Genomic DNA, 138,784 nt, shown 5'->3' on the forward strand with positions numbered 1-138,784 from the left:
TACACGGATATGGTGACTATTTTATTATCCACTTAAAATATTTCAAACAGGGAGGTTACCTAAATGATAACAGGGGTGTGGCGCAGGAATTGTTCTGCTGATAATGTTTTTCTGAAAACAGAACCACGATGACAGGATCCCTCCGGGTCCCTCGGAGGAGCCGGGCCGGAGCCCCTCTCGCGGGGCAGCGGACCCCCCGCTCTCCTGAGCTGTCCCACGCGGCTCCACGTGGGGCGCAGCCGATCCTGGGGCTGAGCCAGGTCCGTCCCTGCCGACTTCCCGGGGCAGGGAGGGGGTGACCCCGTCCAGCTCTCCATCGCTCCGCGTCCCCCGGTGCGGCAGACGATTCCCATCACCTTGGCGCCCCGCAGCCTCTCCGTGCGGCCGGGCCGTGCTTCCCACGGCTCCCGGAGCCAGCGGGCGGCCCGGCCCCGGCCCGGGGCGGAGCACGGAGCGAAACGCGCGGGTGCGGGGAGTGCGGGGGGTGCGGGGGGTGCGGGGGATGAGAGCGCAGAACTGCGGGGTGCGGGGGGTGCGGAGTTGCTGGGTGCAGGGTTCGGGGGCTGCAGGGTGTGGGGCGCAGGATTCCGGGGGGTTCTGTTTCGGGGTTCTGTTCGGGGTTCGGGTTCGGGTTCGGGTTCCGGTGCGGCGGAGCCTCGAGCCCCGCGGGCAGCGCCCGCCGCAACCTCTTTGTCAGAGCGGCACCTGGCGGGCACGGCCGGAACTGCAGGCGCTGGCAGCGCAGCGGAGAGAGGGAGAGGGGAAAAGGGATTAAAGGGGAGAGGGGAACAGGAGTAGAGGGGAAAAGGGGGAGAAAGGAGAGAGGAAAAAGGGGAGAGGGAGAGGGGGAAAAGGGGGAGAGAGGAGTGAGGAAAAGGGGAGAGTGAAAAGGGAGAGAGGAAGAGAGGAGAGAGGAAAAGGGGGAGAGGAGTGAGGAAAAGGAGAGGGGAGAGAGGGGAGAGAGGAAAAGGGGGAGAAGGAAGAGAGGGTGCAGAGGGCAGGGTGGGTGGAGAGGGAAGAGCAGGCAGCAGCGGGCAGCCCTCAGCACCTCCAGGGCGTTTGGGGCTGTGGGAGCAGCTGCCTCGAGGCTTTTGCAGCCTCCAGTGCAATAAAGACTCCAGCCCTGGAGCACACCCAGGACCAGGGACAAGGGATGGGCCAGAGCCCATAGCTGTGATAGAGGGAGCAGGTATTGATGAGAACAAATTCAAGGCTTGCAGCAGGTTCTCTTTGGGTGGGGAACCCCCCAGCAAAGTAAAATGCCATTAGGAGGCAGCAGAAAGGCCGTGTTCAGTCACCTCTGTCCCGGCAGGGAACACACCTTGCGTGTGACAGAGCTGTGCCCAGTGCCATGAGCAGGGGGCAACAGGGACAGGTGTGCAACAGCCAGAGGTTCAGGAATTTGGGAAAGCTGCCCTGCCCACACACCACAGGCTCTTCCAGCAAACACATCCACAGATGTGTTTATGCTTCATTTTTTTGATTTTTAAAAATTTATTTCTGATGCTGAGGCTAGTGATGATCAGTGTAATTCAACCTCAGCTGTTTAACACACACACAGGGATAGGACAGGTCAAGGATGAGCAAACTAGTTCTGGGGTTCAGGAAGAGGGAAAAATAGCAAACCTTCCTGAGAAAATAACTCACTGGACTAATCAATTACTTTCTCTTAGTCTTCATTTCTTCATTCCTGAAAAAGTTGTGACCTAGATGCATTTGAAGCATACATAAAATAACATTCCTGTGCAGATTAGGGAGGTAGTTCGGCTTGTTTGGCAAAGTTTCTTGCGCTTTTTGATAATTTTTTGAATGCTGTAGACCTTAAATCATCCTTTCAACCACAATGTCTTTTGAGTGGTCTGTAGTAACTAATCCTTACCTACCATTACAGGCTCTGCATATCCACTCCTTTTTTATACTGTGTCTTCATAGTTATTACTTCTAATAAATAGATTCTAATATCTGCATAATAAAATCAATATGAGGCATTGTGATAAATGATTCTACTTCTCTTTAAGGTAATGAGTTACAGGCAAGATGGTAAATTAACACAAAACTTAGAACAACAATTAGAGATTAATGACAGAACAGTAGGAATCAGGAACTTGCCTGTGGCAAGAGAAATTAACTCAAAACCGTGGTCTTAAAAGGATGTAAGAGAAATCCCAGGGCTCCTGGCAGGAGGAGGTTTGGCTCTGCTGCTCCTCCCAGTGCCTAAAGGGGAAGGCTGAAGGGGGACTTTCCACAAGGGTCAGGGGTGACAGGACAAGTGGGAGTGGCCTTAAGCAGAAGAAGGCAGCTTGAGATGGTATTTTGGGAGGAAATTTCTGCCTGTGAGGGTGGTGGGGCCCTGGCACAGGTTCCCAGAGCAGCTGTGGCTGCCCCTGGATCCCTGGCAGTTTCCAAGGCTAGGTTGGACATTGGGGTTTGGAGCAGCCTGGGACAGTGGAAGGTGTCCCTGCCATGGCAGGGGTGGAACAACATGGTCATTAAGGTCCCTTCCCACCCAAACCATTCCGTGATTCCCTGGTGCCTGGCAGTTTCTGATCATGACCAGAGCCATGGGGCTCTTCTGCCTCTCCTGAGATTCTCAGTGCTGTGAGAAGCACACCCCAAGCAGAGCAAATAGTTTTATTCCAGATACAATCTCTCTGCTCTCACCTTTTACTACCCATGTCTTTATTTAGCAGCAGCAACTTTCTTCTGAACAAAGCCTGGGCCCAAGCTGCACCCTGGAGCCATCCATCACTTGTTGCCACAATGGTGTTTCTATTGTTAATTGTTTGTCAGGGCAGCTTTTGGGGGTTAGACAGTGCAGTGATTTAGTACAGCAGCTAATCAGCACTGAAAATGTATCTCAAAATAAATTAGATCCAAAAAAAAAAAAAAAAAAAAAAAAAACCAGTTTGAGAAGTCACTCACTGGACTCCTTTGGGAGAGTGGAGCTCCCTCATGAAACCACAGCTGGGTCCAGGAGCTGCAGGGGTTCAGTGCTGCCCTGCTCCCAGCGTGGGGCATGGAGCTGGTGGAAGGCTGCACAGCACACGCTGCTCAGTGTGTGGTTCTGATCAGGGCTATTAATGGCTCGTTTTTCATAAGCATAAAGAAATACAAGAAACATCCCCATCTACAATGAAAAAGAAAGGCTGCCTGTCTTTTTTTTTTTTCTCCTTTTTCTTTAAGATGGCCTCTGATAACAGGAATTCGCAAGGGAAAATGTGGTTAAAAGCCCATTTTGTAACTAGATCCTAGATGCACATACCATCAATACTCCAACTCTGGCTCCCTTCTATCAGGCTAATCATAGCTGCACTGTTTTGTTGTCAAAACATCTCCTGCAGAAGTCAGACCAGAGAGTCCTTTCAGTAGCAAAAACATGAGGTTAATATACCAATTCTCCCTGTATTAAGAATCTCCGGCCTCCTAAAAGCATGTGGAAGAGAAGATACAATTAATAAATAAATAACATTCACAAAGCCAGGTAATTTCCTGGGCTCTTCTGGGCCCACTCCCGATCCATCCTACCAGCAGCCACAGTGAATCCTCAGTTTCCAGCTGCAGCCGTGGGGCTGCAGAAGGAGCAATAAGGAGGCTGCAGAGCTGTTCCCTCCATGAATTCTGTGACAGGCAGAGCCAGGCAGGGTGAGAGCCCCTGCCCTGCCTGGCAGGACTGACCACATCTCCTTCCCTGCAGCTCTGGGACCCTGTGGCAGCACAAGGGTGCCATGTGCCCCACGGTGATCGATCCCCTTCTGATCAATTGATCAGTGACACAAACCCTGGTGAGCTCAGGACAGGGGGACACCCCCTGAGAGGGCAGCTCTGACCCCCAGCCCCAGCCAGGGGAGCAGGTAGGCATCCCCACAGTCAATACAGCCAGGAAGCAGGAGCTCGAGCAAACACAGGTGCCTGGGACCCAATTACCTGCAGCTGCATCTAATTAGCAACTGATGGGCTGGGCATTGATGAGGAGGGGGGTGGATGCTCAGAAGGCAGTAGAAGATTTGGGATGAGGAAAGGGGTGCTCTGATTGGAGCATTTTGGGTTTTACTGGCTGTTCAGTGGTGAAGGAGATGCAGCTGGTTTGTGGTGCAGGGCTGTGTCTGTGTGTGAGCACCAGGCAGGCTTTCCTCTGCCACAGCCTCCAACACATCTCATGGTTTTTGGAGCTGGACGTGGCCTCAAGAGCTCCTGAAAACATGGTCTGTTAGTCCAGGGTTTCCCTGGCTTTGAGTTTTCTCAGACTTTTCAATCCAAGTACAAATAAAGGAATTCTTTACATCCAAGCCAAAGTAATGAGTTGTGAAACTGCTCTAAGCCTGAGCTGCTGAGCTCCATCCAGCCTGGTTTCTCAGGCAGGAGCATATGGTTCCGTCTGAGAGCTGAGCATGTTTGTTTGAAGACATGACCATCAATTCTGAAGACCAGTGTTAAAAACCACAGGAGAACCTGGAGGTTGTTCCTGTGCTGTTCTGCCAACCCCTCCATCTGTCTCTGTGTTGTCTCTTGGGCAGCTGTGGCTGCACTGAGTGGCTTCCTCAGCTCCTGTGGCACATCCAGGCTCACCCTGGGCTGGTGCTGGATCCCAAACTGGGATTGGGATCAGCCCTGCCGTCCTGCAGGCTGTGCCCTCCTCCCCTGGTACCACCTGGATAACCTGGAATTTGGACCCTGCCTTGCTGCACTCACCAGGGAAGGAGCTAATCATTAATATATGTGAAGAAAATTCTCTCTCCAATAGTAATACTCACATCAGCAGCAGAACTGGAGAAATAAATCTCTTTTGCCAGACATTTGGTCTGCACTGTCTGTTCCCTCAAGCAACACTGAAGTGTCACCTACTGCACATCACTCAGTGACTTCCAGATCTACAGGGGCTCATTTCCTTCTTTTTGTTTACCCTTTGTTCCCTGACAAGTATCAGCTATTTATTCACAGGGATGCTGCTCATGCAGACTTTTTAAAATTACTAATGTGCTGACAGCTGCCTTGGGAGACTTTCCTGATTTCACCCCATAATGTGTTACTTGTTGCAAATACACTGGGGAATATGTGATACTTGCTAAAAAATAATATTCCTTCGTTATCACAATGTGCACTTAGACAAACACTATTTTTTGCTTTTTTTTTACTTTAAAAAATGACATTTCCTTTATGTGTTTATTAATAGACACAAGGGGTGAAAAAATGAACTGTCAAAGCAGATTATCCATTGCCAAAGAAAGGTCTTAAACACTGTGGATCTGATCCAGAAAACATGACACAGTCTTCCAGGCAGTGTAAGAACCAGAGAGCTGTGGATGCTGTTAAAAGAAGGTTCCAAAGCCATCAGGATCTCCACAAGGCCAGAGGGAGGTGGAGCAGCAAGAGCAGATGTGAAGGGAAGAGAGCTGGGCTGCAGAAGTGCATGTGGATAGATGGGCATCCTTGCTGCCTGTGGGCAGCTGGGCTTGGCCCTGAAGTCCTGCAAGAGCCTTTGGGTGACAAAACCTGCTGGGAACAGGGACTGGCCATGGGAAAAGCTGAGCTCTGGCAGTTGTTACTGCATGGAGGCAGTGGGTGAGGAAGAGGAGGAGGGAGAGGGAGAGGGAGAGGGAGAGGGAGAGGAAGAGGAAGAGGAAGAGGAAGAGGAAGAGGAAGAGGAAGAGGAGGAGCTGTGCTGGAGCACTGGGCACTGCAGGAACACTGGGCACTGAGCACTGCAGGAGCACTGGGCACTGGGCACTGCAGAAGCACTGCACGCTGGCACTGCAGGAGCACTGAGCAGTGCAGTAGCACTGGACACTGGGCAGTGCAGGGGCACTGAGCACTGCATGATCAATGGGCACTGGGCACTGCAGGAGCACTGAACACTGCAGGAACACTGGGCACTGGACACTGCAAGAACACTGGGCACTGGGCACTGCAGGAGCGCTGGGCACTGGGCACTGCATGATCACTGGGTAATGCAGGAGCACTGAGCACTGCAGGAACACGGTGCTCTGCATGATCACTGGGCACTAGGCACTGGAAGAGGACTGGGCACTGCAGGAGCACTGGGCACTGGGCACTGCAGGAACACTGGGCACTGAGCTCTGCAGGATCACTGGGCACTGCGGGAGCACTCGACGCAGGCACTGCAGGAGCACTGGGCAATGGGCACTGCAGGAGCACTGAGAAATGCATGATCTCTGGACACTGGGCACTACAGGAACACTGGGCACTGGGCACTGCAGGAGCACTGGGCACGGGCCCTGCAGGAGCACTGGGCACTGGAGGAGCTCTGGTCTCTGCAGGAACACTAGAGTCTTGTCACTGCCAGAGTACTGGGCACTGCAGGAGTTCTGGGCACTGCATGGTCACTGGGCAATGGGCACTGCAGGAGCACTGGATACTGGGCAATGCAGGAGCACTGGGCACTGCATGATCACTGGGCACTGGGCACTGCAGGAACATGGGGCACTGCATGATCTCTGACAATGGGCACTGCATTAGTACTGGGTACTGAAGGAGCACTTGGCATGGCAGGAGCACTGGCACTGCATGATCACTGGGCACTGCATGAGGACTGGCACTGCAGGAGCACTGGACACTGGGTACTGCAGGAGCACTGGACACTGCATGATCAATGGACAGTGTGCACTGCAGGTGCACTGGGTACTGCAGGAGCACTGGGCACTGCAGGAACACTGGGCACTGCAGGGGCACTGGGCACTGCAGGAGCTCTGGGCTCTGCAGGAAGACTGGACTCTTGTCACTGCAAGATCACTGGACATTGGGCAATGCAGGAGCACTGGGCCCTGCAGGAACACAGGGCACTAAGCACTGCAGGAGCACTGGGCACTGCATGATCACTGGGCACTGGAGGTACACTGGGCTCTAGGCACTGCAGGAACAGTGGACACTGGGTACTGCAGGAGCACTGGGAACTGCATGATAACTGGACAGTGTGCACTGCAGGAGCACTGGGTACTGCAGGAACACTGGGCACTGCAGGAACACTGGGCACTGCAGGAGAACTGAGCACTGCATGATCTCTGGACACTGGGCAATGTATTTGTACTGGGCACTGCAGGAGCACTGGACACTGGGCAATGCAGGAGCTCTGGGCCCTACAGGAGCTCTGGGCCCTGCAGGAACACTGGGCACTGGGCACTGCAGGATCACTGGGCACTGGAGGAGCACTGGACATTGGGCACTGGAGGAACACTGGCCACGGGCCCTGCAGGAGCACTGGGCAATGCAGGAGCACTGGACACTGGGCACTGCAGGAGCACTGGCACTGCAGGAGCACTGGGCATTAGAGGAACACTGGGCTCTGGGCACTGCAGGAACACTGGGCACTGGGTACTGCAGGAACACTGGGCACTGCAGGAGCACTGGGCACTGCAGGAGCTCTGGGCTCTGCAGGAAGACTGGACTCTTGTCACTGCAGGATCACTGGACACTGGGCAATGCAGGAGCACTGGGCCCTGCAGGAACACAGGGCACTAAGCACTGCAGGAGCACTGGGCACTGCATGATCACTGGGAACTGCAGGAGCACTGGGCACTGCAAGAGCACTGGGCACTGTGCACTGCAGGAGCACTGGGTACTGCATGATCTCTGGACACTGGGCACTGCATTAGTGCTGGGCACTGCAGGAGCACTGGCACTGCATGATCATGGGGCACTGGACACTGCAGGAACACTGGGCACTGCATGAGGACTGGCACTGCATGATCACTGGGCATTGGACACTGCAGGGGCACTGGGCACTGGAGGTACACTGGGCTCTGGGCACTGCAGGAACAATGGACACTGGGTACTGCAGGAACACTGGGCACTGCAGGAGAACTGAGCAGTGAATGATCACTGGGCACTGGGCACTGCAGGAGCACTGGACACTGGGCAATGCAGGAGCTCTGGGCCCTGCAGGAACACTGGACACAGGGCCCTGCAAGAGCACTGGCACTGCATGATCACTGGGCACTGGACACTGCAGGAATATTGGACACTGGGCACTGCAGGAGCACTGGGCACTGGGCACTGCAGGAGCACTGAGCACTGCATGAGCACTGGACATTGGGCAGTGCAGGAGCAGTGAGCACTGCATGATCACTGGACACTTGGCACTGCATTATCTCTGGACACTGGGCACTGCAGGAACACTGGGACCTGCAGGAACACTGGACACTGGGCACTGCAGGAGCACTGGCACTGCATGATCACTGGGCACTGGACACTGCAGGAATACTGGACACTGGGCACTGCAGGAGCACTGGGCCCTGCAGGATCACTGGGCACTGGACACTGCAGGAGCACTGGGCTCTGGAGGAACACTGGACTCTTGTCACTGCCAGAGTACTGGGCACTGCAGGAGTTCTGGGCACTGGGCACTGCAGGAACAGTGGACACTGGGCACTGCATGAGAAATGGTCACTGCAGGAGTACTGGCACTGCATGATCACTGGGCACTGGACACTGCAGGAGCACTGGTACTGCAGGAACACTGGACTCTTGTCACTGCCAGAGTACTGGGCACTGCAGGAGTTCTGGGCACTGGGCACTGCAAGAACACTGGGCACTGGGCCCTGCAGGATCACTGGGCCTTGGAGGAACAATGGGCACTAGGCACTGAAGGAGCACTGGCACTGGGCACTGTAGGAGCAGTGGGCACTGCAGGAGCTCTGGGCACTGCAGGAGCACTGGCACTTCATGATCACTGGGCACTGGTCAATGCAGGAACACTGGGCACTGGGCACTTCAGGTGCACTGGGCATGGCAGGAGCACTGGGCACGGCAGGAGCACTGGGCACTGCAAGAACACTGGGCCCTGCAGGAACACTGTGCACTCAAGCACCCTGAAATGCTCCTCGGTGGCCAGGCTGTCTGGGTGATGTGCCCAGCACGTGTGGCTGGGTGGGGACCAGCCTGGACAACAAGGGTGGTGTCCATTCCCTGACCATGGCAGGGTGGAGTCACACAGCCCGGTGTGGAAGGGGTAACAAATAGCATGAGGAAATCATGTGGAGAGTAGGGGAAGCAAACTCATGTTCATGGCAGGAAGGAGAGAATGGGTGGAGAAAGTGGAATGATGGGGAGGAGGGCACGGAAAGACACAGGTCCACTTTCTGTGGTGTCAAATCTGACCTTGGGCTAAAGCATATTTACAAATCTGACAATCAGCCGAAGACATTTTGAGGCTGTGACTAGATTAATATCTCTATATAACTATAATTAAAATGGCAGAACTCGTACTCTGTTTTATTCCAAAACAAAACTTCCCTTTTACATCTATTCAGATATTTGAGATACACTTTTACAAGGCTGATGTCAAATGTCAATAGAAATGCACGAGGCCGTGGTGATTTTATGGTGTAAGAGAGAGTCACGAGCAAGGCACGTAAACTTTATGAAATATTGTCATTTTTTTTCCCTTCCGTTTTGGTTTAAACTGGAACCATAAAACTCAGCTTAAAATAGCACTGCAAGTTAAAAAAAAAAAAAAAAAAAAAAAAAGGAAAAGTACTGAACTGGATTTTGTTTTCCAGCCAAGTTTGTTCAAACAGAGTTTGCTAATAGGAGAACTTTGGGGCAATACTGTGAACCCTACGAAAATTACTGGTATTGCAGATATCAGGGCTCTTATCTATCATTTTCTATCTCCTTGCAAAGCCTGCAACACTTCCCTACCTACCTGTCCATACGTAAATTTGATGTCCAGATGAAGGGCAAAATAGGCCTGCATTCAACATTTAGTTTTAAAGGATGCAAACAGTATTAACTGACCCATCAAAAATGCCTTCATGGAAAACGCTTGGCTGAGCTGATTCCTGGTTTTGGGAAGGTTGCCTGCACAGACACTTCCAGCACATCTGGTAGCACAGGCTTGGTGTCCAGCCATGCAGTCACACATTTCCAAACAGTGGCTGTGGAGTGAACACTTGAGAGGTTTGTAATAACAATAAGGTGTGGGATGGAGCAACGTGTGGAAGGACAAGAGAGAAATCAAGGGCCTTCTAATACACTACATACACTTTAGAGAAAGGAGATGCTAAAGTATGTTAGGGAAGGGGAAACTGCAGAATTCAAGGTTAAATGAGAAGAGCTAAGCACATTTAGAATTAAAAGGGATGAAGGAAGGATGAAAGACAGGGAGATGCTGTTGGAAGGGAGAACAGAGCAGTGTCATGAGGAAAACCAGTCAGCTCATATTTCCTGGGAGAACAGGGGAGCCAGGACAGAGCCACGAGGGAGAAATTGCATCAGACAGAGGTGCAGATACATTTCTCCAGACTCAGCTGGGTCTTGCAGCTGTATAGTTGGAAAGGGAATGGTACAGAGGGAGAGAGAATGAATTTTCTGCTGTGTTAAAAGCTCCAGAGGGACAAAAGCAGTGAAATTCAGTCAGTAGGCCAGACTCTGGGAGAACAGGATAGATTGGACTGAAATGAAGCTTGAAAGCAAATGAGCAATTTTCAAATTGAGAAAAGGACAGGGAGGAGAGGTCTGCAAACAGAGGAGGAGAGGAAAACTAATTGAATTATCTGGATGAGCAGTGAGCAGAACACACTGCACATCACAATTTGCACAGCAGAGAGGTGAGGAAGAACGGTGCTAAGAGCAGAATATTGGAGATTAACCATTTCAGAGTGCCTGGGAGAGTCAAACAGGAGCTGAGCTCAGCTGAAGGAGTGGGGAGATGCCAATGTGAGAAACTGGTTGGGTTGTCACTCCAGAGCCTGAGAGCACCAAGAGTGTGTGGGGGAATGTGGAAGGAGAAGGAAGAGCCTTGGACCAAGTGTGGAGGAGGATGGGGAGAGGCTGGGCGAGAGCAGGGGCCAGAATCAGCAGGAACAGGAGGGATCCCCGAGCATTTGTCCCATGTCTGCTCCTGATCCAGACAGATGAGAGAGAGGAAGGGGCTGGGGAGAGGAGGAGAGCACAGGTGAGGTCCCGGGAGCTGGAGAAGCTGCGGGTGCCCGGTGAGCACCGTGAGCAGCCGGGAGCGGACAGAAAAGGAGGAGCGGTGGCAGCGGGGGCTGGGGGAGGAGAGGGGCAGAGTGCCGGGACCCCGGCAGGGCAGGGACACGGCCCAGAGGCGGCAGAGGAAGGCATGAGGAGCACGGCGGGGAGAGGATAGGCTTGGCACGGAAAATGGGAGGGCCCAGGGAAGATAAGAGTGCCAGGCTGGACGGACAGAGGTGAGGTCAGAGCCGCAGACGGGCGCGGGTACAAAATGACAGCACAGGAGGCAGCTCCTCCTGCGGCTTCCAGGTGCAGCCCTTGGCCGCCTGCGAGCTGCACTGATTGATTACAGAATTAGGCTGCTGCTATTTTGGTCCTGTGACTTCAGATGCTGTAATCTAAGGCTGCTGTGAGCTTATCCTTGCAGCAAGGATAACTCTTGAGGCATAGGGATGCTTTTGGGGGAGACACGTCAGAAAGCTTTTCCCCAAACTGCGTTTGTAATCCTGCCACTCCTCTCATCAATCACCAGGCGAGCACAAAAGTGGCGGTGCGCTTCCTGCTGGAGTGTTGTGAATTTTCAAAGGCAAAGTGCACTATTGTTTGATAGCCAATTATTCACTGGCATTGATAAACAGGCTCTGCCCACGATTACTGCACCAATTACTCACTCTCCTAATTTAGACACAAGGAAAAATTAATTCAAGCTTCCAGTTGATCATTTATATCTTTGGCTTTTGTAATACACATCACAGCACGCTGAAAACAGCTCCACCATAAAGGAAACTGATCTGTCCAAATTGATAAGGTGTTTTACTCTTGTTCTGTCACTGAGGGAGGCATGACTGAGTCCAAGCTGAAGGGCTGTGGCTGAAGGTGGGGTTTTGGGGACATAAAAATATGAAAATAATTTTATTAACCCTTAAATTAAAAACAGAAGGGAGTAATGTTCCTGCAGTCAGAAGGGAGCTCCGTGTACAGCTAAGCAAGCAAATAAAGCAGTAGGATGTTTAAGTGGTTTGACCTCATTCTGCCCCAGGCCACCCCTCAAGGGCTGATGGACCAGCTCCAGCCAGCAGACATCCAAGGCGTTCAGAGGAGGCCGGTGGGAGAAACCAGAGAATGTTGGCAGCCCATCTGCCAGATGAAGGGGAACTGGCAGAGCACATAAAGCTGTTAACAGGGTCAGTAATGGTGAATTGTAACCATCTACTTACTCTTAATAACTCAGGAGGTGGAAGATGGAAAGGTATCCACGTCCCACTGGAGCAGGGAAATGATTTTATTCATTTTCTTGTTATTGTTAAAGTTCCTGAACAGATTGCAGAGGGCACAAGAACGTTGTGGTAACTGTGAGCCCAAGGGAAGGAGCAGCACCTGGGAAGTGCCTTCTCCAGCTCCTCCGTGGCCGTACTGTAGTTTCACTTTCCTGCCTGCTGGCAGGAGTTCAGCTGTCTGGGAGAGGAGCAGGAGGAGCTTTCCTTGGAGCGGGCTGGCAGCACATCCCTGCCCAGCTGTGTGCGAGGTGGAGCCTGTCTCTGCCCAGCGCGGTGAGAACGTGCAGGGGCAGGCACTGCCTGTGCTCCGAAGGCAGCAACCTTTGCCTCTGGAGCACACACTGCTGCAGTTTCGTTTCCAGCTCCTGCTTTGTTTGCCCCAGGTGCTGTCACTGCAGAGAACTTTCCTGTTTGGGTGCAAGGCACAGCCTGAGTGACCCCAGGTAGGTTTTTTCACTCAGCTCTCCCCCTGGGAAGCAGCTGTGCCAGGGTTCCCAAAGGAATGCCAGCACTTTCTCCAGCCTTGGAGGCAGACGAGGTGAAGCACAGACAAGGCTGTGGCACCTCTGCTGCTCAAAACACACTTGAGGCAGATAACTGGGTGTAAAACTGAAAGGCAGCAAAATATTGTCACCTCGCTACCTTTGACCTAAGTGACAACGTGGTAGCTTGGAGCATTCAGCCCAGGCAAGCCAGACTGAGCACAAGCTTGGCTCAATCATGAGAATGAGAAGATTGCTCCAGTTGGGAGCCAGAGCTGGGCCTTCCCTCACTGCTGCTCCAGCGCAGAGATGTTTGATGGGCAGCAGCCTGTGCCCACAGTGAGCTCTGCAGGGGCTGGAGGTGCTGCTGCCCCTGCCCAGCTCTGCTGGGAGACAGGACCTGGCTGCCACCAGGGCTCTGCCCTGAAGCTCCTGGGAGCAGCTGAGGAGCCTGGCCAGCAGAGCTCTCCTGCCTTTTCAGGAGGCACTCCTGCTCCTGTGCCCAAGCCACGCCGGGTGGGCTGGGGAGGAGAGGACACTGCTCTGGGAATGTGCAGGGCCAGGTCCCTGCAGGGGCTGGGAGTGGGCACGGTGCTGCCCACAGGAGCTGCTGGCTGTGAGCCCACAGCCATGGGAAATACACACCAGAGGTGCAGGCACAGGCTGCAGCACCCCGAGATTGCCAGCCCAGGTGCTGGCTCCAGGTGTGCCCAGTCACAAAGCACTGACTGTAATGTTATAACTGGGCTGATCACAAATAAAAAAGAAAACTATCAGAGCTCATCTTATCTGAGACAATCATGCAATCTCAGGAACTGTGTAATTCAGTTGCCCTGCTTAGCCAAAAGTTAAAGAGTTTCTAAAGTTTATTTCCTGTCTTTATAGCAACTGTCTGGCCCTTTATTTATTTTCACTGAAAGCTGCTGGTGTGCTAAAAATAATTTTTGGAGCAATTCTTGTGGCAGATTGTATAACAATCGCAGGCTGGGGTCGGAGCAGTTGGGAAGTGAAGGATGCCTCCTTGGGCAATCTTGTCCCATGAACTTCCATCATTTTTATTTTTAAGCTTTGTGCTATAGCGTTCCATGTCCCTCACCACCGAGAAGAGCTGACGGCTTGCATTGTTGTTACCTTGAAAGGGCAGTTATCACGGCTAATCCACCCTCCAAGGTTTTTCCTCAGGATAATTATTGTTTTGGTGATTCATCTTGTAGACCCTGCCCTTCCTTATTCGCACAAAATATCCTACTCCCTGCAATATTTCTGGGTCAGGCTCGTGCCACACATGTGATTTCCTCTTGGGCATGCAAACAAGACAAGATGGATTTAAAGGTCAGCCAGCGCTGGGCTGGCCACCCTCAGCACTGCCCCGTGTGTCACCTGTGGGGACATTGTCACATGGAGAGCGTTTGGGGCTAGACAGGCATGGGGTGCTCAGGTAAAGGTCACTGCCGTGGGCTGGGGGACAGTGCCTCTGCTGTTGTGCTGGAAAATTTCACCTCTCCTGTCTTTAGTGGAAAACATTATCACCAGCACATCCTGGCATGTAATTTGGCCTCATTTATTATCGTCGAGTGTTGGCTTAATGCTTATGATGCATTTCTAAGGTACTCAGAGAGGGCTGTCATTTTTCAAGGAAGCATAACTCATGGAGGACAGGGGAGGGAGAATCCTGAAAGTTTTTGGCACTTAAATTTTACTGAACATGAAAAACATAACTTAGGCAGGCTTTAGCATGATCCCTTCATGGCCCAAAGGCCACAGGGAAGGGAATATACCCGGCAGGCAGGATTACCTCGTGGGAGAGCTGGGCTCTGCTTTTCCTGCCAGCACGCTTGTCCGGGTCTGTCCGTACATCCTGTGCCCCACCTCGGCTTGGAGCATGGCTTGGGTTCCACCTCAGCCTACAGAAACAGGATGAGACCCAGAGATGGCACCAAAAGGTGGATCAGAAGCTTGGTCTGGGTTTGTCTGGGAGCATTTTCCCCTGCTTTCACTTTGGTGTTTGTGCTCGAGAGCTGGGCTCACAGCTCTCAGCTTGTTTGGCTCTCTGATGCTGTGACACAGCAGGAAAGAGGGAGCACCATCTCAGGGAGCCAGGATAAGCCCAGGTTAGACTGGATTGGTTTCACCACCTTCACCTGGTGGAGTGGCAGTGTTTTCAGGGCCCCAGGGCAGTGCAGGCACAGCTCCTGCTGTGACCCTGTCACACACAGGTAGAGCACGACGCCCATGTCCAAACACAGGAGGATCACTTTTGGCATCCAGGGACAGCAGCCAGCACACCAGAGCTGACCCACACGAGGGACCCCTGCACAGGACAGGCTGGGAACAGAATCTGAGCAGCTGTCCTGCAGCCACTGCCTGCCAGCAAACGCTGGGAGGCAGGGACAGCCCCAGCCTGCCCTGTGAGTGCTGCGCTGCTGGCCAGAGGCAGCTCACGGGCTCTTCATGGGCCAGGAGCAGCTCCTGGTGATGTTCCTGGATGATGGAACTGTTTTTAACACCAAACTGATTTTATACATTATGGTAGTCTCACAACCCCTCCCTGCACAGTACATAGTTATGACCTGTCTCATGAAAAACAACACAAAATGGAATATTCTACTGGCTTTTACTTTGAAGAAGTTAACATAAACCATGACCACACTGATTTGTTCTGAAAACTCTCCCAGCAGCCTACATTTACATTTACAGTTTATTTGAATGTGTAACCAACAGCTCAGAGAACTAGGGCTGTAGTGGCAGAACAGATTCAATTTGCTACTTCTTCCTTGACTGTTAAATGCTTTGAATTGGCTTCCCCATGTCTAAAATCCTATTTTTAAAAAAAATTTCTTCTCCTGGCACAAGAGTTCTGGAGCAACACTTCCAAGAGCAGCTACCTTGGCAGGGAAAGCTGCTTCCAATGCCTAAAGTATCAAAATCACTTTTATTTGGGTAAACAGTGCGAAACCACCAATGTTGTACAGATACACCTTATAAAGATTTGCTTCGGGTTTTATTATTGTACAAGGAAAATACCCACTTGAACTACCCAAGCAATAACAGATCCACTAAATGTGGCCAGAAAAGAATCTAAAAATATGAGGGAGGGTTATATTCACCATGGTTTAGGCAGTAGAGAATACAGAGTTTGGTTTGGTTACTTGCCTTGTTTGTAGGTAACAGATTTCAGAACGCTTGGTTGGAATTGATTGAGTTTTGATGAAGCTCCCAAAGATGCATGTTACAAAAATCTACCTGTGTATTTTCTGTTAGGTATCAAACCAACACTTCCAAAGCTTTGTATGGAACTGTCACATGAATTTAATGTGCAAATCTGTGTTAAAATCTTTGCTGACCATAAGCAGAAATGTGGAAACTCAATGAAATCACCTCTGAAAAAATGGCATTTGTGATTTATATTCTCAGAAGACTAAAAATAGAGCTCCATCTGTTTGTTTTCCTTTATGAAGTGGCCAACTGTAACACTCCCTTACCAGCCCTAAAAAAGAATTTACATAAAAGATGGTGACGCAAGCCCTTATCTCATGACTGTGTCTCATTAGGTCATCAGTGGTGGGCAAGAAATTGCTTCACATTTGAAGTGTCTTTGCCATCTTCCCTGACCATGAACCAACCCGAGAAAATATTTTGGGGCATTACCTACACAGCACCTGTTACCTTAATAGTGCAAATGTGTCAGTGGAACCTGCAGTAAAATCTGGTTTGTTTATCACCTGTAAGGCAGCACTGACACAGAAACCCTCCCATGAGCAGCAGAACTGCACTGGCCAAAGGGCAGCTGTTCTCCTGGGAGAGCTCCACAGCTTCAAACACAGCTGAACAGAGCTCGTGGACACCCAGACCTTTCAGCTCTATTTCATGATGTGCTGTTTTATTTTATTGTAGGAAAAACACTTGTCATGGCTTATCTGTCTGGCAATGAACGTGTTTGGTGCTGGAAAATGAGCATCCAAACCTGTGCCAGGGCCTCCCCACCCTCTCAGGGAACAACTCCTCCCCAATATCCCATCCATCCCTGCCCTCCGGTAGTGGAAGCCATTCCCTGTGTGTCCTGTCCCTCCATGCCTTGTCCCCAGTCCCTCTCCAGCTCTCCTGGAGCCCCCTCAGGCCCTGGTAGGGGCTTTGAGCTCTCCCTGGAGCCCTCTCCTCTCCAGGTGACCACCCCCAGCTCTCTCAGCCTGGCTCCAGAGCAGAGGTGCACAGGAGATGGTTTGTTGACATCCAGTCACAGAATTTGTTCTAAATCTAAAAGCAGCATTGGAGTATTTTCTGTTGCCAATTTCCGTGTTTGGATTGAAGAGGGATGACCTAGTGATCAGGTCAGTGCTGCTATCCACTGAGTGAAACACACTGATCAGTATCAAATTCACAGATCAGCACTTCTGCCCTTGATTTCTGGAGATTAATTCCTGAGCATTGCACTCCCCACCAGTTACCCTAAAACCAATATACACTGCTCCAGAGCAACTTAGATTTGGCAGCTGTAAGAGCTGCAGCTCAGTGGAGTCTGAAAATACCTGGGATATCCCCCTGTGAGCCATCAGTGACATGAATGAGCAGAGAAGGTAGAAAGCTTTGTGTGCAGCTGTGCTGCATCTGGATCCAGACACGGGCTCTGAGTTCCACAGGAGCACAGTGTTACTCCTAAAACCAAAGGAAAGGGGATAGAGGGGAGCTGGGGAGGGTGGGATTGCTGGGGTGTCCTGTGCAGGGCCAGGAGCTGGACTCAATGATCCTTGTGGGTTCCTTCCAACTCAAGATACTGTGTGATTTTTAGTTCCTCTGTTTTAAGAGAAGGGAAAGGGAAAGGGAAAGGGAAAGGGAAAGGGAAAGGGAAAGGGAAAGGGAAAGGGAAAGGGAAAGGGAAAGGGAAAGGGAAAGGGAAAGGTCCTGTGTTGGGCCTGCTTGAAATACAACACTATGGTCACTGAATGGGATTTGAAGGACAAGCAGTGCAGTGGGTATTCTTTTTTTAAGAAGGTAATCTTAGAATTTCTTGGCCCCATTTCAGAATTTCTGCAACACAATGGAGATCACTGAGTCATGGCAATCCAGTGGGAACACAGGTTTTGCCAGGGTTGAAATGTGAAACAGAAAACAAGTATATTATTAAGAGTAAAAACTTTATCACACACCTCAGAAATATACTTTACATGCTTTGGAGAATTTCATTCAGTCTAATTCACTTCACAATGAACAAACAGCCTGGTCTATGGCAGGTATCTCTGCCCATGGCAGGGGTGGAACAAGATGAGCTTTAAGGTCCCTCCCAACTCAAACATTTCTGGGATTCTGTGATATTGTAATAATTAACTCCTGTATCCCTTAGTGTGCTAATAGCATCTTTCTGTTCAGGGCTGGGCTAAGCAGACATAGCCAAGCTCCTCAATGCAAACACTTCTGAAAGCCACCGGTCCCCCAGCAAGGGCCAGCAGCCTCTGCCCTGAGTGGTCCAGGCTAGCACAGACTCCTGGAAAAGTGTCCATTTCCCACATCCCCACCTTCCTGCTGCCCACTCAGTCAACAACAAGCCTTTCCTAGCTCTGAGTAGATTAAAAACAAACCAACCAAAAAATCTATTAAAAGGTTATTAATATTCTATTAATTTCATTTTAAAATATTTTAATTTATAGTATGTTAATGTAATTAATTAAGAATACTTAATAATTAGCATCTTATCTAAGTCTTCTCTTATTATGTAAATTAATGTAATGAGTTAATTGTATGCTTTATTTCAATCAAGTGTTTGGACAACACCCTTAGGCACAGGGTTGGATTCTTAGGGTCTCCTGTGCAGGCCTGGGAGTAGGACTCAATAATCCATGAGGGTCCTTTCCAGCTTGGGATATTCAAGATTGTGAATTATTGAGTTCCAAATGCAATCATGTCCTGAGATTAAGGGAAGGATTGCCCTTGCCTCATCTGAACCCAGGTTTAAACATGTCTGTTCCTGTCAAAGGAGGGCTCACCAGAGCTGCATGTTGGCACTGCACCCAGTTCAGCTCTCTGCACAGAATTTTACATATTTCATTGCACATTTGTGTGACAGTCAGCTGAAACTTTTTACCAGCCTTTAACACGAATCCTATTTCCTGCCTTAGCATCCTCCAGATACTCATGTACTCTACTTATTTCACACTCCTCAGTTACTCTCAGGCCTAATGTTCTGCCTATTTCACTTACCTGGGGTTTCCCCTTGGTCTGATCAGGTTTGCTCTATACTGAGGAAGATCTGCAGTGTTGTCTGTGCATCCCCTGTGTTCTTTTCTTAGAGCATGGAGGACAAGGCAAGTGGGGCAGTGCTGGGCAGCTGATGAAGAAGCCATCAGGAATTACATCAGGCTCAGCCTGTTCTCTGTGAAATAAAAATTGAGGAAATGCTCTGGCTGCTCTTTTGGCATAAGACCCTTTGGTGTTTTGTACCAGGACCCAACAGCTTCACCAGGCACAGTGTGAGACAGGGACAGATTTAGTGCTGCAGGAGTTGGAAAGTTCAAATTACAGCTCTCCTTTTCTTCCTTATCCCTCATTTTAAGGAGTTACTGCAGAAGCCACTTTCAGCTGAGAATTCCAGCTGAGGGCTGAGTGGCAACATTTTGGGACACTGGGATTGACTGATCACTGCTTGCTCCTTGCCCCTCATTTACACAGAGGCGTTGGGAATGTACTAAAGGGTGTACACAAGGTGAGGTACACAGGGAGTAGCAAACTCCCTCACAGAACTTGGACTTCCATGACTTGATCCTTTTCCCTGCTTTTATGTTGTGCTGGGTTTAACTAAGCATCTTGACAGCACCTGTATAGAGAGTTTTAATGTCAAAGGAGTATTTTATCAGAAACATTCTCCTATTTCAGAAAGGACCTTTTCAGTCACCAAAAATACAGTCCTTAGTAGCATTATGTGACTTGTAATAGCTTTATTTTGCTTTAATATAACAGGCTGGAAGAGAACAGTGTCTGATTTTCCAATGCCTCTTCACTGGAGTGGTTTCAAGTATCTGAAACAAACCAGCCTAAAAATCCAATTCCACTACAACCAACAGAACAAATAAGAACAAATCTGATTTCTCGTGTTGCAACAACACACACACTGACATCTGATACCTCCAGTAGCTCCTGCCAGGAGTCATCTTTACAGAACTATTAACATTAAATCCACAGCTTCAGCTTGGGTGCTGAAGGCCACACCATGCTCTGGTGGCTCTAGAATTAAGGGATGTCGGCTCTTTTGGGAGGCTCAGCTGAAAGCAATAATCTCAGCTGAACTTGTCTCACTGGTCTCTTGACCAGAGTATCTGAGACTTGTCTTCCTTTCTTACAAGGGTTTTTGTTTTCCCCATGCATATGTATCAGGTGTTTTATCACTTCTCTTGGAAAGCAAAAACCTGTCTGCACTGAGTCCAGCTTGCTGCTTACCCAGAACAGTGGAAGAAGGGCTTTCTAGCACAAAGATGACACAATCTTTCAGGCTGGAAAACGCCCTTTTAGACTGAATCCAACCATTAACCCAGCACTGCCAGTATCCAATATCCCATCCATCCCTGCCCTCTGGCAGTGGGAAGCCATTCCCTGTGTCCTGTCCCTCCATCCCTTGTCCCCAGTCCCTCTCCAGCTCTCCTGGAGCCCCTTTAAGCATTAGCAGGGACTCTGAGCTCTCCCTGGAGCCTTCTCCTCTCCAGGAAAACACCCCCAGCTCTCCCAGCCTGGCTCCAGAGCAGAAGCTCCAGCGCTGGAAGCAGCTCCAAGGTCTCCTCTGGACTCTCCAGCAGCTCCACATCCCTCCTTATACTGGAGATCCCAGAGGTGGACACAGAGGAGGGAAACACAGCTGCCATGCCCCAAGTTCTCAACACAAGGGAGAGAATTTTGAATTCATCAAGCTCCCCTATCATGACCATGGCACAAGCACCCAGAGCCTCTCTGCAAGCACAGGGATGTTTATTAGCAGTGGTTTCTCTCCCAGAAAAGGCCCAGCAGGTCTCAGGTTTCACACTACAGGGAGATTTCAGAGCACACCTTTCTGCATGGAAGGGCACAGCACACAAATTGTTCTCCTGAGATGTGCATCTGGGCTGGGGCTGTGTATTCTATTTTTGGAGCAACACTGGAATGTTTCCAAGACCACCATAACACAATTGCTGCGCTATGGGTGGTAAACAAGTCTCTACTGCTGCTGCAGCCCTTCCTGCACTGCTTGCTGTGCATTCTTTAACCACTGCCTTCATTACAAGGGCTCCTGCCACTGCCTCATCCTTGCATGCCTCGGAATACACACAGGGAAAAAAGCAAACCAACCCTGAGCCTCACTGAGCACACCCCATCTACTGGGTGAAATTCACAGGCAAATCAAGGTGAGAAATTACCTGGTGAGACAAGACTGCTGAACCAGCAGCTGCAGTGGGTAGCACAGATTATTTAAAACTTTTAAGTAATTTAGTACTGCCAAAATCAAATTCACCAGTGTTTCTCTGTCTGAGCGTTACCTGCAGATACCTTACCAGCTGCAATTATGTTAAGACTAAAGTCTAGATTTTTGTCTAGCAATTTAAACTCATGGTCAGAAACCAGGTCTGTACTAAGCAGAGCTCCTGCACATTCAGCAGTACATAGGTATTCCCCAGCCACAGTGAAGTCTTGTACCAAAGATCTTAAACAAAAGTTAATACTAGAAAAAGTAACACTATAATTAGTGCTGGAATTATAGTGAAGATCAAATGCAGCCTTGAGTTTATTTCAATGTGGGAACTGTTTTCCTTTAAAACTCACATCTTCATTTAGGAGAAAATAAAGGCAATTCACCATCAGTTGCACAAAATGCTGTATTTTATTAACTAAATCAAAAAGGTACAGTTAAATTCACACAAAATGTTCAATATAAGCAATACTTAACATGCTTATAAGCTGGAACTGAGTGTGATTTGCAATTTAAATAGTGGCTAGTGTGAGCACAGCACATTAATGCTGCAAGGTGCTCAGAATTGAAATGTCTGTATCCCACAGAACAATGTCCAGCCAGAGCCCTACCAGAATTATTGTCGTGGTGCAATGCAATTACATCAAAACACAAGGACTCATTTTTAACAATTCCATGAGAAACCACACCACTCTTTTTAACCCCAAACTTCCCTCCTGCAGGACTGTAAATAATGCACCACTGAGAGCTTGTTTCCCTCGGAGTGCCCATGCCTGGTGAGAAAGCACCAGCTTTCAGAGAAGCTGGAATTTGCTACTTTTGGGGAAGGAAAACTGGAGTTTTCCCACTTGAAATGCACCAAGCCAATGGAAGGTGTATTTCAGGTCCCTGTGAGCATACAGTACCAGTAACCTGATGTTCAGAAGTTCACACCACCTCCACCCTAACTTCAGGGGCCTCCAGCTTACTCTGGAGGGAGCTGCCTTCCCAGCCCAGCCGCTTACTTACCACAGCCAAGTGTCCCCAAAGTGGCATGTGCAGCCCAATGTCACCATGCTGCATTCCAGCCAGCATTCCTATACTTCCATTTGGGACCATATCTGCCAAGACACGGCTTTCATTAAGCCTCAGCACGCTTAGAAATACCTTGTCCTTTCTCTCCATGTCCCAAAGCTGCAGAGGCTTGCAGGCTGAAGCCCAAATGGTCCTGGTGTTATAATAAAGCCCTAAGAAAGGCAGCAGGTTGTATAGTTACCTCCTTGTGAGCAAAATCCCTGCCCTAAAACTATGCAACCTACTACCTCTTCCTAGGAGCCCCACACTTCCTCTGTGCAGTTCTTCACTCTGCAGGACTTTATAGCTCCCCAGCTGCTCTGCTCTTCTGCCCTGGCTGGGCACACATTCCAAGGTGACACTGTCAGCACTGACCAACAGTGCCTCACTGCCTGGAACACTCACCAATGGCTCCATTTTCACTCTGCCTATGCTGAACTTCCCATTCCAAAAAGTATTTGCTTCTGTGGGCTTTTTGTTACTACAGCAAGCTGCTTGCTGGGCATACTAGCACAGAACCAGTTACAGACTGAGTGCACCAAGCACAGCAGGAAGAAAGAAAATGCAATAAACTTTTAAAGTCTTTTTACAGAAACAATACCACCTCAGAGAAAAGTTCTGGATGCTCAAACTCCATAGCTTCACATCCCCCCAGAAAGGTGAGAGGTCAGTTTTGGACAAAATTGGCCAACACTTAAATTTTGCATTAGATCTGGAAAAGCTGCAGAAAAACATGCAGACTTATTAATAAAGGATCATTTTAAGTTTTCCCTCCAACTTCTATCAAGCAGTTAGGAGTCATAGAGTTTTAATGTATTATAGAAATTGGAGTGTCAGAAGAGCTTAGTTTAATTGACAGTGTACAAGCTTGAGCTCCCCTCGTATTTTATGTTCTCCTAACTGGCTTGGAACAACTTCCCTCTGTGGAGCATTCCACCCTCTGCCTAAAGCGTGGGCATTTTCCATTCCCAGCCAGCACTGTGCCACTCACCTTGAGAGAAAAGTCATGTTAAGTCAAAGATACCCTGTGAGAGTGCACCATGCACACTGACTGTCAGTCCTGTACACCCTGGCACTGCTGCCTTACAACCCTGAATTCATCTGGTTTCACTCAATGAGGATTTTTAGCCCAGGACTGGCTGCAAGGGAGCGCAGTTTGTTTTACTCCTCAGGGAAGGCAATAGATTGTATAGTTATCTCCTGAACAGGGTAAAATAACTACCCTACAACTATACAATCTACTACCTCACTCTGACAGAGAAGCACAGACTTCAGCAAGAACTCAGCCAACCTCAGTTTAATTCTGAAGGATGTTTGATACAATACCCCAACAACTGGAACATCAGGAATTTCTATTTGATTACCCCACCATATACATACAGGAATGATCTATTCTTAATTTTTTTATTCATTAGAGCAGAAAAATTAATGCAGAATGAAACCTAGCTTTTCCAAGAACTAGAAAAATCTAAACACAACTCCCACAGCTATTACACATATATTTTGTCCTGTATAAGCACTACAAATACAGAAGTTCAGCAAAATCTGACATTGAGCTTAAAACTGAGAAGCTTCCATTGTTGATTATCTGCTGCTTTAGGAAAGACAGTAGATTGTATAGTTATCTCCCAGTGGTGGGTATGACCCTAAAACTATACAACCTACTACCTCATCCCACAGTGCAGGCATCTTCAGAGCTGGGGCAGGACTGCTGCTTCAGTCAAGACAAGTCAGGCTAGCTGCAGACAGCATTTATAATAGTCATCATAGAAAAAGCCTTCCCCTTGCTCCCCCTAGTCACAGAAGGAAGTTATTTTAAAAGTAAGGTTTCGTAATTTCAAAATTTTACCAACTGCTTGGGTCTTAAGTAAGCAAGTTGTAGCAGTCATAGCAACTAGTCATTAAACTTCTGTTGAATTACCAGTTGTGTTCCACAGGTGTTACTTCTCACCTGAAATCAGAAGAAAAGGCCGTCAGTGACACTGTAGGCAGACATACATTTCTTTGTCCTTAAAACTTAAAAATAATGCAATCTAGGACCACAGCTATGTGACTGATTTATAGCGATCAGGATGAGGCCCTAATATTGGTCATTCTGATTAAGTAAGTACTATTACATAGAGTGACCTTTTTACCTATTGTGACAATAGTTAAGAAATCATGCACTGTTCAAAGTACTGCCTGGAGCTGTTTCTGCTAGTCTTAAATTACCTTAAGCCTTGTGCACAGCAATTCTTTTATTAGAAACAAAACTCAGTAAGATTACAGTTTCTACCCCGACATTTAGCTGTTAAACTGCCTTACCAAAAGGCCACTGAAAAGACACGTTTTCCCATCAGAAAGAAGTCTTGCGTTTCTCTAACTGCCCCGATGTAACTTTAAAGCCAATCTCCACATTAACAGCGCTCATCATCATCTTTGAATACTGAAATAAAAACACTTGCCAGACAGATGTGTGACTCAGAATCCCCTTCGTAGCAAAGACAGCTCGAGAACAGGGCTGGAAAGGAAAATGACTTTGTCCAGGTAGTTTATACAATAGCTGAAAATGTTTAGAGAAAAGCAGTTTTTAAATACATTTTACTAGTACTTGATCCCAGTTGTAGCCTGCTGTTTTCAGCCCACTCTCCAAACAAAGCCTGCACAGAACAAGAGCACCCTCATGCCCGTTGGTGTCCTTGCCAAGCACACAGCGCGTGATCCCGTGCACTCGCACAAAGGGATGACGTTATTCCTTGGACAGACACAAAATCAAATTACTTTCCAGCCCCCAGTGCCTTACTACAGAATCCTTTATACAAATAGTGATGACTAATTTGGGTGATTCAACCTTAAAAATCTCACTTGTAACTGGTATAAATCCCATTGTTTGCTTTTGCTAACTTACACACGTACCAGAAAATAAACTTCAGTGTGGACCCGAGTACTTGGTCCTGATGCCCAAAGCAGCAATAAATCAGAACAACAGCTCTGGGCCAGAGTCAAACCTTTACAGAGCATTGCCCCCATCACATCATTTTAAATCAGCTCTGGCAGAGCTCACATTCAGCAGGGAAGCTGACACGCTTTCAGTTCCCTGCTCCTGCATCCCAGCCTTCAGCAGTTGAGCAGAATCCCTGTGAATGCCCATTCCTTAGGGGGAGAAGCAGCCTGGCCAGGCAGCTGAGCTGCACAGCACCAACTCTGCACCTTCAGTTGGACCACAGGAACTTAATGCAGTCCCACGTCCAGTGTCTGAAGTTGATGGTTCTGTGATGTACTGAAAATGTTCCAAGCACTTTTAAAACCTGGATAGGTGTTACACACCTGTTTAAATTTTACAAAATGTAAGGCAATGCTTCTGCATTTCTTCTCAAAATTAAGCCTGAAACACACAAGGATTATAATAAACCTAGAAATCGATCTGTTTCATTTCTCCACCCTTAGACAAAGCTTGGTTGCAAACCTAACCAGCCTGACATGTATCAAACAACTTTCATTTTTAGTATTCTGCTTTACATTAATTTTGGGGCATTTTCAACCTGTGGATTATTTCTAACACGCTTTCCAAGCTGCATCACTTTCACTGCCAAGTTCTTGGACAGCTGAGATCTGTCAGGTGCCCTTGGGGCACCTTGGTGCTGCTTCTCTCACACCATCAGCGGGTTCTGGCATTCACAGCAGGGAAGCCTGACAAATTATCCTGCTGGCACAGTCTCTACCGAGCTGGTGTGTTCTCACCCCCAGTGAATTCAGAGCTGCAGAAGTCACCGTGCTGCTGATGTCACAGGCAGTGCAGCACAGGAGCTCAGGGTCATGCACCTGCACGTTCACTCTTTCAGCGCAACACACTGTGAGAGACAAGCTTTAAACAATCCCTGGGTCATCTACTTTCCATGTTAAAAAATTCAGGTTCCCAAGGGCTGCTTTTCCTGCCAGCACATGTTTAAAACCCTGGATCAGTGCAAGGGGACAAACTGACTGCATCTGTGGAGCTGGACAACCTCAGCAGCCCCAGCTCCCAAGCCCAATCCCAAGGCTGCAGCTCTGGCCTGTGCAGCTCCCACCACACGATGGAGCTCTGCGATTTACAGAGCAGCTCCAACACCAATTCCTCACAGTTTTACCCCAGGATTCCAGCAGCACTCCCTGCACTGAAGCCACACTTCCTGAATCCCAGGAACTTCTGCTGAGTGAACTGCTGCGCCCTCTCCAGCCGTGCTGAGCATCCCAAGTGACTGATGCAGGCTCCTGCCTCAGATGTGCTCATTCCATGAGGTTCTTGTGTGACTGGAGTGCACAACAGGAAGAAAGGGAGCAGCACAGTTAAAGGGAGCAGCACAATTTATATGAACTTAATCACTCCTGATACCACTTCCCCTCACTCCACTCCTCCACCCCTGCACTGCCTGTCATCACACGCCACAGGCACATCTCAGCTCCTCTTCCCAAAACAGGCTCAGGAAAATCAGATGCTGACTGACACAAAAGTTTCAGCAGAAACTAAAAATGTTTCCTCTTCCATATTCAGCTTCGGATTATACCTCCCTTTGTCTTAATGTGCTAATCTGAAGATAACACCTCCCAGCTCAAGCCCAGGCACCTTTTCTTCTCCTGCTCAGACCCAAAACTGAAACATTTAATACCTCTTTTGGGACTGGCCAGCCCACTGAGCAGCAATAAATTGGAGCAAGAGTAAATCACACCAGAAAGCTGCTCTGAACTGGGAAGTTGTACCAAGGAGAAAAAGCAGCTCCAGCAAATACAAATGCATAGATGTGCTCTTGGGCAGCACCACAGTCCACACACTCAGACAGAGATATGTGTCCACAATGGTATTTTTAAAATTTTTTTACACAACATTAAGATTAACAGCAATAACTGCTACTGATAATGCCCTTATCTACTACCCCAATTGGAAATGCAGGGTTTTTTTCCAAAATCTATATCCCACATTAATACAGAGTATTCTGGCTTTAGGTAATTATCATAAGATATTACAGTTGTGCTACATTTTCAATAGTGTGTTTGGCTTTTTTTATTTTTCCAACAATGTGAGATGTAGTTACAGATGGAATATAAATATTCCATCTGAGAGAATGAGAGAAAGGGGAAGTCACCACTGCCCACTCAAGCACAAAGTGAAGCCCATCTCCTGAGGAAAAGTAAAGTCTGTGAGCACAATTAATGATTTGTGCTATGAACAGGGAGCCAAAGGAACACAAATCCTGGCATCTCTCCCTACACACAATTGACTTCACGGCAATAGTACAAAACTTTCTGCATCCAAGTGGTGCATGTGCCACAGCACTGCACACTGCTGCTGGAAACCTCAGGAGGCCTGAGAATAACTACACCAAAACGGTTACATTTTCTACTCCTCTTCGAGTACTAGAGAGAGTACTGTGTACTCAGCACACAGAATAAAGGCAGATATTTATAATTAAATAACTAAGTTTATACATAAATAAATGTACACGTCAGCTTCAAACATTTCAAAGGCCTCAGTGCCCTTCTCAAAAGAAAGCATCAATTTGGTTATCTGGCCCTGCTTCAAACATAAATACATATATATACAAAACACATAACCGTGTATTTATTCACTAGATTTGTTGTCTCTTAGGACATGCTAGGAGCAAGTAGCTTTTTCTGCAAAAAGTTTACACATTATAACAATTACACAAATTCAGCAAGAAAGTTAGTGCACAAAAATATTTCAAGATTGCTGTGTTATGTTATTAATTGGCAATATAATCAAACAAAGCCCTGGAAGCCTTTCAATAATTGCAAACGAACTGATATTTTCCACTACAAAAAGGAGAGGAAAATACAGAAGACATTTATCAAAAGGAAAGCGAAGTGAGGATACAGCTCATTGCAGTAGGAAAACAAAGCAAGTGAATTTCATGTTTTATCTAAACTTCCTTTCAACTAAGGAAGTACTAAATCTCCAGTATTAGTATGCAAAATAATTTCCTAGCATGACCTACGCAAATTGAGGTTGTACAAAAGTTACAGAGTATAACCTGGGAAAAATTCAGGGAAAATAAATCATGGCCAGCAATTCTCTATTAAAAATATCACAATACAGCGATTCACTAAGTCCCTCTTCATGAAGCTCACTATCATAGGGCAAAAAAAAACCCTTATATAGCCCATTATTGCATGTTGACTGCAGCCAAGTTTGAACCACCACTGCAAAAAACTTCTTGGGAGTTCAGACTACTGAACACCTCAGTGTTGCTGTGAACAGAACTGGTCAAATTTGACAACAGAAGCCACAGTAGCAAATAACTAGCAAGGCCCCTAACAGCTAAGGATGTTTGAAAATGCCCCATTTCTTAAATATTATTTAAGTTATTGCTTTTGAAGTGACAAACTGATTTTCTCAAAAATTCAGTGAAGGATCCAATTTGCCCCACTGCTGCTACTGAGCATTGCTCCTTGTACATTTTGAATGGGAGCAATTTTTTCCTGCCAGTTAAGCACCTGAGTCACAAAACTGCCTGTACAGAGCAATACAGATTGAGAGGAGCACCAATGAAGTGGGACACATCACTAAATAAGGACTATCCAAACCTTGACCATCAGGTTGAGTTTTCACTCCTGAAATAAACCACAAAATCACAGAATTGTTAACGCTGGAATGGACCTCTGGAAGGATCCAGTGCAACTCTCTGCCAAGGCAGGCTCACCCAGAGCAGGTGACACAGGAACACATCCAGGTGGGCTTGGAATGTCTCCACGCCCTTCCCGGGCAGCCTCTTTCAGTATTCTGCCACCCTCATGGAAACTTGTAACGTAAAATCACAAAAATACAATTTGATGGGTTAACACCTTTATCTAAAACTGACTGAGCCGTGCCAGAATAAAGTCACCAGCAGCAGCTGAGGCGTGCTAGGGCCGCCCCCTGCTCTGTGCCATCACCAACCCTGCAAGGGAACCCGCATGTGCTGAGCCCTGTGCTTGAGCCCCGCGCCGAGGGCAGGATCCACTCCTGCAAGGCCCAGAGGCCAGCCGGAGCTTGGGCAGAACCGCAGGTCCGTGTTACAGCCGGGCACTTCTGTTCCGCGGGCGCTGCCAGCCCCGAGCACGCCGTGACCCGCCCTAGCCGCGATGTGCCCGTGCCACCGCCGCCACACGCTGCGGGCAGGGCCGCGCTGGCACCGGTGCCACCTCCCGACCCGTTTCCAGGACATGCCGCCGTGAGGAACCGGGCGGGAGCGGCAACGGGCCCGACAAGGCAGAGCCCCACGGCAAATAATGGGGCTCGCTATAAACGACAGCTCTGAGCAGCCCCCGTGCCCCTGACAAGGGCTGGGCCGCCAAGGCGCTTCCACCTACTTCCTACGGGATTTTCTCCACCTTTCGCGCCTCGGCCCGAGCTCAGCCCCCACTGCCGCCCTCTCGGTGCCCGGGCAGGGCTGAGCCCTCCAGCCGCGGTACCGGGGGACTCCCCCGGCCAAGGTCCCCTCGGCCCCGGCAGTGACGTACCTGGCGCTGGCGGCTCCCGGGGGCGGCACTTCCGGGCTTTCCAGTGAGCCTGGAGGAGAGCGGGGGAGAACGGGGGGAAAAGGCATCGATGAGGGGAATAAGGACAATGAACCAGGCCCGCAGGACGAACGGCGGAGAGGTCGGGCCGAGGCCCCGCGCCCGCCCATATGGGCCCTGCGACTCAGTCCCTTCGCTCCCACCTTCCCCCCGGCGCGCCCCGACCCCGCAGTCGACCCCGCAGTCGCCCCCGCGCCCCCTCGGCCCCGCGGCCGCCGCCCAGGTCCCGCCGTCCCGGTACTCGCGGGACCCGGATGGAGTAGCGGCCGCTACGGCCGCCGCTCCCGCGGCACCACGGGAAGGGCGCCGCGCCCCGCCCGCCCGTCCATCACCCGCCGTCTCCCACGCCCATTGGCTGTACGGCCGCGATGTCCCGCCGTCGCTCGAGAATATCGCTCCTCATTGGTCAGCTACAAACAGAGCTCCGCCCCCCTCCGCCATTTATTTCGGGCGCGTTCCACGGCGGTGCCGTAATGGCGCCTCTGGCGGCCGTGCCCGCCCCGCGACCTGCCCTACCGGGTGTGAGTCCCGCGGCCCTGCCCTGCCCTGCCGGGTGTGAGTCCCGCGGCCCTGCCCTGCCCTGCCCTGCCCTGCCCTGCCCTGCCGGGTGTGAGTCCCGCGGCCCCGCCCTGCCCTGTCCTGCCCTGCCCGTGTCTGCCCCGCAGCCCAGCTCGCGGGCCTCGCAGGTGTTGTGCAGCATTAGCACCATTACCAGGCTTACGGGCTTTGGCCTTCACCCATCGCACAGAATCGTTGAATCATCAAGCGTGAAGGAGCCCTTTGATATCGGCCAGCGCTGATTCTCTGACCCCTGAAAGACCAAGCGCCGCACACAGACACGTTTTGCACACCTGCAGGGCTGGTGACTCCTTCTGGGCAGCCCCTCCCAATCCCTGGCCACTGGAACACTGAAAACCTTTTTCTAATATCCGCTCTAAATCTCTCCTGTCTCAGCTCAAGGCCATTTCCTGTGCTCCTTTCACTGCAGGCCCACCACCACCTCCCTAGGGTCTAAATGACCTTTTCTTGTTATACTCTTGATTGATTTTTAAGTATTTGGGGATGCACAGGGTCTGCAGGGAGCACCAAATTCTTTCAGAGAAGGAGAAGTGGTCCTTCAGCTCTTTAGTGTGTCTACCACACTCATGAGGACTAATACAAGCTCAGGGAAGGAAATGCTGGGTTTAAAAATTGATTTTCAAATATAGCATTTGTTTTACATGTCTCTTAATTTTCACAAGATTTTTGTGATAGGCCTTGATTCTAATAAATAAAAATATTGCTATAATACTCAATATAGTATTTATAATTATGTATAACTGTATATCATGGTATTCAGTAGAAAATATTGAAATAAAACTGAATGCACAGTGTATTCTTGTCAGAATTTTTTCTTTTAGGAATTTCTTTAGATAATTAAACTTTTCAGTTCTTAACAATTTTTAAAAAGTTTCTAGAGTTGGAATGATGAAATTTTTGTGTGTCTGGTGTCCTGCCTCACTTCAGAACTAGTAATTTTTATCCCAGGTTCAGGAAGGGAACGTATGCCTTGATGGTAGTCATGGGAGCAACGAACAGAATAAACAATGACCCAGCTAGTGACTGGATAAGGCAGATGCTTTGCATGTTGAACAAATTGAATCATGATGCATTCACTGCTAAAATGCAATTTTTAATCTTGCAGAGGTAAGACTTTATCAAGTAAATTCACCCAGCTGCTGCATTGTGCATTATCTGTAATGCTGTATTTTGCCTCTTGCTCTGAATGCAGGTGTTGCAGGGTGAGGAGCTGTGAGGAGATCAGGGGCTGCTATATGTAAGGACTTTGTGAGGTATTGATCAACAGCTAGGATTTCTCATATATTTTTGACTTAGAAGGAGTTAGCACTTACGGGATAGAAAGTGTGCAGATTACTAAAATGAAAAGAGATAGGGAAAAATTCATAGCAAGTTTATGTTTCTTCATGTTCTTTAAAGATTTGGGATGATTGTCTTTTCTCCTGAGTGCAGATTTTTTTCAAGTTTAAATTAAAATCTCTCCAGTGTACCTTCCATTAAACTTTTTCATAGCAGGCCAAGAAGTTCCTCCATCCCTCACATAAATGATCTACAAAGGAAATAATAAGTAAAATAGTTAGAATTATGCAGGAACATTGTTTCTCTGATAATTCAGTGTAATGTAGAAAAACACTTTGTTGTGAGTAAGGCTTGAGTAGTTATCAAGACAGTATGATTTGGGTGATGGATTTGGGTGCTGCTTTTAGTGGGGGGTATAGAAACCATGTAAGTAATTCCTCATCTATTTTGAAACATATCGTGTTGTACAGCATCTAGGAAATTAGAGTGAATGGATTCATGACTGAAAGAAAAGCAGGTAACTGGACAAGTGTAATCATGAACAGCTGCTTGAGGCTGTCTGTGCTCACACACAGTGATCAGACTGCTTCTAGGGATGACAAGGCGAGGTCATGTGTCAATCATGCCCCAAAACCCAGCACTGAGCACATAGCACACACCCAGTGTCGGTACAGCAGGGCTGGTGCTGCCTGCAATAGTGGGAATCACCAATGTGAGTTGAATTTTGGATTTGACATTGCTATACAGGTAGAAACATGAAATGTCTCACTTATCCAATGTCATAACACAGCTCTTGTAAAAAAAAAAAAAAAAAAAAAAAAAAAAAAAACACAGATTGAATGCAGCTGCCTCCATTCCCACAAAATCCTGCCCCAGCCTTGAGGTCACAATAGACTGAGGTCACAGCAGGCTCTGGGGTCACAGCAGGCTGAGGTCACAGCAGGCTCTGAGGTCACAGAGGTCCCAGAGCCCCGTGGTTGCACAGCACCACAGCCACCGACCACTCAGTCCTTGAGCACAACTGTTGCGGCAGCAGCGGCGGCGGCGGCGGCAGTGGTGCTGACATTGGGACAGCGGTGGCAGCACAGCGGTGGCAGCAAGAGCTGCGGGACTGGCAGAGGGCAAGGCACCATGGCCCTTGCTCTGCGCCTCTTCCTCCTGCTCCTCCTGGCAGTGGCCCTGCCTGCCAGGGCTGCCCAGGCAGCTCCGTGGCCAGCGCGGGGAGCAGGTGAGCCGGCGGCCTGGCTCCCCTTTCCCGGGACAGCGCTCCCTTCTCCCCAGGAAGAGTTGGGGATGGTTCTGCATAGGGCTTTAGGGAGGCTGTCCTCTGTGGGAGGGAGAGAGCCGACAGGTGGCCTGGGTTGCCCCAGTTTGCTATCCAGAGATGTTGAACAGGGCTTGGAAAGAATGTGGAGAGTGACCAGAGCCAGCCCAGAGCTCCCCAGGCCCCTCTGCAGCTTTGGCCAAGTCCATTCACATCTGGCTCCCACAGCCTTACCCGACCACCTTGTAGTGCCCAGTTCCCTAAGGCAGAAGTGGATCCCTTGGAAATGCTACTGATCTGTGCTCTTTTCTAGATTGGTATGCTGGAGATGTTTTTACAGCACCTTGGCTAGAAGATAGTTTGGATGCAGTGGAACCTCCCACAGGTAAGATAGCTATGATCTTCCATAGAATAGTGATTGACAGCTTGGCAGTAACCAGGTGACAGATGCTTCTGTGGCTCAGTTACAAGTGTGTCTGCAGGGAACACTTTTCCACCTCCTGGGCTAGATGCTGCGTACAAACCCAGCTCCCATCCTAGGGGTGAGTAGTGTGTTCCTGCTGATCCCATATCCCGAGCACTGCTCTTGTGGGATCCATTCATCTGAAATGGAAGTACTTTCTGTTAAGGTCCGCCAAGAGGAAAGACCCAAGCAAAAGTAGAAAATAAATTCATGGAGCCTTCGGAAGTTCTGGACCAGATGCTGAGTGATCTGGAGAGACGCCGTGGTGGGTGCATTTCCCTCAGCCTTCTCCTGAGACTCAGCAGCCGGGGGCTTTCTCTGCACATCTGGACACGCCGTGCCCGGCACAGCGGGAAGGGATCCATGGCAGCCTGGCTGCCCTGCTGCTGCTGTCACACCCTGCAGGGCTGTTTCCCAGCCTGGCCTGGCTGCAGCTTCTCCCCAGCCTCTGCAGGAAGGCCTTTGGCATCAGCTCACAGGGAGCCCAATGTGCTCCACAGCAATGCACGCCCTGAGATCCCTGGAATTTCCTGGTCTAAGGGCAGATCAGGAGGGGTGGCAGTTTAGAGAGGAGAGGGATCTGGCCCCAGGGAGAGGTCCCAAAGCTTATCAGATTTCCTGAAGCCTATTCATGACTTTCACCAGCATTGTCTCCTAAAGATGCCACCTCCCAGTGGGGAACAGTTCCATCTGATCCAGCTGTCCTTTTTCTTTTCTCCAGGAATGAAAGGAGAGGCTTTGCAGAAGGAAGCAATTCCCAGAGGAAGCAGTAGTTCTGTGCTTGCCTCTGCTGCCGGAAGGCAGGCTGTGCCAGGCACAGTCACAGGAGGTAATTGCTGTGCCTCTGGGCCTGAGCCCTGCTGAGCCTTGAGCTGCCATCTCTGCTGCTGGGCAGAGCGGGCACAGCCCGGACAAGAGCGGCACAGCCCAGAGGAATTATCCCGAGCAGGCTCAGGGCACTCGGGTGCTGAGCAGTCCTGCTGGGCTCCCTCCGTGGGAGACACAGCCCGAAACCTGGGAGAGGCTGCAAGGGGTGCCTATGGTGGGGAAAGGGCAGAGGGGAGAGCAGAGCTCCAGTGTGTCCTGACAGGGCCTGACTGTGTCCCCTGGGGCTGTGGGAGCTGTAATAGCTGTGTCACTCCCTGCTGCCGTTTTTCCCTAGGGATTTAGTGAGGCTTTCCTGTTTGGCTGTGTAAGAGCCTCAGGGGCTCTGGCCTCTGCCCCAACCTCTCCAGTGATGCTGCACGCAGGATGTAAAGGGTGTGGAGAGTGGTCAGGAACCAGCCCAGAACTCCCCAGGCCCCCTGCAGCTTTGGCCATGTCCATTCACATCTGGCCCCCACAGCCTTACCCAATCCCTTTGCCGTGTCCAGTTCCCTAATGCATAAGGGGATCCCAGCACAACATGGAAATGGTTCTGACCTGTGCTTCCTTCTAGACTGGGATCACAACATGGATTATTTGGAAGCCCTGGCTCATAACCATTTTGAGTTCTTGGAGTATGCTGAAGGCAAGTTCTCAGTGCGCCTTTCCTGAGAGAACAATCACTGACACTTTGACAAGAGCTCACTCATTTGCCATTTCCCTTAATGTCATTTCAGTGGTGAAGGATTCTGGAATCCTTATCCTGCTCCCTTCTGGAGCCCTGGGTGATCCCACAGGGTTGCTGTCAGTGGGAGGAAGGGGCATTTAGCTCTCATTGCTCTTCCCACGTGCAATGCCAGTGTCTCCTTCCGTGTGCTCTGTGCAGCCACGAGAAGAACAGAGAGGGAAGGGAAGGGCCCAGGGCTGTGTCCCGGGGCTGTGCCTTGTGCAGCTCCTTTGCCAGTCCCAGGCAGCCTGAGCTGCTCCTGCTGCCACTCTCAAACTCTGGCCCTGGCTGGGGCTGGGTTCAGAACTGCTGTCAGCTCCAGGGAGACCTTTCTCCCCTGACTGCCCTGCAAGGGGCTCCTTCCATCCCTGTGTGGGGCCACTGCGGGAATGTGCTGCCTCTGCCCCGATCCTGAGCGGAAGGGAGAGCTGGGGGAGTGCCTTGGAGCACTCAATGTCTTCACACTCACTGAAGGAGAATCTTCAACAGCATCATGAGAGCTGCTCTGTCGTGCCTTTCTTTGCAGCCAAAGCTGTTGCAGAAGGTGATTCAGCTTCCCAGACCATCTCCAGGACTGAGCCTCTGGGAGATGGTGAAGGTAGGTGAAGGTTTTTCCCTCTGAAAGTGCTGCTAGCTCAGAGGCAAAAAGTCAGCCCCTGGGAAAGGGGACTCATGCACCAAGGTCCCTCCTGCTGCAGCTGCTCCCGGAGCTGCCCTGAGTGCCCAGAGGCCCAAGGCACAGGAGCAGCCCCGAGCAGGAGCCCTGCCATGAGCCCAGGGCCACAGCCAGCCCTGGCTCCCGACTGGGCAGGGGCTGCACTGGCTCCTGACAGGGCCTGACTGTGTCCCCTGGGGCTGGGGGAGCTGTCACGGGGCAGGGAGGGTCGCGGCTGGCAGTGGCTGCTCAGGGATGGGTTGGGCCCTGGTCCCTGGAAGGAGCCACTGCCCAAGCAGCTGCGCTGCCCCCGGGCTCTCCTCCCGGCCTTCTGGGCTTTGTTGGGTGGCACAGCCTGTGCCAAGGGGGCCAAGGTGCCCCAGGCCCAGCTCTGGGGGAAACAGAGATTGTCCTGGCTGTATCCAGCGAGCTGCCAGCTCAGCAGAGAGCACAGCACGGGCTCACGCTCCCCATTGCTCCCACAGATTCAGCCAGCACCTCAACACATGTTCCCAATTCCCAGAAGGGCATTGGAAGCGGTGTCTGTCAGGGAACACGCTGTTTGCTTGAGTTCATGGCCATTGTGGCTGGCGGGGAGCTTGTCTTTATGTTGTGCTGTGTTGGAGTCTGGTATTGCTGGAAGAGAAAACGGTGAGTGTTTTGTTGCTCTCCCCCTCAAACGGCTTCATGTGATGGCTGCTTGTAGAGAGGAAAAATTCCCAGTGAGGATGCTGTGGAATTGTGGATGGTCAGTGGGTGTCCACATAACTCTGCTGAGGGTTCTGCTGCTGCCCAGTGCTTTCATTGGCCTCCCAATTGCTGGGCCTTGTCCTGGGAGCCGCTGGGGCTGCAGCCAGTGCTGGCTCCCACTGAGGCTGCGTGGCCAAGAGCAGCCCCAGGAGCAGCGGGCAGAGGCAGAGCAAGGTGGGGAGGAGAAAGAGCGGGGAGCAGATTGCCCTTGAAAGGCAGAGGCGCTCTGGGGCCCGCTCCTGGCCAGGGACCCTGCCCAGAGCCATCCCCTGCTGGCCGGGGCCTTGAGGGGCAGCTGTCCAGCTGGGCCAAGCTGTGCCAGCAGCTCCAGCCGTGCTGGGCAGCCTTGCCAGCTCTGGCAACGAGGCTCCCTGTGTGCCAGCGGCAGCTGGGGCCTCAGACACTCCTCTCTCCACAGGAGCGCCCTTGAAGAAAAGCTGAAGGCTGGTGGCTGGTCCCGAGACCTCTACAGCCGGAGGAGCCACAGCAGCAGCTCTGAGTCTGACCAATTTTTATTTTCACCACCAACCTCTGTGGTACTTTGAGGACCAGGCCTCTATCCATGGCCGAAGGTGAAACACCCAGGAAAGGATTTGGAAATGCTCAACTGGACCTTGACTGAGAGTTTCCAAAACCAGCTCTTCTGTTCCAATAAAGAGAGAGAGCTGTCACCCCAGTGTCCGTGTGGTACCACCAGCAAAGCCCACACGGCACCAGCACTGGCTGAGCTCCATGTCCAGGAGCAGCCATGGATGCCCACGTGTCAGGGTCCACACCACATGCAGAGTCCTGATAGGTTCTTTTAGGGATCTCAAAGCACAAAAGACACAGCAGGGGACGAAACCAGTTTGCTTTTGCAAAAGATGCACTTTTATTTAGTGCCAACAAAATGCGATAGAGGGACGGAGAGAGAGACAGACAGACAGAGAGAGAGAAAAGGGGTTGGGATTATAGCTACCAAGACGGGCAGACGATCCTCGTGGAACCAGCCAATAGATGTCCGTTGCCGTCCAGAGAGATCTCAGGGGTCTTTAGTTTGAGGGTGTCTTTTATAGTCTTTTCCAAGGCGTCGGGCGACTGGCCAAAAGGTGGGAAGATTTACGGACTATTGTATGTGGAGATCGTTGCTCCAAGAAGCAGGTGGAAACAGGACGCTGCGCAAGTGGCCTGCGTAGGAGCAGCGCACCATGGCAAGCTCCAGGCCCACAGCCTGCGTGGGAGCAGTGCACCATGGCAAGCTCCAGGCACACCAACAGTCCTTGTGATCAGTCCTGCAGCAAGTAGCCTGCGTAGGAGCAGCACACCGTGACCAGTCCATTGTTCTCACACCTGAGGGAGCAGATCGGCCCTGGTTGGGATGGGCACCACCTGAGAACAGTCACTTGGCATTCCTCTCTTCCCTGGCCAGCGCCTTTAAACTACAGTTCTTTAGGCCTCAGATGAGGGTCGTTGGGCAGAACAAACGAGAGGCTCTTAGATGGACTCTTACACCACCCTGTGACCAACGAGCGTCGCTGAGGAACTCCAGCAGTGTGATGTTGTGACGATGTAGCATCTTCAGGACCCGTCATTGGTAGCATATCCCGGAAAAAAGGGACAGAAAAATCAGGGATAAGAGGGAAAGAGGTAAGGAAAAGGAAAGAAATAGACACAAAATTAATAGAACAAAATAATCACAACAAATTGATTGAAAAACAATTTTCACAACAAATTGAAAAACAATTTTTCAAACAAATCACGATCATAACAAATTGAAAAACAATTTTTAAACAAATCACAATCATGACAAATTGAAAAACAATTTTTCAAACAAATCACAATCATATTAGTTGAAAACTTTCGAACAATCAAAATTAATATAAATCATTAAATAACTTTCAACAATTATTCAAATAATATTAAAGCACATCAATCAATAAAATAACTTAAAACAATTAAAATTAAAGTAAATCTATATTGATTATAACGTTTAACAAAATTGATTAAAGCAATTGTTTTTCTAAAACCATTTTCAAACAAAAATCTTAACATTACTAAAACGAATAATACCAACCATACAAACACAAAAATTTGAATGATTTTTTTTAAATCCATTGCTACATTTTCTACAAACACTAAATCACAAGCAGTTCTTAAGCATGCACACCCATTGCTCATACACCCCAATAGCATTTCAGGAATCTCCTTTGGATAACTTTCAAAGTTACAGACATTCTGACCTATGTCTAAGCAAATATCTTGAGCTCTGATTGCATTACTTTTACAGATAAACGCTTGTTGTTTCCAGACAATGTAAGTTTCCAAATTAATAGTTTGTTACTTTTCACCGATTTGACAGGCCCATTCTCTATGCTCAAAAGGATAGAGAATAGCTCCGTCATGATTCAGCCTTAATGCAATGAGAGGGAATATTGAATGTAATGAAACATTACATATGGTCCGTGCAAAGGCTGTGGCTGTGCTTATGTTAGGGTAGTAGTTTTACCAGGATTGGAATTCCTTTTCGAAATCGTGAACATTATTCCAAATTATTCTCCGAATTTCAGTAGGAAAAGTGGTTTCCTCCACTTCTCATATAATTAAGGCAGCAACTGACTGCATCCACAATTGAACCTGGATACAGCAGAGAGCTAAAGAAATGTTAGCCAATTTATTCATTAATACTTCTAAATCAATACTATTCAAAATTCCCAATCTTGTTCCCACAACACCGGTTATGTCTCTTGTTTGTTTCTTGAAAGGATCCTCCTGGTCTTGCATTGGCAATTTGACTTGTTTAAAAGACCATGCTGATTTAAACAATATTTGTTTTTGGCTAGTTTACCAAGTTACCTAAGATCCAATTTTAAAGATTTTCAGGCTCAGTATAACCGGTGGTTGGGTAGTAGGTGTTATAACATTAACATCAAGTTCCCCTCAGTATTTTATATTGTTTTACCACACATAATTTCATAGGAAAATTGTACAACAGTTCAACTTTGATTTTGAATCTTCACAAAATATAACACAGCTGTAAGGTCCTGTGCTGTAACTGTATACATGTTTGATGAGGGATTCAGCAATTAATCTTCATGTTCCGTGGTATTATTCTGTGAAAAGTAAACACAACAGAATCTGCCACAAAGAGGCAGGAGGTTAAAATGATGGAACTATTCAGCATGTAATGCAGATTGGAATTCTGTTAACTTCCCAATAATTTGCTGCAAAAAAGGGAGCCACTCTGTACCTCCTTTAAACACAGGATAAGAATTAGTGTAGTTGCAGACAAAGGAGGCACTCCGTGCTTCAAGCTGGAAAACATTCCAAATAACCATCAGCATCCCAACCCAAGAGCCACCCTGTCCCCCAGCAATAATTTGTTCTGCAGAAACAACATTAGTGAACAAAAAATTAGTGAACAAAAATTGTTTGGGGGAGAGAGCAGAGGCTACTTTAATTACCGAGGAAGGTTTGTCATAGCTGCTACCCAAGCTCTCAGTTTCTGTTATTGCCAGATTTTTTACAGTTCCTTCTGTTACTGAGAATTTTTGGGGCACCCCGTCAGGGGGGGCAGTCCCAGTAGTGGCTGTCTTCAAAAACTTTACTTCCTGAGAAGGTGTTTGCATTTTCTGTGAGGCAATTTGCAAGTTAGGGCTTTCCAAATGGGAGATTATTTTTTGTTGGGTATCCCCCACTACTTCTATTTCATTTCTTCCCACAAGGGTATCATCAGTATATTGACAAACAGCCCCATTGTCAGGTTTGGGTTTTTGGTTTGGCCATACAAGGGAGTTTTGCAAGTTCTGTATAACCGGTTTGAGCCCTTCTTTGGCACCAGAGGAAAGAGGGCATTGTTTTACATTTACAGGTAATTGCATAGGTGATTTATAGCCAGCAGTGAGTTTTATTTCACGTATAATTTGCAAGCAGGCAGCTTTTTGAATGTTTTCTAGGAGTTGGTTGGGATTACCAACTAAAGCTACAAGGTCTCCCCTTTCTAAAGGGTTAAGCCCTGCTGCCCAAAAAACTGCATGCTGAGTTGGGGACCATAAGTTACGTTTCACTTCTGTTGTTAAGAAACTCCCATGTCCCCAGTACCCACTAGCTGCTTCTTCTGATAATTCAGTGGCAGTGTACAGGATTTTTGTAGTGGTTATTTGTGGGTCAAAATTTTCATCATTGATAAAACTGTATTCTGTTTTAACCAAAGGTCTCAAGCTAGGGCAGCAATACTCCCCACTATTTTTCATCAGAGTAAGTTCTTTTTGAGGATATAATAGATTAATTTCCTTTTCCTCTGTTTCTTTTGGTAAATCAGTGTGTTTTAAAGTGTTGGTGTGTTCTTGTCTTAGGGCAGCTCTTAAAGAATGATTCTCATCTCTTAAAGAATGAATCTCATCTCTCAAAGCATGATTGTCATTCCTTTCTTCATCTAATTGTTTTTGCAAAATTTCCACTAAATTTTGTAGGGAGTCAATAATTGCTCTTTCTTCACTTCTTCACGTAAAGCGAGTTTCTATAGCTGCCGTAAGACAGGCCCCCAAAATTGAGCAGAGAATGGTCTTATTTTTGCCCAGTTTGAATTTGGTTTCATGTTGCAAAGAATGTATCTTATCAATCACATTTTCTATTAAACCAGTTACTGTATGCCCAATCTTCTCCCCCTTGGGAGGGTCTGGCTTTGTACTTAGCTAGCAAAGCATAAAAAGCATTTTTATCTTCTTCAGACATTTTTACGAAGGGACTAAAACCACTCTCAGGGAGGCACACTTAAAATTACACAAAAAGCACAGCTAAAACTGTGTTCCCCTTCTTGTCCCTGGAGCGGGTGAAGAGACCACACTACTTGGGAGGTACTACCTTAGTTACAAAACAGCTTGTCTCTTCGTGATCCCAAGTGGTCAACAACAAAACAACAAACACCCAGCCTTTAGCTGAGGACAATCCCCTTTCTTCCCTGCCTGGGTTAGGGGTCTAAAACAACAAACACCCAGCCTTTAGCTGAGGACAATCCCCTTTCTTCCCTGCCTGGGTTAGGGGATCAAAAACTGCCTGGGAGGTTCTCTCCTCAACTACAACAAGCACCTGAACAACACATACACTACAAAAACACAAGTCCCATCTTTTGCACAGTTGAGATCCTTTACAAAAAATTCTCCGATAACTGAAATGGAGTTGATTGTCCACCTGGGTCTGTGTGCAGATTGTGGGAAGAACCCAATACCACCTCCCTTGCTTTCCAACACTGTTCAATCCTTACGGTACTGACAGGCTGGGTGCGGCTGAAATGGCACAGGTGTTCCCCTGGTACAAAGTGCACAGAAAACCCCCAACTCCTCCAGTATCAGGGAATCCTGCCGACTATGCCAATTAAACGCCAGGGTCCACACCACATGCAGAGTCCTGATAGGTTCTTTTAGGGATCTCAAAGCACAAAAGACACAACAGGGGACAAAACCAGTTTGCTTTTGCAAAAGATGCACTTTTATTTAGTGCCAACAAAATGCGATAGAGGGACGGAGAGAGAGACAGACAGACAGAGAGAGAGAAAAGGGGTTGGGATTATAGCTACCAAGACGGGCAGACGATCCTCGTGGAACCAGCCAATAGATGTCCGTTGCCGTCCAGGGAGATCTCAGGGGTCTTTAGTTTGAGGGTGTCTTTTATAGTCTTTTCCAAGGCGTCGGGCGACTGGCCAAAAGGTGGGAAGATTTACGGACTATTGTATGTGGAGATCGTTGCTCCAAGAAGCAGGTGGAAACAGGACGCTGCGCAAGTGGCCTGCGTAGGAGCAGCGCATCATGGCAAGCTCCAGGCCCACAGCCTGCGTGGGAGCAGTGCACCATGGCAAGCTCCAGGCACACCAACAGTCCTTGTGATCAGTCCTGCAGCAAGTAGCCTGCGTAGGAGCAGCACACCGTGACCAGTCCATTGTTCTCACACCTGAGGGAGCAGATCGGCCCTGGTTGGGATGGGCACCACCTGAGAACAGTCACTTGGCATTCCTCTCTTCCCTGGCCAGCGCCTTTAAACTACAGCTCTTTAGGCCTCAGATGAGGGTCGTTGGGCAGAACAAACGAGAGGCTCTTAAATGGACTCTTACACCACCCTGTGACCAACGGTGCGGGCAGGCAGGAGCCAGGCAGGGGCTGCTGTGACCAGGGGCCCCAAGGGGCTGGGGGAGCCCATGCTGAGCATCCCTGGGCTCAGGGCACATCTCCTTCCATGGAATCGTTTGGTCCTGGACCTCCCCTAGGCCCATGCCCAGGAAAAGAGGGAAGCGGTGGGATATTGGATAATTATTGTTAAAGTTGCTAAGGGTTGTGTTCACCAGAAGGCCCTGTGGGGAAGGCTCAGCTGCAGGCTGGGAAGTTGGAAGTTGGCTGGAGGTGAGAAGCAGTTATGAGGAGGAACGCATGGACAGCATTTGAATGGGAAGCAGACTGGTGGAAATGATGCATAGACAGACTGCTGCTGAGCCAGCCAGTGGGTGCCCATCTTCTCTAAAGTTCTGATTTTGTCTGGTTGAGATTAAAGGTATAAAAGGGGGGTAATTTCTATAATAAAGCAATCTCTATTGGACGCATAAGAGGGTACATGTCTCTTTGTTTCCCATTACTACAGGAAGCCATCAAGAGCATTTCCAGAGACACAGCCTGACCAGCAATGTCAGGTGGCAAAACAAAGGTTTTGCTAAGCAATGGCCCTTTGATGAAGCAAAACATTTACAATCACTGCAGCCCATTCATACAGATGGGGGTACACTCTGCGGGTACAGCTAAGGCCATGAGGTCACAGCAGGCTCTGGGGTGACAGCAGGCTGAGGTCACAGCAGGCTCTGAGGTCACAGAGGTCCCAGAGCCCCGTGGTTGCACAGCACCACAGCCACCGACCACTCAGTCCTTGAGCACAACTGTTGCGGCAGCAGCGGCGGCGGCGGCGGCAGTGGTGCTGACATTGGGACAGCGGTGGCAGCACAGCGGTGGCAGCAAGAGCTGCGGGACTGGCAGAGGGCAAGGCACCATGGCCCTTGCTCTGCGCCTCTTCCTCCTGCTCCTCCTGGCAGTGGCCCTGCCTGCCAGGGCTGCCCAGGCAGATCCGTGGCCAGCGCGGGGAGCAGGTGAGCCGGCGGCCTGGCTCCCCTTTCCCGGGACAGCGCTCCCTTCTCCCCACGAAGCGCTGGGAATGGTGTTCTATAGGGCTTTATGGAGGCTTTCATCTATGGGACAGGGAAAGAACACCCAGTGTTGTCCATGTCCATTCACATCTGGCCCCCACAGCCTTACCAGACCCCCTTGCAGTGCCCAGTTCCCTAAGGCAGAAGGGAATCCCAAAACACCATGGAAATGCTTGTGATCTCTGCTCCCTTCCAGATTGGGATCCTGAATTGGATTATCTGGAAGACTTGGTGAATGATGGTTTAAAGTTCTTGGAGAATGTTGGAGGCAAGTTCTCAGTTCCCCGTTCCTGACGGAATAGGCAGAGTCACTGTGTCAAGAGCTAAATTGTTTATGATTTTAAGATAATCTCAGGGTGGAAGGATTCTGAAAATCTTGCCCTGCTTCCTTCAGGAGCACTGGGTGATCCCACAGGATCGCTGTCAGTGGGAAGAAGGAGCATTTAGCTCTCAATGCTCTTCCCATGTGCAATGCCAGTGTCTCCTTCCGTGTGTTCTGTGCAGCCACAAGAAGAGCAGAGAGGGAAGGGAAGGGCCCAGGACTGTGCCCCAGGGCTGTTCCTTGTGTGGCTCCTTTGCCAGCCACAGGCAGCCTGAGGATCTCCTGCAGTGCTGGGAGCTGTTCTGTCCTGCCTTTCTTTGCAGATGAACCTATTGGGGAAGGTGATCTGGGTTCCCAACCCACGTTCAGGACTGAGCCCCTGGGAGCTGGTGAGGGTAGGTCAAGGCCTTTCCCCCTGGGGGAGCTGCCAGCTCAGAGCCCAAAGCTCGGCCAGGGGAGCATCGCTGCAGGTGCCAGGACAGAGCCGTGCTCGTGTGTGCCCTCGCCCTGTGCAATCCCCTCACTGCCCCTGTGGCTCAGTGCTGCCCAGGCAGAGCAGCAGAGATGACAGAAGCTTCTGTGGTTGTTGAGTTACAGGTGTGTCTGCAGGGAGGATTTCTTTACCTCCTGGCCTGGATGTGGCACACAAGCCCAGCTCCCATAATAAGGGTGAGTAGTGGATCCCTGCTGACCCCCATAGGCTGAGCACTGCTTTTGTGGGATCCACTCATGGGAAATTGAACTACTTTATTTTAAGGTACTCCAATAGAAAATATCCGAGACACAGCAGACAAGAAATCCCTGAAACAATCTAAAGCCATGTGGGAAATGCTGAAGGAAATGCTGCGGGGAAAACAAGGTGGGTGCATTTCCCTCAGCCTTCTCCTGAGACTCAGCAGCCGGGGGCTTTCTCTGCACATCTGGACACGCCGTGCCCGGCACAGCGGGAAGGGATCCATGGCAGCCTGGCTGCTCCACTGCTGCTGTCACACCCTGCAGGGCTGTTTCCCAGCCTGGCCTGGCTGCAGCTTCTCCCCAGCCTCTGCAGGAAGGCCTTTGGCATCAGCTGATAATGAGCCTCAAGTTCATACATCCCATGAATACCCTGAGATCCTGTGCAATTTCCCCATCTCCGAGTAGATTAGTAGGGGTGACAGTTTGGAGGAGAAAGGGCACTGGACCCTGGGAGAGGACCATAACTAATCTGATTTCCTGAAGCCAGTTCATGACTTTCACCAGCAGTTGCTCCTGATGTTGCCACCTCCCCAGAGGGGAACAGTTCCATCTGATCCAGCTGTCCCTTTTCCTTTCTCCAGAAATGAAAGGACAGGCTGTGCAGGAGGAGCAGTTTCCCAGAGGAAGCAAAGGAGCAGTGCCGGAATCCATTAATGGAAGGGAGGTGATGCCAGGCACAGTCACAGGAGGTAATTGCTGTGCCTCTGGGCCTGAGCCCTGCTGAGCCTTGAGCTGCCATCTCTGCTGCTGGGCAGAGCGGGCGCAGCCCGGACAAGAGCGGCACAGCCCAGAGGAATTATCCCGAGCAGGCTCAGGGCACTTGGGTGCTGAGCAGTCCTGCTGGGCTCCCTCCGTGGGAGACACAGCCCGAAACCTGGGAGGGGCTGGCCCTCTGGAGACTGGTTCTCTGCCAGAATCTGTTGCAGTAAGGGAGGCAGAATCCCAACAGGCTCGAGGCTTGTCCAGCTGCCCCTCCAGAGATGTTGCACAGAGCCTACAAAGGTTGTGGAGAGTGACCAGAGCAATCTCAGAGCTCCCTAAGCCCTTCAGCACTTTTGGCCATGTCCATTCACATCTGGGCCCCACAGCTATACCTGACCCCCATGCAGTTCCCAGTTCTCAAAGGCAGAAGGGGATCCCAGCACACCATGGAAATGCTTCTGATCTGTGCTCCCTTCTAGATGACTCTCCTAGGAAGAATTCTCCATTAGCTTGGCTGCATAGAGATTTGAAGCCCTTGGAGCCTCCTGCAGGTATGTTCTCACTGTCCCACCAAGAAATAATCATTGACAACTGTCCGGAACTAGGTGACAGAAGCTTCTATGGCTGTTGAGTTACAGGTGTGTCTGCAGGGAGGATTTCTCAATCTTCTGGCCTGGATGCTGCACACAAGGCCAGCCCCCATTTCAGGGGTGAGTTGTGTGTCCCTGCTGACCCCTCAGGCTGAGCGCTGCTTTTGTGGGATCCACTCCTGAAATAGAGAACTCCTTTCATTTAAGTTGCTTTGAAAGGAAATATCAGAGACACAGGTGACAAAAACTCAATGGAAACATCTGAAGTCATTCAGCAAATGCTGAAGGAAATGCAGCAGGGAGGACAAGGTGGGTGCATTTCCCTCAGCCTTCTCCTGAGACTCAGCAGCCGGGGGCTTTCTCTGCACATCTGGACACGCCGTGCCCGGCACAGCGGGAAGGGATCCATGGCAGCCTGGCTGCCCTGCTGCTGCTGTCACACCCTGCAGGGCTGTTTCCCAGCCTGGCCTGGCTGCAGCTCCTCCCCAGCCTCTTCAGGAAAGAATTTGACATCAGTTGACATAGAGCACAAACACCCCCATAGGCCATGCAGACCCGTTGATCCCATGTAATTTCCTAGTCTTGGCATAGGGGCATATATGAGGAGGGACGAGCCTGGGAGACTCCTGAAAACCTGACTGTCATCTAAACCTTATCCATGACTTTCACAAATATAGTTTTTTGAAGGTTTTACCTCCCAGTGGAGAAGAGTTCCATCTGATCCAGCTGTCCCTTTTCCTTTCTCCAGGAATGAAAGGAGAGGCTGTACAGAAACAAGAAGCATTTCCTATAGGAAGCAGTGGCTCTGTGCCAGTCTCTGCTGCAGGAAGGGAGGCCATGCCAGGCACAGTCACAGGAGGTAATTGCTGTGCCTCTGGGCCTGAGCCCTGCTGAGCCTTGAGCTGCCATCTCTGCTGCTGGGCAGAGCGGGCACAGCCCGGATAAGAGCGGCACAGCCCAGAGGAATTATCCCGAGCAGGCTCAGGGCACTCGGGTGCTGAGCAGTCCTGCTGGGCTCTCCCTGTGGGAGACACAGCCCAAAACCTGGGAGGGGCTGCAAGGGGTGCCCATGGTGGGGAAAGGGCAGAGAGGGAGAGCAGGGCTCCAGTGTGTCCTGAGAAGGGCCTGACTCTGTCCCTCGGGGCTGGGAGAGCTGTCATAGCAGAGGGAGGGTGTGAGGTTTGGAGGGATGGTTGTGGTACTGCCTGCTCCAGTTTTTCCCAGGTGATTTAAAGAGGATTTCCTCTGTGGGCCAGAGAGAGCCTCAATGGCCCTAAGCTGGTCCAGCTGCCCCTCCAGTAATGTTGCACAGGGCCTGCAAGGTGGGTGGAGATTAAATAGAGCCAGCACAGATCTCCCCAGGCCCTTCTGCATCTTTGGCCATGTCCATTCATATCTGGCCCTCACAGTCTTACCTAACCCCCTTGCAGTGCCCAGTTCTCTATGGTAGAAGAGGATTCCGGCACACCATGGAAATGCTTTTGGTCTGTGCTCTCTTCTAGATGACGCTCGTAGGAAGATTTCTCCATTACCTTGGCTGAATAAAGATTTGAAGCCCTTCGATTCTTCTGCAGGTATGTTCTGAATGTCTAAACAAAGATTAATCCTTAAAAACCTGGCAGGAACCACGTGACAGAAGCTTCTGTGGCTGTTGAGTTACAGGTGTGTCTGCAAGGAACAATTTTCCAGCTCGTTTGCTGATTGCTACACGGAAGCCCAGCTCCCATCACAGGGGTGAGTAGTGGGTCCCCGCTGGCTCCACTGACTGAACACTTAAATTTGGGATCCCTTCATCTGAAATGGAAATTCTTTCTGTTAAGGTTCGCCGAGAGGGAAGAATAAAGACGTGGGAGAGAAGGAATCACTTGAATCAAATGACATCCTGGAAGACACTGTGAAGGAACTGCAGAAAGGGCGTGGTGGGTGCATTTCCCTCATCCTTCTCCTGAGACTCAGCAGCCGGGGGCTTTCTCTGCACATCTGGACACGCCGTGCCCAGCACAGCGGGAAGGGATCCATGGCAGCCTGGCTGCCCCACTGCTGCTGTCACACCCTGCAGGGCTGTTTCCCAGCCTGGCCTGGCTGCAGCTTCTCCCCAGCCTCTGCAGGAAGGCATTTGACATCACTTAACAGGGAGTGCAAACTGCCCCATAGGCCATGCACAGCCTGAGATTCCCTGAAATTTCCTGATCTTGGCATAGGGGCTGATTGGTGAAGGGACTAGCCTGGGACAGTCCGGAAATCCAGAGTGTTTTCTAAACCTTATCCATGACTTTCACGAGTATTGTTTCTTGAAGGTGTCACCTCCCATTGTGGAAGAGTTCCATCTGATCAAGCTGTCCCATTTCCTTTCTCCAGGAATGAAAGGAGAGGCTGTACAGAAACAAGAAGCATTTCCTATAGGAAGCAGTGGCTCTGTGCCAGTCTCTGCTGCAGGAAGGGAGGCCATGCCAGGCACAGTCACAGGAGGTAATTGCTGTGCCTCTGGGCCTGAGCCCTGCTGAGCCTTGAGCTGCCATCTCTGCTGCTGGGCAGAGTGGGCACAGCCCGGATAAGAGCGGCACAGCCCAGAGGAATTATCCCGAGCAGGCTCAGGGCACTCGGGTGCTGAGCAGTCCTGCTGGGCTCCCTCTGTGGGAGACACAGCCCAAAACCTGGGAGGAGCTGCAAGGGGTGCCCATGGTGGGGAAAGGGCAGAGGGGGAGAGCAGGGCTCCAGTGTGTCCTGACAGGGCTGTCTCTGCCCCCTGGGGCTGGGAGAGCTGTCAACACAGAGGGAAGGCATGAGGTTGGGAGGGATGGTTGTGGTACTGCCTGCTCCAGTTTTTCCCAGGTGATTTTAGGGTGATTTTCTCTGTGGAGTAGAGAGAGCCCCAATAGCCCAAGCTGGTCCAGCTGCCCCTCCAGAGATGTTGCACAGGGCCTGCAAAGTGGTTGAAGATTCACCAGAGCCAGCCCAGATCTCCCCAGGCCCTTCTGCACGTTTGTCCATGTCCATTCACATCTGGGCCCCACAGCTATACCTGACCCCCTTGCAGTGCCCGGTTCTCTACGGCAGAAGGGGATCCCGGCACACCATGGAAATGCTTTTGATCTGTGCTCCCTCCTAGACATGGCTCCTGGAAAGGTTTCGACATTACCTTGGCTGAATAAAGATTTAAAGCCCTTCGATTCTTCTGCAGGTAATGTTCTCAGTGTCTAAACAAAGATTTATCATTGACAACCTGGCAGGAACCAAGTGACAGAAGCTTCTGTGGCTGTTGAGTTGCAGGTGTATCTGCAGGGAACACTTTTCCAGCTTCTTTGCTGATTGCTACACGGAAGCCCAGCTCCCATCACATGGGTAAGTAGTGGGTCCCAGCTGGCCCCACAGGCTGAACCCTGCAGTTCGACATCCCTTCATCTGAAATGGAAATACTTTCTGTTAAGGTACGCAAAGAGGGAAGAATAAAGACATGGCAGAGAAGGAATCACTTGAGGCAAAGGACTTCCTGGAACAAAGTATGGTGAAACTGCAGAAAGGACGTGGTGGGTGCATTTCCCTCAGCCTTCTCCTGAGGCTCAGCAGCCGGGGGCTTTCTCTGCACATCTGGACACGCCGTGCCCGGCACAGCGGGAAGGGATCCATGGCAGCCTGGCTGCCCCACTGCTGCTGTCACACCCTGCAGGGCTGTTTCCCAGCCTGGCCTGGCTGCAGCTTCTCCCCAGCCTCTGCAGGAAGGCCTTTGGCATCAGCTGACAGGGAGCCCAATGTCCTGCACAGGCCATGCATACCCAGAGATCTCTGCATTTCCCAGTCTTTATGGTAGATCAGGATAGGTGGTGATTTGCACACGAGTTAGGCCTGTCACAGCCCCATGAGCCTGGACCTTTTCCTGATCATTCTCCATATCTCTAACATATATTGCCTCCTGAACATGCCACCACCCAAATGGGGAACAGTTCCATCTGATCCAGCTGTCTCCTTCCCTTTCTCCATAAGAGATGGACATGGAGGTTCTGTGGAAGGCAGTATTTCCCCATGGGAGCAGTCGCTCATTGGCAGCCCCTGCTTCAAGAGGAAAGGCGATGCCAGGCACGGGCACAGGCACAGGCACAGGAGGTAATTGCTGTGCCAGGCTCAGCCCTTGCCCTTGCACAGCCTGGCAGCAGCCAAAGCTGGAGGCGCCTCAGCTTCGAGGCCTCTGGAGCTCGTTCCCAGCCCCTGGGAAAGGGGACTCGTGCACCAAGGTCCCTCCTGCTGCAGCTGCTCCCGGAGCTGCCCTGAGTGCCCAGAGGCCCAAGGCACAGGAGCAGCCCTGAGCAGGAGCCCTGCCATGAGCCCAGGGCCACAGCCAGCCCTGGTACACAATGGAAACTCTTCTCATCCTGGTTTCATTTTAGATGGGATTGCTGGGAAGGTTTCTCCTTTAGCCTGGTGGTATGAAGTTTTGAAGCCCTTGGAGCCTCCAGCAGGTATGTTCTCACTGTCCCACCAAGGAATAATCTCTGACAACCTGGCAAGAACCAGGTGACGGAATCTTCTCGGTCTGTTGATTTACAGGTGTGCCTGCAGGGAGAATTTCTCCAACTCCTGTCCTGGATGCTGCACACAAACCCAGTTCCCATCCTAGGGGTGAGTAGTGTGTCCCTGCTGACCCCACAGGCTGAGCACTGCTTTTGTGGGGTTACTCCTTGGAAATTGAACTGCTTTCTGTTAAGGTCCTCCCACAGAAAAGACCAAACACACGACAGACAAGAAATTCCTGAAGCCATTTGAAGTCATGAGGCAAATGCTGAAGGGAATGCTGCAGGAAAGACAAGGTGGGTGCATTTCCCTCAGCCTTCTCCTGAGACTCAGCAGCCGGGGGCTTTCTCTGCACATCTGGACACGCCGTGCCCAGCACAGCAGGAAGGGATCCATGGCAGCCTGGCTGCCCCACTGCTGCTGTCACACCCTGCAGGGCTGTTTCCCAGCCTGGCCTGGCTGCAGCTTCTCCCCAGCCTCTGCAGGAAGGCCCTTGTCATCAGCTGACAGGGAGCACAAACTGCCCCACGAGCCATGCACACACTGAGATTCTCTGCAATTTCCTGGTCTAAGGGTAGATCAGAAAGTGCAGATGTTTGGATAAGGGAGGGCTCTGGCCCAGCCTGAACAGCCTCAGCATTTTCCTGATCCTTATCATGGTTTTTCAGGAGCATTGCCTCCTTAAGGTGCCACCTCCCCAGTGGGGAACAGTTCCATCTCATGCAGCTGTTCCTTTTCCTTCCTCCAGAAGTGGATGGAGAGGATGTGCTGAAGGCTGCATTTCCTGGAGGAAGCAGTGTCTCCATTGCAGGAAAGGAGCCAATGCCAGGCACAGTCACAGGAGGTAATTGCTGTGCCTCTGGGCCTGAGCCCTGCTGAGCCTTGAGCTGCCATCTCTGCTGCTGGGCAGAGCGGGCACAGCCCGGACAAGAGCGGCACAGCCCAGAGGAATTATCCCGAGCAGGCTCAGGGCACTCGGGTGCTGAGCAGTCCTGCTGGGCTCCCTCTGTGGGAGACACAGCCCGAAACCTGGGAGGGGCTGAGAGGGGTGCCCATGGTGGGGAAAGGGCAGAGGGGGAGAGCAGGGCTCCAGTGTGTCCTGACAGGGCCTGACTCTGTCCCCCGGGGCTGGGAGTCCTCATACAGAGGAAGGAGGTTGCGAGGTTGTCAGGCATGCTTGTGACACTGCCTGCTCCAGTTTTTCCTTAGTGTCTTATGGAGTGTTTCCTCTCTGTGAGATAGAGAACACCCAGTGGGCCCTGAGCTGCCTCAGTTTCCTCTCCAGAGATGTTGAAGAGGGTTTGTATAGAGATGCAGAATCACCAGGAGCAAGCCATGATCTCCCCAGGCGCCTCTGCAGCTTTGGCCATGTCTATTCACATCTGGCCCTCACAGACTTACCCAACACCCTTGCAGTGCCCAGTTCCCTAAGGCAGAAGGGGATCCCAACACACCATGGAAATGCTTCTGATCTCTGCTCCCTTCCAGATTGGGATCGCGACTTGGATTATCTGGAAGCCCTGGTGGAATACGGCATGAAATTCTTGAAGGATGCTGAAGGCAGGTTCTCAATGAGACTTTCCTGACAGAATAAGCAGTGTAACTGTGGCAAGAGCTCACTAATGTGCCATTCCCCTTAAGATCACTTCAAGGTTGATGGTTTCTGGAAATCTTGCCCTGCTCCCTTCTAAAGCCCTGATTGATCACACAAGATCACTGTACTTGGGAGGAAGGAGCATTAAGCTGTCAATGCTCTTCCCATGTGCAATGCCAGTGTCTCCTTCCATGTGCTCTGTGCAGCCACGAGAAGAGCAGAGAGGGAAGAGAAGGGCCCAGGGCTGTGCCCCAGGGCTGTGCCTTGTGTGGCTCCTTTGCCAGCACCAAGCAGCCTGAGGATCTCCTGCAGTGCTGGGAGCTGTTCTGTCCTGCCTTTCTTTGCAGATGAACCTATTGGGGAAGGTGATCTGGGTTCCCAACCCACATCCAGGGAAGAGCCCCTGGGAGCTGGTGAGGGTAGGTCAAGGCCTTTCCCCCTGGGGGAGCTGCCAGCTCAGAGCCCAAAGCTCGGCCAGGGGGGCATTGCTGCAGGTGCCAGGACAGAGCCGTGCTCGTGTGTGCCCTCGCCCTGTGCAATACCCTAACTGCTCCTGTGGCTCAGTGCTGCCCGTGCAGAGCAGCAGAGATGACAGAAGCTTCTGTGGTTGTTGAGTTACAGGTGTGTCTGCAGGGAGGATTTCTTCACCTCCTGGTCTGAATGTGGCACACAAGACCAGCTCCGATAATAACAGTGAGTGGTGTGTCCCTGCTGACCCCACAGGCTGAGCACTGCTTTTGTGGGATCCACTCATGGGAAATTGAACTACTTTCTGTTACGGCCCTCCAAAAGGAAAGACCCAAGAAAATGGAGCCAAAATATCTGTTGACTCCGATGAATTCCTGAGACAAACACAGAAGAAAGTGCAGGGTGGACAAGGTGGGTGCATTTCCCTCAGCCTTCTCCTGGGACTCAGCAGCCGGGGGCTTTCTCTGCACATCTGGACACGCCGTGTCCAGCACAGTGGGATGTGATCCATGGCAGCCTGGCTGCCCCACTGCTGCTGTCACACCCTGCAGGGCTGTTTCCCAGCCTGGCCTGGCTGCAGCTTCTCCCCAGCCTCTGCAGGAAGGCCTTTTGCATCAGCTCACAGGGAGCCTCAAGTTCCTTAAATGTACACCATGATATCCCGGGTAATTTCCCCATCTAAGGGTGGAAGAATAGGGGGGCAGTTTGGAAAAGGGAGTGCTCTGGGTACCCTGAACTTCTTGGCCATTTTCATGATTTTTACCTGTGATGTTGCCAACCATTGCCTCCTGAAGATGCCACCTCTCCAATGGAGAAAGTTTGCATCTGATCCAGCTGTCCCTCTTTCTTTGTCAAGTGGTGAAGCAAAAGTCTGTGCAGAAGGAAGCACATCCCAATGGAAGCAGTGGCTCGGTGCCAGCCTCTCCTGCAGGAGGGACAGCAATGCCAGGCACGGGCACAGGCACAGGCACAGGCACAGGAGGTAATTGCTGTGCCAGGCTCAGCCCTTGCCCTTGCACAGCCTGGCAGCAGCCAAAGCTGGAGGCGCCTCAGCTTCGAGGCCTCTGGAGCTCGTTCCCAGCCCCTGGGAAAGGGGACTCGTGCACCAAGGTCCCTCCTGCTGCAGCTGCTCCCGGAGCTGCCCTGAGTGCCCAGAGGCCCAAGGCACAGGAGCAGCCCCAAGCAGGAGCCCTGCCATGAGCCCAGGGCCACAGCCAGCCCTGGCTCCCGACTGGGCAGGGGCTGCACTGGCTCCTGACAGGGCCTGACTGTGTCCCCTGGGGCTGGGGGAGCTGTCACGGGGCAGGGAGGGTCGGGGCTGGCAGTGGCTGCTCAGGGATGGGTTGGGCCCTGGTCCCTGGAAGGAGCCACTGCCCAAGCAGCTGCGCTGCCCCCGAGCTCTCCTCCCGGCCTCCTGGGCTTTGTTGGGTGGCACAGCCTGTGCCAAGGGGGCCAAGGTGCCCCAGGCCCAGCTCTGGGGGAAACAGAGATTGTCCTGGCTGTATCCAGCGAGCTGCCAGCTCAGGAGAGGAGCACAGCACGGGCTCACGCTCCCCATTGCTCCCACAGATGCAGCCGGCACCTCAACATGTGTTACTGATTCCCAGGAGGGCAATGGAAAGGGTTTCCTTCAAGACAAACTCACCTGGCTAGAGTTAATATCAGGCCTGCTTGTTTTGGAGTTTTTCTGCATTGTTGCCTGCATCGCAATCTGGAATTGCTGGAAGAGAAAACGGTGAGTGTTTTGTTGCTCTCCCCCTCAAACAGCTTCATGTGATGGCTTCTTGTAGCCAGCAAATATTTCCAGTGAGGCTGCTGTGGAATTGTGGATGGTCAGTGGGTGTCCACATAACTCTGCTGAGGGTTCTGCTGCTGCCCAGAGCTTTCATTGGCCTCCCAATTGCTGGGCCTTGTCCTGGGGAGCCGCTGGGGCTGCAGCCAGTGCTGGCTCCCACTGAGGCTGCGTGGCCAAGAGCAGCCCCAGGAGCAGCGGGCAGAGGCAGAGCAAGGTGGGGAGGAGAAAGAGCGGGGAGCAGATTGCCCTTGAAAGGCAGAGGCGCTCTGGGGCCCGCTCCTGGCCAGGGACCCTGCCCAGAGCCATCCCCTGCTGGCCGGGGCCTTGAGGGGCAGCTGTCCAGCTGGGCCAAGCTGTGCCAGCAGCTCCAGCCGTGCTGGGCAGCCTTGCCAGCTCTGGGCCCTGCTGGGCACGAGGCTCCCTGTGTGCCAGCAGCAGCTGGGGCCTCAGACACTCCTCTCTCCACAGTCACACCTCTGGACAGCAGATGAAAGATGGTGGCAACACCTCACACTCACAGCTTGAGCAGCTTGTCCAGCAGTAATAAGGGCCTGGGCAATCCTTCCAAGAGCTCTGAGGACTTCAAAACGACCATCTGTGAGGACCCCTCCTATTACCCTGTAGATCCCATTGCCATCTCTTCTCCCCATGGATGTCCCTACGTGGTATTCACTCAATTTTTTAACTCCATCTGCCCCATCCCAGCCCATTCCCATGTTGTTCTAAAGACCCCAGCACCAGCCCAGCACCCTCCAGCCCCAGCTGAGAACAACACAGCCCTTCCTCTGCCCCTCAGCCCCCTGGCCCTGCCCTCTAAACAACACTGAACATGATCCCTCCCCCCCACTCCCACCTGGGTAGCCAATGGCCCATTGTTCTGTTCCAATAAAGAGAGAGAGCTGTCACCCCAGTGTCCGTGTGGTACCAGCAGCAAAGCCCACACGGCACCAGCACTGGCTGAGCTCCATGTCCAGGAGCAGCCATGGATGCCCACGGTGCGGGCAGGCAGGAGCCAGGCAGGGGCTGCTGTAACCAGGGGCCCCGAGGGGCTGGGGGACCCCATGCTGAGCATCCCTGGGCTCAGGGCACATCTCCTTCCATGGAATCTTTTGGGCCTGGGCCAACCCTAGGACCATGCCCAGGAAAAGAGGGAAGCGGTGGGATATTGGATAATTATTGTTAAAGTTGCTAAGGGTTGTTTTCACCAGAAGGCCCTGTGGGGAAGGCTCAGCTTCAGGTTGGGAAGTTGGAAGTTGGCTGGAGGTGAGAGGCAGTTACGAGGAGCAACGTGTGGACAGCATTTGAATGGGAAGCAGACTGGTGGAAATGATGCATAGACAGACTGCTGCTGAGCCAGCCAGTGGGTGCCCATCTTCCCTAAAGTTCTGACACCTCCCGATCCCCTCTCTCCCGTTGCCGGGGTGGCACTGGCCATGCCGCTCTGGAACTTTCCCTGAACCTTCCACCTATGCCCACCTACCCTGGTCTTCTTCCTGTTAACGTTTCACAAAATGACGCCAGCAATGTGGCCAGCCCCGCCATTTTGTCTCCTTCATACTCCATGTTTCCCGCCCTTCCACCTCAAAATGGCCACTTTCCCGCCTCTCCTCAACCTTTTCCCGCTCTTTCGGTCGTGCCCAGCCCCTCCTCCCCACCATGTGTTGATGGTGTAACCACGTCAGGACCCTCCTCCTCCATCAGGAAGCTCCTCCCTGTCGTGGACCGGAACCACTCCCCCTCCGCGCTTGGCTGCTCCCCTAACCAGCCCCCTGCTGGCTCCCACACTACTGGAACCGGAAGTGGCCCAGACCGAAAGGAAGCCATCTTGGCTTCCACTGCCATATACCTGCCAGCAGCCCCAGTCCGGACAAACAAGCCTCGCCCTGCACCCAGGCGCCCTCCATTCCCCTCAGAGGATGAGAGTGAAGGTTCCTCAGACTCAGACTCCATCCCTGAGTACGAGGATCCGCGGGCAAACATTCAGAGGGAAGCCACCCGGGAGGGAGACTGAGAATTGGCAAATAAAATCATAGCCTTCCCAGTTATTTATAAGCGACGGAGTAGGAAAAGGGCCACAACACCCCCACTATGGGAGTCCCTCCCATATGGGGAGCTTAAGGAGCTGTGCAAGGCAGCAAAGGAGCATGGTCGCTCATCCCACTATTTCAAAAACCTTCTGGAAGCCACCTTCTCTGCCCATGTTTTAGTGCCCCATGATATAAAAAACATTATCAATTGCCTGCTCACCCCAGCAGAAGCTATGTTGTGGAACTGGCACCGGAAAAAGCATCTCAGAATTTTAGCTGTTGCTTATTTGAAAGATAGGTCATTGAAGACATGGATCCTTTGCAGCCCGGTTTGCCCTCACCTTCCATGTTGCCTCAGGACTGGAAGCTGGCTACCATCGACATCAAAGACTGATTTTTTAACTTCCCCCTCCATCCTCGAGATGCCTTGAGGTGTGCATTTTCAGTTCCTTCCCTCAATAGAAAAGCACCCCTAAAACATTACCACTGGCTTGTCCTGCCCCAGGGCATGAAAAACTCTCCAACCATATGGTATGCTGCCCACATCCTGTCACCAGTAAGGAGCCTGTTCCCAAAAGCAATCATCCTTCATTACATGAATGATATCCTCATTTGTGCACCAGACAAGACTTACCTAAATGTGATTTTAAACAAAACTGTTCAAGTCATTGAGTTGGCAGGTTTCGAACTCAGTAAAAACAAAATACAGCACACAAGCCCGTGGATTTACCTTGGACTCCTGATCCGTGAGAGCACCATCATACCCCAGCAGCTGGCCATCCGAGATGACCCGAAGACCCTGCGGGACCTCCACCAGCTCTGTGGCTCTATCAGCTGGGTACGTCCCCTGCTGGGAGTCACGACGGAGACCTTCACACTTCTCTTCAACCTCCTCCGTGGCAGCGAGGACCTCAACTTGTCACATGCACTCACACCTGAAGCCCGAGAGTCCATTGTAAAGATCCAGGAAGCCTTGTCATCTTGTCAAGCCCACTGGTGTGAACCGAGCCTGCCTTTCCAGCTAGCCGTCCTAGGTAAAGCCCCTAGGTTCCATGGGTTGATTTTCCTGTGGGATGCCCAGTCCAGAGATCCTCTATTAATCCTGGAATGGGTATTCCCACACCATCAGCCCACCAAAACCATCACCACTCCCCAGGACCTCATAGCAGAATAATAAAGAAAGCCAGGGCTCACCTCTGCTCTCTTGTGGGGTGTGAATTCACATGCATTCTCCTACCATTGGCAAATACTGGAGATTTGGAGCATTTGCTTCAGTCCAATGAGAGCCTTCAGTTTGCTCTGGATAGCTACCCAGGCCAAATTTCAATCCATCTACCAAGCCACAAACTATTCAAATCAAATTTTGATTTGGTCCCCAAATTTATTTAAAGTAAAACACCTCTCAAAGCCCTGACAGTTTTTACTGATGGCTCTGGGTTATCCCACAAGTCAGTAATGACATGGAGGGATCCCAAGACACAGAAGTGGTAGTCTGATGTTCAGGTGGTCGAAGGATCGCCACAAATTGTAGAACTGGCAGCTGTTGTCAGAGCTTTTGAGAAATTCAAAGAACCTATTAATGTGGTCACTGATTCGGCTTACGTCACTGGTGTAGCTATGAGGGCAGAACATTCTCTTTTAAAAGAAGTCTCCAACCCAAATTTATACAAGTTGCTTTCTAAACTAATTGTCCTGGTTTGAAGGACAGGGGGCTGTCGATGAAGGCAGAAGTTTTCCTTTGAAATAGAGACTTTAATTCTACTCCCCCCAAGTATTATAAACGTTTGAATCAAGGACTCTGAGGCAGAGATAAGGGGGTAGGAATATCAGCTCTTTTACTAATATATCTAACCGTACAAGCAGAAACAACAGCAGTTGTTAAAATTACCAACAAAACAGAACAGGTAACTCGGTTCCAGTCCTTTCTTTAGCTGTGAGCACGCTCTCTCTCGGCGGGAGCGGAGGCGGGAAGGGGCGGCCGCGGCCGCGCCAGTCTCAGGGGGAGCGGCTGGAGTGGGCAGCTCCTCGCTCACCGTTTGGGTTCTGGTGCTCAGCTGTGTCTGCAGAGGCAGGAGGCTGCAGCGGGGCAGATGCAGGGCAGGTGATTGCAGAGGGTCTGGCTCTCCTGCCTTCGGCCACGTGGCTCCAGATGGTCAATCTTCCTCCGAGCTCTCCGGAAACACGAGTCCCTCCAGAAGCACAAGAGGCCCTCTGGAAGCTGATCCCACCTACCCCTTTTGTCTGGAGTCCTCAAAAGGTTCTGGGTGCAGCCCAGCTAGCTCCATTGGCATGATAATGGGAAAAATTCTTTGAATTGACACAGTAATAGAAAAAACACTCAACCCCCAACATTATCCACCCTGAATTTTTTCCATGACAACATGCTACAGCATATTAAAACCTTTAAATCATATACATACATGCAGTTGCAGACACAGTATCATAGATAGTTCACCCTAGAACAAGGTCTCCTTGTGGTATGCATCGGGTCTCTCCATCCTTTTGCATCACCCACCAAGTGCAACCTGGTCCTTGAGAGAAAACCACCCCATGAACAGGATTGTCTTTGCTGGAGGGAGAGTTCACCCAAACAGTTTTTCCTAACTTGCCTCTAAGGTGTACCACTGGGACCTTATCTCCATCTGGTGTTCCCAAGGGCTCAGATTGGGCAGGGCCTGCTCAATTAGTGGAACCTCGGGTATTCACTAACCACGTGGCCTTTGGTAGATTGATCTCCCAGTTCTTGAAAGTCCCCTCACCAAGTGCCTTTAAGGTGGTTTTAAGCACACCATTGCACCGTTCGACTTTCCCAGCTGCTGATGCATGGTAGGGAATATGGTACACCCACTCAATGCCATGTTCTCTATCCCAGGTTCTTATAAGGCTATTTTTGAAATGAGTCCCATTGTCTGACTCAATTCTCTCAGGGGTACCATGCCTCCAAAGGACTTGCTTTTCCAGGCCCAGGATGGTGTTCTGAGCAGTGGTGTGAGGCACAGGGTAGGTCTCCAACCACCCGGTGGTGGCTTCCACCATGGTCAGCACATAGCGCTTGCCCTGGCGGGTCTGAGGCAGTGTGATGTAGTCAATCTGCCAGGCCTCTCCGTACTTGTACTTGGACCATTGCCCCCCATACCAGAGGGGCTTCACCCACTTGGCTTGCTTGATGGCAGCGCACATGTCACAGTTGTGGATAACCTGGGAGATGCTGTCCATGGTTAGATCCACCCTTCAGTCTCGTACCCACTTGTAGGTGGCATCTCTGCCCTGATGACCTGAGGCATCGTGGGCCCATCAAGCTAGGAACAATTCTCCCTTGTGTTCCCAATCTAAGTCTATCTTTGAGACCTCTATCTGTGCAGCCTGATCTACCTGCTCGTTATGCCGGTGTTCTTCATTAGCCCGACTCTTGGGAACATGGGCATCCACATGACGGACTTCCATGGGTAGCTTCTTTACCCAAGTGGCAATGTCGTTGCACTCATCAGCAGCCCAGATTGGTTTTCCTCTACGTTGCCAGTCAGCCTTTTTCCACCTCTCCAGCCACCCCCACAGAGCATTGGCTACCATCCATGAATCAGTGTAAAGGTAGAGCTTTGGCCATTTCTCTCTCTCAGCAATGTCCAAGGCCAGCTGAACAGCTTTGAGTTCAGCAAGTTGACTTGATCCACCTTCTCCTTCGGTAGCTTGTGCAACCTGTCGTGTGGGGCTCCATACGGCTGCTTTCCACTTCCGGTTCATCCCCACAATGCGACAGGAACCGTCGGTGAAAAGGGTGTAGCATTTTTCATCTGCTGGCAGTTGGTTGTACAGTGGGCCTTCTTCAGCCCGGGTCACTTGCTTCTGCTCCTCTTCGTCAGCGAGACCAAAATCTTCACCTTCTGGCCAGTTTGTAATTATCTCCAAAATCCCAGGGCGATTCGGGTTGCTAATACGGGCGCGCTGCCTGATGAGGGCAATCCACTTACTCCATGTGGCATTGGTGGCATGGTGGGTAGAGGGAATCTTTCCTTTGAACATCCACCCCAGCACTGGCAGTCGGGGTACCGGGAGAAGCTGTGCTTCTGTGCCAATCACCTCTGAGGCAGCTTGGACTCCTTCATAGGCAGCCGAGATTTCCTTCTCTGTGGGAGTGTAATTGGCTTCAGACTCTTTTTAACTTCTGCTCCAGAATCCCAGGGGTCAGCCTCGGGTCTCACCAGGCACCTTCTGCCACAGGCTCCAGGACAGACCATGGTTCCCAGATGCAGAGTAGAGCACATTCTTTACCTCTGGTCCTATCCTGACTGGGCCAAGGGCTACTGCATGAGCGATCTCCTGTTTGATCTGGGTGAAGGCTTGCTGCTGCTCAGGGCCCCAGTGGAAATCGTTCTTCTTGCGGGTGACCAGGTAGAGAGGGCTCACAATCTGGCTGTACTCAGGGATGTGGATTCTCCAAAAGCCTATGGCACCTAGGAAAGCCTGTGTTCCCTTCTTGCTTGTTGGTGGAGACATTGCAGTGATCTTATTGATGACCTCAGTGGGGACCTGGCGCCGTCCATCTTGCCACTTCACTCCCAGGAACTGGATCTCTCAGGCAGGTCCTTTGACTTTGATCTTTTTAATGGCAAAACCGGCTCCCAGCAAAATCTGGATGATCTTCATTCCTTTCTCAAATACCTCCACTGCCGTGTTCCCCCACACAATGATGTCATCGATGTACTGCAAATGTTCTGGAGCCCTCACCCTTTTCCAGTGCAGCCTGGATTAGTCCATGGCAGATGGTGGGGCTGTGTTTCCACCCCTGCGGCAGTCGGTTCCAGGTGTACTGCACGCCCCTCCAGGTAAGAGCAAACTGAGGCCTGCACTCTGCTGCCAAAGGAATGGAGAAAAATGCATTGCCAATGTCAATGGTGGCATACCACCTTGCTGCCTTGGACTCCAGCTCGTACTGGAGCTCCAGCATGTCCGGCACGGCAGCGCTCAGTCGTGGAGTCACTTCATTCAAGGCACGATAGTCCACAGTCAGTCTCCATTCTCCATCAGATTTGCACACAGGCCAGATGGGGCTGTTGAAAGGAGTGGACTTTGCTGACCACCCCTTGGATCTCCAGCTCACGGATCATCTTGTGGATGGGGATCACAACATCTCGATTTGTCTGGTACTGCCGGCGGTGCACTGTCATGGTGGCAATTGGTACCTGTTGCTCTGTCACTTTCAGGAGCCCCACTGCATAATCTGATAATCCAGGCAAGGTGTTCAACTGCTTAATGCTCTCTGTTGCTACAGCAGCTATTCCAAAAGGCCACCTGAACCCCTTTGGGTCTTTGTAGTAGCCATTCCTGAGGAAGTCTATGCCTAGAATACGTGGTGCCCCTGGGCCAGTTACAATAGGATGTTTCTGCCACCCCTTCCCTGTCAGGCTAATCTCAGCTTCCAGCAAAGTGAATTCCTGTGATCCCTCCATCACCCCAACAATCGAAACAGGTACCTTCCCCACACGTTCTGATGGTATCAGGGTGCATTGTGAACCAGTATCAACTAGTACTCTGTGTTCCTGTGGCTTTGATGTGTCAGGCCATCGCACCCACACTGTCCAATACTCTCTGTCATCCCATGCCTCTCCCTGGCTAGAGGCAGGGCCTGTCTATTTCTTTCCTGGGCATACATAGTGGGGGTTCCTTCCAGGGGATCTGACACATCATCCTCCCTTCTGTGATACCCTGCACCTTTACCATGGGAGGTTGAGGCTACCTTCATTTAAGCGCGGTTCCCTCGGTTAGCATTTCCCTCCCTGAGCTGACACACACGTGCTGCCAGGACAGAAGTGGGTTTCCCATCCCATTTTCCCATGTCTTCCCCATGGTCTCGCAGGAAAAACCACAGGTCAGCTTGTGAGGTGTACCCTCTCTCCCTAGCTGGGGGGCGTTGGGTTCTAGATTTGGGGCCTGTGACTCGCACTGGTGCTGCACTGATCTTTCTTATCTCCTCCCTTATCTCCTCCCTCATCTCCTCCATCCTATCTTGGACCTCTTGGAGGTCCCTGGCCACAGCAGAGACATGGGCCTGCATTGGGCCATTCATCATACTCTCAAAATTTCTGAGTCTGTTGGCAACAGAACCCACTGTCTCTTGGTGGTCATCAGCGTTGATCATTGCAATGAAGGTGGTATATTGAGATGGCCCCAGGGTTGCCAGATTCCACAGCATTTGCCCAGTGTACCTGACTTTTCCAGGGTCATTGTCATGCTGTCCATCCCTCCCAAAGAGTACCTCTAATACTGCCACTTCTCTCAGCTGCTGGATCCCTTCCTCAAGGGTCTTCCAGCACATTCTACGGTAGTGCTCCTGCATTCTCTCTTTGTGGACAAACCTCTCTCTCACACTCATTAAAAGCCGGTCCCAGAGGGAAAGGAGGCCTTGCTCCCTTATGAATATCTGGTCCACACCTGAATCCTAGGCCAAGGACCCCAAATTCCTGGCCTCAGTTCCATCCAGTTGCACACCTGTTCCCATAAGGTCCCAGACCTGGAGTAACCAAGTTGTAAAAGGCTCACGGCCTCGCTGTACAATGTCTTTACGCAGGTTATGGAGACTATCATATGAGAGGGACTCGGTGACCATCTCAACCTCTGGCTCCCTTGCTGGTTGTGAGGACCCTCCTGGCTGATCCCCATTATCTAGGTGCCTTGTTTTAATCTTAGATTTTCTAGTTTCCACAGGGGAACTGCTGCTGGCTGTGGCTGCCCCTGTGATCAAGTTGGAACCTGGACAGATACAACATCTACGGGTTCCACTGCAGCACCATCTGACTCTCCCTCTTTAGGGCAGGAGGAGGGTTTCTCACCAGCTGGAGAAAAGTGCTCCCTCAACATCTGGCTGTGCTCCTTCAACATCTGGCTGTGCTCCTTAAACATCTGACTGTGCTCCTTCAACATCTAGCTTTGCTCCTTCAACACCTGGCCTATATCCTTCACTAGAGCTCCCACCCACTCTGGGTGGTTCATTTCTGCAGTGGGCTGTGGGACAGCATCTGGCTCTGGGGCAACATCTCTATTCCCTTGGGCAGGATCATGTTCTGGGGCAACATCCCTGGTCCCTGGGGCAGGGTCATGTTCTGGGGCAATATCCCTGGTCCCTGGGGCAGGGGCAGACTCTGGGGCAACATCCCTAGTCCCTGGGGCAGGGGCACACTCTGGGGCAACATCCCTAGTCCCTGGGGTAGGTATCAGGGCTGTTATCCAAGCCAATATTCCCTTGTTTCTGAATGCTAAGTAGAGCAGGCCTATCAGCAACGCCAGCCACTGTATAATAATACTAGCAATTAAAACAGATCTGAAATCCTTGAAAACTGGTGGGGTAGCCTCAAAAAACTGGGTGATGGGTTGGGAGAAAATTTCCCTGGCATTCATTACTTCACAGTAAGTACCATTATTGAAAAAACCCCAGAAACACGCAGTTAGAGTATGATAGCTCTGGATCCATGTGGCCACTTCCCAGAGAAAATTAAAAAACCATGAATTCCTGACATAATCAATCCACCAAACTAATTGGAAAATAGCTACAATAACTTTGGTGAGGGGGCCCATATTCAAAAAAGGGCTTACAAATGGGGGAGAGATATCTGTGACCACATGGAGCCCAAACCAGATTAAACCGGACAGCATGTTGCCACTTAAGAGAGCTGTTACTCCTGTCTTAACTCTCCTCTTAATGCCCTTGGGCCCCACAGTGGGTGCCAAAATCTGGCCTGGTTTGAAGGACAGGTGTCTGCCAATAAAGGCAGAAGTTTTCCTTTGAAATAGAGACTTTAATTCTACTCCCCCCAAGTATTATAAACGTTTGAATCAAGGACTCTGAGGCAGAGATAAGGGGGTAGGAATATCAGCTCTTTTACTAATATATCTAACCGTACAAGCAGAAACAACAGCAGTTGTTAAAATTACCAACAAAACAGAACAGGTAACTCGGTTCCAGTCCTTTCTTTAGCTGTGAGCACGCTCTCTCTCGGCGGGAGTGGAGGCAGGAAGGGGCGGCCGCAGCCGCGCAGGTCTTGGGTGGGAGCGGCTGGAGCGGGCAGATCCTCGCTCACCGTTGGTGTCCGGGTGATTCCCTGTGTCTACAGAGGCAGGAGGCTGCAGCGGGGCAGATGCAGGGCAGGTGATTGCAGAGGGTCTGGCTCTCCTGCGTTTGGCCATGTGGCTCCAGATGGTCGATCCTCCTCTGAGCTCTCCGGAAACACGAGTCCCTCCGGAAGAACAAGAGGCCCTCTGGAAGCTGATCCCACCTACCCCTTTTGTCTGGAGTCCTCAAAAGGTTCTGGGTGCAGCCCAGCTAGCTCCATTGGCATGATAATGGGAAAAATTCTTTGAATTGACACAGTAATAGAAAAAACACTCAACTCCCAACACTAATTCATCTCATCTCCCACAGAAAGCAACCATTCAACACTATGCATGTGAGATCACACACCGACCTCCCAGGAGCCATCGCAGAAGGGAACAGGAGAGCTGATGCATCGGCCATGTCAGCCGAAACAGCAAACAGCAAATATGCCAGATATCTTTGCTCAGGCAAAGATGTCCCATGCATTTTTCCATCAAAATGTGCCTGCCCTAATAAGAATGTTCCGGCTGACAAGAGAACAGGCCAGAGCCATTGTGGCCACCTGCCCAAACTGCAAAATGTACCAACTACCCTCCTTAGGATGTGGGGTCAACCCCCGAGGTTTGAATAGTTGCCAAGTATGACAGAATGATGTGACACATTACCCCTCTTTTGGACGGGTTAAATATATCCACGTTTCTGTTGACACTTTCTCAGCTGCAGTGTTTGTCTCAGCCCACCCAGGAGAAGATGCTGCCCATACCATCAAGCACTTTCTCCTCACGTTTGCTACCCTGGGAATACCACAAGAAATTAAAACAGATAATGGGCCTGCTTACACTTCCAGCAGACTAAGGGAATTTTTTAACCAGTGGGGGGCTAAGCACACCACAGATATTCCTCATAACCCAACAGGACAATCAATTGTGGAAAGGACCCGTGGTACCATCAAGCGAGTCCTTGATCAGCAGCAGGGCGGGACGGAGACCATGTCTCCAGTTGAGAGACTCTGTAAGGCTCTGTATGCTATAAATTTCCCAAATTGCTCTTTCTCCGAGCCAACCCCCCCCCCCCCCCCCCCCCGTACGCCGGCATATCTCAAATTCGGCGCGAGCTAAGCCCGATGAGAAGCCACCAGTGCTGATAAAGTGCCCTGAAACCCAACAAATATCAGGGCCTTTTCCACTGATTACCTGGGGGAGAGGATATGCCTGTGTGTCTGCACCCTGTGGTCCAAAATGGCTCCCAGGGAAATATATCAAGCCATACTTAGGGCTGACAAACACTGCCCCTGCCAAGACTAATGAAGTTTGTTCTAAGCAGTTCCAAGCAGATTCCAAGGGCCAAAAACAGGCTGCCTGGAGACGAAGAAGGCGTCAGATGCTGAGCCAAAAGCCGTCAAGTCCTCCCGTCACCAGGTCACGGACACCAAAAAGTACAGAACCAACACCAAAAAGCTCCACAAGCCACAAGCTAGGTATCTCCTAGCTGCTAATGCTGCACCCTTGTTGCTGTGACCACCTACCTACCTACCTACCTACCTTTGTACTTCCCTTCCCCCATCCCTCTGTTTCAATGGTGATTCCCAGGTAGTTCACCTTACTCTGCACCCAATGATTCCCAGGTAATTCCCCTTGCTCTGCACCAGCTAATTCCCAGGAGGCTCCCATAAATCCTGACCAGATTCCCAGTGTCCTGGCCAGGTAGCTCACCTTGCTCTGTCTGCGGCAGCTCTGCCCAGCCCTGGGCTCCGAGGCTCACTGCAGCAGTCCTCCTATTCTGCGGCTCCACCCGGGCCCATGCCCTGGGCTCCAAGGCTCACCACAACAGCCCTCCTACTCTGCACCTCTTCCCATCTAGCACTGAAGCCAGTGCTTTAAATCCTCTGCAGCACCTGGCAAGTGCAGCATTTCTTGGTAGCCTCCAGAGCCTCATTGATCATCCACAGCATCTCGTAGTGCTGCCAGCCCCGCACCTGTTCTTTCCTCCCTTCTTAACCTAAAATCTTCCCTTTACCTTGCACCACTGTCACCATATAGCTAGGCTGGTAATTTTGGAAGGTGTGGAAAGGGGGAAATAGAGCTTGACCCTCTTCATCCAAATTAATAACTTTGTTTTGTACCTCCTAGCAGAAGTCAACTCCCCACTCAACTTGCTGCCATCTTCTTAGCCCTCTGGATGCTCCTCGCAGTGCCACGCACCCTCGGCTGGATAGTCCCACAGCCCACTCAAAATGTGTGAGTTACTTTAGCCAAATCACTGCAGCAACAAGACCTGTGCCTGTCCATGGGCTCAGTAAACAACCCGCTCTCAACATATCTGCTTGGGATTCCCTTCAAGCAAGGGGAAAACCTCTCCTTGGAGGAGTTGACTAAACCAGCAAACACCTGGGAACAGTGGCTCCACCCTTCTGAACAGGGTAAAACCTGGTCAGAAGCTCTTCCACCTGCACATGGGGAGCCACAAGAATTGGATTTACTCGGGTCAATCAAGGCCAGCTACAGTGTAAGTTTCCATTTTTCCAATCCATCCTCCTGGCCAAATGATGTTACCCCAACAAAAAAGATCTATAATTCAGCTGATTGGTGTGATTATTCGAAGAAATCTTAGCCCAAAATATCTGCTTCCTTCCAACCCAGAAAACTCCCCCAAGGTGTCTTCCTCATTTGTGGAGACCAAGCTTGGGCTGGAATCCCTTCCCGCCTTCGAGGTGCTCTATGCACCCTTGGCTGGCTTACTACGCTCACTCCAAACATAACCCTCCTTCAACATTGGAAAAACAAAAATAAATTGGCACACAAAAAGTGAGCACCCACTCAATTCAATGAAAACTGTGATCCAACCGTAATTAATTGGTCTAAAGGTATGAGATTTGCAACATCTCTATTCCTCCCGTGGGTGGCAGCTGCAAAATCTTTGGGTGAACTTAATCACCTGGGGTGCTGGCTTAGTAAGCAGGTCAACACAACATCAAAAGTGCTTAGTGACCTCCCCCAGACGAGGAGACACTCAGACATGCCACATTACAAAACAGGGCAGCTATCAACTATGTTCTTCTAGTCCATGGACACGGCTGCCAGGACTTTGAGGGACTCTTTTGCTTCAATCTCTCATCTCACACTGAATCCATTTCAAAGAGCATTCAGATGCTAAAAAAACAAGTCCAGGAGATCCAAACAGAAGAAAATTTCACTGAGAGACTAAATGATCTTCTTTGCCAATGGGGATAAGCAGGTGGGGACTTATGTGGGTCAAGAGTATTTTATGGGGTTTTATTATTATCTTTATTGTGTTAATTATGTTTTCATGTCTTTTGAGTTGCCTTAAAACAGCAGTTGCTGAAGCCTTTTTAATTAATAAAGAAAAGGGAGTTGTGGAGCCTGATGGGGCAGTAAAATCGGAATTAGCCACTCTCCCTTGGAGAGAGGGCTCTTAGGCACCCACATTTTTTATATTATAAAAGCATATTCCTCCCATAATGCCTCCCTGCTCTATGCAAAACATGTGCATCCCATTGGCTTTTCCCCCCTGTTTCTCCCCTGCACTCTCTGCGAATTAGTATGGTGCTCTACCACTTCCCTGAGCTTCCCTATATAAACGCCTCTCCCCCGACCCTGTTTGGAGTTTCTCGATCCTGGACCCCTTCAGAGAGGAGATCAATAAAGCTTCTCTTTGGAATCCTATAAGAGACTCCCGTCACTTCCTTCAACGTTGCCGATTCCTAAAGGAGCTAAAATCACTTTCGGCCAGGAGTGAGGACGCTGCCTATGCCACCAGGGCGTCTATCGAGATGCTACTCTGGAACGTTGCGATACTCCACCATCGCTCCGCTGTGACACCCAGGCAGCGTTGGGGATGGTTTTCAACAGGGCTTTAGGGAGGCTTTCCCCCAAGGGAGGGAGAGAACACTCAGCTTTGTCCACGTCCATTCACATCTGGCCCCCACAGCCTTACCCAACCTTGTAGAACAGCCCAGTTCCCTAAGGCATAAAGGGATCGCAGCACACCATTGAAATAATTCTGATCTCTGCTCTCTTATACACTGGGATCCAAACAAGCGTTTTCTGGAAGACTTGGTGAATGATGGTTTGAAGATCCCGGACAATGTTGGAGGCAAGTCTTTATTCCCTGCTCCTGACAGAATGAGAAGTGTGGCAAGAGCTCACACATGTGCCATTTACCTTAAGATAAGCTCAGGGTTGAAGGATACTGGAAATCTTGCCCTGCCCCCTTCTAAAGCCCTGAGTGATCTCAAAGGATCACTGACACTGGGAGGAAGGAGGATTGAGCTCTCAATGCTCTTCCCATGTGCAATGCCAGTGTCTCCTTCCGCGAGCTCTGTGCAGCCACAAGAAGAGCAGAGAGGGAAGGGAAGAGCCCAGGGCTGTGCCCCAGGGCTGTGCCTTGTGTGGCTACTTTGCCAGCACCAGGCAGCCTGACGATCTCCTGCAGTGCTGGGAGCTGTTCTGTCCTGCCTTTCTTTGCAGATGAACCTATTGGGGAAGGTGATCTGGCTTCCAAACCCTCATTCAGGACTGAGCCTCTGGGAGCTGGTGAGGGTAGGTCAAGGCCTTTCCCCCTGGGGGAGCTGCCAGCTCAGAGCCCAAAGCTCGGCCAGGGGGGCATCGCTGCAGGTGCCAGGACAGAGCCGTGCTCGTGTGTGCCCTCGCCCTGTGCAATCCCCTAACTGCTCCTGTGGCTCAGTGCTGCCCATGCAGAGCAGCAGAGATGACAGAAGCTTCTGTGCCTGTTGAGTTACAGGTGTGTCTGCAGGAAGGATTTCTTTACCTCCTGGCCTGGATGATGCACACAAGCACGGCTACCATGACAAGGGTGAGTAGTGTATCCCTGCTGCCCCCATAGGCTGAGCACTGCTTTTGTGGGATCCACTCATGGGAAATTGAACTACTTCCTGTTACGGCCCTCCAAAAGGAAAGACCCAAGAAAATGGAGCCAAAATATCTCTTGACTCAGATGAATTCCTGAGGCAAACACAGAAGAAAGTGCAGGGAGAACAAGGTGGGTGCATTTCCCTCATCCTTCTCCTGGGACTCAGCAGGCTTTTGACATTGGCTTACAGGGAACTCAAACTGCCCACAGGGCCATGAACAACCTGAGATCCCCTGCAATTTCCCAATCACAGGGTAGATCAGGAGGGGTGGCAGTTTGGAAGAGGGAGTTCTTTGGCCAGTCTGAAGATCCTGGGCATTTTCCCGATCCTTATCAATATTTTTCACAAGCATTGGCTCCTGAAGATGCCACCTCTCTAGTGGAGAACATTTCCATCTGATCCAGCTGTCTCTTTTCTTTTTTCAAGTGGTGAACCAAAAGTCTGTGCAGAAGGAAGCACTTCCCGATGGAAGCAGTGGCTCGGTGCCAGCCTCTCCTGCAGGAGGGAAAGCAATGCCAGGCACGGGCACAGGAACAGGCACAGGAGGTAATTGCTGTGCCAGGCTCAGCCCTTGCCCTTGCACAGCCTGGCAGCAGCCAAAGCTGGAGGCGCCTCAGCTTCGAGGCCTCTGGAGCTCGTTCCCAGCCCCTGGGAAAGGGGACTCGTGCACCAAGGTCCCTCCTGCTGCAGCTGCTCCCGGAGCTGCCCTGAGTGCCCAGAGGCCCAAGGCACAGGAGCAGCCCCGAGCAGGAGCCCTGCCATGAGCCCAGGGCCACAGCTAGCCCTGGCTCCCGACTGGGCAGGGGCTGCACTGGCTCCTGACAGGGCCTGACTGTGTCCCCTGGGGCTGGGGGAGCTGTCATGGGGCAGGGAGGGTCGCGGCTGGCAGTGGCTGCTCAGGGATGGGTTGGGCCCGGGTCCCTGGAAGGAGCCACTGCCCAAGCAGCTGTGCTGCCCCCGGGCTCTCCTCCCGGCCTTCTGGGCTTTGTTGGGTGGCAAAGCCTGTGCCAAGGGGGCCAAGGTGCCCCAGGCCCAGCTCTGGGGGAAATAGAGATTGTCCTGGCTGTATCCAGCAATCTGCCAGCTCAGCAGAGGAGCACAGCACGGGCTCACGCTCCCCATTGCTCCCACAGATTCAGCCGGCACCTCAACATGTGTTCCTGGCTCCCAGGAGGGCATTACTAATGGTTTCCTTCAGGATAAACTCACCTGGCTAGGGTTAATATCAGGCCTGCTCGTTTTGGAGTTTTTCTGCGTTGTTACCTGCATCACATTCTGGAATTGCTGGAAGAGAAAATGGTGAGTGTTTTGTTGCTCACCCTCTCAGACATCTTTACGTGATGGCTTCTTGTAGACAGCAAACATTCCCAGTGAGGCTGCTGTGGAGTCGTGCATGGTCAGTGGGTGTCCACATAACTCTGCTAAGGGTTCTGCTGCTGCCCAGTGCTTTCATTGGCCTCCCAATTGCTGGGCCTTGCCCTGGGGAGCCGCTGGGGCTGCAGCCAGTGCTGGCTCCCACTGAGGCTGCGTGGCCAAGAGCAGCCCCAGGAGCAGCGGGCAGAGGCAGAGCAAGGTGGGGAGGAGAAAGAGCGGGGAGCAGATTGCCCTTGAAAGGCAGAGGCGCTCTGGGGCCCGCTCCTGGCCAGGGACCCTGCCCAGAGCCATCCCCTGCTGGCCGGGGCCTTGAGGGGCAGCTGTCCAGCTGGGCCAAGCTGTGCCAGCAGCTCCAGCCGTGCTGGGCAGCCTTGCCAGCTCTGGGCCCTGCTGGGCACGAGGCTCCCTGTGTGCCAGCGGCAGCTGGGGCTCAGACACTCCTCTCTTCACAGTCACACCTCTGGACAGCAGATGAAAGATGGTGGCAACACCTCACACTCTGACAGTTTCTCCTTCAGTAATAAGAGCCTGGGCAGCCCTTGCAAGAGCTCTGAGAAGAGGAATCCAAAACAACCATCTCCGAGGACCCCTCCTATTACCCTGTAGATCCCATTGCCATATCTTCTCCCCATGGATATCCCCAAGTGGCATTCACTCCATTTTTTAACTCCCTCTGCCCCATCCCAGCCCATTCCCATGTTCTTTTACAGACCTTGGCAACAGCCCAGCACCCTCCAGCCCCAGCTGAGAACAACACAGCACTTCCTCTGCCCCTCAGCCCCCTGGCCCTGCCCTCTAAACAACACTGAACATGATCCCTCCTCCCCACTCCCACCTGGGTAGCCAATGGCCCATTGTTCTGTTCCAATAAAGAGAGAGAGCTGTCACCCCAGTGTCCGTGTGGTACCACCAGCAAAGCCCACACGGCACCAGCACTGGCTGAGCTCCATGTCCAGGAGCAGCCATGGATGCCCACGGTGCGGGCAGGCAGGAGCCAGGCAGGGGCTGCTGTGACCAGGGGCCCCGAGGGGCTGGGGGAGCCCATGCTGAGCATCCCTGGGCTCAGGGCACATCTCCTTCCATGGCATCATCTGGGCCTGCACCTCCCCTAGGACCATGCCCAGGAAAAGAGGGAAGCGGTGGGATATTGGATAATTATTGTTAAAGTTGCTAAGGGTTGTGTTCACCAGAAGGCCCTGTGGGGAAGGCTCAGCTGCAGGCTGGGAAGTTGGAAGTTGGCTGGAGGTGAGAAGCAGTTATGAGGAGCAACGTGTGGACAGCATTTGAATGGGAAGCAGACTGGTGGAAATGATGCATAGACAGACTGCTGCTGAGCCAGCCAGTGGGTGCCCATCTTCTCTAAAGTTCTGATTTTGTCTGGTTGAGACTAAAGGTATAAAAGGGGGGTGATCTTTATAATAAAACGATCTCTGTTGGACGCATAAGGGGGTACATGTCTCTTTGTTCCCCATTACTACAGGAAGCCACCAAGAGCATTTCCAGGGACACAGCCTGACCAGCAATGTCAGCTGGCAAAACAAAGGTTTTGCTAAGCAATGGCCCATTGATGAAGCAAAACATTTACAATCACTGCAGCCCATTCATACAGATGGGGGTACACTCTGCGGGTACAGCTAAGGCCATGAGGTCACAGCAGGCTCTGGGGTGACAGCAGGCTGAGGTCACAGCAGGCTCTGAGGTCACAGAGGTTCCAGAGCCCTGTGGTTGCACAGCACCACAGCCACCGACCACTCAGTCCTTGAGCACAACTGTTGCGGCAGCAGCGGCGGCGGCGGCGGCAGTGGTGCTGACATTGGGACAGCGGTGGCAGCACAGCGGTGGCAGCAAGAGCTGCGGGACTGGCAGAGGGCAAGGCACCATGGCCCTTGCTCTGCGCCTCTTCCTCCTGCTCCTCCTGGCAGTGGCCCTGCCTGCCAGGGCTGCCCAGGCAGCTCCGTGGCCAGCGCGGGGAGCAGGTGAGCCGGCGGCCTGGCTCCCCTTTCCTGGGACAGCGCTCCCTTCTCTCCAGGAAGCGTTGGGGATGGTTCTGCATAGGGCTTTAGGGAGGCTTTCCTCTGTGGGAGGGAGAGAGCGCACAGTGTTGTCCATGTCCATTCACATCTGGCCCCCACAGCCTTACCCAACACCCTTGAAGTTCCCAGTTCCCTAAGTCAGAAGGGGATCCCAGCACACCATGGAAATGGTTCTGATCTCTGATCCCTTCTAGATTGGGATCCTGACAAGAGTTTTCTTGAGAACCTTGTGAATAATGGTTTGAAGTTCCCGGACAATGTTGGAGGCAAGTCTTTTATTCCCTGCTCCTTACAGAATAAGCAGTGTCACTGTGGCAAGAGCTCACACATGTGCCATTTCCCTAAAGATAATCTCAGGGTGGAAGGATTCTGGAAACCTTGCCCTGCTCCCTTCTAAAGCCCTGAGTGGTCCCACAGGATTGCTGACAGGTGGAGGAAAGAGCATTTAGCTGTCAATGCTCTTCCCATGTGCAATGCCAGTGTCTCCTTCCGTGTGTTCTGTGCAGCCACAAGAAGAGCAGAGAGGGAAGGGAAGGGCCCAGGGCTGTGCCCCAGGGCTGTGCCTTGTGTGGCTCCTTTGCCAGCCCCAGGCAGCCTGAGGATCTCCTGCAGTGCTGGGAGCTGTTCTGTCCTGCCTTTCTTTGCAGATGAATTTATTGGGGAAGGTGATCTGGCTTTCCATCCCACATTCAGGACTGAGCCTCTGGGAGCTGGTGAGGGTAGGTCAAGGCCTTTCCCCCTGGGGGAGCTGCCAGCTCAGAGCCCAAAGCTCGGCCAGGGGGGCATCGCTGCAGGTGCCAGGACAGAGCCGTGCTCGTGTGTGCCCTCGCCCTGTGCAATCCCCTCACTGCCCCTATGGCTCAGTGCTGTCCAGGCAGAGCAGCAGAGATGACAGAAGCTTCTGTGGCTGTTGAGTTACAGGTGTGTCTGCAGGGAGGATTTCTTTACCTCCTGGCCTGGATGATGCACACAAGCACGGCTACCATGACAAGGGTGAGTAGTGTATCCCTGCTGCCCCCACAGGCTGAGCATTCCTTTTCTGTGATCCACTCATGGGAAAATGAACCACTTTGCTCTAAGGACCTCCAACAGGAAAGATCCGAGACACAGCATACAAGAAATATCTGAAACCATCCAAAGCCATGTGGCAAATGCTGAAGGAAATGCTGCAGAGAAAACAAGGTGGGTGCATTTCCCTCAGCCTTCTCCTGAGACTCAGCAGCCGGGGGCTTTCTCTGCACATCTGGACACGCCGTGCCCGGCACAGCGGGAAGGGATCCATGGCAGCCTGGCTGCCCTGCTGCTGTCACACCCTGCAGGGCTGTTTCCCAGCCTGGCCTGGCTGCAGCTTCTCCCCAGCCTCTGCAGGAAGGCCTTTGGCATCACCTCACAGAGATCCCAATGTGCTCCACGGGCCATGCACACCCTTAGCTATCTGGATTTTCCTAGTCCCTGGCAGTCCAAGAGGGGTGGCATTTTGGAGGAGAACGGGCTCTGGCCCCGGGGATTGATCTCAAAGCTTATTACATTTCCAGAACCGTATTTGTGACTTTCACCAGCATTGTCACGTAAAGATGCCATCTACCAGTGGGGAACAGTTCCATCTGATTCAGCTGTCCTTCTTACTTTCTCCAGGAATGAAAGGAGAGGCTGTGCAGAAACAAGACGCATTTCCCGGAGGAAACAGTGGTTCTGTTCCAGCCTCTGCTGCAGGAAGGGAGGCCATGCCAGGCACAGTCACAGGAGGTAATTGCTGTGCCTCTGGGCCTGAGCCCTGCTGAGCCTTGAGCTGCCATCTCTGCTGCTGGGCAGAGCGGGCACAGCCCGGACAAGAGCGGCACAGCCCAGAGGAATTATCCCGAGCAGGCTCAGGGCACTCGGGTGCTGAGCAGTCCTGCTGGGCTCCCTCTGTGGGAGACACTGCCCAAAACCTGGGAGGGGCTGGCACTCTGGAGACTTGTTCTCTTCCAGAATCTGTTGCAGGAAGGAAGGGAGAATCCCAACAGGCCCTAAGCATGTCCAGCTTCCCCTCCAGAGATGTTGCACAGAGCCTGCAAAGGGTGTGGAGAGTGACCAGAGCCACCAAAAAATCTCCCCAGGCCCCTCAGCAGCTTTGGCCATGTCAATTCACTTCTGGCCCCCACAGCCATACCTGACCCCCTTGCAGTTCCCAGCTCACTAAGGCACAAGGGGATCCCAGCACACACCATGGAAATGCTTCTCATCTCTGCTCCCTCCTAGGTGACGTTCCTAGGAAGATTCCTCCATTATCTTGGCTGCATAGAGATTTGAAGCCCTTGGAGCCTCCTGCAGGTATGTTCTCACTGTCCCACAAAGGAATTATCATTGAAAACCTGGCAGAAACCAGGTGATAGAAGCTTCTGTGGCTGCTGAGTTACAGGTGTGTCTGCAGGGAGGATTTCTCTAACTCCTGTCCTGGATGCTGCACACAAGCTCAGCTCCCATCACAGGGGTGAGTTGTGTGTCCCTGCTGACCCCTCAGGCTGAGCGCTGCTTTTGTGGGATCCACTCCTGAAATAGAGAACTCCTTTCATTTAAGTTGCTTTGAAAGGAAATATCAGAGACACAGGTGACAAAAACTCAATGGAAACATCTGAAGTCATTCAGCAAATGCTGAAGGAAATGCAGCAGGGAGGACAAGGTGGGTGCATTTCCCTCAGCCTTCTCCTGACACTCAGCAGCCGGGGGCTTTCTCTGCACATCTGGACACGCCGTGCCCAGCACAGCGGGAAGGGATCCATGGCAGCCTGGCTGCCCCACTGCTGCTGTCACACCCTGCAGGGCTGTTTCCCAGCCTGGCCTGGCTGCAGCTTCTCCCCAGCCTCTGCAGGAAGGCCTTTGGCATCAGCTGACAGGGAGCCCAATGTCCCCAATAAGCCATGCACACCGTGAGACTCCCTGCAATTTCCTGGTTTTGGCATAGGGGCTGATTGGAATAGGGACGAGCCTGGGACAGTCCTGAATTCCTGAGTGTTTTCTAAACCTTATAATTGACTTCCACAAGTATAGTTTCCTGAAGGTGTCTCCTTCCAGTGGGGAACAGTTCCATCTGATCCAGCTGTCCCTTTTCCTTTCTCCAGGAATGAAAGGAGAGGCTGTGCAGAAACAAGACGCATTTCCCCGAGGAAACAGTGGCTCTGTGCCAGCCTCTGCTGCCGGAAGGCAGGCTGTGCCAGGCACAGTCACAGGAGGTAATTGCTGTGCCTCTGGGCCTGAGCCCTGCTGAGCCTTGAGCTGCCATCTCTGCTGCTGGGCAGAGCGGGCACAGCCCAGACAAGAGCGGCACAGCCCAGAGGAATTATCCCGAGCAGGCTCAGGGCACTCGGGTGCTGAGCAGTCCTGCTGGGCTCCCTCTGTGGGAGACACCTCCCAAAACCTGGGAGGGACTGCAAGGGGTGCCCATGGTGGGGAAAGGGCAGGGCTCCAGTGTGTCCTGACAGGGCCTGACTCTGTCCCCCGGGGCTGGGAGAGCTGTCATAGCAGAGGGAGGGCGTGATGTTGGGAGGGATGGTTGTGGTACTGCCTGCTCCAGGTTTTCCTTAGTGATTTAAAGAGGATTTCCTTTGTAGTCTAGATAGAGCCCAAATGGCCCCTGACTGGTCCAGCTGCCCCTCCTGAAATGTTGCACAGGGCCTGCAAAGTGGGTGCAGATTCACCATAGCCAACATACATCTCCACAAGCCCTTCTGCAGCCTTGGCCATGTCAATTCACATCTGGCCCCCACACCCTTACCCGACCCTTTTGCAGTTCCCAGCTCACTAAGGCAGAAGGGGATCCCAGCACACCATGGAAATTATTCTCATCTGTGCTCCTTTGTAGATGTGGTCCCTGGGAAGGTTTCTCCTTTTGCTTGGCTGCATAAAGACTTGGAGCACTTGGAGTCTCCTGCAGGTATGTTCTCAGTGTCTAAACTAATATTTGAGAGACTAATATTTGACAACCTGGCAGGGACCACGTGACGGAAACTTCTGTGGCTGTTGAGTTGCAGGTGTGTCTGCAGGGAACACTTTTCCAGCTCCTTTGCTGATTGCTACACAGAAGCCCAGCTCCCATCACAGGGGTGAGTTGTAGGTCCCTGCTGACCCCATAGGCTGAACCCTGCAATTTGACATCCCTTCATTTGAAATGGAAATACTTTCTGTTAAGGTACGCAAAGAGGGAAGAATAAAGACATGGCAGAGAAGGAATCACTTGAGTCAAATGACATCCTGAAACAAACTATGAAGGAACTACAGAAACGGCATGGTGGGTGCATTTCCCTCAGCCTTTCCTGAGACTCAGCAGCCGGGGGCTTTCTCTGCACATCTGGACACGCCGTGCCCGGCACAGCGGGAAGGGATCCATGGCAGCCTGGCTGTCCCACTGCTGCTGTCACACCCTGCAGGGCTGTTTCCCAGCCTGGCCTGGCTGCAGCTTCTCCCCAGCCTCTGCAGGAAGGCCTTTGGCATCAGCTGACAGGGAGCCCAATGTCCTGCACAGGCCATGCATACCCAGAGATCTCTGCATTTCCCAGTCTTTATGGTAGATCAGGATAGGTGGTGATTTGGACACGAGTTAGGCCTGTCACAGCCCCATGAGCCTGGACCTTTTCCTGATCATTCTCCATATCTCTAACATATATTGCCTCCTGAACATGCCACCACCCAAATGGGGAACAGTTCCATCTGATCCAGCTGTCTCCTTCCCTTTCTCCGTAAGAGATGGACATGGAGGTTCTGTGGAAGGCAGCATTTCCCCATGGGAGCAGTCGCTCATTGGCAGCCCCTGCTTCAAGAGGAAAGGCGATGCCAGGCACGGGCACAGGCACAGGCACAGGAGGTAACTGCTGTGCCAGGCTCAGCCCTTGCCCTTGCACAGCCTGGCAGCAGCCAAAGCTGGAGGCGCCTCAGCTTCGAGGCCTCTGGAGCTCGTTCCCAGCCCCTGGGAAAGGGGACTCGTGCACCAAGGTCCCTCCTGCTGCAGCTGCTCCCGGAGCTGCCTTGAGTGCCCAGAGGCCCAAGGCACAGGAGCAGCCCTGAGCAGGAGCCCTGCCATGAGCCCAGGGCCACAGCCAGCCCTGATACACAATGGAAACTCTTCTCATCCTGGTTTCATTTTAGATGGGATTGCTGGGAAGGTTTCTCCTTTAGCCTGGTGGTATGAAGTTTTGAAGCCCTTGGAGCCTCCAGCAGGTATGTTCTCACTGTCCCACCAAGGAATAATCTCTGACAACCTGGCAAGAACCAGGTGACGGAATCTTCTCGGTCTGTTGATTTACAGGTGTGCCTGCAGGGAGAATTTCTCCAACTCCTGTCCTGGATGCTGCACACAAACCCAGTTCCCATCCTAGGGGTGAGTAGTGTGTCCCTGCTGACCCCACAGGCTGAGCACTGCTTTTGTGGGGTTACTCCTTGGAAATTGAACTGCTTTCTGTTAAGGTCCTCCCACAGAAAAGACCAAACACACGACAGACAAGAAATTCCTGAAGCCATTTGAAGTCATGAGGCAAATGCTGAAGGAAATGCTGCAGGAAAGACAAGGTGGGTGCATTTCCCTCAGCCTTCTCCTGAGACTCAGCAGCCGGGGGCTTTCTCTGCACATCTGGACATGCCGTGCCCGGCACAGCGGGAAGGGATCCATGGCAGCCTGGCTGCCCTGGTGCTGCTGTCACACCCTGCAGGGCTGTTTCCCAGCCTGGCCTGGCTGCAGCTTCTCCCCAGCCTCTGCAGGAAGGCCCTTGTCATCAGCTGACAGGGAGCACAAACTGCCCCACGAGCCATGCACACACTGAGATTCTCTGCAATTTCCTGGTCTAAGGGTAGATCAGAAAGTGCAGATGTTAGGATAAAGGAGGGCTTTGGCCCAGCCTGAACAGCCTCAGCATTTTCCTGATCCTTATCATGGTTTTTCAGGAGCATTGCCTCCTTAAGCATTGCCACCTCCCCAGTGGGGAACAGTTCCATCTCATGCAGCTGTTCCTTTTCCTTCCTCCAGAAGTGGATGGAGAGGATGTGCTGAAGGCTGCATTTCCTGGAGGAAGCAGTGTCTCCATTGCAGGAAAGGAGCCAATGCCAGGCACAGTCACAGGAGGTAATTGCTGTGCCTCTGGGCCTGAGCCCTGCTGAGCCTTGAGCTGCCATCTCTGCTGCTGGGCAGAGCGGGCACAGCCCGGACAAGAGCGGCACAGCCCAGAGGAATTATCCCGAGCAGGCTCAGGGCACTCGGGTGCTGAGCAGTCCTGCTGGGCTCCCTCTGTGGGAGACACAGCCCGAAACCTGGGAGGGGCTGAGAGGGGTGCCCATGGTGGGGAAAGGGCAGAGGGGGAGAGCAGGGCTCCAGTGTGTCCTGACAGGGCCTGACTCTGTCCCCCGGGGCTGGGAGTCCTCATACAGAGGAAGGAGGTTGCGAGGTTGTCAGGCATGCTTGTGACACTGCCTGCTCCAGTTTTTCCTTAGTGTCTTATGGAGTGTTTCCTCTCTGTGAGATAGAGAACACCCAGTGGGCCCTGAGCTGCCTCAGTTTCCTCTCCAGAGATGTTGAAGAGGGTTTGTATAGAGATGCAGAATCACCAGGAGCAAGCAGAGACCTCCCCAGGCGCCTCTGCAGCTTTGGCCATGTCCATTCACATCTGGCCCCCACACCATTACCCGACCCCCTTGCAGTGCCCAGTTCCCTAAGGCAGAAGGGGATCCCAGCACACCATGGAAATGCTTCTGATCTCTGCTCCCTTCCAGATTGGGATCGCGACTTGGATTATCTGGAAGCCCTGGTGGAATACGGCATGAAATTCTTGAAGGATGCTGAAGGCAGGTTCTCAATGAGACTTTCCTGACAGAATAAGCAGTGTAACTGTGGCAAGAGTTCACTAATGTGCCATTCCCCTTAAGATCACCTCAACATTTATGGTTTCCAAAACCTTGCCCTGCGCCCATCTGGAGCCCTGAGTGGTATCACAAGATCACTGTCATTGGGAGGAAGGAGCATATAGCTGTCAGTGCTCTTCCCATGTGCAATGCCAGTGTCTCCTTCTGTGTGTTCTGTGCAGCCACAAGAAGAGCAGAGAGGGAAGGGAAGGGCCCAGGGCTGTGCCCCAGGGCTGTGCCTTGTGTGGCTCCTTTGCCAGCCCCAGGCAGCCTGAGGATCTCCTGCAGTGCTGGGAGCTGTTCTGTCCTGCCTTTCTTTGCAGATGAACCTATTGGGGAAGGTGATCTGGCTATCCAGCCCACATTCAGGGAAGAGCCCCTGGGAGCTGGTGAGGGTAGGTCAAGGCCTTTCCCCCTGGGGGAGCTGCCAGCTCAGAGCCCAAAGCTCGGCCAGGGGGCATCGCTGCAGGTGCCAGGACAGAGCCGTGCTCGTGTGTGCCCTCACCCTGTGCAATCCCCTCACTGCCCCTGTGGCTCAGTGCTGTCCAGGCAGAGCAGCAGAGATGACAGAAGCTTCTGTGCCTGTTGAGTTACAGGTGTGCCTGCAGGGAGGATTTCTTTACCTCCTGGCCTGGATGCGGCACACAAGCCTGACTCCCATCTCAGGGGTGAGTGGTGTGTCCTTGCTGAATCCACAAGCTGAGCACTGCTTTTGTGGGATCCACTCATGGTAAATTGAACTACTTTCTGTTATGTCCACCTAAAAGGAAAGACTCAAGAAACGGGAGCCAAAAATTCTGTTGACTCAGAAGAATTCCTGAGACAAACACAGGACAAAGTTCAGGGTGGACCAGGTGGGTGCATTTCCCTCAGCCTTCTCCTGAGACTCAGCAGCCGGGGGCTTTCTCTGCACATCTGGACACACCGTGCCCGGCACGGCGGGAAGGGATCCATGGCAGCCTGGCTGCCCCGCTGCTGCTGTCACACCCTGCAGGGCTGTTTCCCAGCCTGGCCTGGCTGCAGCTTCTCCCCAGCCTCTGCAGGAAGGCCTTTGGCGTCAGCTGGCAGGGAGCCTCAAGTTCCTCTCAGGCAATGAACACCCTGAGATCCCGTGCAATTTCCCAGTCACAGGGTAGATCAGGAGGGGTGGCAGTTTGGAAGAGGGAGTGCTCTGGGTACCCTGAACTTCTTGGCCATTTTCTTGATTTTTACCTGTGACGTTGCCAACCATTGCCTCCTGAAGATGCCACCTCTCCAGTGAGGAAAGTTTGCATCTGATCCAGCTGTCCCTCTTTCTTTGTCAAGTGGTGAAGCAAAAGTCTGTGCAGAAGGGAGCACACCCCAATGGAAGCAGTGGCTCAGTGCCAGCCTCTCCTGCAGGAGGGACAGTGACACCAGGCACGGGCACAGGAACAGGCACAGGAGGTAATTGCTGTGCCAGGCTCAGCCCTTGCCCTTGCACAGCCTGGCAGCAGCCAAAGCTGGAGGCGCCTCAGCTTCGAGGCCTCTGGAGCTCGTTCCCAGCCCGTGGGAAAGGGGACTCGTGCACCAAGGTCCCTCCTGCTGCAGCTGCTCCCGGAGCTGCCCTGAGTGCCCAGAGGCCCAAGGCACAGGAGCAGCCCTGAGCAGGAGCCCTGCCATGAGCCCAGGGCCACAGCCAGCCCTGATACACAATGGAAACTCTTCTCATCCTGGTTTCATTTTAGATGGGATTGCTGGGAAGGTTTCTCCTTTAGCCTGGTGGTATGAAGTTTTGAAGCCCTTGGAGCCTCCAGCAGGTATGTTCTCACTGTCCCACCAAGGAATAATCTCTGACAACCTGGCAAGAACCAGGTGACGGAATCTTCTCGGTCTGTTGATTTACAGGTGTGCCTGCAGGGAGAATTTCTCCAACTCCTGTCCTGGATGCTGCACACAAACCCAGTTCCCATCCTAGGGGTGAGTAGTGTGTCCCTGCTGACCCCACAGGCTGAGCACTGCTTTTGTGGGGTTACTCCTTGGAAATTGAACTGCTTTCTGTTAAGGTCCTCCCACAGAAAAGACCAAACACACGACAGACAAGAAATTCCTGAAGCCATTTGAAGTCATGAGGCAAATGCTGAAGGAAATGCTGCAGGAAAGACAAGGTGGGTGCATTTCCCTCAGCCTTCTCCTGAGACTCAGCAGCCGGGGGCTTTCTCTGCACATCTGGACACGCCGTGCCCAGCACAGCGGGAAGGGATCCATGGCAGCCTGGCTGCCCCACTGCTGCTGTCACACCCTGCAGGGCTGTTTCCCAGCCTGGCCTGGCTGCAGCTTCTCCCCAGCCTCTGCAGGAAGGCCCTTGTCATCAGCTGACAGGGAGCACAAACTGCCCCACGAGCCATGCACACACTGAGATTCTCTGCAATTTCCTGGTCTAAGGGTAGATCAGAAAGTGCAGATGTTTGGATAAAGGAGGGCTTTGGCCCAGCCTGAACAGCCTCAGCATTTTCCTGATCCTTATCATGGTTTTTCAGGAGCATTGCCTCCTTAAGGTGCCACCTCCCCAGTGGGGAACAGTTCCATCTCATGCAGCTGTTCCTTTTCCTTCCTCCAGAAGTGGATGGAGAGGATGTGCTGAAGGCTGCATTTCCTGGAGGAAGCAGTGTCTCCATTGCAGGAAAGGAGCCAATGCCAGGCACAGTCACAGGAGGTAATTGCTGTGCCTCTGGGCCTGAGCCCTGCTGAGCCTTGAGCTGCCATCTCTGCTGCTGGGCAGAGCGGGCACAGCCCGGACAAGAGCGGCACAGCCCAGAGGAATTATCCCGAGCAGGCTCAGGGCACTTGGGTGCTGAGCAGTCCTGCTGGGCTCCCTCCGTGGGAGACACTGCCCAAAACCTGGGAGGGGCTGAGAGGGGTGCCCATGGTGGGGAAAGGGCAGAGGGGGAGAGCAGGGCTCCAGTGTGTCCTGACAGGGCCTGACTCTGTCCCCCGGGGCTGGGAGTCCTCATACAGAGGAAGGAGGTTGCGAGGTTGTCAGGCATGCTTGTGACACTGCCTGCTCCAGTTTTTCCTTAGTGTCTTATGGAGTGTTTCCTCTCTGTGAGATAGAGAACACCCAGTGGGCCCTGAGCTGCCTCAGTTTCCTCTCCAGAGATGTTGAAGAGGGTTTGTATAGAGATGCAGAATCACCAGGAGCAAGCAGAGACCTCCCCAGGCGCCTCTGCAGCTTTGGCCATGTCCATTCACATCTGGCCCCCACACCATTACCCGACCCCCTTGCAGTGCCCAGTTCCCTAAGGCAGAAGGGGATCCCAGCACACCATGGAAATGCTTCTGATCTCTGCTCCCTTCCAGATTGGGATCGCGACTTGGATTATCTGGAAGCCCTGGTGGAATACGGCATGAAATTCTTGAAGGATGCTGAAGGCAGGTTCTCAATGAGACTTTCCTGACAGAATAAGCAGTGTAACTGTGGCAAGAGTTCACTAATGTGCCATTCCCCTTAAGATCACCTCAACATTTATGGTTTCCAAAACCTTGCCCTGCGCCCATCTGGAGCCCTGAGTGGTATCACAAGATCACTGTCATTGGGAGGAAGGAGCATATAGCTGTCAGTGCTCTTCCCATGTGCAATGCCAGTGTCTCCTTCTGTGTGTTCTGTGCAGCCACAAGAAGAGCAGAGAGGGAAGGGAAGGGCCCAGGGCTGTGCCCCAGGGCTGTGCCTTGTGTGGCTCCTTTGCCAGCCCCAGGCAGCCTGAGGATCTCCTGCAGTGCTGGGAGCTGTTCTGTCCTGCCTTTCTTTGCAGATGAACCTATTGGGGAAGGTGATCTGGCTTTCCATCCCACATTCAGGACTGAGCCCCTGGGAGCTGGTGAGGGTAGGTCAAGGCCTTTCCCCCTGGGGGAGCTGCCAGCTCAGAGCCCAAAGCTCGGCCAGGGGGCATCGCTGCAGGTGCCAGGACAGAGCCGTGCTCGTGTGTGCCCTCACCCTGTGCAATCCCCTCACTGCCCCTGTGGCTCAGTGCTGTCCAGGCAGAGCAGCAGAGATGACAGAAGCTTCTGTGCCTGTTGAGTTACAGGTGTGCCTGCAGGGAGGATTTCTTTACCTCCTGGCCTGGATGCGGCACACAAGCCTGACTCCCATCTCAGGGGTGAGTGGTGTGTCCTTGCTGAATCCACAAGCTGAGCACTGCTTTTGTGGGATCCACTCATGGTAAATTGAACTACTTTCTGTTATGTCCACCTAAAAGGAAAGACTCAAGAAACGGGAGCCAAAAATTCTGTTGACTCAGAAGAATTCCTGAGACAAACACAGGACAAAGTGCAGGGTGGACCAGGTGGGTGCATTTCCCTCAGCCTTCTCCTGAGACTCAGCAGCCGGGGGCTTTCTCTGCACATCTGGACACACCGTGCCCGGCACGGCGGGAAGGGATCCATGGCAGCCTGGCTGCCCCGCTGCTGCTGTCACACCCTGCAGGGCTGTTTCCCAGCCTGGCCTGGCTGCAGCTTCTCCCCAGCCTCTGCAGGAAGGCCTTTGGCGTCAGCTGGCAGGGAGCCTCAAGTTCCTCTCAGGCAATGAACACCCTGAGATCCCGTGCAATTTCCCAGTCACAGGGTAGATCAGGAGGGGTGGCAGTTTGGAAGAGGGAGTGCTCTGGGTACCCTGAACTTCTTGGCCATTTTCATGATTTTTACCTGTGACGTTGCCAACCATTGCCTCCTGAAGATGCCACCTCTCCAGTGAGGAAAGTTTGCATCTGATCCAGCTGTCCCTCTTTCTTTGTCAAGTGGTGAAGCAAAAGTCTGTGCAGAAGGGAGCACACCCCAATGGAAGCAGTGGCTCAGTGCCAGCCTCTCCTGCAGGAGGGACAGTGACACCAGGCACGGGCACAGGAACAGGCACAGGAGGTAATTGCTGTGCCAGGCTCAGCCCTTGCCCTTGCACAGCCTGGCAGCAGCCAAAGCTGGAGGCGCCTCAGCTTCGAGGCCTCTGGAGCTCGTTCCCAGCCCCTGGGAAAGGGGACTCGTGCACCAAGGTCCCTCCTGCTGCAGCTGCTCCCGGAGCTGCCCTGAGTGCCCAGAGGCCCAAGGCACAGGAGCAGCCCTGAGCAGGAGCCCTGCCATGAGCCCAGGGCCACAGCCAGCCCTGGCTCCCGACTGGGCAGGGGCTGCACTGGCTCCTGACAGGGCCTGACTGTGTCCCCTGGGGCTGGGGGAGCTGTCATGGGGCAGGGAGGGTCGCGGCTGGCAGTGGCTGCTCAGGGATGGGTTGGGCCCGGGTCCCTGGAAGGAGCCACTGCCCAAGCAGCTGTGCTGCCCCCGGGCTCTCCTCCCGGCCTTCTGGGCTTTGTTGGGTGGCACAGCCTGTGCCAAGGGGGCCAAGGTGCCCCAGGCCCAGCTCTGGGGGAAACAGAGATTGTCCTGGCTGTATCCAGCAATCTGCCAGCTCAGCAGAGGAGCACAGCACGGGCTCATGCTCCCCATTGCTCCCACAGATTCAGCCGGCACCTCAACATGTGTTCCTGGCTCCCAGGCGGGCATTACTAATGGTTTCCTTCAGGATAAACTCACCTGGCTAGGGTTAATATCAGGCCTGCTCGTTTTGGAGTTTTTCTGCGTTGTTACCTGCATCACAATCTGGAATTGCTGGAAGAGAAAATGGTGAGTGTTTTGTTGCTCACCCTCTCAGACATCTTTACGTGATGGCTTCTTGTAGACAGCAAACATTCCCAGTGAGGCTGCTGTGGAGTTGTGGATGGTCAGTGGGTGTCCACATAACTCTGCTGAGGGTTCTGCTGCTGCCCAGAGCTTTCATTGGCCTCTCAATTGCTGGGCCTTGTCCTGGGGAGCCGCTGGGGCTGCAGCCAGTGCTTGCTCCCACTGAGGCTGCGTGGCCAAGAGCAGCCCCAGGAGCAGCGGGCAGAGGCAGAGCAAGGTGGGGAGGAGAAAGAGCGGGGAGCAGATTGCCCTTGAAAGGCAGAGGCGCTCTGGGGCCGCTCCTGGCCAGGGACCGTGCCCAGAGCCATCCCCTGCTGGCCGGGGCCTTGAGGGGCAGCTGTCCAGCTGGGCCAAGCTGTGCCAGCAGCTCCAGCAGTGCTGGGCAGCCTTGCCAGCTCTGGGCCCTGCTGGGCACGAGGCTCCCTGTGTGCCAGCGGCAGCTGGGGCCTCAGACACTCCTCTCTTCACAGTCACACCTCTGGACAGCAGATGAAAGATGGTGGCAACACCTCACACTCTGACAGTTTCTCCATCAGTAATAAGAGCCTGGGTAGCCCTTGCAAGAGCTCTGAGAAGAGGAATCCAAAACAACCATCTCCGAGGACCCCTCCTATTACCCTGTAGATCCCATTGCCATATCTTCTCCCCATGGATATCCCCAAGTGGCATTCACTCCATTTTTTAACTCCCTCTGCCCCATCCCAGCCCATTCCCATGTTCTTATACAGACCCCAGCACCAGCCCAGCACCCTCCAGCCCCCAGCTGAGAACAACACAGCACTTCCTCTGCCCCTCAGCCCCCTGGCCCTGCCCTCTAAACAACACTGAACATGATCCCTCCTCCCCACTCCCACCTGGGTAGCCAATGGCCCATTGTTCTGTTCCAATAAAGAGAGAGAGCTGTCACCCCAGTGTCCGTGTGGTACCACCAGCAAAGCCCACATGGCACCAGCACTGGCTGAGCTCCATGTCCAGGAGCAGCCATGGATGCCCACGGTGCGGGCAGGCAGGAGCCAGGCAGGGGCTGCTGTGACCAGGGGCCCCGAGGGGCTGGGGGTCCCCATGCTGAGCATCCCTGGGCTCAGGGCACATCTCCTTCCATGGCATCATCTGGGCCTGCACCTCCCCTAGGACTATGCCCAGGAAAAGAGGGAAGCGGTGGGATATTGGATAATTATTGTTAAAGTTGCTAAGGGTTGTGTTCACCAGAAGGCCCTGTGGGGAAGGCTCAGCTGCAGGCTGGGAAGTTGGAAGTTGGCTGGAGGTGAGAAGCAGTTATGAGGAGCAACGTGTGGACAGCATTTGAATGGGAAGCAGACTGGTGGAAATGATGCATAGACAGACTGCTGCTGAGCCAGCCAGTGGGTGCCCATCTTCTCTAAAGTTCTGATTTTGTCTGGTTGAGACTAAAGGTATAAAAGGAGAGTGATTTCTATAATAAAGCAATCTCTGTTGGACGCATAAGGGGGTACATGTCTCTTTGTTTCCCATTGCTACAGGAAGCCACCAAGAGCATTTCCAGGGACACAGCCTGACCAGCAATGTCAGCTGGCAAAACAAAGGTTTTGCTAAGCAATGGCCCTTTGATGAAGCAAAACATTTACAATCACTGCAGCCCATTCATACAGATAGGGGGTACACTCTGCGGGTACAGCTAAGGCCATGAGGTCACAGCAGGCTCTGGGGTGACAGCAGGCTGAGGTCACAGCAGGCTCTGAGGTCACAGAGGTCCCAGAGCCCCGTGGTTGCACAGCACCACAGCCACCGACCACTCAGTCCTTGAGCACAACTGTTGCGGCAGCAGCGGCGGCGGCGGCGGCAGTGGTGCTGACATTGGGACAGCGGTGGCAGCACAGCGGTGGCAGCAAGAGCTGCGGGACTGGCAGAGGGCAAGGCACCATGGCCCTTGCTCTGCGCCTCTTCCTCCTGCTCCTCCTGGCAGTGGCCCTGCCTGCCAGGGCTGCCCAGGCAGCTCCGTGGCCAGCGCGGGGAGCAGGTGAGCCGGCGGCCTGGCTCCCCTTTCCCGGGACAGCGCTCCCTTCTCCCCAGGAAGCGTTGGGGATGGTTTTCTATAGGGCCTTATGGAGACTTTCATCTATGGGACAGGGAGAGAACACCCAGTGTTGTCCATGTCCATTCACATCTGGCCCTCACAGCCTTACCCAACACTCTTGCACTGCATTCTTGCACTTCTCCGTTCCCTAAGTCAGAAGGGGATCCCAGCACACCATGGAAATGCTTCTGATCTCTGCTCCCTTCTAGATCCTGACAAGGGTTTTCTTGAACCCCTGGTGAATAATGGTTTAAAGTTCTTGGAGAATGTTGGAGGCAAGTCTTCAATTCCCTGCTTCTGAGAGAATAAGCAGCGTCACTGTGTTAAGAGCTCACAAAAGTGCCATTTCCCTTAAAATAATCTCAGGGTTTAAGGATTCTGGATACTTTGCCCAAATCTCTCCTCAAGCCCTGGGAAATACCACAGTATCGCTAGCAGTGGGATGAAGGAACATTTAGCTGTCAGTGCCCCTCCAATGTACAAATCCAGTATCTCATGCCTGTGCAGCCACGGAGAAGAGCAGAGAGGGAAGGGAAGGGCCCAGGGCTGTGCCCCAGGGCTGTGCCTTGTGTGGCTCCTTTGCCAGCCCCAGGCAGCCTGAGGATCTCCTGCAGTGCTGGGAGCTGTTCTGTCCTGCCTTTCTTTGCAGACGAACCTATTGGAGAAGGTGATCTGGCTTTCCATCCCACATCCAGGGAAGAGCCTCTGGGAGCTGGTGAGGGTAGGTCAAGGCCTTTCCCCCTGGGGGAGCTGCCAGCTCAGAGCCCAAAGCTCGGCCAGGGGGCATCGCTGCAGGTGCCAGGACAGAGCCGTGCTCGTGTGTGCCCTCGCCCTGTGCAATCCCCTCACTGCCCCTGTGGCTCAGTGCTGTCCAGGCAGAGCAGCAGAGATGACAGAAGCTTCTGTGCCTGTTGAGTTACAGGTGTGCCTGCAGGGAACACTTTCCCTGGTCCTTTGATGGTTGCTGCACACAAGCCCAGATCCCATAATAAGGGTGAGTAGTGTGTCCCTGCTGAGCCCACAGGCTGAGCTCTGCTTTTGTGGGATCCTCCCCTGGGAAATGGAACTACTTTATTTTAAGGTACTACAACAGAAATTATTCGAGACACAGCAGACAAGAAATCCCTGAAACCATCCAATGCCATGTGGCAAAAGCTAAAGGAAATGCTGCAGAGAAAATGTGGTGGGTGCATTTCCCTCATCCTTCTCCTGACACTCAGCAGCCGGGGGCTTTCTCTGCACATCTGGACACGCCGTGCCCGGCACAGCGGGAAGGGATCCATGGCAGCCTGGCTGCCCCACTGCTGCTGTCACACCCTGCAGGGCTGTTTCCCAGCCTGGCCTGGCTGCAGCTTCTCCCCAGCCTCTGCAGGAAGGCCTTTGGCATCAGCTGACAGGGAGCCCAGTGTGCCCCTCAGGCCACGCACACCCTAAGATCACCTGAAATTTCCTGGTGTCCTGGCATATCAGAAGGGGAGGCATTTTGGAGGGGAAGGGGCCCTGGCCCCAGGGAGAGGTCCCAAAGCTCATCTGATTTCCTGAAGCCTATCCATGATTTTCACCAGCATTGTCTCCTAAAGATGCCACCTTCACAGTGGACAACAGTTCCATCTGATCCAGCTGTCCCTTCTCCTTTCTCCAGAAATGAAAGGAGAGGCTGTGCAGGAGGAACAGTTTCCCAGAGGAAGCACTGGTTCAGTGCCAGTATCCATTGCAGGAAGGGAGGTGATGCCAGGCACAGTCACAGGAGGTAATTGCTGTGCCTCTGGGCCTGAGCCCTGCTGAGCCTTGAGCTGCCATCTCTGCTGCTGGGCAGAGAGGGCACAGCCCGGACAAGAGCGGCACAGCCCAGAGGAATTATCCCGAGCAGGCTCAGGGCACTTGGGTGCTGAGCAGTCCTGCTGGGCTCCCTCCGTGGGAGACACAGCCCAAAACCTGGGAGGGGCTGGCCCTCTGGAGACTGGTTCTCTGCCAGAATCTGTTGCAAGAAGGAAGGGAGAATCCCAAATAGGCCCTAAGCTTGTCCAGGTGCCCCTCCAGAGATGTTGCACAGGGCCTGCAAAGGGTGTGGAGATTGACCAGAGCCACCATAGATCTCCACAGGCCCCTCAGCACTTTTGGCCATGTCCATTGACATCTGGCCCCCACAGCATTACCCAACACCCTTGCAGTGCCCAGTTCCCAAAGGCAGAAGGGGATTCCAGCACACCATGGAAATGCTTCTCATCTGTGCTCGCTCCTAGGTGACATTCCTAGGAAGATTTCTCTTTTAGCTTGGCTGCATAGAGATTTGCAGCCCTTGGAGCCTCCTGCAGGTATGTTCTCACTGTCCCACCAAGAAATAATCATTGACAACCTGCTCCGAACTAGGTCACAGAAGCTTCTATGGCTGTTGAGTTACAGGTGTGTCTGCAGGGAGGACTTCTCAATCTTCTGGCCTGGATGCTGCACACAAGGCCAGCCCCCATTTCAGGGGTGAGTTGTGTGTCCCTGCTGACCCCTCAGGCTGAGCGCTGCTTTTGTGGGATCCACTCCTGAAATAGAGAACTCCTTTCATTTAAGTTGCTTTGAAAGGAAATATCAGAGACACAGGTGACAAAAACTCAATGGAAACATCTGAAGTCATTCAGCAAATGCTGAAGGAAATGCAGCAGGGAGGACAAGGTGGGTGCATTTCCCTCAGCCTTCTCCTGAGACTCAGCAGCCGGGGGCTTTCTCTGCACATCTGGACACGCCGTGCCCTGCACAGCGGGAAGGGATCCATGGCAGCCTGGCTGCCCCACTGCTGCTGTCACACCCTGCAGGGCTGTTTCCCAGCCTGGCCTGGCTGCAGCTTCTCCCCAGCCTCTGCAGGAAGGCCTTTGGCATCAGCTGACAGGGAGCCCAATGTCCCCAATAAGCCATGCACACCGTGAGACTCCCTGCAATTTCCTGGTTTTGGCATAGGGGCTGATTGGAATAGGGACAAGCCTGGGACAGTTCCAAATTCCGGAGTGTTTTATAAACCTTATCAATGACTTCCACAAGTATAGTTTCCAAAAGGTATCACCTTCCAGCGGGAAACAGTTCCATCTCATTCAGCTGTCCTTCTTACATTCTCCAGGAATGAAAGGAGAGGCTGTGCAGAAACAAGACGCATTTCCCCGAGGAAGCACTGGCTCTGTTCCAGCCTCTGCTGCAGGAAGGGAGGCCATGCCAGGCACAGTCACAGGAGGTAATTGCTGTGCCTCTGGGCCTGAGCCCTGCTGAGCCTTGAGCTGCCATCTCTGCTGCTGGGCAGAGCGGGCACAGCCCGGACAAGAGCGGCACAGCCCAGAGGAATTATCCCGAGCAGGCTCAGGGCACTCGGGTGCTGAGCAGTCCTGCTGGGCTCCCTCCGTGGGAGACACTGCCCAAAACCTGGGAGGGGCTGGCCCTCTGGAGACTGGTTCTCTGCCAGAATCTGTTGCAGGAAGGAAGGGAGAATCCCAAATAGGCCCTAAGCTTGTCCAGGTGCCCCTCCAGAGATGTTGCACAGAGCCTGCAAAGGGTGTGGAGAGTGACCAGAGCCACCATAGATCTCCCCAGGCCCTTCAGCACCATTGGCAATGTCCATTCACATCTGGCTGCCACAGCTATACCTGACCCCCATGCCGTTCCCATTTCCCTAATGCAGAAGGGGATCCCAACGCACCATGGAAATTCTTCTGATCTGTACTCCCTCCTAGGTGACGTTCCTAGGAAGAATTCTCCATTATCTTGGCTGCAAAAAGTTTTGAAGCCCTTGGAGCATCCTGCAGGTATGTTCTCACTGTCCCACCAAGGAATAATCATTGACAACCTGTCTGGAACCACGTGACAGAAGCTTCTGTACCTGTTGAGTTACAGGTGTGTCTGCAGGGAGAACTTTTCCAGCACCTTTGCTGATTGCTACAAGCAAGCCCAGCTCCCATTTCAGGGGTGAGTTGTGGGTCCCTGCTGACCCCACAGGCTGAACCCTGCAAATTGGGATCCATTCATCTGAAATGGAAATTCTTTCTGTTAAGGTCCTCTAAGAGGGGAGAACAAACCTAGCGGAAAAAAGGAATCGCATGGGTCAAATGACATCCTGGAAGACACTGTGAAGGAACTGCAGAAAGGGCTTGGTGGGTGCATTTCCCTCAGCCTTCTCCTGAGACTCAGCAGCCGGGGGCTTTCTCTGCACATCTGGACACGCCGTGCCCGGCACAGCGGGAAGGGATCCATGGCAGCCTGGCTGCCCCACTGCTGCTGTCACACCCTGCAGGGCTGTTTCCCAGCCTGGCCTGGCTGCAGCTTCTCCCCAGCCTCTGCAGGAAGGCCTTTGGCATCAGCTGACAGGGAGCCCAATGTCCTGCACAGGCCATGCATACCCAGAGATCTCTGCATTTCCCAGTCTTTATGGTAGATCAGGATAGGTGGTGATTTGCACACGAGTGAGCCCTGTCACAGCCCCATGAGCCTGGACCTTTTCTGGTCCTTCTCCATATCTCTAACATATATTGCCTCCTGAACATGCCACCACCCAAATGGGGAACAGTTCCATCTGATCCAGCTGTCTCCTTCCCTTTCTCCGTAAGAGATGGACACGGAGGTTCTGTGGAAGGCAGTATTTCCCCATGGAAGCAGTCGCTCATTGGCAGCCCCTGCTTCAAGAGGAAAGGCGATGCCAGGCACGGGCACAGGCACAGGCACAGGAGGTAATTGCTGTGCCAGGCTCAGCCCTTGCCCTTGCACAGCCTGGCAGCAGCCAAAGCTGGAGGTGCCTCAGCTTCGAGGCCTCTGGAGCTCGTTCCCAGCCCCTGGGAAAGGGGACTCGTGCACCAAGGTCCCTCCTGCTGCAGCTGCTCCCGGAGTTGCCCTGAGTGCCCAGAGGCCCAAGGCACAGGAGCAGCCCCGAGCAGGAGCCCTGCCATGAGCCCAGGGCCACAGCCAGCCCTGGCTCCCGACTGGGCAGGGGCTGCACTGGCTCCTGACAGGGCCTGACTGTGTCCCCTGGGGCTGGGGGAGCTGTCACGGGGCAGGGAGGGTCGGGGCTGGCAGTGGCTGCTCAGGGATGGGTTGGGCCCGGGTCCCTGGAAGGAGCCACTGCCCAAGCAGCTGTGCTGCCCCCGGGCTCTCCTCCCGGCCTTCTGGGCTTTGTTGGGTGGCAAAGCCTGTGCCAAGGGGGCCAAGGTGCCCCAGGCCCAGCTCTGGGGGAAACAGAGATTGTCCTGGCTGTATCCAGCGAGCTGCCAGCTCAGCAGAGGAGCACAGCACGGGCTCACACTCCCCATTGCTCCCACAGATTCAGCCGGCACCTCAACATGTGTTCCTGGCTCCCAGGAGGGCCATGGAAAGGGTTTCCTTCAGGATAAACGCAACTGCCAGGAATTAATATCAGGCCTGCTCGTTTTGGAGTTTTTCTGCATTGTTGCCTGCATCGCAATCTGGAATTGCTGGAAGAGAGAACGGTGAGGGTTTTGTTGCTTACCCTCTCAGACATCTTCAGGTGATGGCTGCTTGTAGACAGCAAACATTCCCAGTGAGGCTGCTGTGGAGTTGTGGATGGTCAGTGGGTGTCCACATAACTCTGCTGAGGGTTCTGCTGCTGCCCAGAGCTTTCATTGGCCTCTCAATTGCTGGGCCTTGTCCTGGGGAGCCGCTGGGGCTGCAGCCAGTGCTGGCTCCCACTGAGGCTGCGTGGCCAAGAGCAGCCCCAGGAGCAGCGGGCAGAGGCAGAGCAAGGTGGGGAGGAGAAAGAGCGGGGAGCAGATTGCCCTTGAAAGGCAGAGGCGCTCTGGGGCCGCTCCTGGCCAGGGACCGTGCCCAGAGCCATCCCCTGCTGGCCGGGGCCTTGAGGGGCAGCTGTCCAGCTGGGCCAAGCTGTGCCAGCAGCTCCAGCAGTGCTGGGCAGCCTTGCCAGCTCTGGGCCCTGCTGGGCACGAGGCTCCCTGTGTGCCAGTGGCAGCTGGGGCCTCAGACACTCCTCTCTCCACAGTCACACCTCTGGACAGCAGATGAAAGATGGTGGCAACACCTCACACTGACAGCTTGAGCAGCTTGTCCAGGAATAATAAAGACCAGGGCAGCCCTTGCAAGAGCTCTGAGAAGAGGAATCCAAAACAACCATCTCCGAGGACCCCTCCTATTACCCTGTAGATCCCATTGCCATCTCTTCTCCACATGGATATCCCCAAGTGGCATTCACACCATTTTTTAACTCCCTCTGCCCCATCCCAGCCCATTCCCATGTTGTTCTAAAGACCCCAGCACCAGCCCAGCACCCTCCAGCCCCAGCTGAGAACAATACAGCACTTCCTCTGCCCCTCAGCCCCCTGGCCCTGCCCTCTATACAACACTGAACGTGATCCCTCCTCCCCACTCCCATCTGGGTAGCCGATGGCCCATTGTTCTGTTCCAATAAAGAGAGAGAGCTGTCACCCCAGTGTCCGTGTGGTACCAGCAGCAAAGCCCACACAGCACCAGCACTGGCTGAGCTCCATGTCCAGGAGCAGCCATGGATGCCCACGGTGCGGGCAGGCAGGAGCCAGGCAGGGGCTGCTGTGACCAGGGGCCCCGAGGGGCTGGGGGAGCCCATGCTGAGCATCCCTGGGCTCAGGGCACATCTTCTTCCATGGAATCTTTTGGGCCTGGGCCAACCCTAGGACCATGCCCAGGAAAAGAGGGAAGCGGTGGGATATTGGATAATTATTGTTAAAGTTGCTAAGGGTTGTGTTCACCAGAAGGCCCTGTGGGGAAGGCTCAGCTGCAGGCTGGGAAGTTGGAAGTTGGCTGGAGGTGAGAAGCAGTTATGAGGAGCAACGTGTGGACAGCATTTGAATGGGAAGCAGACTGGTGGAAATGATGCATAGACAGACTGCTGCTGAGCCAGCCAGTGGGTGCCCATCTTCTCTAAAGTTCTGATTTTGTCTGGTTGAGACTAAAGGTATAAAAGGGGGGTGATCTTTACAATAAAACGATCTCTGTTGGACGCATAAGGGGGTACATGTCTCTTTGTTTCCCATTGCTACAGGAAGCCACCAAGAGCATTTCCAGGGACACAGCCTGACCAGCAATGTCAGCTGGCAAAACAAAGGTTTTGCTAAGCAATGGCCCTTTGATGAAGCAAAACATTTACAATCACTGCAGCCCATTCATACAGATGGGGGTACACTCTGCGGGTACAGCTAAGGCCATGAGGTCACAGCAGACTCTGGGGTGACAGCAGGCTGAGGTCACAGCAGGCTCTGAGGTCACAGAGGTCCCAGAGCCCCGTGGTTGCACAGCACCACAGCCACCGACCACTCAGTCCTTGAGCACAACTGTTGCGGCAGCAGCGGCGGCGGCGGCGGCAGTGGTGCTGACATTGGGACAGCGGTGGCAGCACAGCGGTGGCAGCAAGAGCTGCGGGACTGGCAGAGGGCAAGGCACCATGGCCCTTGCTCTGCGCCTCTTCCTCCTGCTCCTCCTGGCAGTGGCCCTGCCTGCCAGGGCTGCCCAGGCAGCTCCGTGGCCAGCGCGGGGAGCAGGTGAGCCGGCGGCCTGGCTCCCCTTTCCCGGGACAGCGCTGCCTTCTCCCCAGGAAGCGTTGGGGATGGTTCTGCATAGGGCTTTAGGGAGGCTTTCCTCTGTGGGAGGGAGAGAGCACACAGTGTTGTCCATGTCCATTCACATCTGGCCCCCACAGCCTTACCCAACACCCTTGAAGTTCCCAGTTCCCTAAGTCAGAAGGGGATCCCAGCACACCATGGAAATGGTTCTGATCTCTGATCCCTTCTAGATTGGGATCCTGACAAGAGTTTTCTTGAGAACCTTGTGAATAATGGTTTGAAGTTCCCGGACAATGTTGGAGGCAAGTCTTTTATTCCCTGCTCCTTACAGAATAAGCAGTGTCACTGTGGCAAGAGCTCACACATGTGCCATTTCCCTAAAGATAATCTCAGGGTGGAAGGATTCTGGAAACCTTGCCCTGCTCCCTTCTAAAGCCCTGAGTGGTCCCACAGGATTGCTGACAGGTGGAGGAAAGAGCATTTAGCTGTCAATGCTCTTCCCATGTGCAATGCCAGTGTCTCCTTCCGTGTGTTCTGTGCAGCCACAAGAAGAGCAGAGAGGGAAGGGAAGGGCCCAGGGCTGTGCCCCAGGGCTGTGCCTTGTGTGGCTCCTTTGCCAGCCCCAGGCAGCCTGACGATCTCCTGCAGTGCTGGGAGCTGTTCTGTCCTGCCTTTCTTTGCAGATGAACCTATTGGGGAAGGTGATCTGGCTATCCAGCCCACATTCAGGACTGAGCCCCTGGGAGCTGGTGAGGGTAGGTCAAGGCCTTTCCCCCTGGGGGAGCTGCCAGCTCAGAGCCCAAAGCTCGGCCAGGGGGCATCGCTGCAGGTGCCAGGACAGAGCCGTGCTCGTGTGTGCCCTCGCCCTGTGCAATCCCCTCACTGCTCCTGTGACTCAGTGCTGCCCGTGCAGAGCAGCAGAGATGACAGAAGCTTCTGTGGTTGTTGAGTTACAGGTGTGTCTGCAGGGAGGATTTCTTTACCTCCTGGCCTGGATGATGCACACAAGCACGGCTACCATGACAAGGGTGAGTAGTGTATCCCTGCTGCCCCCACAGGCTGAGCATTCCTTTTCTGTGATCCACTCATGGGAAAATGAACCACTTTGCTCTAAGGACCTCCAACAGGAAAGATCCGAGACACAGCATACAAGAAATATCTGAAACCATCCAAAGCCATGTGGCAAATGCTGAAGGAAATGCTGCAGAGAAAACAAGGTGGGTGCATTTCCCTCAGCCTTCTCCTGAGACTCACCAGCCGGGGGCTTTCTCTGCTCATCTGGACACGCCATGCCCGGCACAGCGGGAAGGGATCCATGGCAGCCTGGCTGCCCCACTGCTGCTGTCACACCCTGCAGGGCTGTTTCCCAGCCTGGCCTGGCTGCAGCTTCTCCCCAGCCTCTGCAGGAAGGCCTTTGGCATCACCTCACAGAGATCCCAATGTGCTCCACGGGCCATGCACACCCTTAGCTATCTGGATTTTCCTAGTCCCTGGCAGTCCAAGAGGGGTGGCATTTTGGAGGAGAACGAGCTCTGGCCCCGGGGAGTGATCTCAAAGCTTATTACATTTCCAGAACCGTATTTGTGACTTTCACCAGCATTGTCACGTAAAGATGCCATCTCCCAGTGGGGAACAGTTCCATCTGATTCAGCTGTCCTTCTTACTTTCTCCAGGAATGAAAGGAGAGGCTGTGCAGAAACAAGACGCATTTCCTGGAGGAAGCAGTGGTTCTGTTCCAGCCTCTGCTGCAGGAAGGGAGGTGATGCCAGGCACAGTCACAGGAGGTAATTGCTGTGCCTCTGGGCCTGAGCCCTGCTGAGCCTTGAGCTGCCATCTCTGCTGCTGGGCAGAGCGGGCACAGCCCGGACAAGAGCGGCACAGCCCAGAGGAATTATCCCGAGCAGGCTCAGGGCACTCGGGTGCTGAGCAGTCCTGCTGGGCTCCCTCCGTGGGAGACACTGCCCAAAACCTGGGAGGGGCTGGCCCTCTGGAGACTGGTTCTCTGCTAGAATCAGTTGCAGGAAGGGACGCGCAATCCCAACAGGCCCTAAGCTTGTCCAGGTGCCCCTCCAGAGATGTTGCACAGAGCCTGCAAAGGGTGTGGAGAGTGACCAGAGCCACCATAGATCTCCCCAGGCCCTTCAGCACCTTTGGCCATGTCCATTTACATCTGGCCCCCACAGCTATACCTGACCCCCTTGCAGTTCCCAGTTCCCTAATGCAGAAGGGGATGCCAACACACCATGGAAATTCTTCTGATCTGTACTCCCTCCTAGGTGACGTTCCTAGGAAGAATTCTCCATTCGCTTGGCTGCAAAAAGTTTTAAAGCCCTTGGAGCATCCTGCAGGTATGTTCTCACTGTCCCACCAAGGAATAATCATTGACAACCTGTCTGGAACCACGTGACAGAAGCTTCTGTACCTGTTGAGTTACAGGTGTGTCTGCAGGGAGAACTTTTCCAGCACCTTTGCTGATTGCTACAAGCAAGCCCAGCTCCCATCGCAGGGGTGAGTTGTGGGTCCCTGCTGGCCCCACAGGCTGAACACTGCATTTTTGCGATGCACTCCTGTAAAATGTAATTACTTTACTCTAAGGACCTCCCACAGAAAAGATCAGAGACACAGCAGACAACATATCCCTAAAACCATCCAAAGCCATGTGGCAAATGCTGAAGAAAATGCTGCAGAGAAAACAAGGTGGGTGCATTTCCCTCAGCCTTTCCTGAGGCTCAGCAGCCGGGGGATTTCTCTGCACATCTGGACACGCCGTGCCCGGCACAGCGGGAAGGGATCCATGGCAGCCTGGCTGCCCCACTGCTGCTTTCACACCCTGCAGGGCTGTTTCCCAGCCTGGCCTGGCTGCTGCTTCTCCCCAGCCTCTGCAGGAAGGCCTTTGGCATCAGCTGACAGGGAGCCCAATGTGCCTCACAGGCCATGCACACCCTGAGATTCCCTGAAATTTCGCAGCTTCCTGCCAGATCAGGAGGGGAGGCAGTTTGGACGAGAGTGGGCTCTGGCCCCAGGGAGTGATCCCAAAGCTCATCTGATTACCTGAAGCCTAGTCATGACTTTTGCCAGCATTGTGCCCTAAAAATGCCACCTCCCTAGTGGGGAAGAGTTTAATCTGATCCAGCTGCCCCATTTCATTTCTCCAGGAATGAAAGGAGAGGCTGTGCAGAAACAAGACGCATTTCCCCGAGGAAGCACTGGCTCTGTTCCAGCCTCTGCTGCAGGAAGGGAGGCCATGCCAGGCACAGTCACAGGAGGTAATTGCTGTGCCTCTGGGCCTGAGCCCTGCTGAGCCTTGAGCTGCCATCTCTGCTGCTGGGCAGAGCGGGCACAGCCCGGACAAGAGCGGCACAGCCCAGAGGAATTATCCCGAGCAGGCTCAGGGCACTCGGGTGCTGAGCAGTCCTGCTGGGCTCCCTCCGTGGGAGACACTGCCCAAAACCTGGGAGGGGCTGGCCCTCTGGAGACTGGTTCTCTGCCAGAATCAGTTGCAGGAAGGGACGCGCAATCCCAACAGGCCCTAAGCTTATCCAGCTGCTCATCCAGAGATGTTGCACAGGGCCTGCAAAGGGTGTGGAGAGTGACCAGAGCCACCATAGATCTCCCCAGGCCCTTCAGCACTTTTGGCCATGTCCATTCACACCTGGGCCCCACAGCTATACCTGACCCCCATGCCGTTCCCATTTCTCTAATGCAGAAGGGGATCCCAACGCACCATGGAAATTCTTCTGATCTGTACTCCCTCCTAGGTGACGTTCCTAGGAAGAATTCTCCATTATCTTGGCTGCAAAAAGTTTTGAAGCCCTTGGAGCATCCTGCAGGTATGTTCTCACTGTCCCACCAAGGAATAATCATTGACAACCTGTCTGGAACCACGTGACAGAAGCTTCTGTGCCTGTTGAGTTACAGGTGTGTCTGCAGGGAGAACTTTTCCAGCACCTTTGCTGATTGCTACAAGCAAGCCCAGCTCCCATCGCAGGGGTGAGTGGTGTGTCCTTGCTGAATCCACAAGCTGAACCCTGCAATTTGACATCCCTTCATTTGAAATGGAAATACTTTCTGTTAAGGTCCTCTAAGAGGGGAGAACAAACCTAGCGGAAAAAAGGAATCGCTTGGGTCAAATGACATCCTGGAAGACACTGTGAAGGAACTGCAGAAAGGGCTTGGTGGGTGCATTTCCCTCAGCCTTCTCCTGAGACTCAGCAGCCGGGGGCTTTCTCTGCACATCTGGACACGCCGTGCCCGGCACAGCGGGAAGGGATCCATGGCAGCCTCGCTGCCCCACTGCTGCTGTCACACCCTGCAGGGCTGTTTCCCAGCCTGGCCTGGCTGCAGCTTCTCCCCAGCCTCTGCAGGAAGGCCTTTGGCATCAGCTGACAGGGAGCCCAATGTCCTGCACAGGCCATGCATACCCAGAGATCTCTGCATTTCCCAGTCTTTATGGTAGATCAGGATAGGTGGTGATTTGCACACGAGTGAGCCCTGTCACAGCCCCATGAGCCTGGACCTTTTCCTGATCATTCTCCATATCTCTAACATATATTGCCTCCTGAACATGCCACCACCCAAATGGGGAACAGTTCCATCTGATCCAGCTGTCTCCTTCCCTTTCTCCATAAGAGATGGACATGGAGGTTCTGTGGAAGGCAGCATTTCCCCATGGGAGCAGTCGCTCATTGGCAGCCCCTGCTTCAAGAGGAAAGGCGATGCCAGGCACGGGCACAGGCACAGGCACAGGAGGTAATTGCTGTGCCAGGCTCAGCCCTTGCCCTTGCACAGCCTGGCAGCAGCCAAAGCTGGAGGCGCCTCAGCTTCGAGGCCTCTGGAGCTCGTTCCCAGCCCCTGGGAAAGGGGACTCGTGCACCAAGGTCCCTCCTGCTGCAGCTGCTCCCGGAGCTGCCTTGAGTGCCCAGAGGCCCAAGGAACAGGAGCAGCCCCGAGCAGGAGCCCTGCCATGAGCCCAGGGCCACAGCCAGCCCTGATACACAATGGAAACTCTTTTCATCCTGGTTTCATTTTAGATGGGATTGCTGGGAAGGTTTCTCCTTTAGCCTGGTGGTATGAAGTTTTGAAGCCCTTGGAGCCTCCAGCAGGTATGTTCTCACTGTCCCACCAAGGAATAATCTCTGACAACCTGGCAAGAACCAGGTGACGGAATCTTCTCGGTCTGTTGATTTACAGGTGTGCCTGCAGGGAGAATTTCTCCAACTCCTGTCCTGGATGCTGCACACAAACCCAGTTCCCATCCTAGGGGTGAGTAGTGTGTCCCTGCTGACCCCACAGGCTGAGCACTGCTTTTGTGGGGTTACTCCTTGGAAATTGAACTGCTTTCTGTTAAGGTCCTCCCACAGAAAAGACCAAACACATGGCAGACAAGAAATTCTTGAAGCCATTTGAAATCATGAGGCAAATGCTGAAGGAAATGCTGCAGGAAAGACAAGGTGGGTGCATTTCCCTCAGCCTTCTCCTGAGACTCAGCAGCCAGGGGCTTTCTCTGCACATCTGGACACGCCGTGCCCAGCACAGCTGGAAGGGATCCATGGCAGCCTGTCCTGGCTGCAGCTTCTCCCCAGCCTCTGCAGGAAAGCCTTTCCAAATCTTGGAGTGAATAAGAAAGGGCAGATGTTTGAACAAGGGAGGGCCCTGGCCCAGCCTGAAGAGACTCGGCAGTATACTGACCCATATAAACGTCTTTCATGAGCATTGTCTCCTGATGGGGCCACCTCCCCAATGGGGAACAGTTCCATCTCATGCAGCTGTTCCTTTTCCTTCCTCCAGAAGTGGATGGAGAGGATGTGCTGAAGGCTGCATTTCCTGGAGGAAGCAGTGGCTCCATTGCAGGAAGGGAGGCCATGCCAGGCACAGTCACAGGAGGTAATTGCTGTGCCTCTGGGCCTGAGCCCTGCTGAGCCTTGAGCTGCCATCTCTGCTGCTGGGCAGAGCGGGCACAGCCCAGACAAGAGCGGCACAGCCCAGAGGAATTATCCCGAGCAGGCTCAGGGCACTTGGGTGCTGAGCAGTCCTGCTGGGCTCCCTCCGTGGGAGACACTGCCCAAAACCTGGGAGAGGCTGCAAGGGGTGCCCATGGTGGGGAAAGGGCAGAGGGGGAGAGCAGGGCTCCAGTGTGTCCTGACAGGGCCTGACTCTGTCCCCTGGGGCTGGGAGAGCTCACACAGAGGAAGGAGGTTGCGAGGTTGGCAGGCATGCTTGTGGCACTGCCTGCTCCAGTTTTTCCCCAGGGCTTTATGGAGTATTTCCCCTGTGGAAGAGAGAAAACACCCAGTGGGCCCTGTGCTGCCTCAGTTTCCACTCCAGAGATGTTGCACAGCATCTGCACAGAGTGTGCAACATGACCAGGAGCCACCCAAGACCTACCCAGGCCCCTCTGCAGCTTTGGCCATGTCCATTCACATCGGGCCCCCACTGCATTACCCGACCCTCTTGCAGTGCCCAGTTCCCTAAGGCAGAAGGGGATCCCAGCACACCATGGAAATGCTTCTGATCTCTGCTCCCTTCCAGATTGGGATCGCGACTTGGATTATCTGGAAGCCCTGGTGGAATACGGCATGAAATTCTTGGGGGATGCTGAAGGCAGGTTCTCAATGAGACTTTCCTGACAGAATAAGCAGTTTCACTGTGGCAAGAGCTCACTTATGTACCATTCCCCTTCAGATCACTTCATTGTTGATGGTTTCTGGAAACCTTGCCATGCTCCCATCTGGAGCCTTGGGTGATCCCACGGGATCACTGTCAGTGGGAGGAAGGAGCATTTAGCTGTCAATGCTCTTCCCATGTGCAATGCCAGTGTCTCCTTCCGTGTGCTCTGTGCAGCCACAAGAAGAGCAGAGAGGGAAGGGAAAGGCCCAGGGCTGTGCCCTAGGGCTGTGCCTTGTGTGGCTCCTTTGCCAGCCCCAGGCAGCCTGAGGATCTCCTGCAGTGCTGGGAGCTGTTCGGTCCTGCCTTTCTTTGCAGATGAACCTATTGGGGAAGGTGATCTGGCTATCCAGCCCACATTCAGGGAAGAGCCCCTGGGAGCTGGTGAGGGTAGGTCAAGGCCTTTCCCCCTGGGGGAGCTGCCAGCTCAGAGCCCAAAGCTCGGCCAGGGGGGCATCGCTGCAGGTGCCAGGACAGAGCCGTGCTCGTGTGTGCCCTCGCCCTGTGCAATCCCCTCACTGCTCCTGTGGCTCAGTGCTGCCCGTGCAGAGCAGCAGAGATGACAGAATCTTCTGTGGCTGTTGAGTTACAGGTGTGTCTGCAGGAAGGATTTCTTTACCTCCTGGCATGGATGATGCACACAAGCACAGCTACCATGACAAGGGTGAGTAGTGTGTCCCTGCTGCCCCCATAGGCTGAGCACTGCTTTTGTGGGATCCACTCATGGGAAATTGAACTACTTCCTGTTACGGCCCTCCAAAAGGAAAGACCCAAGAAAATGGAGCCAAAATATCTCTTGATTCAGAAGAATTCCTGAGGCAAACACAGAAGAAAGTGCAGGGAGAACAAGGTGGGTGCATTTCCCTCATCCTTCTCCTGGGACTCAGTAGGCTTTTGACATTGGCTGACAGGGAATTCAAACTGCCCACGGGGCTATGAACACCCTGAGATCCCCTGCAATTTCCCAATCACAGGGTAGATCAGGAGGGGTGGCAGTTTGGAAGAGGGAGTTCTTTGGCCAGTCTGAAGATCCTGGGCATTTTCCCGATCCTTATCAATATTTTTCACAAGCATTGGCTCCTGAAGATGCCACCTCTCTAGTGGAGAACATTTCCATCTGATCCAGCTGTCTCTTTTCTTTTTTCAAGTGGTGAACCAAAAGTCTGTGCAGAAGGAAGCACTTCCCGATGGAAGCAGTGGCTCGGTGCCAGCCTCTCCTGCAGGAGGGAAAGCAATGCCAGGCACGGGCACAGGAACAGGCACAGGAGGTAATTGCTGTGCCAGGCTCAGCCCTTGCCCTTGCACAGCCTGGCAGCAGCCAAAGCTGGAGGTGCCTCAGCTTCGAGGCCTCTGGAGCTCGTTCCCAGCCCCTGGGAAAGGGGACTCGTGCACCAAGGTCCCTCCTGCTGCAGCTGCTCCCGGAGCTGCCCTGAGTGCCCAGAGGCCCAAGGCACAGGAGCAGCCCCGAGCAGGAGCCCTGCCATGAGCCCAGGGCCACAGCCAGCCCTGGCTCCCGACTGGGCAGGGGCTGCACTGGCTCCTGACAGGGCCTGACTGTGTCCCCTGGGGCTGGGGGAGCTGTCATGGGGCAGGGAGGGTCGCGGCTGGCAGTGGCTGCTCAGGGATGGGTTGGGCCCTGGTCCCTGGAAGGAGCCACTGCCCAAGCAGCTGCGCTGCCCCCGGGCTCTCCTCCCGGCCTTCTGGGCTTTGTTGGGTGGCACAGCCTGTGCCAAGGGGGCCAAGGTGCCCCAGGCCCAGCTCTGGGGGAAACAGAGATTGTCCTGGCTGTATCCAGCGAGCTGCCAGCTCAGCAGAGGAGCACAGCACGGGCTCACGCTCCCCATTGCTCCCACAGATGCAGCCAGCGCCTCAACACATGTTCCCAATTCCCAGAAGGGCATTGGAAGCGGTGTCTGTCAGGGAACACGCTGTTTGCTTGAGTTAATGGCCATTGTGGCTGGTGGGGAGCTTGTCTTCATGTTGTGCTGTGTTGGAGTCTGGTATTGCTGGAAGAGAAAATGGTGAGTGTTTTGTTGCTCTCCCCCTCAAACAGCTTCATGTGATGGCTGCTTGTAGACAGCAAACATTCCCAGTGAGGCTGCTGTGGAGTCGTGCATGGTCAGTGGGTGTCCACATAACTCTGCTGAGGGTTCTGCTGCTGCCCAGTGCTTTCATTGGCCTCTCAATTGCTGGGCCTTGTCCTGGGAGCCGCTGGGGCTGCAGCCAGTGCTGGCTCCCACTGAGGCTGCGTGGCCAAGAGCAGCCCCAGGAGCAGTGGACAGAGGCAGAGCAAGGTGGGGAGGAGAAAGAGCGGGGAGCAGATTGCCCTTGAAAGGCAGAGGCGCTCTGGGGCCCGCTCCTGGCCAGGGACCCTGCCCAGAGCCATCCCCTGCTGGCCGGGGCCTTGAGGGGCAGCTGTCCAGCTGGGCCAAGCTGTGCCAGCAGCTCCAGCAGTGCTGGGCAGCCTTGCCAGCTCTGGGCCCTGCTGGGCACGAGGCTCCCTGTGTGCCAGCGGCAGCTGGGGCCTCAGACACTCCTCTCTCCACAGTCACACCTCTGGACAGCAGATGAAAGACGGTGGCAACACCTCACACTGACAGCTTGAGCAGCTTGTCCAGGAATAATAAAGACCAGGGCAGCCCTTGCAAGAGCTCTGAGAAGAGGAATCCAAAACAACCATCTCCGAGGACCCCTCCTATTACCCTGTAGATCCCATTGCCATCTCTTCTCCCCATGGATGTCCCCACATGGCATTCACTCCATTTTTTTACTCCCTTTGCCCCATCCCAGCACATTCCCATGTTCTTCTAGAGACCCCAGCACCAGCCCAGCAACCTCCAGCCCCAGCTGAGAACAACACAGCACTTCCTCCGCCCCTTCGTCCCCTGGCCCTGCCCTCTAAACAACAATGAATGTGATCCTCCCCCCCACCCCCACCTTGGTAGGAGGTGGCCAATTGTTCTGTTCCAATAAAGAGAGAGAGCTGTCACCCCAGTGTCCGTGTGGTACCAGCAGCAAAGCCCACACGGCACCAGCACTGGCTGAGCTCCATGTCAGGAGCAGCCATGGATGCCCACGGTGCGGGCAGGCAGGAGCCAGGCAGGGGCTGCTGTGACTAGGGGCCCCGAGGGGCTGGGGGAGCCCATGCTGAGCATCCCTGGGCTCAGGGCACATCTCCTTCCATGGAATCTTTTGGGTTTGGGCCTCCTAGAGGGGCATGCCGAGGAAAAGAGCGGAGCCATCAAGAGTATTTCCATGGACACAGCCTTACCACCAAATGTCAGCAGGCAAAACAAAGGTGTTCCCTTAGCAACACATACCTAACTGATGGGCTATCACCAATCCCGGGTGCTGCACAGGAGCTGTTCCACAGGGTGGGGAAGGGAAGGGAAGGGAAGGGAAGGGAAGGGAAGGGAAGGGAAGGGAAGGGAAGGGAAGGGAAGGGAAGGGAAGGGAAGGGAAGGGAAGGGAAGGGAAGGGAAGGGAAGGGAAGGGAAGGGAAGGGAAGGGAAGGGAAGGGAAGGGAAGGGAAGGGAAGGGAAGGGAAGGGAAGGGAAGGGAAGGGAAGGGAAGGGAAGGGAAGGGAAGGGAAGGGAAGGGAAGGGAAGGGAAGGGAAGGGAAGGGAAGGGAAGGGAAGGGAAGGGAAGGGAAGGGAAGGGAAGGGAAGGGAAGGGAAGGGAAGGGAAGGGAAGGGAAGGGAAGGGAAGGGAAGGGAAGGGAAGGGCCATGGGGCCAGATGTGGCTATTGAACAGTAACAGAGGCTCAACCCAACTGCAACCACAATTGATTTTCAGATAAAAGCACTCGGTGTAGCTGGGCTAAGGTTCCCCATAAGGCATATGGGGGCTTTGGAGTCCCTCATAAGGTGCACGGGGGGCTGAGATCCCTTGTGAGACACACAGGGATATTTTAGGTTCCCTGTAAGTCATGTGAGGCATGCAGGCGGTTTGGGCTCTCTCCTAAGGTGTGCAGGGTGCTGGGGTCTCTCCTGGGGCACATGAGGGGATTTTGGGGTCTCATTTCAGATGTGGAGAGGGCTGTGAACTCCCAGAAGCATGCCAGTGCTTTGCGTCCCTCCCACTGCACGCAGTGGGTCTGGAGCCTCTTCTGAGGCACGCAGGGGACAGGGTCTCTTCCGCAATCCCTCCTGCAGTCCCTCCTGGGCCTGTCCGGCTCGGGGCTGCCGCGGAGCAGGGGCAGCCACCGTGCAGGGCCGAGCCATGCCGTGCCGTGCCAGGCTGCGCCGTGTCGAGGGGGTGCTGAGCCCTGGCTCCGTGGGAGCCCCACTGTCCCGGGCCTGCGGCCACCCTGGGCGGGAGGGCTCGCTCTGTGCCGCACTCTCCCCACAGAACGGGGCTGCGGGTGAGCACCCGCCTCCTGCCACTGCCCTGTGAACGCTGAGGGGCATTCGGGGGCGGAACTGAACGTGTCAGGGAGGGAATCAATTCACTGGAGACTTGTTTAGGCCTTTTAAAATATTAACTGAGAAACAACTTAAGATCCCAGGCTAAATCGTGTGTTTTAACGTATGCTGATTCCTTGAGGACGCTCTGTAACTCCCAGAGGGGCCGGGACGGGCCGTGTCCCAGGAGCTTTGATGTGTGCGGTGCCGCTGGGACCAGGGTAACGAGCCTCCATCCCTACACGTGCCCGCTCTGCCTTCAGGGCTGTCACGCAGCAGGAATGTTCCAGCAAGAATAGGCATTTGTACATTTGTGGTCCTAGTGGTCGATCAGAGAGAAAAGCCAGATTTGGCAGACTAAACTTGACTGTAGGAGAGGGACAGCTCAGCAGAGGGCCTGGGGACCTGTGGTGCCAGCCAGTGACCGGGCACTCACACACAACTGTCACACTTTAGCTGAGAGGGTATAAAAGTCCAGGGGTTCCTTGTTCAGGGTTCCCCAGAGGCACCAGCTAAAGCTGCCACTGTTCCACATGATAAAATTGTTTTAAGGATCCAGAGGTCTGACACTCTGCTATGGAGTACATTCCACATTTCCAATCTTTAGGGCATTTGGGAGCTTTTGATTTTGCTTTGCACCCAAGATAAATAAACTCCCGAAAGTGCACAGGTAACTCATTTACCATTTCCTCCTTTTATTTTCAGCTGATTTTTATATTGTTCTATTTCTCTGCTACCTTGTCCTCATCTTTCCAAAATTCCTGTGCTTGTTCAAGTTGTAAGAGTCTGGGGTGGTGCAGATATTTTCTTTTGTTCTCTAGTAATTTATCCCCAGCAATGGTGGTGACCACACCCATTTAAATATTGCAAAAACCTAACTCGGGTGTGAATCACTTAGATGTGTGAGATGGCAGAGCACCAGAGCAGGCACTGAAGAAGGTGCATTCCGTAGATTAGAACATGGTATTTGATTTTAGCCTGACTGCTAATGCTAACACAGAACTGCCTCTTGTGTTGCCTTGCCTCTTTGCAAAGCTGGATTTGTGTTTGTGATTCACATGTGATATTTTCCTTTGAAAGGCGCCTATTTTAGGATGATTCTGCCTAAGTAGCTGTTTTAATTTGAATTTGATATAAAATCATCCAACAGTTGAGGCATATATAAATTACCTATATTTCACAGTGGTCTATTTTGAACTCTAAATGTTAGTCATTTACAGAAATGAATAAAAATATTTCTGAAAAGGATAGATTCTTGTTTAACTACTTAAATCTACCAAACTGGATGAACTGTTCATTCTTCAAACTGGCATTCCAGTCCAGATACTAAGGCTGTAATCCAATACTGTGTTAGGATGATGACCCAACTGTTTCTGTTTTGTTAGATAAAAGTGCCTCTGCAAAGTGTATTGCAGCTAGTAAGGTTTTGATTAATGGTTTTTAGCACTATTATATTACACTTCTTTATGTAACTATTTGCTGGATGTAAGTATGGACAGAATCATATCCTTATGAAGATTTCATGATGAAGTGTTTTTTCACTTAAGAGCAATAGAAGTTTAACTAATAAAGTAAAATTTTATTCAAAGCACTTAAAATGCCTCAATCACTTTTCTCTTAAAAATAGTTTGAAGCTTTCTCAGCCAAAAAAGTGTAAATTAGAGCTTGATGACTACTGCTCAATACATTGCATTTCTCTACTGCAACACCTTCTAGAAACACTTTGGCTATAATTATTTAAGAGATCTGAAGGAAAAATATTGTCTGCTGTCAATAACAGATCTCAAGATCTGTCAATCTGTCCATTATTACTGTTGGTCTTCCTTCAAAATTTCTGAAAGCAAAAGCAGTTTCACAGGTTCAGTCAATATTTATTTTCTGCAAAGTGAAATCAAATATCATTAATGTAAACATACGTAATACATAAATATTAACTCAATCCATTAAACCTTTGCAGATCATGGCACTGAACTTATGGCAATCATGTGACTTGAAAATAATGTTTCTTGCCAATAACAGAGCTTTCTAAATCAATAAACATGTCTGAGAACAGGAGAACCCTTCACAAGATGAAAAATCAGTACCTGAAACCAAATGCTACAGAGAATGGTCACATGGAGCTGTTCTTTGAAACTGTGTAGACTGAACAACTGCCACTAAAACTCCCACTAAAAAAATAAAATTATTTGTTAAGAACTTCTATGACATAAAGTTAGGTAGATCATGCCAGGTAGCACAAAATACAGTAGCTGGAAAATGCAAAATAATTTTGTAGGCCCATCTAATGCTTCAGCAGAGCTGTGTAGAAATCAAGAAGGATTCTCTTGTCCTTCTTTAATCCTTTTCCTTTTTTCTTCCAGTGCTTGTTTAAGTACAGTTTTCAAGGTATTGTAAACATATGGCCCATTCTCAGAATTGAAGCTTGTCTAATAAAAGAGAGAAGTTTCAGATCAGTTGTTAAAGAGATGCCATACAGCAAAATGCAAAGTAGATGCAAAACATTTTAAAAAATAGCTTTGAGATTTATCAAAGAAAAGATGTGGTTTTGATGGAGTGCTTAATGCTAGTGTTTTCAGTTTTATGCTGACTAGACTTTAAAGCAGAAGAAGGAGAGATGTGGTGATTTTTTTAATAGGCAGATTTTCAAGAGATGAGGAAGCAGCACGGTGAACATTCTGTTCAAGCTCAGATTTCATTGGCTGAATCTGAGAAGAAATCTGAGCTGAGCAATAGCTTCACCTGTCACTGGATGAGCCCAAAGTAGTTATTCACATCCTGTGGTACAGGCCTAGAACAGAACTGACTTGCAGTAATTTCAGAAAATTATTTAATATGATGGAAAGACTTTACATGGTGCAGAATCTACCAAAGCCTTTAGTAAGCTACTCCCAGTGATTAGTCAGTGTCACCCTTTAAAATTATCTTTTCCCTAATTTGAAGATGTCCGTGAACTAGCACTGGTCCAGGGGGAAAAAACTGAGATTCCAGGATTAATGCTGTAGTGACAGAAGTTAATTTGGTTGAGAATATTTCCAACCCTTTATGTATGTGATTATTATAAAATGTAAACTCTAAAATAAATAAACTTCACACTGAAGTGTGAAGGAATTACTGTAGCCTTTCTCACAGAAGCCTCTCTCTGTTGATTGATTCATGATTTAAACCAAGTAAATACAATATCATGGACAGTTATTTGGGATTACTTGCCTTAGTAAAAGCTTTAATAGCACGAGCAAGTAAGGCCTCCTCCACATCAGCTGGCAGCACTTGCAGGTTCACCACACAGTGTAAAATACAAAGGATGGTCTGACACTGCTCCTGGTGGAGAAAAGGAACAGCAGCTCATTAGAAGAAATATTTCCATGAAAAGCAGTTTAGCACTCAGATTTTGTTAACTGCTATTTAAACACCAGATTGTGGTGTTTTAACCTTCCTGTGCTGAAACCTTCATGTGCAGGAGTTGGTGGGGAATTCCCACCAGCCTAAAGAGCCTCTGCATAATTATTTCAGTCACAATGGGAAAACTCATCTCATGAGTGCCACAAACTACTCCAGGAATTCCTTGGAATTTCTGGGAACTTCAAGATCCCCTCCAAGAACAGTAGCCTTCCTGTGAATAATAGGCATAGGAATGCTGAGATTTGATCTTTTCAGCCTAAAATGCTGTGCATGTTCAGGGCTCTTTCCCCACTTTTAACCTCTCTCTGTCCTTCCAAGTCTCCATCACCACTGGAAGCTGGCAGAGAGGCACCTGAGCAGTGCTTGCAAGAAGGAAGGAAGGAAGGAAGGAACAGATCTTTGTGGCTGCTCCTTCCCATCCCATTTCCAGCTCAATTAACGGGCTGGAGTGTCTATTTCACAAGCAGCCTGCTCTAGGTAATTCTGTCATCTAGGTAATTCTGTTTTGAGCAAGACACTTGGACTAGAAGATATCCAGAGATATCCAGAAAACTCACACAATTCAATGCAGAATGAATTCTCATTCTGATTTTGAAAGAGACTGAAGTGGCTTTTTTTAAAGTGCAATTCCTTTGCCTAAAGTTAAAAAATGAATTGCCAGATCCAATATGTACCTTTCTCAGCAAGTGGAGTGCATTCTGGGATTCTGTGCAATTTTTTGCCAGCATGTCAATATCATCTTTGGATAGAATAGGTTCTTTCAGCTGCTCTATCCATGACCACATCAAGCTGCAGAGGATGAAAGGATCTCTCTCGGTGCAGATTTTATCCCAAGCTCCATCTCGAGAATTCAGTTCTTTCTTAAAACAAAAAACCAACCACACAAAACAACAACAAAACCAAAAACAAACAAAACTGAAAATGCATCATCCATTTACCTTTGCCAACATTCTCTTTGATTGTAGCGGTATGTGGCTGCTTATGTTCCAACAAAAAAAAAGACTTAAGAGTTATAAAAAATATGTATTTTTTTTTCAGGATATCAACATTAATCAGCAGTAATACAAGTGATTCTTTAAAATAGGAAGATGACAGCAGCAGTGCAGCTGAGAACCTCCCAATACTGCACTGGAATACATAAACCAGCTTTGCATTCCAACTTCAAAGCAAATGTTGCTAAGAGGATTTGGGTTTGAGGATAAGCAATTAAGTTTCTACTAAATTATTTTACTGTTACTCACTAATCCTCTGATTAGTTCTGAGAAACTTGAACCCTTAAAACCTGTACTACTTCTATGCCACCAGCAGCCACATTACAACCAGAGATAATGGCATCCATTTCCCCCAGTTAGGAACTTGAACATAACCAGAACCTCCACCCTCCTGCTACAGACCAGAATGCGTAGGTGCATTTTGCCAGCCTGTGAAAGAACTGACCCCGGACCTCATATAAACTGCTATCCCAATGTGCCATTTCAAAGCTTCATGGGGCATTTTTGCCATTCCAGGAAGTCAATGAGGTGAAATATACAGAGCCCATAGTTAAAAATTACCTGCCACATTTCTACCTTCTGCTTCACTTCATCCTCTCCCAGAAATTCATTTATATCTGCAAGTGCTTTGGCTGCCAAAACTCTTCGGGCTTCCAAACTTAATTCTGACTGCAGAACAATGTGTGGAATTGTCTCTGACACCTCCCTACTACCCTGGCTTTCATATCCAATGGAAAAGTTCCCTCTGGAAGAGGAAGAAGAAGAGTCAGAGTCCTCAGAGAGATAGACTCTCCTGCCATATATATTGGTCTTATAATCCTTCCTGTGAGTAGTCTCATTAGCAAAGCTGTGCCTCGGCATCTCAGGTTCCTTGGGATTGTAGATGGACGCAAGGCCTGAGGAAAAGGTTCTGCTGCGTTGTACTTCTTTGGTAGAGTTCCTTCTGTGATAGGAGCCATCCCTTCGTCCATCCAAACTAAATCTCCCTTGACTCCAGAACATGCATGTGTTACGCACTAATGCTTCTTTGTTTAACTCCAGCTGTGGCTTTGCCTCACCTGTGGCAGAACTTTCCTCCCCACTGTTCTGCTTGGCTTTGTTGTTCGCTAAGATCTGAGCAGGCACTGTCCAGGCAGTGTCATCCTGTTCTAAAAGAAACTCAGCTCTCCTTAGGTCTGACTCACTGTAGCTCAGACGCCTTCTCAGATGAGTAAGAGGCTGAAGGCATTCGACATTCCTTCTTTTACAAAAGGAATCACATTCATGTCCCAGGGAAAAGTGCGAGTCCTGGGTGTCGAGAGCAGAGGAGTGGGTGTGAGACGAGTCCGACGCGTCGCTGTCGTGCCTGGCCAGCTCCTGCTCAAGCTCTGTGGATTCCAGCTGGGCCACGGTCTTCTCAATCTCAGCTGAGAGATCTGGGATGTCCAGCAGCTCTGCCTCTATCACCTGTCTGTTCTCAGCCAGGTCCAGCAGCAGCTTGCACACCAGGTGGACGAGTTTTGGCACGTACTTGAGGTGCCTGCTCTCGTAGCCATGGAGCAGGTGCCTCTGGCGAGTCAGGTACTGGGACAGGGTGACCGCGTGTGCCTTGGGCTCACAGCACGCAAAGACGTTGCGGAGGGGGACCAGGAACTGGGAGAACTCCCTGACACACAGCAGCTGCCCCCGTGTCTGGATGGAATTTGGCCTTTTGGCTCTGACAAACAGAATCGCTTGGTCAGCGCTCATTCTGGTGGCAAAAACTAAGTAGCAAGCTATTAGAACACCTGGAAAATACAAAGACAGGATTACTGAAGGAACTGTCAGACTAAAACAAATGCTCAATGGAAATACGGAATAGAGGTTAATATAGGTGAAGACACAGTGTCCTCTGCTATGTGATGCTATTACTTAAATGCAATTGCCTCTGAAGAAGCACAAGACAGTGAAGCCCTGCTCACTGCACTGCACTGGGAGCTTCCCACAGCCTCTCCAAGAGTTCCACCATTCACAAACATGGGAGCAATAGGGGCTTCTATGGGAAGGGCACAATCAAAAAGGACTTCACAGAAGCAAGTGAAATTTTAGGTGCTCCACCAAATCTACCTGATGCAACAGTGAGTGGCAGGTTTGTGAATGTATTACAAATACTGGACAATGAAAGTGTACCTGGGGAATTTTTCCCCTCCAAAAGCAGCTGTCACATTTGAATGTAATGGAACAACTATACAGAAAAAAACTTTTCTAGCCTTACAGGTCTTTGGTTTTATTATACTAAAACTGATCTCCTCTAGCCACTGAGGACATTTGGACACAATAGTTTAGCACTTTTAACCATTTTATAAAGGCCCATCTTGCAATGACACATAATCTAGCCCAGTTCTTGCTGGTTTATAACCAGAGATGGTTGGAGTTACTAGAGGAACCCTGATGCTGCTCCTGCGCAGAGCACATACCTGTTCTCCCAAGTCCTGCATGGCAATGAACAGCCACCCTCCCCTCCTGCAGGGCAAAAGACATCACCTTTACCATGTCAAGGATAGTCGTGAGAGATGCCACTCCGTAATCCTTCCATCCAAAATTATAAAAATAAACTGAAATAAAAAGAGAGACAGTGATTTTCTGCCACACCAAATGTGAAAGGTGTAGTATTATTTGCAGAGGAGAGATTACTAAGAATTACTAATAAGAATTATAGCACTAAAATTGCATAATAGAGCTTAAAATCTGACTACATCTTGTTTGCAAGAGATTCTTTTCCCATTTCAGTGTATGCTTGCTATTGAAACTTAATAGATACATGAAGCTAGCTATAGCAAAGATTTGTCAAACTCAAGTTCAGCTAGAATGTAAAAGGTGTAACAAAACTGTGATTCATGCAAAATTACTCGGCTATATATAGAACGAGGGCAATTTTTTCTTTTCAGAAATAAAAGCACTTCTTCAGTCAGCAGCTGCTTCTTACAGAGAGGCACTTTCTCTCTTTTTACCATAACATGAAAATACAAAAATACGCTCAGGAGCAGTGTCCTCACATGAAATAACCTTTTATAGTCTAGGTAAGAAAACATGAGTGTACCAGAATTTGACATACCATTAATGGCTAAGATATTTGTGAACACAGAAGAAAAAGGTAACTGTTGTCCTTCCTTTAGAAACACCTGAACACAAACCCTCCATGTCTCTCTGCATAATACACAGTCTTCAAATATGTGTTATTTGTATTTCATTGTATTTGCCAGGTTTCACGTTTTGTACAATGTTTCATACACAGCTGCATTTAACTCACAGGAATTCAAGTAAAAATATCCTTAAATGCCAAAGTCAATAATTAAAGAGGAACAGCAGCAGGAGGGAACTTACTGCCAGCCTCCATAAAGGCTTCAGGAAGATAGGTGAAGCCGCTCTCCTGCTCCAGGGGGTTCCCACAGCTCGCATGCTCCCCAGGACGCTGAAGGTTAATTATGGATTTTATGCCACATCTTTGGGAAGGAATAGATGAGTCAAAGTATTACAGGCAGCCAAAATCTCATTATCTCTTATTTTCTGAAAAACACATTTATTCCTAGTGGAGAATAAATCTTTACCTGTAGAGCGTTAAAATGAAAGGATCTTTATCAACAATCCAAATCTACGTTGAAAGAGAAAATGGATCAGGAATAACACCAGTAATACTAACAGTAAATGACTGAATTTGTTACCTTTCAAACTGCTCAATAATGTTGTACTTTTCAATTAGTTCTGTTGAGGGTCGAGCCATAGCCAGGATATTATCTGTTATCCTGAGAAATTAGAAAAGTAATTAATAATGTTATAATGAATAATTTCCTGGGTACGAGTCTTCCAAAATAAGAATACCATTATATTCAAGAACGAGACAAATACCTTGGTGATTAATTAGAAATTAGTTTTAAAAATTCTACTATGCCATAGTGTTAGTGATAAATCTCATTAAACTGATACAGATAGAACATTACTAAAAGACAATTACTGGAACAGCTTAAATGCCAAGACATAAGTAAAAATTCCTGTGAATAGAAATCTGGACCAGATCCCTGTTTGTCCCTTTGAGGTTTGTAAATGCTGTTTAAGCATTTGCTGTTAGAAAAAAAACCAGTAAGAATGCCAAGATACAGTTTCTTGCTGCACATGAACACCCTTCTGAACACATGCCCAGATTATTTCATCTGCAGAAAATGCTTTTAATTTTCAATTCTATTATTAACATGTTTAATTCATTGGCGTCCTAATCCTTAGTAGTCCAGAAGAGCTTTTTTATAATTCATGACAGACAGGTATTTATTCCTTTGGATCTGAACCAAACCCACTGTAAGTCAACAGGAACCTTTCACTATCTTCCCTGAGCTGTGTATGACAGCCACTACACGAGATAGATGAAATGCTCGTTATGTGTTACACTTAGCAGCTGATTTTTAGAAAGGCCAGCTATTTTGCCATGTTGAGCTGCTCACCAGGAAGAGTAGAGGCCCTTGAGAGCCTGCTCGTGCTCAGCCCAGCGCGTGGGGTTCTCGTACTTGCAGGCGCGGCCGCCGCAGGCCATGGAGCACTGCATGTGCCCGGGGATGACGTGGCGCAGCCGCTCCCCCACCTTCGTGTACTTGGCCGTGGGGCGCCTCGAGCCCCCTGCGACACAGGCAGAGAGCCACGTTAGCCAGGAGCCCACTCAAAAGTACCAGTTCAGCCGCATGGCGAGCTCACAAACACAATCAATACGTGCAATATGTATTTCAAGCTCATTGTTCTGAGGGGGGAAATTGCTTGCATTACTGTCAGTTATTTTTTCTGATGAAGTTATAAGTCAGTTTGCAGCTGAGAAAAGTCACAGTCCTCTTCAACCTGAAATCTAAAATAGTTAACCATGTCCTTGGAGTATGCATGAATGTCTGCTTCTGTTTTACCTGTTGTTTATAACTGTTAGAGTAAAAACCATGTATTAACACCTGAACAAAGAATCAGTGAACAAAATATAAAATACAAAAGACAGGAAGAAAATTAAACCCTACTACTTTATCCACACGTAAAAAATAAAGTTAACAGAACAAAAGTATAGTAATACAAAATACCCAGAACAGACAACAGTCTCAATGACAAGTACTTTACTTTTTTTTTCGGGAAAAGTTGCATCCAGCTCCTCGGGGCTGAGCGACGACAGAGCCACCATGACCCGGTGCGTGGATGAGGAGAGCAGCTCCACCACAGAGCTGCGGCGCCGCTGGCTGAGGCGGAGAAGGGGGTCGGAGGAGGAATGCCTCCGGCCCTGGAAGAAGTGACTAAAGATGCTGACGGCCGAGCGCCTGCGGGGGGAAGGCTGCATGGCTGTGGGGCCCGAGCTCCGCCCGGCACCGCTGCCCGGGGCGCTCTGAGCGCAGGGCAAGTTGCTCGGCGCTCAAGTTGCGGGAGCGGAGCGCAGCATCCCCGAGCACGCTCGGCAGCTGGTCCCCGGGCTGAGCTATCGCCATGGTAACGGAGGATGCAGGCGCTGCTGCCAGCCAGCCCCGGGCTGCTCCTTTCCATAGGGATTACGTCTGCTCGGGACAAACTGTTCCACCGCTTGATGAAAATAGTTGCATGTCAAGTAGGTAATTTTCAAAACGCGCTGGGAACAACCAAAATGTGTGTCATAAACAATGGGAGTATTTAATTCCTGCTCAATAATAGGCATTCAGAACTCACTAAGACACAAAATACTCCATTCAACAGAACAATCAAAATGTAGCTGGAGGCTCTGCCTCCTGAGATCTGTAAGGAAGCACATTATACTCCCCCACCTCTTGGTTCTTCATTCCATAGCCACCTCTCCTCCTCCACTTCGCTACTCCAAAATGCATCATTAGCTGTGTAATGATTGGGATTAGTGTGTTCCTGCTGAAATGCTTCAGTACATGATGAATTGTAGACTGTTTGCCTGAACCATTCACATCTTCTAACAAAACACAAATTGTTATCCAAAACAAAAGGCTGGGGTTGTTTTTTTTTTTTTCAGGGCACAGCTTTTTTATGAAGCAAAGCTGTTAACGCTACAGCCTGAGAGAAAGCAGATCATGATGAGGAGAAGGTGTATCAACTGAGTGCCTCAGGCTTCTGAAGGTAGGTATGAGGTGGCAAATTGCCTCCCACTTTGCTTCCAGTGTGCTGAGCAGGAGAATGAGGTGGCCAGAAAGATTGCAGCATTCGGAAAAGCAAGTGTGTGCAGAATGGATTATAGCCTCTGTCATCACAATCTCAGTGCATCAGACTGCACTGAAAGGGGAAGGTTGGGGAAATCAAGAAAATCCATTTTAACTTTATTAATAAACAAATTAATCCCATTGCATTTTCCTGAAATACATATGTGTTTTTTATACCATAAAACCAGTAACTTTTACAGAGGAATTTGCATAAGAGGAAATTCCCTTCTGGGACAAATTCCCCAGGCAAAAATCTGCTTCTTCCAGGCACTGACCAGGAACTGAGGGCCTGAACTTTGACTGCTGCTGCCCAGCTCTTACAGAGACATGGCAATGTTTGCTGTGGGTACAGGCCTGAAACATCAGCAGTGATATCATGTGAGGAAAATGTTCAAAGCCTTGACTCTTCATTCATCAGTGGAGCTGATATCAACAGGTGAGAAAACATGCAAATATGCTTTTATTTTGGGGGTTTGGTGGAAGACAAAGGAGATGAAAAAGGCTATTTCAAGTGCTACCTATATCCAAGAAATGTGAAAAATGTTTTCTAATTAAATACATTCCTTTCTTATATTTAATTATTTTTATTTTCCTCTTCCTAGAAATTATTCAGTATATATCAAATGACAGCGGAGATAGAAGTGAGGGAAAAAAAACATTATTATGTTCCCACTGAATCTAGCAGGTTCGCAAATGTTCGCCCAAAATGGTGAGAAAGAATTGCATCCTGTAAAAGTTGAAATAATAAGAAAGGGGAGTTTTGTTATAGGCAGGTTTATATTTTCAGAGAGCTAGGCAGTTTCTCAACACAAAAATGGCATAGTTTCTTCCATTAGGAGATCTGATACAATGAAAATTACAGAGAAGATCAACATATCACCATGATATGTTGATGAAATAATGCAGTTTGGTTTGGTTTGTTAGAGACATTTTAAGTTTGTAAACATGGACAAAATTTCTGGGGTTTTTTTGGTTTTTTGTTTTTTGTTTTTTTTTAATTCTGTGGGTTTTTTTTCCAGAACTGTTTTTCATTTATTGTGAGTGGCACCTCAGAGAGAAATTCTTACCTGAACTCATATTTGCCAGATACACACTGCTCTCTATCAGTGAGGAGTATGGTTGCTCATTTTGCAGCAAAACTCCTGCAGCCATTGCAGTACCTGTAGAAACAATAAAATATGCACTGAAAACCTGCAACAGAAGCTCCAAAATAGCAGAATAAAGCCATGTGCTCCTGATTATGGAGTTGTTGAAGGTTTGGGCAGTCAGGCATGGGCTGGTACTTGATGGACAGATTGCTTCCAGTCCACAGGCCCTTGCTGCTTTCTTTCCCTGCACTCTTGGGGTTTTGAGTCACATCTGTGATGATTCACCTCTAACAAGAAAACTGAACCCAGGACTCTCTCCAGGCAGAAACAGACTTTTTCTCTACTGTTATTTCTAAGACAAGGTAGGTCCTTCTTTGAAGACCTTCTATCTGACAGAAAGATAAAGCAAGTACAAACACAGTAATCAGTCACTGTGGTGTTTAAATAAATCCTTTATATGGCTCTTGAGTGGAAATTCTTACTCAGTATAAGATCACCCTTCTCTTTCTCTTATCTCTGTAGGAAAATAGCTGCAAGCATAACCAAAAAAAAGAGCATTTTTTATACCAAACTAAGCAAATCTCTGCTGCATCACTAACTATAGAAACTTTGTTAAATAGGCAAAACCTTGGGTTCCCAAGTCTGCAAAACCAGTATTAGGATTCAGCAGCATATACAAGGTTTTAAAAGACAGATTTGCTAAAAAAAATACAAAAATGGAAGAGTCCTGGGGGGATTAGGTGATACAACAGGCCTGTGTGGTGCTAACTGCTGCTGTTCATTGTCCAATTTTTATCTCTAATTCTGCATAATTATTTTAAATATTAAATATAAAATTTATTCATTCATTCATCCAGATATTACATTATCTACTACATACTTAAATAAATTATTCTTCCAACAGTGCTAATGGACTTTATTCCACAAAGTCACCCAGTGCAGCTCTGTTCTTTTCAAGATGCTTAATGGTGTGTTGTTGGGTTGATGTGGCCAGGAATGTGTATTCTATCACTATTTGTTGCAGCCGGGTGGGATAGTGATTTCCTTATCTCCGTGGCAAATACTATCTGCTAATGGGCCATCTTTAAGATAAGGTGGGACAATCATCTTTATCTTTTCCACAACCCATCTTCCCTCCAGGAAGATATCATCTGCTGCTGGGCCATTGAGTCCCACTGTATGACTGATAAAATTACATCATCCCACTGGGAGATGCTCCAGCCAGGGGGAGGAGCCAAACATTTCCTACCTAGATAAAAACTGAGATTTTGAACAGCAAGATTATCTGTCTTTCCACTGGATTCCAGAGGAACACTGGACCTTTCCACATCATCTCTGGGCCTTCAGAGGAAAACTGCACCTTCTTCAGGAGCACTGCTCCAGCTGAACCACATCTGTCACTGCGGGAGGACTGTAGCCACCATTTAATTGGAATACTACCAACACCCTGACTGACTGACAGGGTGTCAGGTTGTATTCTGACTCTGTCAATGTTTTAGGGATTGTTCTTTGTAATACTGTATTTCTATTTTAATTTTCCTAGTAAAGAACTGTTATTCCTAATTCCCATATCTTTGTCTGAGAGCCCCTTAATTTCAAAATTATGATAATTTGGAGGGAGGGGGCTTACATTCTCCATTTCCAAGAGAAGCTTCTGCCTTTATTGGCAGACACCTGTCCTTCAAACCAGGACAGGTGGGAACAGATCACAGATCCACATTAAGAACCCTCTCACAGAGCTGCATCAGCCCTCTCAAAGGCATGAGAATTACATTTGTCAGTGAAAGACAAAAAGCCTTCTGAAACTTCAGAGATGCTCAGAATTGCATCTCTAAAGAAAGTACATTAAGAAGAATATGAATTAAGAATATTCTTAAATAAAGATAAAAGAGTATCTGGAGCAGTTTCTACTCAGCTACTTGACCATCTGACTCTGTATTTTGAAAAGTCTTTATCCTTTAATAAAGTACCTTCATATAATTGCATTCTATTTGGAGAAGCTCCAGAACCTCTATTTTTTTTTCAATGGACTTCAAAATCAGTAAGTGATGGCTTCCATTATCAGAGGAAACATTGTACCTAAAGAAAGAACTTAATTTTATCCTCAGATTTTCTTTTTTAGAGTTAATAATGCTAAATTAACAAAAACTGTTGGTTTCTATTTCTCAGAAAGTTCTCTTAAAAATTCTTAATAGCTTGTCCCGACAACATTTTTTAAAAATGTCATACTGACAGCAGAATCACCACCACTATTTAGTTCTCCTATTTCCTTGTAGTCAAGTGATAAAAAAGAAGAGATGAAATATCAGGGATATTTATATAATCTAAAATTATTTTCCTTTTTTTTTTTTAATGCAGAAATCATGCTAACAACTTTTCTTAACTGGAAAGGGATGATATGGAGGTTAATGCAGAAGAAAATATACCTAGAGTATTACGAAATACTAGCAAGATTCTTCTAACTGGCAGAGGTGAGCTCTGTGTTTCATGTATACTCCAAATCCCTAATTCCTGTGCTGCCCACTTGACTTGAATATTTTGTCTGTGCCTTTCAGTTTGCTAAACTTGACTGACAGCTCAGTGCGATCAATGGGAGCCATTCTGGGAAATAATGTTAGTAATTTTGTGACTAATGACTTTGCTGAATTACACTGCACTTCTTCACACAGATGTAAGGTGGTAATTTGGGACAGGTCAGTGCTGATGTTCCTGTAGGGGCATTACGTTCCTGCACCGATAAAAAGGGTGCTAGAAGTAAAAACAGTGCTTAGGTAAAAGCAGCAGCTGTCTCCTGCTTCGCCTCTGTACCAGATATTCTTGGTTTCTAAAGACGTTCTTCAGCGTTTTGCTCATCCCGTGAACTCTCCGTAGTTGTGGAAGGCACAGCCTGGAGCGCTATTCCAGGTCACGGTGCCATGAGCTGCCTGAGGATCCGAGTCACGTACCTAGGGGCAATCACGATATCGCCTTAATCAGCTCTGCTCCATTATCTCTGCCGTGCATTCCTATTGCCATGACAGCAAAGAGGCCATCCCTTAATCCTGCTCCCTGAGCGAGTGACAGGAACGGTGTCTCTCCTGCGGTACAGTCCTGTCTATGTCCCGGTCCCTGAGCGAATGACAGGAACGGCGTCTCCTACGATACAGTCCCGTCTCTATCCCGGTGCCTCCTGCGGTGCAATCCCCTCTCTGTTCCAGCACAGGCAGCGGTGCCATCCAGCGACTGGGAACATCCTGGCTCCTGACACCAAACACCAGGAAATGTGCCTGAGCTGTAGGCTGGCAGAAGGGAAGAGAAGGACCACCCTGCCCAAGGAATCTCTTGGAATCCCCATGCCAAGCGCTCGGGATATTTCAGGCGGTCTCCTCCAGGCGTGGGTTTGATCCGTGCTTTCATGTCGGTAGCAGTTTTGAGTTGCCTTTTCTTTCCCCCACTTTTGAGCTGAACAACTTCTACCAGAAGGGATTTTTGTCTCCTCTTGCACTTGATTCACATGTTGCATTTGGTAACACGACAGCTGCCGCGTCCCACTCGCTGCAGCACACATGCAGGGGTGGCTTTCCTGAAGGGGAAGCAGTGTGGGCACCTTGTGCCTGCCGCAGGTGAGGTCGCTCCATGCATCCACCCTCCCCTCACCAATGAAGCCTCTTGCCCACGGCCATTTCTTCTGGAATAAAGGCACTGCTCTTTGTAAGGTCACAGTGGAGCAGCAGGGGGCAACGCAGGCAGCAGGACAGCTGGACATCGGGGATCCCAAGGAGCAGTTCCATGCTCCTTCCAAAGGCCACCTTCCACAGGCAGCATCCCTCACTGGCTCTCAGGAGCTGTCTACAGGACCCCAGCAAACCAGCAGTGGGGTTTGCAAATTAACAACTCTGCCTTGTCACAAAAAACATTCCTTTCTGATATTTCAGGATTTGGAAACCAGTAGCTTCCAGTGGCTGGGTTAAATTTTTGCTCCAGACTAAAATGACAGAAGCAATGTCCATTATTATAGCAGCCAAGAAACAATTTTACAGCCAAAAAGTAAGGAGACAAGAAGATGCTGGTCTCGCTCTGTCTTGACAATGAGGATGGTTATTTAATAAATGTAATCGCTACTGTTTACTTTAGAACACGTTTTCAAACAGAGAGAAGAGCTTGCATTCCCATCTGGAAGGATTCCAGTTAGGGCAGTGTAGCTGCCAGCATGGACAGTAATCCCATTGTAAGGCTCCCGCTGTGCCCCTGTACACCTATCCACGAATAGTGAGGGCCCAAATCTTTAATTCCTGTGGCCTTGGTAAACAAGGATGCCACAGCAGACCACACACTTAAAAAGATTACCTGTATGCATTAGCAGGAAAAGATTTTGGTATGTTTTCCATTTTAAAATATCAATATATGGGAAAAATTATTTAAAACCCCAAATATATTCATACAGTAGAGGCAATGGTAATTCTTAGGCCTGTCACATGAAATTCAGAGGTTATTCTTACTGTTTTCTTGTCTTCTAAAGTGAATTTGCTCTCTCCCTGTTGCAGTCATGTGTAAATAACTACATAGCAGCCACACTTTTAAAGGAATATAGTCAGCTCACTGCAGGTAGGGGTTAGGGTAGCTTATTACCTAAGCACTTGGCTGACACCTCTAAAATTTTCTGTGGCCTAATTCAGCAAGTACTTGAGAAGCTTTGCTTTTGTGAGCAGTCCCACAGAAGTCAACAGAATGTCTAAATATAAAATCACGCGGGATAAAAGTTTCACTGCCAAAATGCAAAATCCTGTAAACTGCACTAATGGAGATGTTTCAGGCAGATAACTAAAGATAACTTTGATGATTAAGACTAAGTAAAAATAGGATAGTGTAGTAAGAACTGGGTATATTTAATGAAGTGGTTAAGAGCTACTAAATTATAACTTCGTCTCTCAGTTCAGGCTTTGAATCTGATGCTTTAAGATTGGCAGATTATGAAAGTTTCTAGCAAAAAATCTTCTAAATTGGCTGAGACATGGTTAGTCACTGGTACAGGAAGCACTGGTAAATGAAATTGTGTTTTAAATTACCACAGAGTATCTAATTTTAACATTGCCTGGAATAACAAAGCATTTCTAAAGGTTTGTAAAAATGATAACTGGGGGGTTTTGCTAAACCTGATTATTATGATTAATGAAACAAGATGCAAAGGTTGCTGTTCTAATGCCAGTACCAGTGAAAAAGTTCACTGGGAACAGATAGCTCATGAATACTTGAGCTACAATTTAAACATGGTCTGGAAGGCAGTTTTAGCACTCAGCATACATCTTTCATCAGGCATACACCTCAATTCCCAAGGTGTTTAAAAAGCTCAATTATTTAAAATTTGAAATGTTTACTACCTTTAAGCAAACTCCAGAATACTGGAAAAGCAAATGAACACATGGATAAAGGGCAGAGAGAAGACTAGGTAAAAATGTAAACAAATTTTCATATAGTTCAGTTATACACTATTTACACAGCAGAATGATACTACAGCTGCTGTGAAACTCCAGGGGTTTCACTGCAACCACAACATATATGTTATTTCTACATCTTTTACCCTCTTTATGAAAAAAATACTTCTCACCTGTCTTAGTAAAAGGTGAATGCCATTTCATCATTTGATATTTACAGAGGACTCTAACTGCTTTTGTGTAGAAAAGAGAATATAATTCATTAAAAGATTAAGTAGGTGCTGGTTTGCTGATTCAGTGTTTGCTGTTCGTAGATTTTTTGACAAAAATAGCAAGAATTTGCAGTCAAGCTAAACTGATGGACAAGTCTCTCAATTGACTTGCCCCTTGTTATTTAAATCACCTTTTTCTGTGGCAGTGCTAACATAAGAGTTAACAGAAGGTATTTTAAACTACCTTGAACAGGCTGGCAGGCAGTAATTACTAGAGAGACTCATCAAGGAGATGGCGTAAAGTGAATATACTAACTGTTCTACAAACAAAAATGGTGGCTCTGAGACCTTGATCATGAACATCATGTTTATGAAGAGACTCAGACTCGTCACACTGACAACATGCAGAAGAATGAAATACTTGTAATTGTAATTGTCAGCATTCTGACAGCACTCAGAAGTGCAAGTTCAAAAATTATCTCTATTAGAGAAATTCTTTTTAAATCTAATACAGTCAAAAACCATAGCAAATTTACATGAGTTTTAATAGTTTTAGTAATTTCAGTGTAACACCTTACCTGTTACCCTGCAAAAAGAATGAGTGAGTGCTGATCCATTCATTGCTGCAGTATCAGCCACAAGAAATACACTGCAGGGGAGCGTTTTACAGAGGAGAAGCTGAATGAATTCCCCTGGTGTTTCCTGTGGCTAATGGGATCGGGATGGTAATCTGGGAGGAGCCAGCAGCGATCTTTTCTTAACCTAAACTGTGTGGGGAGTGCCTCGGGGGCTATGCAGATAATCATCCCTAAACTGCTTTCTGCATCTGCCTGGCCTTTAAAGGGATTGAGGCAAACAGGCCGCACCAGCCTGGTGTTCTAATAACTGAATCTCCCAGCTCTGCTCTTCCTGTTCACCTCATTTCCTATTAGAAAAACGTAAATAGCTATTTATTTGTGTGTGTCTACATGCATCACACAAATAAACACAGAGCCACAGAGAGACTTTGTAAAGTGAGATTAATACAGTTAAACTGATACATTGATTTTGAAATGCTGTGAAAAGAGAATTAGATATAAATGTTCCATTGTAATCTGGGTTTATCATTGTTATCTGCACAAAACATTTTTTTCTTATACAGTAAAAGCACAGAATGTCACTGAAGTATTTTTAGTGAGTATAAATTAACTGCATTAGAAGTAATATCTCAAAACCATAACAAAAATAAGTTCATATAAATATAATCAACTGTAATCAACTAAAAGTGGAATCAACTAAAACTCAAATATTTTGTTGATAAATACTAGATAAATTAAAAATGTAAATAAAATAGGATCCATTATCTTATTCTATCCTACAAATAGATCTTATCTCCAAATCAATTTCAAGCACTAAATATCAGCTGACAAAAAAATGGGCTTTTATCTATTCCTATCTCTTCCCTTCCTGTCTTATTAAAAAATCCCTACCATTCGTGAAGCTAGCGATTAATTTAAAATACCTCCCAATTATTTAGAAACAAAGTATCCTTAAAATTAAAACCCAAACCAAACCATTGTGTGATTCTAAGTTTGTGGGGAAAAAAAAAAAAAGAAATAAAAATGGGACTTCAAAAGATTTGTACACAATTTGGGAAAAGCCACTAAGCTACCTTGGCTACTTAAAAACCTTAACAGATAGTGGAGCCTAAAACCCTCTTTTGCACACCTTTCTTTAGTGTGCTGGTAGAAGTTTCAATTTCAAAGGGGCTAAGCAGCCACAGCTTCCCCAGCCTGCAGCTGCAATTGGGGGGTTCAGAATGTCCAAAAATGGATCCATGTGTGTTCCCTGGATGCCAAGAGCTGGTGTCCAGTGCCACCAGATGGTGTCCAGGGCCAGGGGGACAGGCACACTGACACACTCACTGGTGTGCTGGTGAGAGCAGAGACCCAGCAGAACAGTGCTGACTTCCTGGGAATGACAGACCTTCAGCACGAATCTGTATTGGAAATGCAATACATTGGGATAGAAAGAATCAGAAGTCAACTAGAATGAAATATATGTTGTACAGTGAAATAAATCTGCTCTTTCCATTGCAGCTTGGTTTGAGGGTTGCCCTTGGTTACTTGTTTGGGTCAATTCAGGAACAGCCCCACAGCAGCACTCCTTGGTTTCACATTGTTCGCTCACTACAGAAGTGGCTCTAGAAATCTGAATCTGTGAGTTATGATAAAGGGACACATGTATTTTCCAAGTGTCAGCACACAAAAATGTGTTAACGAATGGAGCATCTGGCAAAACATTTTGTAGGAGGAACTGGAGGAAGCTGCCATCATTTTAGTTGACTAAAGAACAAAGAGCAGCTTCAGATAACTAATAAATATTAATTAAATTCTTAATATAAGCATACTCTTTGGGGAAAGTTCTGAATGTTTGAGAAGCTGTCACTGACAAACCTGTTTTATTTCCATGTGGGTAATATAACACTATTTACCTATTTGATTCTAGAGGGGGGTTAATCCTCGGAGAGTTTGGATTCCTGGTGCAACAGCCTCTGCTTTGCTGTATGCACTTGTGTCAGAGCTTTGCTGGCTGCCCCTTTATCTGTTCCTACATTTGTACTCCTCTGTATTAATGTATTAATGATACATTGCTCAACTGGGGAACAAGTTTCTTCTAGTGCTCTGCAGAGTTTGGCTAATTCTAGGCATCAGTGCCCAACATGTTTGTCCAAACAGGCTGTGTCACTGTATTTGAGTCAAGACAAGTTAGCTTTGTGCTAGCTGAGGGTGACTTTTTGGCAGAATTAACCAACAGGCTGAAATAATTTGCCATTTCCAATGAAGAATACACAGAGTAGGTGGGATGCTAATGACTAAACTAGCAATCTTCATGTCTCTAGGCTTGGCATTTTTCTGTTTCAACAAAATGAAGAATCCCAAGTCCTCTGGAAAATCCTGCTGAATTGTGATTGCCATTTAAAGATACTAACAAGGGTTTTAGGTAAGTAGAACAGGATCACCAGCCTTCTGGCAGCTTATTTCTCTTGCACTGCAGGAGCTGCCTCATGGCTACTTCACATGAGACGTAGCAAATCCACCTGTCCCATGACCTTAGATACAGGTTTATCAGATTAGGCAGGTAGAAAAGTATCTAAATTGCCTCATTAGAATGTCTGACCACTGCCTACACTGCAGTGTTTTCAGTGGTACATAGAGAGAATCCAAACATCACATTATCCTAAAACTTAAAGATGACTGAAACCTAAGATGCATTTTCATTTAATACAAACTGTGTGTTTGGATTCCTAGCTGGCTTTGGGCATTTCCAGCTTCTCCTTTTGCTTTTTGCTCTTCTCATAGTTTGGATCATAAAAATCAATATATGTTGCTTTCTTTTCAGCCTGTATTGAAACACTGCAGGGAAGACTTTAGATTTGTGTAACTTTACAACTGTATACATGTTATTAAAGACTTTAAGTTCTGCTTTTAGATATTATATATATTTATATATATACAGATATAATTTTTTCTGTCCTTTAAGCATATGGCTGTACCACCACAAATCAATCACAAAACCAGAGTCAAAGCCTTCGGCAGACCTCAACTTTACCAGCAGTGTTAAAGTTGTGAGAGAAATGTATACATTTAGCTGCTTAATGAGATCCCACAGCAGGAGCCCACCTGTGATCCCTGTCCTCTTTCATCATCTCTACTTCTGACAGTCTCTCTTTTCTTGTTGGTTCCACTGTTACCTAAAATTGCCAGTAAAGAACAAAATGTAGTGAAATGTTGGGTAAAGGCAGCAGAAAAATATGAAAATTCTAATTCGAAAGACAGCTCCAAAACTGAAGAATTGTATCAGGTATTATTCACAGGTCATTCAATGGACTTACAATGCAAAATGTGACTACACACCTAGGAAAACTACGTAAACTAGATCTAGCTAGAAACAGGAAAGCTCTGATTTATGAGACAACTACCTTCTCCATGTCAGATTTCCCAGTTCCCAAACAACTCCTCTCACTTATAATTTTACTGCTATTACACAAAATAAAAGTCATAATGGTATAACTGGATTTACAATGAAGTGAAATATTTACTCAAATATGTGGAAAAAATGCTTTTCAGGTCAGTTTACATGTCCAGTCAAGCAAGGACATCACAAGAGTGGATTACATTGCTATTTATATCTGAGGTGACACTCTCACAGCAGCTGGCCCTGCAGACTGTCTCTCTCTCATTCCATCTTGCCTTAGACATGCAGGCACTCTCTATGGCTCACATAAACTACTGCTGGAAACAAGAGATGAAGAAGTCACAGAATCCCAGAATGGTTTAAGTTGGAGGGACCTCAAAGCCCATCCAGTGCCACCCCTGCCATGGCAGGGACACCTTCCACTGTCCCAGGCTGCTCCAAGTCCCATCCAACCGGGCCTTGGGCACTGCCAGGGATCCAGGGTCAGCCACCACCTGAATCACAGCCTGAAAATGCTTTCAAGCAATACAAAACTGCAAATACATTTATTTTGTACACATTTTGGGATTAATTCCTCCACAGATGTAGAGCTCAGTGTTGCTCAGTGGGCTGAAGGACTCCCAAAAATACGTCTCTGAGAAAAGCAAAAGCAAGAGATCTGTGCAAAGAGAAAACACGGAAGTCTAGATTATTAATATTTCAGGTAACTGATAATCTTTTTGTTATTCCACTGAAGAGTGTACTGACACCCTGTAGCCAAAAGCAGTAATAGCTACATCTAAAAGTTACTGTTGAGTGTGTGGATTGACTATGCACTGAGATCCCTCAGGTGGGACTGACTGAGCTGCGTTTTTCAGGGTGATTGAGTGATGATTAGAGGAGAGGTAAAAAACACTACAAAACATGCAGACACTGCTGAGAAGGAGAAAATCAGTTTCCATTGAGTTACCCTTCTGTCCTCTCATGGTCCTCTCTCTCCCTGACATCTGTGGGCCTTTGCAAAAGTAAAACTACACTGATCATTTATTATACTGAAAGCATTTTCAGGCTGTGATTCAGGTGGTGACAGCCCCTGGATCCCTGGCAGTGTCAAAGGCCTGGCTGGACACTGGGGCTTGGAGCATCCTGGGACAGTGGAAGCTGTCCCTGCCCATGCATGGCAGGGGGTGGCATGGGATGCACTTTAAGTCCCCTTTAACCCCAGACCAGCCTGGGCTGCTGTGATTCGGTTCTGTGACTACTCAGCAGCGGGTGGTAGAGGGGCTGCGTCACCGCACATCCCCCGGCAGACTACAGGCGGTTCTCGGCCACAGCTCATGCCGGGCACGGCCCGGAGGCGGCCGGAGGAGCCCGGCGAGGCATGCGGGGCCGCGGCGGGGTTTCAATCTAAACGGAGGGGGCGGGCCGAGCGCAGGGCTGCTCGCCAGCTCCGTGTGCCCGGCGGGGCTGAGCGCTGTGAGTACTTCGGGCGCTATGTAGCGCTTGGAGCGCTGTGAGGGCCTCGGGGCGCTGTGAGGGGTTCGGGGCGCTGTGACGGGCTGTGAGGGGCTCGGGGGACTGAGGGGCTCGGAGCGCTGTGAGGGGCACTGGGCGCTGTGAAGGGCTCGGGGTGATATGAGGGGCTCGAGGAGCTTTAAGGGGCTGTGAGGGGCTCGGACCGCTGTGAGGGGCACCGGGCGCTGTGAAGGGCTCGGGGTGCTATGAGGGGCTCGGGGAGATGTGAGGGGCTCGAGGAGCTTTGAGGGGCTCGGAGCGCTGTGAAGGGCACAGGGCGCTGTGAGGGGTTCGGGGGACTGAGGGGCTCGGGGCGCTGTGAGGGGCACAGGGCGCTGTGAAGGGCTCGGGGCGCTGTGAAGAGCTCGAGGAGCTGTGAGGGGCTCGGGGCGCTGTGAGGGGCTCGAGGAGCTGTGAGGGGTTCGGGGCCCTGTGAGGGGCTCGGGGCGCTGTGAGGGGCTCGAGGAACTGTGAGGAGCACAGGTCGCTGTGAGGGGCACAGGGCGCTGTGAAGGGCTCGGGGCGCTGTGAGGGGCTCGGGGGTCTGTGAGGGGCACCCGGCGCTGTGAGGGGCACCCGGCGCTGTGAGTGGCTGTGACGGGCTCGGGGCGCTGTGAGGGGCTGTGAGGGGCTGTGGGGGGTTCGGGGGACTGGGGGGCTCGGGGCGCTGTGAGGGGCTCGAGGAGCTGTGAGGGGCACCGGGTGCTGTGAATGGCTGTGAGGGGCTCGGGGTGCTGTGAGGGGCTCGGGGGGCTGTGACGGGCTCGAGGAGCTGTGAGGGGCACCGGGTGCTGTGAATGGCTGTGAGGGGCTCGGGGGGCTGTGAGGGGCGGGACGGGGCGGGGGCGCGGACCCACCTCACCTTCAGGGCCGCTCGCGCCGCTCCGCCGGCACCGCCCCGCCCGCTGCGCATGCGCGGGGAGGCACCGGGGACGGGGAAGGCGGGATCGGAACAGCGGGATCGGGATACGAACAGCTGGATCGGGAACGGCGGGCTCGGGAACAGTGGGATGGGGATACGAACAGCTGGATCGGGAACAGCGGGGTCGGGAAAAAGCTGGACTGGGAGATGCGGGATCAGGATCGGGAAAGGCGGGGTGCGGGGAGCGCGCATGCGGGATGGAGGAAGGCAGGAGCACGGGGAGCAGGAGAGGGATGCCGGGGAGGGCTGGGAGCGTATTCGGGCGAGGCGGGGTCGGGATCGGGGAAAGAGAGCGGCGGCTGAGGATCTGGGGCAGGAGTGTGTGTCTGTGTTGTGTCCGCGTGTCTGTGTTTGGGTGTGTCTGTATTTTCACGCTGTTTTACTGACACGGTTTTACTGACATTGGGTTTTAGTGGTCAAAGGTCGGGAATTCAACTGAAAATGTCCAAATGTCCATGTTTTCCAGGTGAATGGTGCCTACAGGTGGAGGTGTGGTCGCACTGACACCCCGAAGGTTTAGCTTCATCCCCCTGCATGTGTTACAACTCAGTAGGGATTTTATGGAGGTGATGCCACACAGACATCAATCAGGGCTTTGAGAAGCTTAGCTGAAGTTTTTTGATAGGCACGAAAGGCATTTAGGTCTTGGACGCAGAGCAGAATAGGTTCGTAATGGTTTATTTTAATACTGGAGTTGAATATACAGTTGCTGATTAAAGGAGGAGCGAGAGCTATAAACCTCTGCACACATCAGTGAGCTGGGCTGGAACATCTGTCTGAGGGTCAGCAGGGTGTTCTTGGAGTGCTGCTAACACGCTTGGGAAGTCTAAGTTGTGGTTTTCAAGGTACTCGCATATTTTTGGCAGTGTTCTTTGTCTGTCTCATTAGCCACATTAGGACATTTACACCTAGAATTAGTGTCCCTAGTATATAAATTACTTAAACACTAGCAGGGTTTACATACTTTTAATTTACATTTTATTAAAGGTAAAGAAAGGTTTGGGAACTTTGTGGAAATGCTGAAAAGAATTCTATTGCTCCTTTCTGCTAAGCTGATGGAGGTGTCAGCATAGGAGACACGAGGCTTTTTTCTTAAAATGTGTCAGTCTCATTAGTACTGAAGTGTCTTAAATATGTCTTGATTTTTGGCAGCATAACATATTCCTACAACTATATTGATTTATAAATTTAAAAAGTTAAGAAGGTTGTGTGATTCTTCCTTCTGTCTTCCTCTAAAAGGTCTGAATAGAGTTTCCTGTATCTGCCTATGAAAAAATGTTATTAAAATTCACAAAGTTTCATTTTTTAAATAAACTGCAGAGCGCAGATTAAGTGTTCAGTCCCACAGAGTGAGATTTGTGCCTTTGCCATCAATTCTCATTCTCACGTGTTTAGGGTTTGGCTGGCTTGGGGTTGGAAGGCTGAGCATGGCTGTGATCACACCATGTGATCTGTTCCCAAAATTTGTGTTTATCGTTACAGAATTACATTAATAAACAATCTTTTGCATGCTTCACAAAAAATTTGTAAAATTCATTGAAGGAAGCACAAAGCTTTCTTTGTTTTGTTGTAAAGATGCAACCACAAAGGCATGAAAATAAATGCTGGCTTTGCTCATTTTTTGTCCGAAATAAGGAAGAAGTTGAGGTTTTCACCACAGCATGTCCTTGGTTGGGCTCGTGGTGCGACTGCACAAACACTTGTGCCTGTGCAGTGCTGCAGAGGGGGCAAGGCTGTTTCTGTCACAAGCTGAGAAGGGACAACCCCTCAGGACCATGGCACAGAGAAATCCATGCTCCTGGAATGCTCAGAAATGCTGTGTTTTGAATGATACAGGGTTTTTACTTCCGAGAATGAACCAGAACCTGCAAAAACCTCAGTGAGGCTGTCCATGAGGTGCAGGCCCCCAGATACAGCCAAGCAAAGGAGCTTTTCTTGGTGAGAAATACTCCAGGGATGAAAATGGGAAAGGGAGGCTTCTTGCTTTCCCAGAAGTGTGGCTTGGGGTCGGATGATGATCCTGGGAGCACGATGAGTCTGTCAGGCCAAGTTGGAGCCTGACACTGAAGGAACAGCTCCAGGGAAACAGCCTGCCACTCCAAGTCTGCACAGACCTTTCCTGGCTGGAGCTGATTTCACATCAGCCCCTGCCACTGTGTGGCAAAGGACCACGGTGCACCGCTGCTCTTCCAGCTCCAAAACACTTCTTGTAAGGTTCTGCCCTCTTTCTGTGTTCCTGGGACTGCTGGGGGCAGAGGGCAGGATGTGTTTCATCTGCCGTGTTCCTGAGCTTTGTCTCAGCTGGGTAGCTTGGGAATCCCATGGGTTTGGCATGGTGGTGTTCTGCACTGTGATGTTATCCCAGCACAAAGTGTGCTTTGGAGACAGGTTTTCTGAGCATTTCCCGGTTCCAGCCAAGCTGGTAAGTGAACAAATGTATGGGGATAATCCATAAAGTGGGGTATGAAACCTTTAAACTTTTGTCTTCATTTTTTTGTCCAAATTGCTCAGGTGCCTTCTTCCCTTGCACAAGCACCAGATTTTGAAGCCTTAGAGTGCTTTAGAGGGACCTTTTTATCTGGGCAGACAGTGACAGGACAAGGGATAACAACTTTAAACTGTCAAAGACAGGTTTAGGCCAGATATAAAGAAGAAATTCTTCCCTCTGAGGGTGGGAAGGCCCTGGTACAGGGTGCCCAGAGAAACTGTGGCTGCACCTGGATCCCTGGCAGTATCCAAGGCCAGGCTGGACACTGGGGCTTGGAGCAGCCTAGAACAGTGGAAGGTGTCCCTGCCCATGGCAGGGATGGAACTGCATGATCTTTAACTGTCCCTTCCAACCCAAATCATTCTGTGATTCCATTATTCTGTGATTTGAACACTTTATTCCACATTTTTGTTTCCTGCCACCCCACTTGCTCCCAGGGGATAGCAGTGTTCTTTTCCAGCATAAACACAGCTTTTAGAGAGATGATTCAGGTTTTCCCTGGGAGCCTTTCATTTGAACTGTTTATGCAGACACATCATGCATTGCACAGTATCTCTCTTGTTTGCCATGAACATCAGCATGGGGGGAAGGCAACAAAAGACTCTGAGGGATAATCAGCAGATGTAAGGAAACAATGCCAGCAACAGGAGAAAATAGCTGGAGAGGCTGCTGCTGGGGCTGGACATGTCCTCTGTGGGATGTGGCAATGCTGCTGTGAGTGTGGAGAGGACCCCAGGTGAAAGCAGGTTTGTGTGCAGAGTCGCTGGAGCTGGTGGATCTTACAGATACTGAATAATCTGCTGGAACTCTCACCTTTCCTGGGAGCAATAAACTATCCCTACTGCCACAGGTTTTCTCAGGGATTTAGCCTGGGCAGGATGTTGGTGACAGCTCCTGTCCCCCAGCACCCAGCAGTGTGAGGATGGAAACCCTTCCTGCCCCCTGGCTGTGGTGTCACAGCAGGATCGGTCCTGCTTTCTTTAATGACCATTTCATATCCTTTTATTTGGTTTTCTGTGGATTTGGTTCCTATTTCTCTTAAAAATATGCAAGTGTGTCTCTGCCAAGTTACCAATGTTCTCCTGATTATGTAGAATTTTCTTGTTCTCACTGCTTTTTTTTCCCTTTGGCCTTCTTTATGAGCATTTGTACTGAGTTTCCTTTTACTCACCTTTTTGGTCTTTATATGATTCACAGTTGTTAACTTCAAAACCTTGAATCTCTGCTTTGGCCTTTACACCTCTGATAGTTTACTAAGTCAAGCGAGAGTTTGTTCTCACAAAAGGGTAGATGTTTCTGTATTTTACCTTCCCCACACTTGTCATTAATGTAATTTTTATAATTATGACCTAATAATCACCCCATGTTTTACATCAGCATAGGTAAATGGAAAATATCTGAGTGTTTTCAGCTTCAGATGGCTGTACTTCAAAATAAGGATAAATAAATTTGATGAAGAAATTTGGAAGTCTGCAGCTTTGACTAGGTGAATTCTTTCTCAAATGAGGGAATTCAGGAATTTCGAGACCCTCTTCTCCCCCCTGTGCATGGTGTGTGTTCTCCTTGCAGAAGGATGTTAACACACCAACATTGCCGGAGAGGAAGGCGTAACCTGCCGTGTTTATTTCAGGAATCTGCTTTCATCATTCACCTGGATGTAACTGTTTGGCATTCTAAAATGAATACTTAAATATTTTGCACTTACAGAGCCTATGGTGGTTGAAGGTATATATTGCAAAAGTGGAGTGTTCAAATTTTAAAACAGATTTGTTTTGGCTGTCGGCTTGTCTACCATCCATGGAGATCTGTGCCAATAAAAACAGATGTGGAAGCTGTCTGTCCAGAGGGAGAACTGAAGAGCCTGTGCAGTCATGCTGGAACAACGTGGACACTTGGTTCCGTGGAGACATGAGCAGCACGATGTGAAGGACCCGCTTGTCACAACCAGCTCTTCTGGAAGTGACTTCTCTGACTCCACAGAGTGATTTTGTTTTTAATAAAAAAATACAGTGCTTTAATTGTAATTGCACTTGAGGAAACTGCATTTGATTCAGGGATATTATGGAAGCAATAAAGAGATTTAAAAGAAATCAGCAGTTTTCTGGCAATTATTTGCTCAGCTCAACTATTAATATTGGTTTGTTTGCCAGAACATGATCAAAAACATTTGGCAGGCAAGACTTGGTCAGGAAAGTGAGCCAGTAAAATTGAGCTGTCATCTAAGTACATACAGAAAAACTGTTCACTTGGCATGAAAAACAGACTGTTTACAGAAATAATAAACATGCCCTCGAAAATTATGTTCCTTTTCTCTAAAATCACGGAAGGTCACAAGACTTTGACCTTACAGAAGGAGCATAACACTTTATGAGACTCCTGTCAAAGCACATGATAAAAAATAAATACACTGCAATAAAGAAGTGTCAGGCTGATGGCTCAAATGTGCCTTCCTGCCGTATCCTGTCTCCTTCCTGCTGGATGTGGGGTGGCTGCTGCCAGGCCACGACAGCCCAGTTGGAGGGGAGGGCAAACCCACCATTCTCCTGACATATCACTCCGTGTAATTAACTTGTGTTTCATCTCCCAAGTAAACCTTCCAAACAACGAGACGTGTCAGAGTGAAATAGAAGTTATTGAAAAGCGTAATTTGCCAAAGCCCTTCTGGTGATTCAGCTGCTGGATAGAGCCCCAGACGCTGGGGGTCCATGAGGAGTATGCTGATTTGGCCGCGGCTTGGTGGCTTCTCTGAGCCCTGAGGATGGAGCAGTGAGCTCTCGGGAAGGATGGTGGCTGGCTACAGCTGGAGGAGGTGTTCACCCCCTGGCCAGCTGCTCCGAGGGCAGTGGTCTCATCTGTTTGCTCCTCAGGACTTTTAGGTTCACTCTTTCTGTGGATTCCTCCTTCTGCCCCCATAAAGCTGTTGGCTTAAGTGCTCCAGTATGAACTCCGGGCCTGAGAGGGAGACCCAGCACTCATTCTTGCACCCCAGGGAACTGGGGTTATTTAGTGGAAGAAGAGAAGGCTCAGGGGTCCGTCATAACTTTCGGTGTCTGCCTGAAAGGAGGTTGTGCTCAAGTGGGTGTCAGCCTCTTCTCCCAGGTAACAAGCGACAGGACAAGGCAAAGCACTGTCAGGTTGCACCAGGGGAAGCTTAGATTGGGTATTACAAAAAGTTTCTTCACCGAAAGGTGGGTCAGGCTGTGAAACAGGTTGCCCAGGCAAATGGTAGTGGAAGGGTTGAACAAAATGTGTAGCTGTGGCACTGTGGATGTGGTTTAGTGGCAACGCTGGGCGAACCGTTTGCCTCAATGATCTTTTTCCAGCCTCAGTGGTTCTGAGAGTCTTCCCTCCGCTCATTCCCCGCACAGCCATTACCTTTATACAGCTCCTGCTCCCTCTGCCGGTGTTGGCTCTCACTGTGAGCGCCACAGGGGCACAGCCAAGGGCGTTCGCAGCTCAGCTGCAGCAGGGATCGCTCACCTGTGGCGGGGGCGGGAGCAGCGTGGGCTGCAGGGCCGGGGAAGCATCAAGCCGGGACTGCCCACAAAGACATCAGTGTCTCACCGAGCAAGATAAAAAAAGAAAGTCAAGAAGCTTCCGTTCTGGTTTTTGAGGGCAATTCAGACTCCTAGTCAGCACTGTGTGCTTCCTGGAGATGTTATGGGCTGACATGATGTCATAAAGCCATTCTCCCTTCTTCCAGCATCCCTGGAGTTCAGAGGGAGCAGAAGAATTTCTCTGCTGCCTTCCTCACTTGCCAGAGTCCTTCTCTCACACACATAGCACGAATCTAGCCAGATGAGCTGAATTTTGGAAGTCCCTCAGGCGTGCTTGTACATGTGCAGAACATAAAAGATACTTAAATTTATAAAGCCTGAGCTCTCTGCATGCTGAGGGTGAGTGTGCAAGTATTTGGCTTTGGGTCTGCGTGCTCCAGCTCCACAAAACACTTTAATCCAGAAAAAAACAATAAAAAACCCCCTTCATTTGCTGGCAGCTTAGATCCTGTTTAGTTATAACTCACAACCTCAAAACATAAGAATTAAGTTTAATTGTTCATAAATTATACATCACACAGCACATACTGTTGTAATCTGTGCTGCACATATCTATATGAAGTATTAACACCAATGTTTAAACAACATACAAAGTCACCACAGGAAGCTTTAAACCTCAGCTGTATAGTTCTGCTGAACTATTTTGGCTATAGATGTGATTTTTCACCCCTCTACCCTCATATGGTATTAATTCAATTGTTTTAGATGTTATACATGCGTAAGAACTAGAGGGGATTTCCTCAAACAACAAACACTGAGGATAAAAAGGTCGATGTTTATAAAAATGTCAAACTCCAAGGCTCTTCCATGAGTTGTTAGAGGATTGCTCTCAGTGAAGACTCAGAGCCAGTCATTAAAGAGTCCTCCAGTGAGGGAAGCTAATTGTGAGTTTCCACTCCTGAGTCAGTGGTTGGGTCCCTCAACAGAGCACCAGCAGCAGGAGTGCTGAAGGGAGAGCAGGGAAATTTGGACGTGGTTTAAAAGATCCCAAAAGTTCTTGATCACACTGATGTTGGGTTTGTGCTTAGGAGCACCTGGAAGCAACTCCCACACAGTGCCGTGTTCCTTCCTGCAGTGTTCTGTGCCTGCCAGGTGCTGAAAGGGACCTCCTTGTCACAGCTGAGTTGCTGCTCTTCCACAGCAGCGTAGGCATGCAAGAACTCTTCAAAAGACATTGCCCTCACCTCTTTAAAAGAGGTTTATGTATGTCTCTGCTCTTTGCTTGCAGCTTTAACATGCTCTGGAAGGCAATGCTCTGTCATCTCTCGGCTGAGGTGGGAGAGCTTTCGGGGTCACTGGGCCATGCCTGTTCCCTGGGGAGCCTGTTCAGTGCCCCAGCACCTTTTCCTGGCACCCACCCCAGCTCTGCCCGACACAGCTCTGACATTCCCTCAGGTCCTGTCTCTGTCACAGAGAGAGGAACAGCTGGCTGTGCAGAAGTCTTGGTGCTGCTGGTTAGCTACCAAACCTCCAGCCCCCTGCACTGCCTGCACATAACTGGCTCCAGGAGCTCCAGATCCCTCCTGCACCGGGGAGCTCCGCACTGGGATCAGCGCTGCGGCATCCCCCGGGCTAGGGAGAGAGGCAGCACTGTTGGGAAGAGAGGCAGCACCGCTGGCAGTGCTCCCCCTCGGTATTCCTGCCCCTCTTGCCCTCTGCACTCATGTTCTTCTGCTCTACAGACCCCTTCTGTGGGAGTCCTCATGGCAAGCCGGGGAGCTGCTCTCAGATTGTATCTAACAGTGGATGGATGCCCACCCATCTCCTCTGCAGCCCCGCCAAGCCCTGGCTGCTGGGCAGAGCTTCTCTGGGAGCAGGGACCCCACAACACACCCTGAGCCCAGAGCACCGGGAACAGGGACCCCACAACACACCCTGAGCCCAGAGCACTGGGAAAGGAGACCCCATAACACACCCTGAGCCCAGAGCACCGGGAACAGGGACCCCATAACACACCCTGAGCCCAGAGCACCGGGATCAGGGACTCCCTCAGACCCCGGTCCTGCTACTCTCGGGGGACACCTGGGGACGGCCGGGGCCACTGCGCTCTGTCCCGCCGCCGCCAGGGGGCGCTGGCGCCGCGGGACACGGGACAGGGAATGGGGACGGGAACAGGGAATGGGGGATATTGGAAAGGGGATTGGGGACACGGGACTGGGGGCTGGGGACAGGGAATGGGGATTGGGGACAGGGAATAGGAAATATAGGAAAGGAGACCGGGGACACGGGATTTGGATTGGTTGCACGGGGATGGGATTGGGGACAGGGAATGGAGGATACAGGAACGGGGATTGGGGACATGGGACTAGGGACTGGGGACACGGGACAGGAAATGGGGACACGAGACAGGGAATGGGGGATACAGGAAAGGATACTGGGGACACGGGACAGGGGAATGGGGCATTGGGGGCCTAGGAATGGAGGACACGGGAGTGGGGCCACAGGGCACGGGAATGGGGCCACAGGACAGGGGTATGGGGGCACGGGAATGGGGAATACCAGGGATATGGGGATGGGGGATACAGGGTGGGGACACGGGAATGGGGTTTATGGGAATGGAGGATATGGGATGGGAGATATAGGGTGCAGGAATAGTGGATACAGAATATGGGACGTGGCAATGGGGGCTATGGGATACAGCATGTGGGACACAGGGAAGAGAATGGGTGACATGGAGGGCAGGGATATGGGAATGGGGATATGGGATAGGGGTATGGGAATGGGAGTGTGGGAATGTGGTACACAGAGTGCAGGACAGGGTACAGGGCACAGCATAGGGTGCAGGGTGGGGATATGGGATGCAGGGTGTGGGATGGGATTGTGGAATAGGGGTGCAGCACAGGGCTGTAGGATTGGGGATGTGGGATGGGGTGCAGGACGAGGGATGCAGTGTGGAGCTGTGGGATGCAGGGTGCAGGATCACCCCAGCCCCAGAGAGAGGCTGGGAAAAAGGCTCCAAGCCCAGCAGGATGAGCACGGGCCGTGTAAAATCACCCCATCTGGAGCTCTGCTGATCGCTATCAGTGGCTCTCGGAATGTCGTGTTAGTGTCCAAAAATTTGCAAGTGTCATAATATATGTACGGAAAGGGAAATTGTTTAAACTTCTTAAGCAGCCATGACCATATATGGGTTTGAAATGTAGTTCTGAGCACAGTAAATAGAAATTTGCCGTATCAGATGTAGAAATTGCAGTGTAAGCAATGTGAAACTGAGGTCTCATCTTACCTCAAGTGGATGGCAGATCTCCTTCTGGCGGCTTCAGTGTCAGCAAGGGTTTCTCCCTTAGAATTCATAATACCTGCTGCAGGGTCAGGGGCCTTAAATCCTTGTGAGAGTCCCTGTCTGTGTG

General features: G+C 50.8%; 6 protein-coding genes across 11 annotated transcripts; 5 read left to right on the forward strand and 1 right to left on the reverse strand.

The window, feature by feature from the left end:
- The first annotated feature begins 32,555 nt into the window (after positions 1-32,555).
- LOC130258359 (uncharacterized) lies at positions 32,556-36,943 on the forward strand. Of its 2 annotated transcripts, none has more exons than XM_056501651.1 (9): positions 32,556-32,778; positions 33,128-33,199; positions 33,279-33,356; positions 33,444-33,542; positions 33,999-34,106; positions 34,716-34,787; positions 35,395-35,466; positions 36,009-36,174; positions 36,692-36,943. In XM_056501651.1, exons 1-9 carry the CDS (start codon positions 32,682-32,684, stop codon positions 36,816-36,818), a joined length of 891 nt encoding a protein of 296 aa, XP_056357626.1. In that variant the 5' UTR covers positions 32,556-32,681; the 3' UTR covers positions 36,819-36,943. The 2 variants fall into 2 exon arrangements, with proteins under 2 accessions (XP_056357626.1, XP_056357627.1); XM_056501652.1 differs by having other exon boundaries at positions 33,297-33,356.
- A 7,411-nt stretch (positions 36,944-44,354) lies between these two features.
- LOC130258490 (uncharacterized) lies at positions 44,355-55,045 on the forward strand. The gene is made up of 26 exons (XM_056501892.1): positions 44,355-44,420; positions 44,509-44,610; positions 45,068-45,175; positions 45,668-45,739; positions 45,827-45,898; positions 45,986-46,087; positions 46,527-46,637; positions 47,281-47,352; positions 47,441-47,512; positions 47,599-47,697; positions 48,137-48,247; positions 48,888-48,959; positions 49,049-49,120; positions 49,207-49,305; positions 49,760-49,879; positions 50,161-50,232; positions 50,321-50,392; positions 50,479-50,580; positions 51,033-51,128; positions 51,773-51,844; positions 52,226-52,297; positions 52,500-52,571; positions 52,671-52,757; positions 53,203-53,328; positions 53,916-54,081; positions 54,610-55,045. The coding sequence occupies exons 2-26, from the start codon at positions 44,571-44,573 to the stop codon at positions 54,683-54,685; spliced, it is 2,235 nt and encodes a 744-aa protein (XP_056357867.1). The 5' UTR covers positions 44,355-44,420; positions 44,509-44,570; the 3' UTR covers positions 54,686-55,045.
- An 18,160-nt stretch (positions 55,046-73,205) lies between these two features.
- LOC130258491 (uncharacterized) lies at positions 73,206-86,003 on the forward strand. The gene is made up of 32 exons (XM_056501893.1): positions 73,206-73,271; positions 73,474-73,545; positions 73,633-73,734; positions 74,188-74,298; positions 74,794-74,865; positions 74,954-75,025; positions 75,113-75,214; positions 75,654-75,764; positions 76,394-76,465; positions 76,563-76,634; positions 76,721-76,819; positions 77,273-77,392; positions 77,674-77,745; positions 77,834-77,905; positions 77,992-78,093; positions 78,548-78,643; positions 79,288-79,359; positions 79,740-79,811; positions 80,013-80,084; positions 80,184-80,270; positions 80,722-80,841; positions 81,123-81,194; positions 81,283-81,354; positions 81,441-81,542; positions 81,995-82,090; positions 82,735-82,806; positions 83,187-83,258; positions 83,460-83,531; positions 83,631-83,717; positions 84,169-84,288; positions 84,876-85,041; positions 85,569-86,003. Exons 3-32 carry the CDS (start codon positions 73,695-73,697, stop codon positions 85,720-85,722), a joined length of 2,721 nt encoding a protein of 906 aa, XP_056357868.1. The 5' UTR covers positions 73,206-73,271; positions 73,474-73,545; positions 73,633-73,694; the 3' UTR covers positions 85,723-86,003.
- Positions 86,004-89,400: 3,397 nt separating this feature from the next.
- Positions 89,401-93,569, forward strand: LOC130258512 (uncharacterized). Its single transcript, XM_056501949.1, has 9 exons — positions 89,401-89,466; positions 89,555-89,626; positions 89,714-89,815; positions 90,255-90,365; positions 90,859-90,930; positions 91,019-91,090; positions 91,177-91,275; positions 92,436-92,601; positions 93,129-93,569. Exons 3-9 carry the CDS (start codon positions 89,758-89,760, stop codon positions 93,175-93,177), a joined length of 627 nt encoding a protein of 208 aa, XP_056357924.1. The 5' UTR covers positions 89,401-89,466; positions 89,555-89,626; positions 89,714-89,757; the 3' UTR covers positions 93,178-93,569.
- A 1,800-nt stretch (positions 93,570-95,369) lies between these two features.
- On the forward strand, positions 95,370-104,331 carry LOC130258357 (uncharacterized). Its single transcript, XM_056501650.1, has 23 exons — positions 95,370-95,435; positions 95,637-95,708; positions 95,796-95,897; positions 96,354-96,464; positions 96,957-97,028; positions 97,117-97,188; positions 97,276-97,377; positions 97,836-97,946; positions 98,439-98,510; positions 98,599-98,670; positions 98,757-98,855; positions 99,310-99,429; positions 99,711-99,782; positions 99,871-99,942; positions 100,029-100,130; positions 100,468-100,563; positions 101,209-101,280; positions 101,662-101,733; positions 101,936-102,007; positions 102,107-102,193; positions 102,492-102,611; positions 103,199-103,364; positions 103,892-104,331. Exons 3-23 carry the CDS (start codon positions 95,858-95,860, stop codon positions 103,938-103,940), a joined length of 1,851 nt encoding a protein of 616 aa, XP_056357625.1. The 5' UTR covers positions 95,370-95,435; positions 95,637-95,708; positions 95,796-95,857; the 3' UTR covers positions 103,941-104,331.
- A 3,273-nt stretch (positions 104,332-107,604) lies between these two features.
- PTPDC1 (protein tyrosine phosphatase domain containing 1) lies at positions 107,605-129,420 on the reverse strand. Of its 5 annotated transcripts, none has more exons than XM_056501681.1 (11): positions 129,330-129,420; positions 126,679-126,749; positions 117,373-117,465; positions 114,590-114,761; positions 113,819-113,899; positions 113,481-113,599; positions 112,574-112,711; positions 110,700-111,904; positions 109,821-110,006; positions 108,955-109,065; positions 107,605-108,173 (listed from the first exon to the last, which is right to left on the reverse strand). In XM_056501681.1, exons 3-11 carry the CDS (start codon positions 117,455-117,457, stop codon positions 108,057-108,059), a joined length of 2,214 nt encoding a protein of 737 aa, XP_056357656.1. In that variant the 5' UTR covers positions 117,458-117,465; positions 126,679-126,749; positions 129,330-129,420; the 3' UTR covers positions 107,605-108,056. The 5 variants fall into 5 exon arrangements, with proteins under 5 accessions (XP_056357656.1, XP_056357655.1, XP_056357654.1 ...); XM_056501680.1 differs by having other exon boundaries at positions 129,325-129,420; XM_056501679.1 differs by lacking the exon at positions 126,679-126,749 and having other exon boundaries at positions 129,330-129,376.
- Between the last annotated feature and the right edge of the window lie 9,364 nt (positions 129,421-138,784).

The sequence above is a fragment of the Oenanthe melanoleuca genome, chromosome 12 (genome assembly GCF_029582105.1).
Source record: "Oenanthe melanoleuca isolate GR-GAL-2019-014 chromosome 12, OMel1.0, whole genome shotgun sequence".
Taxonomy (NCBI): Eukaryota; Metazoa; Chordata; class Aves; order Passeriformes; family Muscicapidae; genus Oenanthe; species Oenanthe melanoleuca.

Bases quoted from the DNA above. Each gene is read 5' to 3' on its own strand.
- LOC130258490 (XM_056501892.1), top strand. From the start codon at position 44,571: ATGTGGGAAATGCTGAAGGAAATGCTGCGGGGAAAACAAG. The intron at 46,638-47,280 runs GTAATTGCTGTG...GCTCTCTTCTAG, and splicing joins GCCAGGCACAGTCACAGGAG to ATGACGCTCGTAGGAAGATT. The intron at 47,513-47,598 runs GTGAGTAGTGGG...CTTTCTGTTAAG, and splicing joins GCCCAGCTCCCATCACAGGG to GTTCGCCGAGAGGGAAGAAT.
- LOC130258359 (XM_056501651.1), top strand. From the start codon at position 32,682: ATGGCCCTTGCTCTGCGCCTCTTCCTCCTGCTCCTCCTGGCAGTGGCC. The intron at 33,200-33,278 runs GTAAGATAGCTA...TCTGTGGCTCAG, and splicing joins TGCAGTGGAACCTCCCACAG to TTACAAGTGTGTCTGCAGGG. The intron at 34,107-34,715 runs GTAATTGCTGTG...GCTTCCTTCTAG, and splicing joins GCCAGGCACAGTCACAGGAG to ACTGGGATCACAACATGGAT.
- LOC130258357 (XM_056501650.1), top strand. From the start codon at position 95,858: ATGTGGCAAATGCTGAAGGAAATGCTGCAGAGAAAACAAG. The intron at 98,511-98,598 runs GTATGTTCTCAC...GTTGAGTTACAG, and splicing joins GCCCTTGGAGCATCCTGCAG to GTGTGTCTGCAGGGAGAACT. The intron at 102,008-102,106 runs GTGAGTAGTGTG...GCCCTCCAAAAG, and splicing joins GCACAGCTACCATGACAAGG to GAAAGACCCAAGAAAATGGA.
- LOC130258512 (XM_056501949.1), top strand. From the start codon at position 89,758: ATGGAAACATCTGAAGTCATTCAGCAAATGCTGAAGGAAATGCAGCAG. The intron at 90,366-90,858 runs GTAATTGCTGTG...ACTCCCTCCTAG, and splicing joins GCCAGGCACAGTCACAGGAG to GTGACGTTCCTAGGAAGAAT. The intron at 92,602-93,128 runs GTGAGGGTTTTG...CTCTCTCCACAG, and splicing joins AATTGCTGGAAGAGAGAACG to TCACACCTCTGGACAGCAGA.
- PTPDC1 (XM_056501678.1), bottom strand. From the start codon at position 115,452: ATGCAGCCTTCCCCCCGCAGGCGCTCGGCCGTCAGCATCTTTAGTCAC. The intron at 113,900-114,589 runs GTGAGCAGCTCA...CTAATTTCTCAG, and splicing joins AAGGGCCTCTACTCTTCCTG to GATAACAGATAATATCCTGG. The intron at 113,600-113,818 runs GTAACAAATTCA...TCCTTCCCAAAG, and splicing joins ATTATTGAGCAGTTTGAAAG to ATGTGGCATAAAATCCATAA.
- LOC130258491 (XM_056501893.1), top strand. From the start codon at position 73,695: ATGTGGCAAATGCTGAAGGAAATGCTGCAGAGAAAACAAG. The intron at 80,085-80,183 runs GTGAGTGGTGTG...TCCACCTAAAAG, and splicing joins GCCTGACTCCCATCTCAGGG to GAAAGACTCAAGAAACGGGA. The intron at 82,807-83,186 runs GCAGGTTCTCAA...CTTTCTTTGCAG, and splicing joins ATTCTTGAAGGATGCTGAAG to ATGAACCTATTGGGGAAGGT.